The following is a 144,179-nucleotide window of genomic DNA, read 5'->3' as shown; positions in this document are numbered from 1 at the left end:
AATATTAAATACTTTTGTATCACTTAAATGTGATATTTCCATTTTTTCTTTTTAATAAGCTTACTAAATTGTCGAAAATTCTGCTTTCACTTCATTGTTATGGGGTATTAAGTGTAGATTAATGAAAAAAAAATTTAAAAAAAGAATTTAACCCCCCTATCGGTATTCCTGAGTGTGAATCAGTGGGTTTTACTTGCAAAAAACGGTAATCCCGAGTCACACTCGGACTCGCCCAAATCATAAAAAAAACACCTTGTTCAGTTGGCGTCCCCCAGCGTCCTGCTGGTCCCTGCAGCTCCTTGGGACACAGCTTCTTCCTCCGATCTCCAGCCAGCGACTGCAGAGACGTTCTCCAGGGTTTGGATTCAATACAAAATAGTTGTATTTAATCCAATACAAAGAAATCTTTATATATAATCTTTATATAATATATATAATTATATATATATTATACATGCTACTGTACACTTATATGTTTTAGTATTTTTATGCACCCTTGTTTTAACATATTTTTTTTTTAAAGTTTATTATTTAATTTAATAAATATTGGACATATTTCGGTGAATTATGCCTAAGAATTATAGGCTTACAATGTAAAATGAATTTCCATGCAAAAAAATATAATGCTTTTTGCTTGAAAATACAGACAGAATTAGAATGCTAGGAGGGTTAAATGATTATAGCATTCGGCTGCAACATACTTTCTGAAACAACTGTATGTAGTATGCAAAACTTCTATTGAAAATGTTTTAAACTCGTATGCAACACTTGCAACTAAACTGATAATATAACTCCAGAATGGTTTAGTACCCTTTGTGTAAAATTCATTTGAAACCTATGTTTTTCTAGAGTCCTACAGGTGAAGAAAAAACTACAATCCTTGTGTTGCCACTCCTCATCTTCGCTATGTCACAGCATAACGGAGCTGAATTGATTTGGCTCCCATTAACCCATAGGGAAATCGTTTATTTAGTGGGTACATGTCGGCTTAGGTTTTACAGCCCTTATTGCATTGTGTGTTGGCTCCAACATGTTAATATAAGGGAAAGTGGATGCTGGTTTAAAGAGGTGGTGGATTAGGGGTAACGGTTAGGATACATTAGTTTTTGGGTATGAATAATTCTGAGCTGAAACATCAGTGCCAAAACTAGTGGTGCCAAAAATGTACCCTTTTACAATATGTTCACATGCCTAATGTACTCTCAATCTGAGCTTGGCAAAACAGTCATGATGTAATCATGTGGTTAGATGTGAACAAAACGTGCTCTTTTTGTTTATATTCTCCTTCACAAATTTTGCAATTTATTATAAATAAAAATTTTTTTTTCATTTTTTACAGGTGAAACCGCAAACTGACATCTATTTTTAGGGCCAATTCACCACAGCACTCATTAAGAAACCTTTTTGCATGCATTTGCATGTGGCTGAGGTGGTCCCATCTGCATGTGGTTCCAAAAAGAGACAAATCACTTTTGGCCGCAATGTTGACTTTCCTCCTCTGGAGGTAGAACCGCACTGCAGCCACAATTGCATGCAAACATGTTTCCTGAGGTGTAGTTTGCTATGTGCCTGGGATTGGCAACTGTATGGTTTTCTACCACAAGGATAAAAGCCTTACTCTTGAATTCTGTGTCTATAACTTTCAAGTATTACTACTCAACTTGTCCGTTTCTGGTAACAGATATCTGGGTCTGTGTGCTGGTTGTACCAGTACCACAGGCTTTGTTTTTCACCCAAGCATCATTTTATGTTTATAGGTATTCCTAAAAAATGTTCTTAATACTGCTGCAACAAAGGAAATAGTGATTCTAAATATCAGTGCTACTGGACAAATATGAAAATATTACTGCCATTGTTTGACCACTTAAAGCTAAGTACTCACCTGCACTTGACTCTTTCTTCTGAAAGCCAGAATCAGCTTTAAAAGGAAATGGAAAACATTTTAATACAGGAATATATACTCTTCATGACATTTGCAGTAAATATATAATATTTACAACATTATGAATCTCAATTACGGTATTTTATATAATGCATGTGCTTTTTAAAATGTTTTTTTATGTTAGTTTATATTTGTGTACATTTTATAAATATGCCACAGTATTTTTTTTTTTAATTGTATTTTTATTCAGTTTTCAGAGAACAAACAAACAACAAGCATAAAGAAATAAAGGATAGTTAGACAACCAAGACACATGTAAAAAAAACTGTAATAACATATAATAGCCAGAGGTAAATAGCATATAAATAACTCCATCATAAAATACAACAAAGTCCTCCTTTCACGAGGGTTTTTTTTATACATTTCGTCTCGCATAATAAACAATTCCAACAGTATCATAATCTAAACCAGGAATTTCTAGGTAAATCAGATGGACAAGAAAAGAAAGGAAAAAACAGAAGAGAGAGAGAAGGTAGAGAAGAAAAGAGAAAGGTGGAGTGAGTACATGGAAGAATGTAAAAACAAATAGTAGACATATGGTAATTAGGTAGGAGAAGTTCCCAGAGTTACCCCTGAGGGAATAATATGATTTTTTTGGAAGGAGCTAGTTGAATGTTAGCAGACACTCACTGAAACATATTAGTGGCTGATAGAAGGTACAAGTCCCATGGGGCCCAGATTGCTGTAAACTCATTTCTATCATAAATCCTGGCCGTAAGGTGTTCCAAAAGTTGCACCTCTTTTATTCTAGTATATAAATCCATTAAACCAGGTGGATTTCCAATATCTAGCAATAAGACAACTGCTATGTGACATACCAGTTTTCTAATTAATTTAGTGGGGGTGGAAATAGGAAGACAGAGCAGGTGAGTGACTACATCGAGCGATATTGTAATTTCCAGTATCTCTGAAAGAAGTTTGTTGACTTTTGCCCAATAGGGCTCTATAAGTGAGCAGGACCAAAAAATATGATTCGAAGTGCCAATCTCTGTGCCACATCTCCAACACAGATTACTTGAATTAGGAAATATCGCATGCAGCCTATTTAGAGTAAAATACCACCTCATAAGTATGTTATATGCGTTTTCTTTATATATAGTGCAAATTGAGCTTCTATGAGCATTATCCCAAATGAGTCTCCAGATTTCAAGAGGCAGCTCCCTGCCCAGGGTGGCCACCCATTTGAGCATATAACCATGTTTAACAAAGGGGCAAGCTGGTTCGGTATTTAATTTCAGATAGATGCCAGATATTAGTCCTTTCTGGGAGGGTCCACCTGCACATAACTTCTCAAATTCCATCATACAGTTAAATGGCAAATTTTTGGCAATAGAATGGGCATAGTGCGGTATTTTAAGGGACCCATAAAAACAAGTAGATATCTCAAACTTATCTCTCAGCTGCTGAAATGACAGCAAATGTCTGGTAATGTCTGTTCAAAATATGACGGAAATGAAAAAGACAATTGTCTCGCCATGGCTGAGCCATGGGAGGCGATAGACCAGTTCTCCCCAGCCCGTTTTTGGGGGGCGGGCCGCCCACCTGCTGTGATTATTCCGTCTGGCACATTTTCGGGAGCTCTGAACGGACACCAGAGAGGCTGCTCTGCTCGCTCCGTTCTCCGCTGATAAGAGCTGATTGCTGATTGAAGCCGGGCAGAGTGAGGAGAGCATAGCACAGCTATGAGGAGATCAGGACACATGCTGTCCCTCCCCCTCTCATAGCTGTACCGAGTCTTTTGAAAAAAAAAAAAAACCCACATCGTGTAAACAATGTCTCCGCACAGTGGGCGTGTGTAATGATGTCATCAGAGCAGTGTGTGTGTATAATTGCTGCATGTCACATTCCGCAGCCTTACAGCTCTCTGTGTATAAACCTTTATATCCCCTAAACTGTATATCATAATGATTTGTAATTTTCAGGGTGCACAGGGAACATTTAAAGTTAGCACCATTCACAATTTCAGCATTCCAGCTTTTACAAATTTCATATGGGGATCAGAATTGTAAAATCTTGTAAAAATACAACATTGGGGTTGCAGTATTAAAAGCAAGTGTGCCTTGGAGTCCTAAATTAAAAATGCAAATTGGGGCTCCCGGGGCCACTTACATAGAAAGGAGCATTGGGGAAGGGCCCCCAAATTTTTTACTTATCTCTCACTGTTGTAGTTATCTCTCAATGTAGGTGCGGGGGGGAGGGGGGGGTCCTTTAGATAACCTCCCCACACTAAAATTTCATTACTTTGGCAAATGCACTGTTACACATTACTGCCCATTTCTAACACTGGAACCCCAATTTCTCTGGAATAGGGAGGTGTAGGAAACTGAAAATGTGTGGGTAACATCTGTGGATAACACCCCCTAAAGTTTAATCACAGTGGCATCATTAATACATAAAACTTTTCCCATCAAAACGAAATTGGGGTTCAGGTACTGGTAGGGGTACAGTCATGGGTACCAGGGCAGCGCCTCTCGCCAGGAACCACTGCTGCTTGAAAAACTGCTGGGCCTGAAAAGCCCAGCACTTACCGCCTGTTACCAATCCCAGGTACCTAGCACTTACCGCCTGTTAAAAAATCCTAGGTGCCCAGCAGTTATCACAGGTTACCAATCCCAGATGCCCAGCAGTTATCACAGGTTACCAATCCCAGGTGCCTAGCAATTGCCAAGTAGTCACTCAGGAGGGGCATTTTTTTACTGGTAATGTGAACTAATCCTAATTTGTTAAGCCACATTGATCACACACTGAACCACACCGACACAATAGCAGGGGTTACTGGATACCAATGCCATAAATAACTAGGAGCTCCAAATGTTTCCAGTGTCTAGCCCTGCCCACTTTTTTACCACCCAGCTACAGTTTCCCCCCACCCAGCTGAAAAAAATTTCTGGGGAGAACACTGTGGACTATCAGATAAAAGCAGAGTAGAGAGGAAAGAATTAAGTAATGATGCAGGTGGAGTCAGGGCAAATTTATCCTTACATTGGAGCCATATACCCCTTGAAAAAAGTATAGGACCAAAAAGGGAATGTTCCGTGACATCATGATGCGAGTTCCAAAGAAAAGAATTAGGATGTGTCGGTGCTAGCCACAATTTTTCAATTTCCATCCACCTATTGAAAGAATGCAGGGTAGACCAAGAAGCAAGGTGACGTAAATGCGTTGCCAGATAATACCAGGAAAATCAGGGACGCCCAGTCCACCTCTTTCTCGGAGAGAGCAAAGTACCAATTTAGGCAAGGGGTGACGCTTATATCCCCAAATAAAGTTGAGAGCTGCTGCCTGCAATCTTCCAAGAGAGGATCCAGGGACCAAAGTTTGCAATGTCGCAAAGAAATACAGAAATTTCGGCAGAAGGGACATTTTTATTGCAATACGCCCAAAAAAGGATAATGGTAAGGCACGCCACTTCTGCATAAGTAAAAGGAGCTCCCTAAAAAATGGAAGATAATTAGCTGCATACAAAGTATTATATGACGCAGTAAGGGATATCCCTAGATATTTAACATGGTCTAGCCGCCACTGATATGGGTATTGTGCTTGAAGCTGCTGCCGATGAAATGGCTGTAAGTTTATAAAGAGGGCTTCCGTTTTAGATGGATTACCCTTATAGCCGGATAGGGAGCCAAACTCATTCAGTGCTCTATGTAAATTTGGAAGGGTAATGAGAGGGTTAGTATGGGTCAGTAAAACATCATCAGCATATAGTACAATAGTGAACGATTTATTAGGAACCCCTTGAAAATCAGGATCCTGTCAGATCATTCTAGCTAGTGGCTCAATACACAATGCAAATAACAAAGGGGAAAGCGGGCACCCCTGTCTAGTGCCATTTTGAATCGCAATTTTAGGGGAATTTGCATTGGGAAGACATACTTCAGCCAAAGAAGATGTATAAAGTGCTCCAATAGCTCTGAGAAAAGGGCCAGTAATACCTATCATCCATAAGGTTTGCATGAGGAAGGGCAAGCTGAGCTGGTCAAACACTTTTTCAGCATGTACACTTAGGAGTACCGCCCCTTGATCAAGTTTATTAAGGGCATCAATAATATTATTTGGCGAGCAATTGTAAAGCCAACCTGATCTTTGGAAATAATTCCAGGTAACAATGTACCCAATCTGGTGGCTAAAATTCTAGTAAATATTTCCAAATTGGCATTCAAAAGGGCAATACGACGATAGCTGGAGGGACATTGGGGATCTTTACCAGGTTTTGGAAACACAGATATATACGAATGTTGCAAAGTTTGGGGAATCAATGCCCCCTCCAAATCATTAAAAAGTGTGGTTAAGTGTAGTACCGATGAATAAGCAAAGGTTTTATATTAAAGGTATGGGAGACCATCAGGTCCCAGGGTCTTACTCAGTGGTAGGGCCTTAATTGTGGCTGCTATTTATTCAGATGATATTGACTCATTAAGCTTCTCAATAGCCACCTTCTCCAATGTCGGGAAAGCACATTCGGCCAAGTAAGTTGAAACGGGTGCTCTAAGAGTAGCTTGGTCACAACTTTACGAAGTAATGATACAGTAGGATTAGCATGTGTGTGACCGTTCAAATTGTTTTAAGGAGGTCTCAAGGAGTTTTAAGGAGGTCTTTTAAGCCTAGCAGATTTTGCAATACAATGACCTCTGAACACCACCTTATGGGCTTCCCACAAAGTGGAGGTTTGTGTCACCGATTGAGAATTTTCACGAAAATCTAAGACAGTTTGCAGGGTCATTTTATTAGGGGAGTATTTAAGCAGAAAATCATTAAGTTTCCAGTGGCATTTCGGTATTGGAATTGTACCTAGTTTCACTTTTAAGACCACAGGGACATGGTCAGAACATGTGATAGGGCAGATATCAGAGAAAGTAGTGACCCGCAATGTGGAGATATCCACACAAAGAAGTAAACTAACCTGGAGTGTGTATAATGGGGATTAGAGAAAAGGGTAAATTGTTTATCCATGGGATGTTGAACACGCCATGCATCTAGTAAGCCAAACTGATGGAGGAGGTGTCTGAGGGCCTGGATATGGTTTGAGGTCTATTGGTAGCAGCCAATGATAGTCTGTCCCATTGAGGAGTATGAGGTAGAATAAAATCACCCGCTACAAGCAAATGGTTGTGCAACATTGAAGCTGCCATTGCAGGAACTATTTCAGTAAATTTACCTTGAGCTGCATTGGGTGCATATATATTACATAATAAAACCTGCTTTGTATTCAACTAGCCCTGTAAAATGACATCGCCCTTCTGGATCCAGTATGGACTTAGTGATTGTGAAAGCAGTGTGAGCGTGAACAAATGTAGCAACCTCCGCTGACTTTTTGTTGTGCCACAGAGTATTTTAATATATTTTTGACAATAGCAAGAAGAATTCAAATACTTACATGAGTAGGTGTAAGTTCCTCCAGTTAAAACTTCCACTTCAGGAAATCTAAAAAAAAAACATTTTGCAAAAATAAAATAATATATAACTCTAATTGATAGTTTATTGATGTGATATATTTATTATGATGATTACTGCTGCTGCTTAAGTCAATTGTTTTGCAAATAATCTAAACTTGCACACTTTAAGAACTTACATTTGCACAACCTAACCTATACTACATGTTAAACAATGTACAGTAAAAGTAACTTTTTTAGTAATATAAAAGAATTAATTGCAGTAAGTCAGGGATAGACCTACTAATTCCTCATGCCTCCTACCACAGTTTAAAAAGATAATCTTTATCTTTGCACTACAAGCAAGGACTGTTTATAAAATATTATTTAAAAAACAAAACAAAAAAAAAAACTGCAGAAATGTTCCCAGTATTTCATGCAGGGTGTGACATCAAGGTTTATACAATATACTGGAATGCAATGTCATTAAAACCTTTGGATGATGCTCAGATACAGTGCAGAATGTGTTCCTGTAAAGTTTGGGCTACTCGTCTACTCTTACTCTTTGGGCTATTCTTCTAATCTTCAGAAAGTTGAACAAAAAAGCTGGACATCACCTGAACCTATGAGCCACGTGTGGATTTCAGTATATTTAACAATTCTCCCTTTCCCAACCACTAAAATGCTACAAAAATAAAACCATGTAGGAGTAGAATTTAACATTATTTATACAGTGTATTACCTAATTAAAATAGGGAAAGCATTTAACATTAAGCCCCAAATAGCTACTTCTGTATGTAATAACCCTTAAAAAGACATTTAGGAAGTAGTTGTGTTAGGTAAAAGCGTTGTGTTATTTTCATGCAACAATAAAAGTTTGAAAATTCCCATTAGCACTTATTAGCAAAAACTGGTACTGACAGGTAATCCATCCTTATATCATCATTATTTCTTGTTATTAATATTAAACAGGATTTATATAGCACCAACATATTACACAGTGCTGTACAATAAATAGGGGTTGCAAATGGAAGATACAGACAGTGACACAGGAGGAAGAGAGGACCCTTCCCGGAAGAGAACCGTTATTATTATTAGACAGTATACAACACCAACATATTACGCAGCGCTGTTTAAAGTCCATAGTCATATCACTAACTGCCCCTCAAAGGAGCTCGCAATCTAATGTCCCTATCATAGTCATATGTCATTAGCACAGTATAAGGTCAACTTTGGGGGGAAGCCAATCAACCTACCTGCATGTTTTTTTTGGAAAGTGGGAGGAAACCGGAGTACCCAGAGGAAACCCATGTAAACATGGGGAGAATCTGCAAACTCCATGCAGATGGTGCCCTGGCCGAGATTCAAACCTAGGAACTAGCATTGCAAAAGCCATAGTGCTAACCTCTTTCTTACTTCTCTTATCTTTTTTACTTTCAGACAGCAAGGATAGACGGTAATTATACTGACTGCCTGTAACCAAAAATAGATTCAACATATACAAAGTTTATCCATTAGTTATGGATACAGTAGATCAACTCATCAACATTATATGTTTAAATTTGTATCTTTTCTAAGCTCATTCCCTTTGCCCTCCTAAACTTTATGGCTGTTAGCACTGCAGACCGTTAACAGGCTTTGTAAATTAAATTGTACAGATGAATAATACGTGTGTTGTAAATATGTCCCTTTTAGCAGGTTTTGTTATGAAATACCTGGACCTAATAGACAATTTGCTGCTGTTCCAGCTTGGGAGGAGATGTGTTGTGCAAATTTGTATTAGGGACAATGACTAAAAATTGGTACTTGTAACCTAAAGATTGGGTTATAAGTCCATAGGGTGTCCACAGGACCCACCATATCTATTTGTGGTAGCTGCAGAACAGGTGAGTTATATGTACATTGTAATAGAAAATATATAGAATATATGTATATATTATATACTTACTTGATATCTTCACCCTCTAGAAGCTTCTTGTAGGTAGATATTTCAACATCTAAAGCTTGTTTTATGTCCAGCAGTTCCTGATAATTCACAATAATTTTGTGAAGCTCTACCTTAGCTGACTCGATTGCGGCTTCATAGCTTGTTATCTGTGCTTGATATTCAGCCACACCCACACTAGATCTGGCAACAATTTCTGCCAGGTTACTTTCAAGGGTATAATTCTGTCAACAAGTGAACATAATTTATTAAACAATAAAAAGGTCACACTGAAATAATTTGTATATTTTATTCTATTTCTTCTGTTCCAGGTGTGAATATAAAGAAACATTATAATTAATTTTGCATAACCTCAAAAGAACTGTTTCTTTGTTTGCATAATTTTTAGGTTGTTCAGAGGACTACAGGGGCAGGGTGCAGTGATGTTTTTAGATAGTTTAACAGCACTCTGCCAGCCACCCCCCATCCTCACCACCAGAGCTTCCAACAATGTTTATTTTGCTATCAATGCCATTTTGTGCTTGTTAATTGAGCCTGCCTCTTCCCCCCTCACCTCTTCACTTGTATTTGTTTTATGAGTGTCACTGGGCCAGAAAATAAGGAAAATTGATACAATGGAGTAGACAGAATGAAGACAGAAATTGGAACATAGGTTTACAATTTACACAAAAATATTTTCATGAATCTTGTACAAACTTTAACTTTAACTTTAACTTAACTACAAAAGTTAACAAATTCACAAACGTAAACATACATTTATGTGGTAACTTCATTCATACAGATACATACCACAGTTAGAAGAGACTGTAGTTCGGTGTTTAATGTTTGGAGTTCTTTCTTTGCACTTGAAATTTCTGTTTTAACTGTGGCAACAACTTCTGTTGTTTTAGCTGTTTCACTGTTAATTTCCTCAATCTTCAAATTAAAAATAGGATGCATAATTTAGATTGTATCATAATACTTGTTTTCTTTAAACACATATGAAATATATGTTTATCTTTATTGTTTTTACTGACAGTGATTGAATGAGAAAAAAAATAGGAAAAAAGAATGATAAATTAACTACCTTAGCTCTAAAATAGGTTTCTGCATCTTCTTTGTGTTGTTGGACAGATTTTTCGTATTCAGCTCTGAGTTTGTTCAGGGCAGTTGTGAGGTCAAATGATTTAACCGCATCCACTTCAATCAATGAAACAGAAGTATCAGCTGTGGTTCCCAATTTACTTTGTAGTGTTGTTAGTTCCTGTGATGAAAATGCAGGTTATAGAAGGTTAACAATCTTAGCTACCATATATATTTGTTATATTAGTTATTACTATATAGTTCATGTGATGCTGCTTCTTATAATTAACTTATATTTGGGTTCTGTATCAGTTTTTATGAATGCACAGGTGCAGTTATTAAAAACAATCTTTAAAAAAGACAGTTTTGTCAAATCATATAACAACGTTATTGTGTATAGCTAAGGAGAACACAAGAGAACCAAAATTTTACATAGGTTTCCCAGCAGTTCAGAAAAATTTATCTCACAGAATTAAGGTCTTGAAATTCTGAGAATGAGCCCTAGCTAGAGCTAAACTATCTTGAGGACATGAACCAGGAAAGGCATGTGTACAATCTGCCCAGGACACTTATTTTTTGCTGTTGTCTCACATGATTTTGCCTGGCTGTATATGTCAAGAAGTCAGCCACCTCTCTGTCATGGCCTGGAGAGCCACCAACAACTCAGCATAGGCCTTGAGGCAAAACTTGGTAGATATGGTAATAAGGTGTTGAATGTAATTATGGCATAGAACCTATGGCATTAAGAGGAGCCTAGTAGTGATGACATACGCCCATTGGGAGGCACTCACATGCTGAGAACAATAAGAAGGAGGGTTTTGAGTTAAAAAATGACAGAAAATGAGTAGGTGCAAACTCCACTGACAATCTGCTTAACTGCATTCTTCATAGACACCAAAAGTTTCAACCAATATACTGTCTTTACCTATGTTTATTTGATCAAATTTCAGTGGTCATTTGTACCTTTCCTCTGACAGCTTATCCAGCAGTAAGGGTGTCTTTTACTCTACATGACTAACTAAAAAAATGGTGGTAGCTAAAAAATTTTTTAAAGGAAGCCATTTGAGCCCATGGCGTCATTTTAAAATGGACTTGAGATAGCACTGTGCCAGCCTCATTTTAAAACCTTGCCTGGTCTCTTAAATTACAGCAACAGGTTGCACTGGAATCACTGGCTGTTACTGAAAGTCCTGGTCACGCATCCAGCATCTAATCATTTAGTGCAGGTGCAAGTAGAAGATCAATTTTGATCGCAATGCTACTGTATTATATATATATATATATATATATATATATATATATCAGAAAGGATGTAACATCACCGCATGCACAGCTCAGCATTTTCTTAAAAGAAGATAGTGATCAGGCAGGTAAGTGTGTTTTCTTTTTTCTAGGAACTATATTTCAGTGGAAGAATTACAAACATTTATCAGACATAAAAAACATCAAACATCAAAACAAACGCTTTTCTGAGTGTGTCTGTTTATTTGTTCTGTGTCATTTCTTACTTCTTCATGAGTCTTCTTCAGGAATTCAAGGTCATCAAGGGCAGCCGAGAATCTTTGTTCAAGAGTTGTGCGCAATTCAGTTGCAGCCTCAATGTCCTAAGGGTTTAAAAGCAATATGTTAAAATGTTTTCTGTGGAATCAGGTATAGCAAACCCAAGAAAATGCTCTGTTTCTCAAATACACTAATCAGAATCAAACCTGCATTTGAAGCTGCAATCTCAACCTTTGAATGTACAAGGAGTTTGGATAAACCCAGCTGCATTATACATAGAAGGTACATTTGTTGGAATCTCTGTTTAGTACAGTTGCAATGTTTAAAAGAACTGATTATTTTTAATTGTTCTCTAGAATTATTGTGACATAAAAGAGGACCTAGTGAGCATTTTTGTTGCTCCACCCATAACCTAGCAGTGACCAAGCAAAATCTATCAATTTTAGGAAAATATATATTTTGTAGCTTTTTTTTATTTCTTGGACTAAATAAATCACAATCCTTACAATCTTTACAACTTTGTATTCTGCAACCATTATGAGGGAAAATAAACTCAGCCCACTCTGACATTTATAGAAATAATAAGAGCAGAGGCATGAACAATATGTTTAAATTAAGTATATAAATATTAAGTATTAGGATATAAAATTAAAAAAGTTACCCGTTTCATTGCTGCAATGTCAGTTTCCAGCTGATATTTAACACCTAACTCTAGTTCATATCTAAAACAAATAAAAAAAATGGTCAAATCAAAATGAAATTATAAGCAACCAGTTAGTGAGCAGCATTGATATTGCAAGAAGTGCATTTTTGGGGTCTCGCTTTCCTGTTCTGAACATTTCTGTACTGAAGGACCTGGAATACAGGAGAAGATCTGCCAATTTTGTGATTAATTGGCCGGACAATATTCATATATATATATTCAAATACCGTATATATTAATAAATCAATAATTAAATATTCTAAGGTCCCAAAGTATGGCTTGTGTGTGTGTATACAATATTCTGTGCTTCAGTAATTTACTCCAGATTTACTTCAAATTGATTTGTTTTATTGGAACTGAAGTAAAAGTCAGTTTCAGTGTACTAGAGCTTATACAACGCTGCAGATATATTTTGTGTAGCTTACCCAGCAGAGTAAACCTCATTGTTACCTAACACTCTTCGGCATTTTCAGCCTAGAGCCTGTAACCTCCATTAATTGCACAAGACACAACAAAACACTTTTGCAATGTACTCCAAATATATAATGAAAACATAATACAGACTTTAGTACTTTATCATTATTTATAATAAAGAGCACTTACTTTGTCTTAAGCTCTTCTGCTGCTCCTCTTATATTGTCCAGTTCAATTTCATGTCGAACATTTTCTAAAGTAAGTGTTTCAACTGTGTTTCTCAAATCGGTCAGTTGTAGCTCAAAATTTACTGGGGTAGAACTATCTGAGGGTGAGGTGGATGTACCACCAGTCAGCAGATTCAGTTGAGTCTGTAGTGTTTGGTTCTCAAGTTGCAGCTGTTTAACTTTCTCCACATAGGCATAGAAACGTTCATTCAGGCCAGCTAAGGTTTGTTTTTCTGTAGCCCTAGACAATAACTGGGGTGCAACACGAGGTCCTCCAACATTCAAAGTTGAGCTGAGGCCACCAGCAGTCAAAGAGCGCCCCAAAGAAAATGCTGCACTGCTCCCTAGTCCTCCACCCAAACCTCCCCCTATGGCAAGACCTCCGCCTACACCTCCCCCCAAACTTCCAAATCCTGCTCCTAAGCCTGCACCACCCCCTAAACCAACAGCACCTGCTCCACCTAGTCCAGCTCCAAAAGCAGATCCCCCAACTCCTAGACTTCCACTACCCAAACTAAAACTTCCAGCACCCAAGCGGGATAAACCTGCAGAAAGCCCACCCCCAGATGCTAAAGAATACCCAGATCTCTGGGAGGATGAAGCCACCCAGCTAACAGAACCTGAACCTGAGATTGACATAGTGGCAAAAAAAGGGACAGTTACTAAATATAGGCAACTTGACCAGGTTCTTTGTTCTTTCTGTACAGGCTAAAACCAGCACACACATGGTTTTTATATGTTTGCTTGTCACATGATACACCTTCTTTGCCTTAGGATAGCGTCCTAATTTTTTGCTGGTAAGAGAATTTTTAGCGTCTGCCTTGCAGCTGAGCTGAATGAACTATGATAATTACAAAAACGTTCTGTCCATCACAATGGACAGATCAATATCAATAGCCACAGGGAGATTCTTGTGATTCCAAAAAAAAAAAATAAGTGAAATTCATGCAGAATACATGAAGAACTCCACTAGCTGAAGTTCATAATGTGTTTCAAAACCTATAAATAAAATCTAATCAGCATTTTCAATCCATATTTTATAATGTGTGCTTGTCTTTACAAGCTAGGTAGGATAACGTTTTATTCCTATCCAAAGTACAGCTGCTGCTCAGTAAACCTAATTTAAAGTAAATTAAACACATAATTATTAGTATTAAGCATGCATATTATAATAATAAAAATATATGACAATATGAAATTAAAGAAAATATATTGTTAAACAAATGAAAAAGGAAACATTTCATTGATGATTTTTAAAAAAATGTACTTTCATTTGGTATCCCAATAAGCCGCGGGTCTCTAAACATACATTATATCTTCCTAAAATACTAGGTGACCTATCAGTACCAAATCTTTTTTAAATACTACTTAGCAACACAACTAGCCCCCCTAGTAGCGATACATCGCTCTGAAGAACTTCCCATATGGGCTCAAATTCACGTCAGTGAAGTACCCACTGTTTCGTTGCATAATGTAATAGTCGATAGGAAGTACCCATAGACCAATATTAGCTGACCCTACACTATCACACGCTTTGGGTCTTTGGGATAATTAAAAAATTCCTGCAGGATTGATTTCTAAACATACACCTTTAACAAGGATAATAAATTGCCCTACATTTGAACCAGCTTATACAAAAAGCCTTTAGTTGGTAGGCATCTAAGCTATTTCATTATATCTTTGAACTATTCTCTCCTGACGGAATTAAAACTTTTTCTCACATGCAAGAACAATGGAATCTACCTTCTAATGAACTGTTCTGTTATATGCAGATTAGTCATTAATTGAAATCTATAATAAAAAATCATACAGGGTCCCCCATGAATAACACCTTTCGAATCTCCCTGTTTACATAACCCTTGCTCATCTGGTCTAGTGTCTTTTCTTGAACACTGGTCAGAATGAACAACAGGTATTCACATTATATTTCTAAATAAGAGGAGATTGGTATACAAAATGAGGAACAATATATATGAGATACATTGTGAAGTTTTTTTTAACTACCCCTACTATGTTAATTTAAAAAAACTTCACAATGTATCTCATATATATTGTTCCTCAATTTGTATACCAACGTTCTTATGTGATTAGGTTGCTTTGTGTTACAAAATAATTTACATTGATTGTATATACCAGCAACATACTGTTACATTAGACTAATAACTCATTTTATGAATGTACTTAGATTATGCATATAAAGGCGCACAGCTACCCCTGAAGAAGCCTAATGTAGGTGAAATGCATCAGGTAACTAAGCTGCGGGCACCTATTGACTGTTCCATCACTAATTTGCGCCGGCCTGCAGCCGTTTTGCTAAGTTCTTTTCTGATGATGACTAAATATTTGTACAGTAGGTGATAAATGTCTAGTCTAGCTACTATCTAAAATGGATAAGACTGAAATTGATAGGTGCTGTATCAATTTTTCTGCCAGCAGAATCATACTTACTATTGTCTGTATATTGAGCTGTTATTGATCATTCAATATAATTGAAATTGCCTTAAAACCCCTCTTTTATTCTTTTTGTTTTGCCCAAAAAAAAGGGAATATTAGACTGTTCAAAAAAGCAGTGTCTGCATTATTTTTTAAAAACTCAAACACTCACTGTATAAACAGATTTTTTTTAAAGATTTTATTTTCCTTTGGATCATTTCCTCTTTACCATAAGGCAATATGACCTATTTTAGCATTTTGATGTATTCAAATTGATCCATGATTCTTGGTATGCAACAAATAGGCCCAACACCATAGTATGAGAAACATCCCCATATCACAATGCTTGTGCCACCATGCATCACTGTCTTCACTGTGTACTGTAGCTTGACTTCAGTGTAGCTGACAAACTGTCTGTGGCCCCTAGACCCAAAAAAAGAACAATCTTGTTTTCATCAGTACACAAAATGTTGCATCAAAATGTTTTGTCTCTTTAGGCCAGCGAGTGTGTTCTTTGGCAAATTGTAACCTCTTCAGCATGTCTTTTCTTCAACATTGAGACTTTGTGGGGACTTCTTGCCAATAGTTTGGCGTAACGTAGACATCTACTAATTGTAGCAGTACTCACTCAATAGTTTTCTGTTTTCTATTGACCATATTGATATGTTTTATAATAATTTAATGGTATTTATTATTAATAAATAAATGGTACTATGTTTTATCTTATGTCATGTCTGTCTGCTATATGGATCTGAAAACCACTAATATTAACACTGGTCAACAAACATTTCCTTGTCAAACAGATTAAAGTCATTTTAGGGTATGTTCGATGCACAGATTCCAAATATGGTGTTGGTTTTGCTAGGTTGTCTCTAGTTTTTGAAATAATGACCTCAATAATAACCTCATAGAAAACTAATAAAACATGAAAATAAAGCGAAATTAAACTAGATTTGCCTACAAATACAAAATTTCATTTTTAAAAAATGCTTAATGTCAATATATTCTATATTCAGTATATTTACAACTAATACCAAAAGAAGTCATTGAAAAAGTCAGTTTGTATGATTTCCTTTTATGCTGATGATCAGGACAATCACATTGAAGGCTCCAGCAGTAGTCTGCCATCATGTGTCTATTCCATCTGCCCTGATACCTTTCTTCCATCACCTATCATCCATACCTATCTTGATGGAACCTTTCCCCTTGATCCTCACTGAAATTGCTAAGGTTTTCAGGAAAAGTTTGCAAATGGCTATGGAGATAGTGTATCTTTATGCTCATAGTAGCACCCACATTTTTAAAGTTTAAGAGCAAGTTTTGAACCAGTTCTTTAATATTTTGTGCTTTATGGTTACCCAAGAAGTTCTTGACAACCATGACATAGCTGTGCCAGGGAGAAGCTTCAGTATCAGTCATGTAACATGTGAAATTTGAATGATTTATCAGTTTCCGAATCTGGGGTCCATCAAACATTTTATTTTTCAGTACTCAATCCAGGTAAGAATCTACAAATGTATTTGAATCAATCACCTTCCTTGTTCAGAGCTCTTACAAATTGCTTTTACAAATTAGTCCCAACTTTATGTGTAGTGGAGGGAGAATGATTTTTTCATTGTCAACCATTGGCTCGTTAATGATGTTCGCTGCAATTTTTTTCATGTTTTCCTTTGGAGGCCATGTCATTTTTTTCCAGTGATCCTGCTTTGCTCTACTATCCCACAAGCAGATGAAACATGGGTACCTTGTGTATCCACTTTGTTGTCTAAGTAGGAAGTTCACCATTTTTAAATCAACACATATGGACTAATGGTGTTCATGATAGTAAAACTTTTGTAAGACCATTTGGATATTTTCATATTCTTCTTGTTGAGTGACCAAGTTTTGTTGAGTGACCAATTGGAATTGATGCATTGCAGTTGCCATTATGCAGTAAAACAGATATTAAACTTTGAGTGGAACTGTCTATGAAAAGCAGACAGTCTTCTGCTCAGTATTCTGGTACTCCCATATGGGCTAGTAGTCCAGGGATGTTACAACAGTACACAAAGTCTCCATCTTCACTGAAATATGATAGGAGTGTCCCCTCTCTTGTCCTATAAACCATTATTTTAACTTCCGGTCTCAGACAGTTCTTTTCTTTTAGCCTGGATGCTAAAAATTCAGATGCTTGTTTTGACAGACTTAGGTCACGTATTAAATAATTGAGCTCTTCTTGGGAGAACTGCTGGTTTGATGAAACACATATTCACTTCCACTGCTAACTCCTGGATTACACTCCAAACCCTGTATATCCTTCATTTCAGATACAGGAATATCAGGGAGTGTACTAAACACTGTTATGGGAACATCAGCACCATGTGGCACAGGTGGTCTTGCTGATTCCAAATCAGGGTACTTCCACTTGTTTTTCTTGTAACGATTGAAATCTTTTACATTCACAGCACAAAAATAACAATCATTATGATGATTTTTGGGCTCTCGCCATACCATAAGTACACCAAATTTCAAACTTTTCATTTTTCCACTGACGTAGACTCTCTACACAAGATTTGCATACCATATGGGGTGCCGAATACTTCAATCTTAGTCCCCCAGTTTAATACCAAAATATGCAGGATATGCTTATTTCACAAATTCTGTAATGTTTCTTTTCTGTTTTTGCTGGGAATATTCATCACAAATGTAGCAAAATACATTAGGGTCATTAAAACAACTTCTTGAAGAACTCATATTTCTGTAAAAAAATGTATGAATAAAAAGAAGGCAAATGAAAGTTTCATGAAAAAAATGCTACATTTAATATATAAAATGCAAAACATTGGTGAATGATTGATAATAATATGCTGTGTTAACATTTGTTGTTGGTAAAATCATCTTTTCCGATTCCTGTGTCACAAGAACTAGAGTCAATTCAGTGAAACCGATGTAAAAAAATCCTTGGCAAGTGAAAAAAGTTGTTTTTGTTGAGCTGTGTAATGCTTGAGTATGTTCGATATGAGCTGGGGTTGGATTCTGTTAAGGATATACCTACTTACTTTATTAAACGTTGGGTGCTGTTAGTGCTGATAGTGCCTAGGGATAACAAGTGATCAATTTGATCAAAAATACATGAAATTTGCCTTAAAAGGAATATAAAAAAAAGAGAAAAAGAAAGAAAAAAGCTAAAGACAGGGAAGGGAAGAGGGGGAAGGTAAAGTGGGAAGAGGGGGGGGGGGGGGTGCAGTGATTTTAACCTTCAACATTTTAGGCACATTAGTATTGTTGTTGTAGTCAAAGGAGCGGTCACAATAAATGACCTCAATAAAGTAGCAGAACAAAAGGTAAGTGTGGCCCCTTACCCCTGGAAGAGTATAAACATAAACCATCTGTTGAAACAAAGACCTGTTTGTGGATCTTTATCAATATGCATCAAGTTGGTTAAATCAGTTGAGACATCTTTAATACCTGGAGTGTCACACTCAGAGAAACAGGACCTCTTGGGGGCGCTTTGGCTTGCACAGAGGTGGTGTGAACCCTGAGAAAGGCCAAGGCGCAGAGTCTAAGCAGTAACCAGGTTTTCTCCAGAGCCTCTGATGGTGAGGATGTTGCGCCGCTGGTTACTGCCAGATTGCAGTCCTTATGCACACCAAGGTGGGCAAAGCACAGTACCAAATCACTAAGCAAAAAGATAGTCAAGGAAAGCCGAGGTCAAGACAGGCAGCAAGCAAGAGAGGTCAGGTCACACGCCAGGGGTCAATAGCCAGGGATCCAGGAGAGAGACAGCAATAACACAGAGGTCACTGCGGGCACAGGGAACACAGGATACACTGGAAACAGCAGGAGGTACATGTATGGTGATGCAGTGATATCCATAGGCAGACAGGAACACATGAACTGCACAGGGAAGTTGGCTGGGAACCAACAGACTAGACAACGAAGGGTTAACACAGGAGCTGGACACAGGAAACACAGGAGATGGACACAGGAAACACTGGATTAAGCAAAAGGTGTACAGGAACTAGATCAAAGAACTTGGGAGCTCGAGCTACTTAGTATAGACTTGATGTACGAACAAAAAATACAGTTTGTGAACTAGCTAAATAGCCAGGGCTGATCAAAAGTGATAGGCCAGCAGATTAGACAGAGTTAATAAAGCTTGGAAACAGACACAAGCCCAGCATCAGAACTGCAATCCTGCGCAGGAGAGTAATGCCTGTGCTTTAGTGAGGAACAGGTAAGTGTGACAAAAGAAAGACATTGCAACCCACACTCGCATGTTCATTAGCTGTCACACTTACCTCTTTCTCACTAAAGCGCAAGTGTCCCTCTCATGCGGGTGGTTCTGACTTTGAGCGTGCCTCTGCTCCCAAGCTTTATCAGTTTCGGCCAATTCGCTGGCCAATCAGGTAAAAGTCATCAATCATCGCTGGCTATTTAGCTAGCTCAGACACAGCAATCCGCGTTCATGCAACGTGTCTCCACCAGTGCCGAGCCCCTAGTTCTGTTGAGCTAACACCTGTACACCTGTTGATTAATTCAGTGTTTGTCCAGCTCCTGTGTTAACCACTTGTTGTCCGGTCTGTTGTTTCCAGCCCATTCCCTTGTGGTGTTCCAGTGTTCCTCTCAGTCTGTGGATATTCCTATGTCACCTGTGCCTCCTGTTGCTTCCAGTGTCTCCTGTGTTTCCTGTGTCTGCAGTGGTCCCGGTGTCACTGCTCTGTTTCCTGGATCCCTGGTATTTGACCCCTGGCTTGTGACCTGACCTCTTGCTTGCTGCCTGCCTTGACCCTGGCCTTCCATGACTATTGCTTAGCTTAGTCATTTGGTACCGTGTATCATCCTGCCCACCCTGGTGTGCCCTGGTTACTGCCAGGTTGCGGAACATCCTCACCACTAGAGGCTCTGGAGAAGACCTGGTTACTGCTTAGACTCTGCGCCTTGGCCCTTTCTCAGGGCTCACACCACTTTTGTGCAAGCCGTAGTGCCTCCTAGTGGCCCTGTCTCCCCAAGAGTGACACTCGCCTTGCAGCCTGTAGACATATACTTATCCATTGTCGATGTGATGTTGATGTGATGACACAGAACTATTGCCTGTGGAAGCATCACCCCAATGGATGAATAACATCAGTTGGAGATATAATGAAAGAGTGGACGTCGTGATCTGATTTATGTATTGTATTATTTGTTTCCAAAAGGCTTGAATGCTTGTACAATGCCACAGGCAGTGTGCCAAAGAAGCATTGAATTCTCCTTATTTTGAACAGAATTGTTACATAGAAGGATTTTCCATGTCTTGGCGAGGAAATTTAAAGCCTAAATAGGCTCTATGCATAATACTAAATTGGGTTTCCCTCCATCCTCATTCGCAATAGGTTTGCATACTTAGTTTGCATACATTATTGTAACCTTGTGATATATTTTCAACACTTATTCCTTCTGGAAATCTTTTATCCACAATGAAACATTAGATGACTCTAATGGTGAAGTATAAAGATTCAACAATAATGGATATATAGCCAAGATAGATGGTTTTGGCAATGTGATGATGGAATCCAAAGCATTAGCATTTAAATGAAGACCTGGTTGGAGACATAATTCCCTTCCGAAACTCATGATTTGCATTATAAAGAACAAATCTGTACTTGACAGCCTGTATTTTTCAGTGATATGAGAGTTCCTGTGAAGTACATATTATGTATCATGGAACAAATGAGAAAAATGCGTAAGACCTTTGCATTGCCATATGGCATAAGTCTTATAATCTTCTCCTTGGGGAAAAGCGAGAACTACCTTTAAACTTTATGTATTTGGAGAAGTATGGTGAGGTACAGGAAATGTCTTCTTTCAAAGAGTTTTCCAAGCTGCCCTGGATAGGCTGAAAAAAGCAAATATCATCTGCAAATAGGGCTGTACATATCTCTCTGGTACCTATTTTGAGATTCTAAATATCTAACTAGTGGTTCTATTGGCAGATTGAATACCAAAGGGGATAAAGGGCAACCTTGATGTGTACCCTTACACAGAGGAAATGGTTTAGAAAGAAAACCTGGAGTTACGACTATTGCAATAGGGTTAGAATAAATGCAACTTATGTACTTTAGGAAAGGACCTTTAAAACCCATGGTCTGTAACACTGTAAACAACCAGTCTAGCGTAACATTGTCAAACGCTTTTTTGGCATCCAAACTTAATATCACTCATTTCTATTCAGGGTGCCGTTTAGGAAAATTCCAAAACTGCCAATACATTTCAAATATTGGTGGTAATTAAAGATCCTTTAACAAATCCTACTTGTGTAGGATAATTAAATTGGGGCATGATAGCTGCTTGGTGATTAGCTAAAATTTTTTAAAGTATTTTTGTATCTAGGCTAATTAACAATATAGGTCTATAAGATTCTGGTTGGGGAGGATATTTATCTTTTTTTGGGAAAAGGGATAATATGCGCTAACTGATATCTGCATTTAAATGTTGGAAGCATTTCATGGGATACTCCTGCTATAGAGACATTTCATAAAAAATATAATCCCGCTTGTCTATCCATTAAAGTAATCCCAAAAAATGCTGAAAAATATCTTTGAAAAAGTGTATTATTAAGTCTTTGATCATGAGTTAGCATTTTTGGTGATTCTCTCAGAGAAATTGTATGAGATCGTCCCTTGGCTCCTGGCAAATTTAGCTATCTTAATTGTTTGAAATTATAGTGAATTTTTATTCTCTGTGCTTCACAGTCATTTGATTACGGGTCTCCACTGCCAAGTCTCATCTCTAACAAGTTGGTTTGGAGTTTACAGGAGGCCTTCTTTTCTGGGCTCTGCTGGCTGAACAGTGCAATATGAGCATTAAAACGTTCAGAAAATGTTGGTGGGGATAATGGGAGCTATGTAAAATTTTTACTTGACCTTGCATGTTCAAAAGTTCCCTTTACTTTACCTAGTTATTTCAAATTTACCAATAGAGATCATTGTTTAATTGAAAATAGTGGAACATATGCTTGTTTAGACACATATACTTGGGCTAACATTCCTAAAGGAAAAATGTAAGTCTCAACAAGTTCTTTGAGACTGATGTTGATTCTAGCAATATATGTGCTTGTTATTTGAGCTGGTTATTTTCTCTTACATTCGAAAAATATGATAAGTACAGGTTTTCAAATGCAGTAGCTCTTAACTCTGTAGAAGTCAGGTAACATCTGACAAAAGCATTAGTCTTGTAAATTCGCAAGATCAGATAAACCTTTACAATTTGTGTATAACGGTTACTTGCCCTATTTGGTTCTGTACTAGCTTTAGTTACTGAAAATGTAAAATGTTTTTGAATTAACTTCTTCCTGATTTAAACTTAAATTTACAAACAAGCAAAAGTCTTTGTTTTGAATTTATACTAAAAACATTACAGGAATTCCACTACAATTCCTATATAGTACTTCAGCCTCAGCATCATAAATACATGTCTGTAGTTGTAAATGGATGAATCTAGTGCATCTTTATTATGATCACTGCTACAGCCAGATACAATAATTATTTGGTGAAAAAACCTAATTACTCTTATTCAACTGTAAGTAACTTCTTCTCTTAACGTGTTCTCTCTTGTAAGGAATATAAAGGTGCACAAGCTAACACTGTTGTCACCAAAAGATAACGTTTAGCTGTCTACTATAAATGTTTGCCTCAAAGATTTATTGGTTCCTACTCTATCCTTGCTCACATTAATCCTGTCACTTGTACTGTTTAGGGTAACTGCCCTGCTCAGGATTCCTGGTTCTTTTCCTCTAGCCCTCCTAAACAATGGATTATAAATTGGTATTTTGCAGGTCTTTGCTACCAAATGTACTGTCAGTAGACTTGGATTTGGAACAAATTCTTATCTCCCATATGGTGAAGTTCAGTATCACATCTAGAGTAATGGCTACGAACAAATAGAGTCAGTAGGATACAGGGTCTTGGGCTTGAGATCTGACCTTCAAACTTTTCTTGTTACTAAAGCTGGTGTTAAGGGTCCTGAAGCCAGCCAAGGAAGAGTTGGGAGGCCACCCAGTCTATGTCCATGTCTTCATCTGGATTGAAGAGCATTGTTGTTCTATTTATAGAATCAGCAGCAGACTGCTTGATGTGCAGTGGCTTTCCAAAACTTGAAGGGACGGGAGCTCTGGAGACAACCACATAGTAAGCGGTTTATGCAAAATGACTTGTTTTTGTATTTGACGGTTAGTAAGAGGGGGTGTTGCCAAAGAGGATTTTAGTGGCAGTGGTTTTGTTAATTTTTTTATGTTGTGTTAACTAGCAAGCTTGTGCTACAATAAAGAACCCAGGTAGGTGTCTGAACTTAAAAAAATTGGCCGCCTCATTGAACTGCTGCAAGCCTGTTGCCATGAGCTATACCCCACAGCAAGCTCATATTTGGTGCAGAGGCAGAATGAAAGAGGTCATAAAGCACAATGGATGTGAGCTCAACAGGGACAAGAGACAAATTGTTTATTGGCTGCACAGCTGACCGAGCTGGTAAAGGCTGCATAGAGCGACCACTGTACCCTGGCTGGGATGGGATGGTGCAGGAGATAGCAGTTCTGAGCACAGAGGTGCCATGAGCTGCAGAAGCCTAATCTGAGCTAGCATCTTCCTGCAAAAGATGGCACTGCATGTTGATGTGGAGGCCTTCCTTAAAACTCTTTAGAGGACAGCAGAGAGTGAGGCCTGGCCCCCAGCTCAACGGACTAGTCTGGTGACACCATTCCTAACTTGGAATGCCTAGAAAGCATATTTTGACCAGACTGCGGCTGACACTAAAAGATATGACATAATGAAATTCATATACAGGTAAGCCCCGAGTTAAGGACATCCGACATACAGACTACTTCTTGGTACGAACAGGGCTTCCGTGCTCATTCGTGTGCAGGACACAGGCTTGATGGGCGGATGGGGGTGGCTTGCAAGACTTGCAGAGGAAATCTTTTGCTAAACACAGCTGAGGCTATGGGTGATTTTAAGCGATGAGCTTTTCTGCAAATTCTTGTAACTCTTTAATGACCAAGACAAACTCTGCAGTTGTTTCATTTTGCATATAAAAGCAAAGCTTGCTGCAGAAGTTAATGAATGTTTAGGCTGTATTAAGATTTTTTTTTTTTTTTGCTTTGTTTGTGATTAACTCACAGGGAGGATTTTATACAGTAACTGACACCACGCATGTTGAAACAAATATCTGTCCTAATTGCGTTTATTAAAATATTGTACCTGTTCCGACTTACATACAAATTCAACGTAAGAACAAACCTACAGTCCCTATCTCATATGTAAGCCGGGGACTACCTGTATATGTATGTGTGTGTGTGTGTATAAACTTTAGATTAAAGTTTTTTTAAAACCATTTTTCAGTAAAGACGTGTTTTATTGTAAAGACATTTGATATGTTCTGAAACAGCTACAACCAGAAACCCTTACCGCTCCTCAGATTGTGGGGAGGTCAGCATAGATTGTTATCTGAAGGCCCTCCCACCAGTGCTCAGGAACGGGGTGACCCATGCAGATCTACATCCAGACTGCCATGCAGAGATGCAGACTGAGGAAAGATTGGTGGGAATTACCGTAATGCCTCAGAATCCAACACCCACAGCCTGGTCTAGTGCTGGTGGTGCCATTGCATATTGCAGCAAGGTACCCACTGCTGTCCAAGGCCTTAAAGAGTGACACATCCTGATGAAGGTCCCTGTTTGCCCAGCTGGTATGTACTTCTGAGACTTTCCTACTTATGACTGTGGAGATAGTGGGGGGCAAGTCTGTCCAAACTTTGCTGTATGCATGTATTTTGAGAAGAGACTTTCAACTGTTTTGGGACCTCTGAAAAACCTGTGAATCAGGACATTGCGAATAGGAATACAGTAGATAATGCTGCGGGAGATTGATTTTGGCAACATGCTTGCAGCAGTTCAAAAAAGCAGCACACAGTCAAAAAAAAAATATATAAAATGAGGCACCTGCCTGGGTTCTTTTTCGAAGCACAATGTTGCAATTTAACACAGGGTAACAAAACAAAAACACAACAAAACCAAACAATAGCCACTGAGTTCTTCCTTGGCTGGCTTCCAGGCCCTCAACAGAAAACCACCTGTCAGCTGAAAATCAACACAACTTTTCCAAAAGCACTAATATGCAAAATGCTTCAATCTGGATGCTAGATAAACACTGTCCAGGACCTTTTCTGTCAAACCCTGGGACACCCTGTCACACTTGCTGGAACTTTATGCTCACTTCTGATATCTACTGAACCTTCCTCATTACTGCACTTACAGTTCTACATCTGTCCTCACAAGCAGCATTAGCCAGATATAAGACCAAATATACTGTGCCTAATAAAAAGGTTATGAAATCTGCCTAGTTACTATTTAAAAAAATGCATCATAGAGGGGCGTGGCCTGGATGGAGCGGGAGGGGGGAGCTCTTGTCCCGGCCTGCACTAGAGAGCTCCTGTCCCGGCCTGCACTAGAGAGCTCCTGTCCCGGCCTGCTACCGAATCTGCTTGAAGGACGGCTTTCACTGGCGGAACATGGGCAAGCAGAAGAAGCTCAAGTCTTCCTCCACTCCAGCTGCACGGGGAAATCGCGAGTTGGCTCGCACCCCACTCCAGAGGTACCTCTCTCCAGCGGCCCCTAAATCTTCTCAGCAATCAAGGATGGCGCCTCCAGAGCCAGCCGCGTGTGTGGTGACTCACCTGGCCAGCTTGCAGTCTTCGGAACACCCGGCAGCCTCATCCTCTCATGGCACAAACAGAAGGGGATTTTCAACAAACGCCAGCAATACTAAAAGATGTGGCTTCCCCCTCTTCTAAACCAGGGGAATCGTCCCCTTCAACTGGTTACTCCTCACCACAGTCCTCTAGCTCTTCTACACCCGGCATTGTGATGGGGCTACTTTACACTTCTACCCAGACATCTCCCGGATCACCTTGCAACGTAGACGGGTCCTACAGCCTCTCCTTACATTATTAGGGGATGCATCCATACCCTACCGCTGAGGCTTTCCTTTGCTTGACAATGCGCATTGACGGCAGGTCAGTCACATTACGATATCTGAAGGACCTCCCGCATTTTTGCAATACCCTTGAAATTCCACGCCCCAATATTTCAGGCTGGGATCCCCTTCCAGCTTTTTCAAACGGTCCCCTCAGACTTTCAAGTAGTCCAACCTAAGAGGAGAAGACAACGACCAGAATCCAGAATCCACTCACCTGTGACAAAGTGCTTCCCTCTAACCCAAGATGTTTTCATGCACTTTTTTTTGCCTTGATACCTGAAAACGATGACTAGTCCTCAACTCTACAGACTGCCCGTGACCGTAAACACCTGTCACCATTACCCGCAACACTTTTCCAGTATGTTTGTTCTGTGGACAGGAACACTGTTTTTTTTTGAAAATACGGTCCTAAGTCAATTTTGATAACTACTAATTCATGACAGATACACAGAATTAGGATGTTATGCTTTACACATATCTGTGTTTTTTTTTTTTTTTTCTATTGTGTTTTGGATGTGTTATATGAGACCAGTCAATGTTGGTGGCCTTCAAAAGGTTTTTTTTTTTTTTTTTGTAGTAAACTCGTTCTTACTTTAATTTACCTGAAAAATATGTTTGATATATGTGTTGTTCCCAACATTACGGATCGTTGGGTCCAATCACGCGCCAACTGGGACCTCCTGTCATGTCCCGTGAGTGTTTTGTCCATCAGGAATATTTCACTGATGGATTCCTGGGCATGGAGGAGGCTGGGAACAAAGGAGGTAGTCTTATGTAATCTTTATGCGCCTAACTCCTCCCAACTCCCTATTCTAGAGTGAATACTTGCACAGATTGGGGCTTCCTCGCAAACGTACCTGCTGATAGCGGGAGACTTGCCCACAGGGAACCTTGTCCACACTCCTTCCCTTGACAGACATAGGGTTGATTCCAATCCCAATCCTCCTGACACCTCACGCATATCAGCAGGCTTATGCATAGTCACCAACTTTTTGATGCCTGGCGTATTGGCCACCCATCCGACAGGCGATATTCTTTCTTTTCCCCTGTACATAAAACTCACACACACAGGCATTGACTATTTTTTTGTCAATACTCCAATGTTGAGAGCTTTATCCAATACTAAGATTGCTCCCATAACTTGTTCAGACCATGCTCCTAATAATTTAACAGCAGACTGTGAGTCTGTTTGTAGTAGGAAATGTCATTGGCGTTTGAACGACTAACTTTTGAAATATAGTACAACTAAATTAGTCCTGCAGTTCAGTCTCGCAGGCTTCTACATTATAGGAGGCTCCTAAGGCTGTGATCAGGGGACAATGTATAGCAGAATATTCCAAACTTAAGAAGAATAAAACACACCAGCGCACTCTTCTTATAAATGATTTAAACAAAAATGAGCAGGCTTTTTACGCAGCCCCTACAATCCCACTTCTTAAACAAGTGACAACTATTCAACACCAATTTAGAACTCTAGATCTTGACAAAACAGAGTGGTCGCTGCTCTACCTTGGACAGAAATACTATGATAAGGGCAATAAATCTGATAAATTATTAGCCCACTAGGTTAGAGATCAAATCTCTAAAACTATTCCGATGTACCTGCGTGATAGTTCCGGGGCCTTTCAACATGACCTGGAGGTTATAGCCAAAATATTTGGGGCTTACTATTCTGTCCTATACTCCACTGTACATGAAACACAGAAGAAAGCTTCTTCTACGCTATCCGCCTGGATAAGTAACTATCTTCGTGACTGTGCCTTCCCTGTCCTAGAGCACTCCGTGGTACAGGCCCTTAACAAAGAGATAACGGGAGGAAATATTGGCGACAATTTCTGGCCTCCCCCATCATAAGGCGCCGGGCCCCGATGGTTTCTCATATAGTTTTTTTTAAAGCATATGGCGTTATTCTGGCACCGCATATGACTGACCTATATAACAGTATCCTACAGGGGTCCCCGATTCCTAACTCAATGCTGCACTCCTTCATATTGGTGTTTCCCAAGCCCGATAAGGACTCCCAGAACCCTGCCAGTTATCGCCCAATAGCACTGCTTAATACTGACTTAAAAATTTTTACCCGCATACTTGCTACCTGCCTAGGACAAGATTTACCTACTATTGTAGCTAAGGATCAGGTGGGTTTTATCACAGTTCACCAAGCGGGCGACAATACTAGGAGAATGATTGATGTAATTGATGCACTTAATCAATATTACATAACGTATTGGATGAGTATGGCACCCTCTCAGGGTATAAAATACATTCGACCAAAACAGAGACCTTGCCATTCAACTGACCAGAACCCATGTTACAGCAACTTAAAAGTCTTTTACCCTTATAATTGAAAGGTACACTCAAATATCTGGGAATTTTTTTTTTTAACTCCTGCGTACCGCATGCTGTATAGGAGTAACTATATCCCTTTGCTCCAGGAAGTCTCTTCCCTTTTTAGGAAATGGAAAACATTACTGACTTCTTTTTTTGGTCGAATTGCTGTGGTTAAAATGTCAATTTTACCAAAATTTTTATATTTGTTCTCAACTCCTTCAGTACCAGTCCATCTGAATACGCTTAAAAGACTGCAGGCCTCAGTATTAGATTTGAGGATATAAAAAACACAGAGTCTCCCAACGGTGAGGCTTGGGAGTGCCAGACTTTACTAAGTACTATTTCGCTACACACCTTAGACTTCTGGCCTCCTGGACCACCCTACAGTCTTAATCGCTGGACGGAACTGGAGAAACTGTGGATTGCTCCCATTCACCCGAAATCCATGCCCTGGAGTACCTCTTATAAGGCTCCAGAAAATTTACTGTTAGCTCCAATGCAGTACATGAAGCAGATATGGTCTCACTGTAAAGCTTGATTCAAATTGACATCTGAGTCTTCCCTCCTTACATCCTTTCTTTACACCCCAGAAATTCCGGATAGTACAACACGCTCCATGGCTTGTCCTTGGCATGAGGGCCTGCTGTTTCACTATGGTCAAAAAGTGCACCCATGTACGAGGAGGCTCCTATCATATCAGGAGATTCTTCAGAAATGTAAAGTTCCGGCAATCTCTTTTTATAGTTATCTATAAATTTGGCATTATGCCCAGTCTCTAACAAAAGGACCTTGTGTTTCCCCAACTTACTTCTTTTGAGAAGTGGTGTATAGGCAGACCTTCTCAAAAGGGTTTAATTTCACGAATCTACCAGGTCCTTCATTTAGACTCCAACTCCACAGTAGGCACAGATACCTATATGCATAAATAGGAACAGATCCTGGACAGAACCCTGCTGGATGATATTTGGAGAATACTCGGGCAGCAAGCTCAGATAAACTCATTGTGCACTATATATAAGGAAAACGCTTATAAAATATTAATGCACTAGTACTTCACTCCGGAGGTCCTTCACAGAATGTTTCCAGATGCAAGCAATCTCTGCTGGAGGTGTGGCTCTGATATTGGTACCCTACACCATATTTTTTGGTTCTGTCAACGTATTACCTCCTAATAAAGAATGGTTAATGATTTGCTGGCGGAGATGTTTGAAAAAACAATAAATTTGGATATACTGACCCATTTACTGGGGCTCCCTGTTCATGAATTAGCGAAACCCCATAAACATTTAATGGCTCCTATTTTAACGGCAGCCAGATGTCTTATTTCCAGATGTTGAAAGTCTGATTCCACCCTACACGGTCTGCTTTTTTTAATAGTATTAGGGATATTGAACTCATGGAACGCCTTACGGCTAGGCTTTATGATTGGCTGGATAAGTTTGTCATTATCTGGGCTCCATGGGAAAAGTATGTTTCCACCTATCCTGGTCTATTTGATCGGGGACGGTCCCTGAATACACCCAATTCTGTGTAAAAGTAGTAATTACAAAGTCACAATCTCATTGGAATATACTCCTGACATCTCTTTTTCATTTTCTTTTTTTCTATTTCACTCCTTTCTCTTTTCTCTCTCTGTTTCTATATGTATGGTTTGAACTATCGGTTTATGCAAGTCTCTTACCTCAGCCTAAAATAACCTTTATTATTTATACTATCTGTTTGTTCAGGGAGTAGGTTGCTCATCTGTTACCCGATTTCCATGACAAGTTTTTGGTATTTTTGAAAAATTTGTTAAAATACTGCTAGTGGTATTTATTGGTTAGTAAACGCTATTGGATCTAGTTCATATGATAGTTCATATGTTCATATGATAATGTACTTAATGCACTCTACACTGTTTTGTTACATTTTTCCTCTACCTTTTTTGTTTCTTTAAAAACCAATAAAAACTTAATTTGAAAAAAAAATGCAATATAGACATAACCCTCAAAAATGTGTTAATCAACTTCCAATCATCAACATTTGTATCTGGAGAAGATACGAAGGATGTAGTAGTCATTTTTAAGCCAGTAATAGCCAACAGCCAAAATTACCCTATATTATAAATTCAGTTCAGCAATAGTTGCCCTTATATGTTGACTAATAACATGTAAACATGCTTAATTATTTGAAAATTATAGTTCTCTGGTTGTCATAATGATAAAGTGGCTGCAGTACTTTTAATGTCGCTGACCTGGAATAAGTGTTAAAATTTGTATTAGTATTGACTTTTAATGCAATAAGACATCTGTATCTAGTATTTGTAAAAAAAGATGTCTGCACAACAGCCTTTATATTTCAAGTTCCTAAGGTTTCCTGACTTTTTACTTGAACCTGCAAGGTAACACCATTGTAACACTACAGCCATTCAGGCATAAACCAACATTATTAACAAGAACATTTTTAAGTTATTGTGAAAAGCATCTGGAAGTACTCCAACAAGTAAACTTTAGGGTCATGAAAATGTTGCAGGGCAAGGGTAATATATAAAGTCTGTCATCTTTTAATGGTCTGTCCATCTGAGACAGTAGGGGTCATATGTTTCTATGATAGGTGGCATGATACACTGTGGCACAATAAATAGCACTCTTTGCAGGGTGTCCCAGGTTCAAATAATATCCAGGACAAGAAAAAAAAAAAAGAAAAATAAGATTTCACAGGGCATAACAAGAATTAGAGCATCCGTATTTAAAATTAAAATGCAAAGTACAATTAAAATGGAAAAGTGAAATATGAACAGATGCACAAAGTGACTAATTTGTCAGATTTGCAACAGCGGAAAAACATGAAAAAGTCTGGGCAGTAAAGCAAGCTTGTCATGTACGGGGATATTTGCTTGGAAGACAGTTGAGAAACTGTTAGTGAAGCCCCTCCCCTTCTATCACCGCTGCGATTAAGACAGTATGTGAGCGCAGAGCCTCTTGGGTTACTTATGTTATACATCCTTGGAGGGTCCTGACTGCTCCTTCAGTGCATGCCCGAGGGGGCATTTTCCTACATTGGGGGGAAAGAAATGACGATCCCACGCATGCACATTGACTGAGCATACAGCTAGAAAACCATGAACTTGGCTGGTATGATGTTCTGTGTCAGAGGCTGTGAAATGATGTAGCCAAACGAAGCGCTTGGCATCCAGGGACCTAGTGAATTGTTAAATAAAAAGCAGTGATAGCACTAATATTTCAAATTATTTTACTTTAAATATCATTTAGTTTACTCTTTAAACAAGTACAATTTCCATAATCAAGCTGGCAATAGTACTTTTAAATTTATTGTAAATATCTTATTTCTATTCAGTGGTGTTTTCAGTCTTTATTTTCTAGACGTATCTTTAATTATTTTATAATTTACTATTTAAGACAGAGGAGGACATAATGCACCTAAAAAGTTACTGGGTTGGATCATTCCATCTTGCTTTTTCCTAAAAGATAAAGAAGAAAAAATATCTTATTAGAATCACTGCTTTAGCTCCAATAACACCAAAACAAATATGTAATTTGCTATATACTCCAATGTTTTAAGCACCTATTTTGTATACAATTAAATCTAATTCTGTATAATAATTTATCTCCCATGTGTCTCTGTGTATTATAACATACAGATATAAAGAATTTATGGTTGTATCACACAGAGAGTGACCACTAAAATACAATCATACTTTAATTACAAACAGGATTTACAAAAATCATACTGCACTGAAGCATGATGGAGGATGTGATGAGGTTGAGACATTATGGGTGGAGTTGAATGTGGGGATGCATAAAACACAATTAAATATTGGAGTCTGCTATAGGCCCCCCAGTTATAAGGAAGTAATAGAGAATCAACTACTAGCACAGATAGAAAAAGCAGTAAAATCTGAAAATGTTTTAATCATGGTAGATTTCAACTACCCTGACATTGACTGGACTAATGGCACTACAGCAGGGGTCGGCAACCTTTTGAGTCGGAAGAGTCAAAAATTACAATTTACAAAATTTCAAAGTTTTTAAAGAGCCGCAAAAGTTTTTCTTGCCAACAATAAATAGTACTCGCATAAATAAAGTTTTTTGATAAAAAAAACTAATCTATTTATTCATAAGAAAAAATATCTATTTATTCATATATAAGTAGTGTTTTTCACCACAAATTAGATATTATATATATGGCATTATTAGATAATTACTTATTATTTAAGAAAAAAATTAAAACAATTTAACATTTACTTACAACACTAACTTGTCGTCGAAAGCGAATTGAAACCTACATAGAAACATCCGACGACGGCGTCATTCGAGAGCTTCCGATGGACTGACGACAGTGACGACGCGTGTCACGGGGGAGGGGTGCGGTCAAAAGCAAGTACAAGTGGCTAAGAGATAGAATCGGTGCCTAATCCTCGTTAAACGATTCAGAACGATTTTGAAATTTTTTTTTTTTATAAAATAAATAATATTTGCGTATGGAACTAAAGAGCCGCAGCTTCACATCCAAAGAGCCGCATGTGGCTCGCGAGCCGCAGGTTGCCGACCCCTGCACTACAGGAACAGCAAAAGGGAGGAAAATACATAATCATTTTTTTAATATCTTTTAATTGAAGGCAAGACAAGAAATAACAAACAGTAAAAAACATTACAAGCAAGATATACCATACAATCAGTTACAAAAAAGAAAAAACAGGATGTATTAGGCCACAAAAAACCTAGCGTGAATAACATAAAAGCATCCTGCATCCAAAAGATAATGAACAGAAGTGAATTACAGCAGATATACATCCTAATATATTGTCTTTGCCCCTTGATTTTTTAATTTTTATAAATGTGACCAATTATGCATAGAAAGATGAGAAAAATAACAACATAACCGGGGAACAAAACCAAGTCCTAAAACTAAGGTATACCCAAGGAATCGGTGGACTGTTCTCTCCACTTTCCCAGAAATTGAAATAGAAAAATAAAATTTTTACCCCTTTAATTTTTTTTAACCATGCGCCCTTATATTAGACAGATCTCTAATTACCTGCTCCCAAAGCTCTCCTGTCATACCAGATCACGTGGCGAAAGGTTTCTATAATATCATGCAGCTGGGATGGAGATAGTGAGTGCTGTAGATATTGCATCCACATTCCAAAGAACTTTTGTGGGTATGTGTTTAAGTGTTTGGTGGCTTCAGTTTTGTCAATCAACATAAGGGTTTGCAAATAATTAGTACATTGCGTTAATGTGGGGGGTGAGGTTCCATCCATTGCTTTAGTATAGCTTTTTTAGCTGCCATTAAACAAAGATGGTCAAATTTAGATAAACAAGAAGCATCACTTGGGGGGGGGTTCTCTGTGAAAAAGTGCTAAATGAGGTGACAAAGAATGGGTATTTCCAGTAACCCGAGTAATATATCGAAAGACTGATTTCCAAATATCTATTATCGCTGGGCAATCCCATACCACATGTTCTAAGGGAGCAAGTGGAAAAGTACACTTTAGGGCAAGCCACTATCCTTTGAGCCACCACATTAGAACGAAACTGTAGATTAAATGCATAATATGCTCTATGAATAATTTTAAATTGCAGTTCTCGCCACACCTCACTAATAATAGACTTCCTGACAATGGACCAACTAGCCTCCAATAGTTCTAACGTATCAGAATAAGGGCATTGTAAATAATCGGCCCATTTGGCCGCAAAATATAACCTGGATTCTACCCCTGTAGTGGCTTCTAACAATAGTGGATAGATATATGATACTGAATGTCTAGATGTAGGTGGGCCCAGCATTTGGCCTAAAGAAAAAGGTAGATGTGGTATAGAATAAGTGCCCCACGGTGGGAAAAAAACGGACTTGACCTGTAGATAAAATAGAAAGTGTTGGGAGGGGAGGGCAAACTTAGCCCAAATATCTAAAGATATTAGGCAGTTTGTGTCATCTAACAAATCAGTCAGCTTCATAATATTTCTCTGCAGTCATTTCCTCTCAAGCTTCCAGCCCACGAAACCTCTTCTCAACAATTGACTCCCTCCTAAACCCCACACCTGCTCCCCTCATAACATCCTTCTCTGCCCAAGACATTGCCACCTACTTTAGAGATAAAATTTACAAAATCAGACATGATGTCTGCTCACCGAGCCACTCCAACCATACCCACACCGTCTACTTGTAAATCATCATTGGCCTCCCTCAGCCCTGTTACTGTGGACGAAGTCTCTTCTCTTCTCTCATCATCTCCATCTACTACCTCTCCGCTTGACCCAATTCCCTCTGATTTACTCTGTGCCCATTCCTCCACCCTGGCCCCTGCCCTGACTAAACTATTGAACCTCTCCCTTTCTACTGGTAAACACCCCTCAGCTTTTAAACATGCCATAATTCTCCCTATCCTAAAGAAACCCTCACTGGACCCCTCCCTACCCTCTAACCACCGTCCTATCCCCCATATGTCTCCAAACTTCTTGAACGCCTTGTCTAAAAAAGACTCACCTATTACCTGAGCACCAACTCTCTCCTTGGCCCTCTCCAGTCTGGCTTTCGAGCTGCCCATTTCACCAAAACAGCCCTTACTAAAGTGGCCAATTACCTCATCAGAGCTAAGTCCCAAGGCAACTTTTCCCTGCTCCTTCCCCTTGATCTTTCCTCTGTTTTGAAACTGTTGATCACCCCCTTCTAATAAAAATCATGCACTCTATTGGTATCAGTGACACTGCTCTCTCTTGGTTTGCTTCCTATCTGTCTGACCGCTCCTTTCAAGTTTCTTTCAATGGTAGTTCCTCCTTGCCCACTCTCCTCCCTGTTGGTGTTCCCCAGGGGTCAGTCCTTGGACCGATTCTCTTTTCTCTGTACTCCTCCTCTCTTGGTAGTCTCATATCCTCCTTTGGCTTACAGTACTCATCATCCCCCCCCCCCTCAAAAATTCCAGATCTCCCCCTGACATATTTCTAACTGTGAAGAGTACTGTTTTTCAGCCCTCCCCTCAGGCACGTTGTCTTGGTGTCACCTTTGACTCTGCCCTCTCATTTACCCCTCATATTCAGAACATTTCCAGGTCCTGTCACTTTCATCTACGCAACATCTCCAAAATCCACCCCTACCTGTCCCAAGAGCACCAAACTCCTTGTACATGCGCTTATCATGACTACTGTAATCTCCTCCTCTCTGGTATTCCACTAACCCGACTCTCTCCTCTTAAATCTATTATGAATGCTGCAGCCAGACTCATCCATCCTTCCCTCCGCTCCTCTTCCGCTGCATCTCTTTGCAGATCTCTACACTGGCTTCCAATTTACCTTAGAATTAAATTCAAGCTCCTGTGCTTTGCCTTCAAATCTCATCACAGTTATTGTCCCACCTACATTTCTGACCTGGTAAAAAAATACTCCTTCAGCCGTTTTCCGCTCCTCCAATGACCTACTAATGACTTCCACACTCATGACCTCATCACATGCACCGATACAAGACTTCCAGAGCTGCCCCAACTCCTCGGAATGATCTTCCTTGTCCTATTTGGCTTGCTCCTGGCTTGCTCATTTAAAAGAACACTCAAACCTATTTTTTCAAACTTGCCTACCCATCTTCTTTTGTCTTTTGAAACCATCACTACTTCTCATCATTACATATCTCCCATCCTATTGTTTGTAAATCCCCCCACCTACTAGATTGTAAGCTCTTCGGGGCAGGGTCCTCTCCTCCTGTATCACTGTCTGTATTAGTCTGTCATTTGCAACCTCTATTTATTGTACAGTGCTGCGTAATATGTTTGTGCTATATAAATCCTGTTTTATAATAATAATAATACTACCTCACCTTGCCCATAATTTATACGCGTTATCTTGCAACCCCTGACAAAAACTAGGTGACGAATGCAATGGTGTCATAGCTTTGCCAATATCGATACAGCTTTTTAGTCTCTCACCATGCCAACAAAGTATCCCACAGTAGTAAATTTGTACGTACACTGCGTGTTATGCTAGCATATGGGGCATCAAGCAAGCCAAGCAACTACCAAGGTCGCACCAGTAAAGATTCCAGCTTGACCACTGCATAAAAAGATGTATCGTGCCACCAATCCTTTACATATCGAAGCAAACATGCTAAGTTGTACTTGCGTATGTCTGGGAAATTAAAACCAAGACATTGTTTAGATTGAACAAGTTTGGATCTAGCAATCCGAGGGGGTCTTACCCTGCCACAGGAAAGCTGTAAAGGCAGCGTTCAATTTCTGAATATCAGAATGTCTCAACAAAAAGGCAGTGTTTGCATGGGATATAATAAACGCGCAAAGCTAATCATTTTAAGTAAGTGGCACCGCCCCATCAGAGATAAAGGTAGAGATTTCCAGCTCTGTAGTTCTGCCAAAATCTTGGTAATAATAGGAGTATAATTCAATTTATACATATCCGGAACTTGCCTAGTGACCTGAACTCCCAAATAGGTAAAAGCATGTTTGACTAATTTCAAACCCAAATTACGTATACCGGAAAGTAGTTCAACAGGCACCGTAGGATGTAGATATAAAAATTCACTTTTGGTATAGTTTATACGAAAGCCATAAAAAGATCCAAAAAACTGGTATGTCGCAGTTTTTTAGGAAAATCTTTTTCTGGGTTCCCCAGAAACAGCATTACATCGTCCGCAAACATGGCTAATTTGACTTGTTTGTTTTGAATAGTCATCCCTGTAAATACATTTGGATCATGAAAAGATCCCGCCAGCGGCTAAATGGTCAAATTGAACAACAGGGGCGATAGGGGGCAGCCCTGGCGTGTACCTCTCTCCAGCAAAAAGGTGTCAGATAACACTCCCGCCACCTGTGCCTGAGCTGAGGGCGCAGAGTACATAGCTACTATAAATTGTGCAAAGAATCCTGTAAATCCAAACTGGCGGAGCACAGCATGAAGCCAAGGCCACTCAATACTTTAAAACACCTTCTCTTCGACTCGGAGAAGGAACCAAATAATCTATCTTGCTCCAAGACAGCACCTTTCTAATATTATAGGCCGTAGATCTACCCAATACAAAACCCGCCTGGGCTAGGCTAACTAGTTTTGGCAAAAGCACCGCCACATGGTCAGCTAAAATGTTTGACAGCAGCTTAAAGTGAAATGGGTCAATAGGACCCAGGGTCCAATGGATCTTTTTGCTTTTTAGGCAAAACTTTAATATAGGCCGAGCAGCTTGAGGACAGATAAGCAGACCTTGAATACATAATTTATAATGTGGTCAATCGAGGGGTAACTCGGTCCACCAATATCTTGAAATTAGCTGACCGCTTGATCACAGAAGTAACTTCCTCAGATGTAATAGGAAAAATAAGACAAAGTAGCTCTTTCTTCCAACAGATGTGGCAATTTCAACCGATCTAAAAATGCCTGACCCAGTGCAATATCACTTCCTTTGTGATGTATAAAGATTCTGGTAGTAGGAAGAAAACAGCTGCAATATCACAAGGTAAATGTTGGACAGAGCCTGTAGCATCATGAACTCTCGGAGGTGTTTGAAAACCTTTAGCTAGGTTGGCAAGTAGTCGGCCTGACTGCCAAATCTAAAAAATTCCTCTGATTTATTAGGTACAGATGGTAGTATCATACTGATGCAGGCAAAAATCACAAGCATGCTTAGTTTGGAGCCATTTTTCCCTGTCCTTGGCTGATAAAGATTCTTTAAATTTCAAAGAAGCCTGATGGGCCTGGGTACTGGTTTTCAAACATATAGAGTAATGTTTTAGTTTTTTTGCAAGGACACATGGGCCATAACTCTGCCCCCCAGAACTGCCTTGGCTGTATCCCAGTATAACTAAGTTGTATTTTTGTGGGAGGCATTGTGAAACTCAAAATCTAGCCACAAGCGCTTCAGGTGTTGTTGAAATTGCTCATCTTTGGCTAGAAAAGCTGGGAAGCGCCAGGTGAAAGCGGACTGGTGCAAATAGCTTTTCGTTAAAGACAAAAGAACTGGTGCGTAATCCGAAAAAACGATGGGATGAATCGTAACCGTCTAAACTTTTAGTAGCAGGTCAGCTGAAACCAAGATGGTATCTAAGTGAGACATAGTGGAGTGTACTGCAGAAACATTGGTATCAGACTCGTTGCTGAAAGGAACAATTGGAAAGAAGAATCATTTGACACAGTAGACCCCTGCCTTGGCGGAGGTGGACATCTATCTTCCATTGTGCTGGCAATGTCCACCAACATGGGAACTGAGGGAAGATTTTGAACAACTGTAAGAAGGTTGTCATAAAATAGTCCATTATCCTGATTGGGAACATAAACCGCCAACAGCGTAAAGGCATTAGCCGGAAATTGCAAAGTTAACGAAGCCCATCTGCCATCCGAAGGGTCACAAGACTTACTACATATGGTATATTTAAGCTTAAGTATATTTAATGTAGCAATATCATTACACCCGCACATCTGCCATGAGCAGAAGCACCCCAGACCTTGCCAACCCAACTTTTTCTCAACAAACGAAACAAAGATAACTGTAGATATGTCTCTTGGAGGATCACAATATCAGCTTGAAATTTATTTAGGAGCCTGAGATCTATAGTGCGTTTATGAGGGGAGCGTAATCCTTTAACCACCTGAGCGATAACCCCGACCTGGGTTCGGGTTTAAAATAATTACAATTATCGATAACCCCGAACTTTTCTCACTGTATGAAAATACAGTGAGAAAAGTTCGGGTTTATCGATCACTTACCCGGTCCCGCTGCGATCATCTAGCGTCGTGTTCCAGCGTCGTCCTCCAGCGTCGGGTGCCCTCTCCGGGAAGAAGAAGCCGGCCGGCGGAGAAGAAGAAGCCGGCCGGCTTCTTCTCCCTCTGTAGCGTGTACGTCGACACGTACGATAACGTCGGCGCGTGTGCGGGAAATTCAAATTGAAACTCATTCAAACACATTTTGTATTGGATTGAATTCAAACTCCTGTATCCAATCCAATACAAAATAATTCAAAATAAATACAAAGTATGTAATTGTTAAATTCAAACTCTCATTTTGCATTGGATTGGATACAGGAGTTTGTATTCAATCCAATACAAAATGAGAGTTTGAATTTTGTTCTCATTTTGTATTGGATTGAATACAAAGTCCTGTATCCAATCCAATACAAAATAATAGAAAATATATTTATGTGGTTTTGTCTATAGGTATGTGACGGACACTAGGGAGGTGTTTTAGAAAAATATATTATTATACAGTATACCGAATTATCAAATTTTCAGTATTTTTTATTTATTTATGTATTCTTGTTTAAGCTGATTTTTTGTGTCTTTTATTTAATTTTATTAAAAGTAATTTTTTTTACATGATTGTGTGTTTCAAACATTTTTTATATTCATGATATCTACTAGAACCCTGTTCGGACATATTTCTGTAAGTTACAGGTCTACAATTTAAAAAAAAAAATTTCATGAAAAACAGTGTAACGCTTTTGGAACAGAAATATAAACATCAGTGTAATGCCCAGGTGGTTAATATTCCAAGTAAAAACTTTCATTTAAGGAGGCATAAATGAAAAAAAGAGTACAGAACTGCAGGTAGATCAACTCATCTTGTTGCCTGAGGCCATCCCAGCCGAGTGTCCCCAGAAAAATATAACTGCCACCAAATGGGGGCAACTGTATTGGGTGAGGAGTGGACAGTCTTTCCAGTAATTTAGTAGCACATTGCAACATGATCATTTTATGATAGCGTTTATAGAAGTCCCAAGTAGAAATTATAATCTGCAGGACCTAGTTCTTTCTAACAAAGCAGAGCTTATAACAAATATGCATATAAAAGAGAATCTGGGTAGCAGTGACCATAATGGCTGTAAACAGGAAGCAAAAACAGGAATGGTAAAAACGTTTAATTTAAAGAGAGCAAATTTTCCATTATTATAAAGAACACAGAACAGAAATGTTAATTTTTCAAGTCTGTTCTACACAAGCACACTAAAAAATATATTCCAATGGGTAATAGGTTTTAATTTTAACCTCTTAAACTTACATGGCTCACAGCTGATGTTACAAAAGCCATAAAGAACAAGAAAAGGGCATTACAAAATTATAAAATGGAAGGATCACCTTCATCACTTGAAAACTATAAAGAATATAACAAAATGTAAAAATGAGATAAAATGTGCAAAAATTCAAAATAAAATCCCAATTTAAAAAAAATATATATTATTAGCAATAATCAGATCTGAGCATGTAGGCCCCTTAAAGGATGTCTCTAAGTTGGTAACTGGGGATAAAGAAAAGGAAGATTTACTAAACACATTTTTTTAGTTCTGTCTACACAAAGGAAAAGGCAGAGCTTAAGTCCAAATTCATAATAGCAACGTCTCTGCCCTAAATGAATCACAATGGCTCACAATTGATAGTTGGGCAAAATTAAGGTTGACAAAGCACCAGGACCTGGATTACATCCACGTGTCCTCAAAGGAGCTGAGCTCAGTACTTGGAAAGGTCCTAGAGAGATTGATAAGGAACCACATAGAAAAGTTTCTGCTAGAAAATAATAATATAAGTGAAAGTCAGCATGACCAAAGTTGTCAAACAAATTTACTCTCTTTTTATGAGGAAGTAAGTAAGTGAACATGTAGACACTGGAGTAGCAGTTGATATAGTGTACTTGGACTTTGAAAAAGCATTCGGCAAAGTACCAAACAGATGGTTAATATGCAAGTTAGGGTCAATAGGTTTAGAAAAGTCAATCTGTAAATAGACAGAGAACTGGCTTAAAGACCGCATCCACAGAGTAGTGAATAATAAATTAATACTCTGAATGGTCTACGGTTATTAGTGGTGTACCCCAGGGTTCAGTGTTGGGACCTTTACAGTTTACCATTTATAAAGATGATAAAGAGTTTGGGATAAAAAAGTACCATTTTTGTATTTGCAGATGACACAAAACTATGCAATGGAATGAAGTCCAGACAGCAGGTCTATAATCTACAAGCAGACCTGGATGTACTGTTTGATTGGGCAGCCAAGTGGCAAATGACATTTATTATAGATAATTGTAAGTTATGCACTTGGGGGCTAACAACATGCATGCTTCATACTGTCTAGGGGGAATACATTTGGGGGAGTCAGGAATAGAAAAGTATCTGGGGGTTCTGGTAAATCATAGACCTAATAATAGCATGCAATGCCAAGCTGCAATATCAAAAGCTAGCAAAGTACTTTCTTGTAATAAAAGAGGAATAGAGTGCAGAGATGGAGACATAATCCTGTCCCTGTACAAAGCATTGGTCAGACCACATCTAGAATATGCAGACCAGTTTTGGGCATAAGTTCACAAAAAGGACATTGTTAGAGAGATTAGCTGTACTGAATCTAATTTCCCTTGAGAAGAGATGTATAAGAAGGGCTATGATCACCCTGCATAAACATATAAATGGTCCATATATAGGTAACTCTCTTCCCAAATATTCACTTTGAGATCATTACAAACAACAAGAGGGCACTCTTTGCGTCTGGAGGAAAAGAAGTTTAAGCTCCAGATAAGGAAGGGATTCTTCACTGTAAGGTCTATAAAAATGTGGAATCGGCTACCTCAGGAAGTAGTTTCAGCAAGTTCTACAAATTGCTTTTAGACAAAGCTGAATGCTTTTTTAGAAGCACAGAATATACCTGGGTATTAAACCTTTAAAGTAAAGATAGCAGAGACTAGTGATCCAGGGAACATCCGAATGCCTTATGTAATCAGGAAGGATTTTTTTCCCCTGTTGAAGCAAATTGTACCAGGGTTATTTTGCCTTCCTCTGGACCAACTATGTCCATAGGGTTTTATATCTGTGATATGTTTATTTCCCTAGTGGTTGAACTTGATGTCTTTTTTCAACCTGACCTACTATGTAACTATGTAACCATATAATGCATGGTGATCATGCCAGTGGTTTCCCTTTGCTAAAATAGGGTAATGTTACTTCATCTTCTGTGAATTCGCTGCAGTGTTGTTACCAAGTGCGGTGGCATTCTGACATTGGCTGAGGGGAAAGAATATCATCATTACCCCTCCCCCTTGTTATTTACAGCAGGAAAGCCATATGCCACTGAAAGCTGGGTAAGGAATCTAAACTTTCCTAAATAGATCTTTAAGAAATTGTATTGTATGGCTCTTGGGGGTTTAAAAAGAATTTAAATGATAAACTGCCAGGAGCAGGTGTTGTGCCATTAGGCTATGATTTAATGGCTTGGACTAATTTCCGTGCTCCTGATGGCAATTCTTACTTCATTTCTTTCTCTACCCCTCATACAGTCTTTTTTCTTATCCAGTGTACTCCCTTCCTTTTCCTTTTTTTTTGATCCCTTTTTCTGTTATTCAATTTCTACAATCTCCTTTTCTCCTCCCACAGCTGACATACATGGAAATAAAATGTAACAAGTTGCCAACAAGGGGTACCAAGTTGTAACAAGGGGCAAGTGGCTGTATGTAACAATAAAGGTTGGGCACTTTGAGTCAATTTTTCTTTGGTAAATTTGCTCACTGCTCCGAATTGCTAATGCTAGCAGTTTACAGGGATTGGTACCTCGTGATTTGATTACTAGAGTCGAACAGTGATTCGTAGTTTAGGACATAGAAGTGAATTAGGAGTAATGGTTGCCAACATAAAATGCACAAACAGAATTCTGAAAAACTCAGCTAGCAATCGCTAAAAAAATTTTGAAATAGAAATACCAGTAATTTTCTTAGCAGGAGATAACTGCTTATCACCCATGTTACATAGTCTTTAACAGTTACAGTAGAGACTTACATTATTTTGAAAACTTTTCTAAACCTTTGGTGCACATGCTGTTTATGTTGGGAGGCTGTTCAATTATTACAGCCAAAAGGAAGCAGGAGAAATGGGCTGCTATTTCAGTGCCTCTGTTATGAATTTTGCTTATCTGCAGCCACAAAAAGTCAACAATGAGAAATTGTTTTAAATCTCATGTACTGATTGCTAAGAATGTTTGAATACTTAAGTCCCCAAAGCCTTACCACAGGTTTTTTTCAGGCTATATGTAACTGGAAATAAATATATCCATACAATGGAAGATTTTTACCAGTGTTTTAGAAACTACCAATCATATTGTGATTACTACCAAGTTCCATTATGGTCACCCCCTATGCTAAAATAAATACATTTTTAACAAAAGGAGAGATAAAAGGCCATGCAGGCATGTTTAATTTGGTGGGTGTTGTGTCTTTAGTAGTTTGCCATCATGCTAATAGTATGCATTATTATCAGTATTACTGTATTATCATAATTATTGTAACTGCTGAGGCTTTTTAGTGTGTATTTTCAATACAGTGGACATTTACGCCAAAACCATGCATTACTACTGAGCCCCGATGAGGATGGAGTGCTTTTGGCTCCTACTGACTGTACTTGTTGTTGGACTTTAAATTGTGTACTTGCTCACAAAGGGGTTTTGCACTCTAATCTATATCTTTTTTTGTTGGAGGGAGAACATCTTTACTAAATAGGGAGAACACACTCTGTCCTCTACCTGGAGCTTGATGTCACTGTTGTGTCCTCATTCTTCTCACTACAGCATATTTGCATTCTTTAAAAATTTGAATGACTAAATTACTTATTAAATTATTATAGTGCTGGATTGCCCTGCAAACCCTGTGGTCCTGGACTAACTTCCTGCCCCTCTAAACTTACCACCCTTTACTACACTAGGTGCATTTTTTTAAATAGAAAAAAGCCTCCTGTCTGCAATGAAACCTATTATTACAAGGACACCCTCCAGCCATTCTGCTATAGAGACCTGAACTAATGAATTAGGAAGACCTTTTTAACAAATTGTGCCATTGCTACGAGATCTACATACATTTTTCAGGAAGATCCATCAATGGCCATCTGCCTCTACTATAAAGTTTGTCTTTTTTTTTTATTTGTTGACCACTCCAAAAGGCTTTCGCCTGACCTTTAAGGCTTCTAGATGCTGGTGTCCAAATATGGTACCACAAGGTTATTTTAAAAAACTTTATTTTAAAGCTTTCCAAGGCTGGAGACTGCCACTACAAATATTTTACAAGCCTGGCAATTATGTCACAGAGTACAAAATACTGTTTCTCACTATAGGAAATAATTTAAAAATGTTTTTCTCACGCTTCAGTCTGCAACAGAAGAATAGCCTCCTCTATCTGCGTCTCAGATATATCTTGATCAACCTGGGCAAGATACTTATAAAGAAATGTGAATGTCTCAAAGGGAATCTGTGCAGCACCACCTTCTGGGTCTTCTGTAAGTATTTCACAGGCATTTTTCAGCGCAGTGGTAATTGTCTGCAAAAAACAAAAAAAAACAAAAAACATGTCAAAAACTATAGTGACAGATGAATTGACAATAACATTTTTTATTTCTCGCTTGTACAGTTGTTCCTTTTAATAGGATAGGATTCCCCCTTTGTATGATGTCTTTGCTCCCTTAGCAAAGGAGGTACAATCATGTTGTGCCATGGCAAAGTAAACTGTTATGTGCCTCCACTGCATGAAAGTTAACAGAAGACTGTAAAATAAACAATGTGACAGAAAAACAGTAAACTTCAAAAAGGACAGAGGATTTCTCAGCTCACAGCATGGCCTCTCATACAATGTATTAGTAAATAGGCATTCCTGGATAGCATTTACATGCAGATTACCTTAGGAAATGCCCACATATTAAAACTAGAATCAAATCACTGACAGGACAGAAAACAAATAGCTAAACGGCGACATTACATTACATTGAGTGGGCCAAAGAAACAAAGTCTCTGCTTCTCTACATTCTGTCACTATCTTGAATTTACAATGCAGGGTTGATTAACTTTTGGCCTATTCTGAAGACAGAAAATCAGCTGCACAGAAATATTGTAAGAGTTAAGGGCGCAGAAGGATCTCATCCTGTAGTCTTTGTGGTAGCATTCTTTAAAGATGTGCTTCATCTGAAAGAGGTTTACTCGGAGTCCACTGTGAAGCTCACACATTCTGTACCCTTTAGTCCCAGACCTTCTGGAGCACCCCTTGTCCTTTTCATGTTTGTAATTCTAACTACAGAGATTTGGATCTTATTCTGTCAGACGCTCAAGATAAGAAGTGTAAAAATACAGCAACTCAACTTTTTCCAAATTTGCGCTTCAGATCCACAAAAGAAGTGATGCTTGTTTGTTGAGAAACATAGGTGCTTACAAGCAAAGGAGCTTAAATACAGCATAATATATCCCTGTAAATTGAGAGTTCAACGCAAAGGGAGTAAAAAGTGTTTTGTGTCTCTGTTGGATGCCTTAGGCTATGTTCAGACCTGAGTTAGCCGAACACAGCGTTTACTGCTTCCAACTGCCTACTCTGCAGAGCCAGGCATTTGGGAAAAATATATGGTTAAAACGCTAGCTTTTACAGATGCCTATACAAGGTTTTGCAAAAGCTTAAACAGATGTTTTTGGGTGTTTTCAGGGGCCTTTTTTGTGTAGCTTTATTTAAACAAGAAGTTAAGCTGGTGACTGTAAAATGGAATGATATCACTGCTCTTTACTTCCTGTACTCATTCTCACCCATGGTGTTGGTGGGCAGACATCTGGTGACCCACCTATTACAAGGGGCTTCCAGATATCAAATAAGCCTTTCCCAAACCCAGACCCCCATTACACTAACCCCTGGCCTGCAAATACACTTGTCCTTCCAACCACATCTGAGCTTCTAATGCACGTAGCTGCCCTTTCTTCCTCATCAGGACCACCAATGCACCTGGTTACCTTTTTAACCACAGCAGAACTACTAATGCACCTGGTTACCCTATGTTCCTAAACTGGGCTACAATTGTACCTGGCTGCCTTTCTAACCCAATCTGGGCTAGCAATTTACCTGGTAGCCCTTTGCTCCTCATAAACGAATGCACCTGACCGCTCTTTGCTCCTCAACTGGGCTACCAAAGCACATAGCTGCTCTTTGTTCCTCATCTGACTCACCAACGCACCTAGCTGTTCTTTGTGTCTCGTCTGGGCTTCCAATGCACATGGCTGTTCTTTGCTTCTTATCTGGGCTAGCAATTCATCTGGCTGCTTTTTGTTTCTAATCTGGCTTGCCAATTCACCTGGCTGCTTGTTGTTCCTCATCTGGCTTACCAATGCACCTTCCTGCGATTTTGTTCTTTATTTGGCTTACCAATGCACCTGGCTGCTCCTTGTCCCTCATCTGGCTTACCAATGAACCTGGCTGCTCTTTGTTATTTGTCTGGGCTACCACTGTGTCTGGCTCCCCTTAGAGCGAAAATAGTTTATCTGACTCCAAATATTCCTTGCTACCTCTCCAAAGGACTGAACCTCCATAACTATGATGATCCATGAAATGTTCCATATTATCCATCCATGTTTACACCTTTGCTTATCTGGTGTCAGATTTGTTGCACATCTCCAGATGGAAAGAATTAGGTTACTCAGCACTGCTGTGTCCAGGGGTGCAGCCATTGTTGTCACCTAAGACAACCTCCTGTCCTGAGCATTGGGAGGCACTCTGCTGGCGTAAAAAAAATCTGGAAACTGCTCTAACAAACATGCAAAAACAGTTGTAATCTTTTTCAATTGAAGTCAGCAGAGGCGGCAGCTGCTCAAAGAAACTACAGGGGTTAGCGCAAAAGGCCGCCTGCAAAATGAACAGACTCATTTGTTCCAATCTTATCTATTTTTTTACACGTTTTGTAGTGTTAAAATTCCACAGTGTCTGATTTTACTGCAGGTGCAAATGCCCTTAGATTGGTTGGACACTGTATTCTAAATTAGTTTGCATGGAACGACTCCTGAAATTTTCCTTTGGTCTGTGACCAACACTTTTTTTGATGGTTGATGTTGATGCTCTGCTGCCATCTATTGGACTATTTGGTAACTGCATTACACTACTTACATCTGAGTAGAACTTTTCTGTGCTCTAGGAGGTGGTTTTATAGTTTGTGGATTTTGTTAAAGTTTACTGTGGGATGAGGAGCAAACGGCAATGTTAATATTTTTTCAGTTTTCCCTTAGGAAAATAATATGATGTGTTTGTTACATAGTAAGTTCAACCACTATGGAAAAAACATCCCATATATAAAACCCTATGGACATAGTGGAAGGCAGAAAAAACCCTGGAAGGCAGAAAAAAACCTGGAAGGCAGAAAAAACCCTGGTACAATTTGCTCCAACAGGGGAGAAAAAAATTCCTTCCTGCTTCCATGAGATGTTCCCTGCATCAACAGTCTTAGTTATCTTTACTTTAAAGCTTTAATACCCAGCTATGTTCTGTGCTTCTAGAAAAGCATCCAGATTTCTCTTAAAAAATGCTGAAAAAACAGAGACTGAATAAATTTAGAGCTGAGGTCCAACAAAATTCCTCACCCTGCCATCTTAAAAGTCTGGAGGCACAACAAACCAGAAAAAAATGCCTATCAAACCAAAGCGGCTTTTAGCCCAAATGTCAAAACGTCATTGCTTAAAAAAACATTTAAAAATACAGAGAGTGAGCTGGGATCCCCCTGATAATTTTCCACACAGCTGCAGTTGTCTCTCTTATAGTTGTTTCTCTTTCTCCTGTACATTCTTTGGAACAGCCAGTTCATTATATTTTTAAAAAAACTGGGATGCCTGTAATTAATTGAAAGGAACTATCCCCAGGATAGGTTTGAAGGTGGTATAGCTTCCATGGCTTAAGGGTGAAATAACTACTCCCAACATCTATTTGGTGGCTGGAAAGTTGTTCTGTTTTTTTTTTTTTATTGGTGGTTAACCTCTACGTCTGACAACTCTCCTGTTGCTCCTGAGGCAACAGTAATGGAGTCTTATGAGACCTTGGGGCATCATATCCCATGACTGCATGTTTACCATTGCAGATCAGTCACTGCCACCCCTATACCCCATTATGGGGTAATCCATCACTAACTCAATTTACTGGTATTTCTGATCTGGTTGTTTTGGCTGGGGAAGGTGATAAACTACTTGTGAAGGAGGGTAGACTTGTCACTTTAAATGCATTGAAAGAAGACAACAAAATACATGATCACCTGGAAAAGGTATATAGATGATAACTTAATTTTCTGGTCAGGATCATCATCCCCTATTTTAAAATGTTTTGATCATTTACAAAAATATAAATTTACTATTAAGTTCAACTCTCATTCCTCGATTTATATATTAAAAATTGATATGGATTCTAAAGTTACAACCTCACTCTTTCATAGGAAAATGGCAGGCAATACTATTTTGCAAGCCAGCAGTGCCCACCCTAAGGCCCTTATCAGAAGCATTGACTTAAATAAATACTTAAGAGTAAGAAGGAGATTGCACAACAGACAATGACTTTAAAAAAGAGGCAAAACTCCTACAAGACAGACTAATATTAAAATGATATTCAAAAACCCCCCTCAGAAAGTCTTATCAAAAAGCCTTTAAAAACCAAAGACAGGACCTATTGAGCAAAAAGTCTAAAACTTCAACTACAAACCTCCCCACAACCCGACTAATCACGACATACAATGAAAATCATGACTTTATGTATAAAATGCTATCCCAACATTGGCATATATTAACATCAGAAAAAACAAATATATTGGGAAAAAGCCCGCAATCACATACAGAAAACCACCATCGGTTAAAGACCATCTCTAGCCATCTTGATCTTTAGCCATTATCAACCCAAGTCTACGTGACCCTATACCACATAAAGAACAGGGCACATTTAGATGTGGACAGTGTACACAGAGTAAATGGATAAAAGAAGCCCTGACCATAACACTACCCAATAGAGTTATTCACAGACCCCGTCAGCATATTGACTGCAACACATTTGGAGTCATCTATATCATTTCATGTACATGCGGGGCATTCTTTATCAAGAAAACCAAACGCCTTTAAAAAAGACGCATTTATGAGCACATCTATTCCATCTATATTGGCAAAGTCATGACACCGGTCTGTCACCATGTAGGAACAAAACATAATTTTGACAGCAAAGTTTTAACCTTTTTCGACTTGGAACACATCCCCACAAGTACTAGAGGGAGAGATATAAATAAAAAATTCTTTAAACTGAAACAAAATGGATCATTAACTTACAAGCCATGCAAAAACCAGGTCTAAATAACTATGTAAGCATTCTTATAATATCCCAGACCAATAACCAGGAGTGAATATATATATATATATATATACTGTTATGTGTGCTCATCCAAATAAGTTGTATATGAGGTAGTTCTGAGAAGTTCCTGGCTTTGCCCCCTTCCAGATGAAATAGAAAAATTAGTGTGGGGGCATATGACAGCTTAATATCTTAGTTTGTAACTGTGCAAATATCAGGTCTTTGCGATTCTTAAAACTGGTTTTTCTTTTAGTGAGAAGCTGTGATGGCAGAGGCACAAGCAAGTTTCACGTCGTTGGAGTTACCGGCCGTCATGAAGTTTTTGTTTCTACAGGGAATATCAGCAAAGGACATTCACACTGAGACCTTTCAAACTCTGGGGGAGAGGTTTCCCTCCTACAGCACTGTCAAAATCTGGATATCTCGTTTCAAGACTGGGCATTTGACCATTGAAGATGAGCCCTGCAGTGGGCACCCCCCAACCTGCTGTCTATGAGCTGATTATTGGGAACCGGCGAATATCCGCAAAAAAGATAGCTTAGATACTTGACATCTCAACGTGTTGGGTTTGATATCACCACTATCCTAGACATGCACAAGCTTTCAACGAAGTGGGTGCCAAAATGTTTGAACAGTGATAAGAAAAAGGAACGAGTTGAAGCCGTTTTAGCCCATTTTGAAGATGCACAGGACTTTTTGGCTAGGTTAGTGACTGAGGATGAAACCTGGCTCCACATCTATGATCCCGAAACCAAGAAACAGTCAAAGGAATGGTGCCACATTGTGTCCCCACAGCCAAAGACGTTCCTGACCCAGAAATCGGCCAAAAAAGTGATGGCGTCCGTTATTTTTGGACAAAGGCGGTATTCTGTTGGTGGACTACCTACCTCAGGGCTCTAGTATCACCAGACAGTATTATGCTAACCTTCTAGAACAGCTAAAGGAGGCAATTAAGATGAAATGCCATGGAAAGTTTAACAAAGGGATCCTTTTTTTGAAGGACAATGCACCTGCGCACACGTCCAACGTTGTGGCTGCCAAATTGAACACCCTGGGTCCACCATCCCCCCTACTCACCTGACCTGGCCCCTTTGGACTATTATCTGTTCCTGAATTTGAGGAAACACCTGAAGGGACAACATTTTGAGGACATTTCTGACGTCAAAGATGCCGCCGAGAACTAGTTTGCGGCCCAACCAAAGGACTTTTTTGAACAGTCTAGAAAAGCTGCAACTACGCTGTACCAAATGCATCAGTCTCAGGAGGGACAATGTTGAATAAATGTGTTATTTCATAACTCTGGCTCTCTTCTTTCTGGGCAAAGACAGGATTTTCTCAGCACTCCCTTGTACATATATATATATATATATATATGTGTATGTATATAGGTACCTCCGTATAAGTCCCAACTTAGTATAAGTCCCGTTTGGACAAGAAAAATCTTGCTTGGTATACAACCTTTTTGCTAGAACTTGTATGGGTAAAAAGGAGTCATAACACCGCACGCTACCCTTATTTAGTCAGTACGCCAGTTGCTACCATTGAGTGAACAATCTGCACTATAACTACCTGTGAATTACAGAACATCTCCTCCTCCTTCCTTCTCAGCACCATTCTAGTAGGCACTCGACTCTTCTCAGCAAGGTAAAGAGAGGTTAAATTTTCATTTATTTCATCTAATTGCTTTTGTATTTATATATTATAGTATTATTTTAGTATCAATGTATATTATGCCAATAACAACAGGATTTTTTTTCATGGGAATGGATTATTCATTTTCCTTTTATTTTTAATGGGAAAAGATCTGGAACGAATTAGGGACTTATACCAAGGTACCACTGTATGTGTATATATATATATATATATATATATATATATATATATATATATATATATATATACACACATACACACACACACATATATATACATAAATATACACATTATATATATATATATATATATATATATATACACACACACACACTCTTCAACATACTGTAAATTTCTATCTATGCATTTTTGCATTCTAAAGATATTCACTCATATGAAACCTGAACTAATCAAGAACATATGACATTTCTATGCATGGATATAAAGTGGATATTCCACTAAAATATATATGTGAGGATATTTATTTCCTTGGGATATCTGCAATGATTTCATATCTGATTTTAATTTTAAATATTCATTTCATTCTTTCTATTCATTAGGCCCAATCATCAAACTTTATTTCCTCAATATTGAGGTCCCATGTGTCAACACAGGCACTTGCACAGGACCCAGTGCCACCTCTAGCGGCGCCACGGCTTATGCATGGGCTATCATCCTCAGCCCGTGCTTGGCTGGTGTTCTAACAAAAAAATCTACCTGTGAAATAAATCTACCAGGGGGCGTGTACAATTACGTAATCGTCAGGAACGTTTCACAGCTGTGTTTGCGTATGAATGTTGCATGTCATGTACTGCAGCCTTACATCTCTCCGAGTACAAACCTCCATATCTCCTAAACAGTATGTTGTACCGACTTGAAATTTTCAGGGTATACAGGGGACCCTCATAGCTAGCAGTATCCCAATTTCATCTCCCCACTTTTAACAACTTTGAAAATAATTATAAAAACTAGTGAAAATTGAACATCAGTGTTACATCACTTACATCAGTTTTAAAAGTAAGTGTGTCTAGAAGCCCGAAAATAAACATACAAATTATGGAGCCCCCGGGGCGACTTACATAGCAAGGAGATGCGAACCCTAAATTTTTACCTAACTGTCACAAAACTAGTAATGTCATAGTACACTACCCTGCCCCCTTCCCGACTTTGAACCCCAATTTCTCAGGAACGGGGAGATATACAAACCAAAAATGTAGGTGCAAGTGGGGGACACCTGTGACTAACATCCCCCAAAATTTCATCGTTAGGCAATCGTCAGAACATAAAGTACTCTGCCCATCCAAAAAAATTACCCTGTTACACATTGCTGGGGGATTCCAGCACCTGAACCCCAATTTCTCAGGGACGGGGGGGGGGGGGAACAGGTGAACAAATCTAGAGGTGCTAGTGGTGGACACCTGTGGCTAACACCCCCTAAAATTTAATTCTTAAGGTCATTGTCACAACATAAAAAAATTTGCCCATCAAAAAATCTACCCTGTTGCACAATACTGGAGGCTTCTAATGCTTGAACCCCAATTTCTAAGGAACAGGAGATAACAGGTGAACAAAATTAGAGGTGCTAGTGTGGTTAATACCCCCTAAAATTTTTTTGCCAAGCCATCGTCAGAACATAAAAATCCCTGCCCATCAAAAAAATCTACCATGCTACACATTGCTGGAGGCTTGTAACGCCTATTTCTCAGGAAGGGGAGGTACAGGACAACAAAATTAGAGGTGCAAGTGGGGACACCTGTGGCTAACACCCCCTAAAATGTCATCGCTACAGCATCGGAAGAACATAAAGAACTGTGCCCATCAAAAAAATCCACCCTTGTTACACCATGCTAGAGGCTTCTAGCACCTGAACCCCAATTTCTCAGGAACGGGGGGGTACAGGTAAACAAAATTAGAGTTGCAATTAGGGGACACCTGTAGCTCGCATCCCCTAAAATTTCATTGTTAGGCCATTGTCAGAACATAAAAATCCCTGCCCATCAAAAAAATCTACCATGGTACACATTGCTGGAGGCTTGTAACGCCTGAACCCAAATTTCCCAGGAATGGAAAGGGGGGGGGGGGTACAGGTGAAAAAAATTAGAGGTGCACATGGGGGACACCTGTGGCTCACATCCTCTAAAATTTCATTAGGCCATTGTGAGACCATAAAATCCCGGCCCATTAAAAAAATCTACTATGTGACACATTGCTGGAGGCTTCTAACGCTTGAACCCCAGTTTCTCAGGAATAGGGGGTAACAGGTGAACAAAATTAGAGGTGCTAGTGGCAGACACCCATGGCTAAAACCCCATCAAAAAAATCTACCCTGTTAGACACTGTTGGAGGCTTCTAGCACCTGAAACCCAATTCCAGCAATGTGTAACGGTAGATTTTTTTGATGGGCAGAGTTCTTTATATTCTGACGATGCCATAATGATGAAATTTTAGGGGGTGTTAGCCACAGGTGTCCCCCACTTGCACCTATAATGTTGTTCACCTGTTACCCCAGTTCCTGAGAAATTGGGGTTCAGGTGCTTGATGCCTTCGGCAATGTGTAACAGGGTAGATTTTTTTGATAGCCCGAGATTTTATGTTCTGACAATGGCCTAACGATTAAATTTTAGGGGTTGTTACTCACAAATGTCCCCCAATTTAGGTTCAAAGATGGGAAGGGGACAGGGTAGTGTTGTATGACATTGTGTAGTGTAGTATGATCATATAAATTTGGGGTTCGCACCTCCTTGCTTACTTCAATTACTTTTAAAACAGCAACCCTGATGTTCAATTTTAACAATTTTTTTTATAATTATGACCACTATATTTTGAAGTATAGGCAAAGGGGTGAACAACGAGTAGGGTTCCTATCTTTTGTCCTTAGTGGTATTCTAGATTGCCTAGCCTGAGTTATATAGTAATTTTGTAGGGTGAAATGATAGACAGGATTTAGAGGCAAATTAGTAGGAGAATGGTATTATTTTAATAATGTATAATATACCGTACTTATATAGAGTTCACAGGTTTCAAGTATAGCATCTGAGCATAATATTTATTTAACTCTATGTATTACAACATGTTGGATTTAGCGTTGAAACTGAGCTTATTGCTTTTCCTCTTTCTATTATTTGATTTATTTATACCCATCATGCTGTTATTAGACATAACTTCAGTAAATGCATTTAATTCATCTTTTGTGTCACAACCTATTTGATTTGTGTAAAGTATAGGAGTATACTATACATTATTAAAATACTATTCACTTTCTAATTTGCCTCCAAAAGCCTGTCTATCCTTTCACCCTCCAAAATTACCGTATGTTTTAAAAGATGTTAAAGGGGGAGATGGAATTTGGGGTACTGCTAGCTTTGAGGGTCCCCTGTGTACCCTAAACATTTCAGGTTGGTATGACATACTGTTAAGGAGATTTGGAGGTTTGTACTGGGAGAGATGTAGGGCTGCAGTACATGACATGCTGCATTCATACACAATGACAGCTGTGAAGCTTTCCTGACGATGACCTCATTGTACACGCCCCCTGGTAGATTTATTTCAGGAGTAGATTTTTTAGTTAGAACATTTCAGGTCGGTAGGACATACTGTTCTGGGGATATGGAGGTTTGTACTGGGAGAAATGTAAGGCTGCAGTGGTAGAGATGTAAGGCTACAGTACGTGACATGCAGAAGTCAGTGAAAGTGAAACTTTCCTAACGATGAAGTCATTGTACACACCTATTGGTAAAAACCCCCTGGTAGTTATTTTTAACGGGTAGTTTTTTTTTTTGTTAGGACACTGGTCTTATCTCCCCCGTGTGATCCTCCCCAAAGGTAGGATCACCTTTCAGTCAGGGAGTGACGCGAGTCCAACATGGGCAGGGTGTTTCCCCTCTGACTGATATGGAGTCTGTGAAACGTTACAGTGAACTCCCTACCTGATTGGCCCGGTGTGCGACAACCGGAAATAAACAGATGCCATGCCTTATTAGATGGGCTCCTAATAAACACAGCCCTCTGGCTGCAAATACACATAGACTCCACACTTACTACCTGCCTCATACTTATAGAAACTCCTGCATCTTGCATCTTCTCTGGTAAGTCTACCTATCCCTATGTAACTTTTAAACATACTTATCCAATTTGAATTGGTACACTCTGATTCTAAATTTGCCTGACTGCAAACCCCCCCCCCCCCCTTTTTCTTTTCACATAGATGGGGATTACTGCTGTATTTTACAGTCTTACTCCTCCGGTATGAAGTCAAAGCAACTAATTAGACCTGGATATGTAACCATTTCCAGCTTTACTTGTACAGTGTTCTCCCCAGAAATTTTTTTCAGCCGGGTGGTAGGAAGCTGTAGCCGGGTGGTAAAAAAGGGGGTGTGGCAAAACACGGCAAATTGATGACACAGAGCACGGAGCAGCTTCACCGAGATTCGTGCATCCCAGGATGAGAGCTTTCGAGAGCTGGGCGGGGTATTTAAATCAGCCGGGCGGAGCAACCGGCTAAAACCCTCTGGGGAGAACTATGCTTGTATATATCCTATCAAAAACCTACCACCCTTTTTTGTATTTATTGGGAATTAGTTACCTAACATCATTCATCAATTTCTTTATTATTAGTGTAAACTGCAGCTTGAACCATCTTACTGATCTTTTATTAGACCCCTCTTCTACCAACGTGAATGTAAGTAACTCACTTTCTAATTTCATTTATTGACACTATCTTACAAATTGGTAAAATACCATTATGTTAACAAGAATACTCTAATATCAGATAAGAAATTATGAACCAGCTTTGTTGAACTACATCTCAGATTTAGATATCTGTTATATAGAGAGAAAGTTACTTATTGTTAAATATGAATATGTTCGATAACAGTAATAGCAAAAGCTTCTAAATGGTATTCATTTATCAGATAATGAAGGAATAGAAATAATATGGCTAAACATCATCATCACCAGGTGTATTAATACTCCAGGGATACTCTTTACTAGGGATGAGTGAGCGAGATTTTTAAACTCAATCTCACTGTGAATTTAGCCTTTCTCGCTTACGGAAATTGTAAACGAGAACAGCCAGTGTAAATTTGCCGATTGAGATCGAATTTTCCTTAAAAAAAAAAAAGTCCCACGGGCTGTACTGATCAATGAATGCAGCCACTCAAGCGTCATCAGGATTTTCCGTTCCTCAGCCAATCAGAGAGCACCAGAGATTTTGAGAGTCTCCAGTGTTCCCTGTGCCCGCACTGGCCCCTGTGTCATTGCTGTCTGTCCCCTGGATCCCTGGCTTTGGACCCCTGGCGTGTGACCTAATCTCCCTTGCTTGCTGCCTGTCTCGACCCCAGCTTTCCTTGACTATCCTCCTGCCTGGTGATTTGATACCGTGCTTGCCCACCTTGGTGTGCCCAAGGACCACAACCTGGCCGTAACCAGCAGCGCAACATCCTCACCATCAGAGGCTCTGGAGAAAACCTGGTTACGGCTTAGACTCTGCGGCTTGGCCCTTCTCAGGGCTCGCAACACCTCTCAGGGCACCTCCACCTCCAACACCTCCCTAGTGGTCCTGTCTCTCTGTGCGTGACAGTTATTATGCATGGAAAGTAGTCCTAGATAGAAATCTTCTCCACCCACACTGGCAGCTGGAAGGCCCTGGTAAACACCTCCTTACTACGTATGCTAGCAGGGGCTTAGAAGTTTAATATTTTTACAAAAGTTTGGGGTGGTTGGATGGAAGATGCAGATACCTCGTCCACCTCCTAGGCAGCTGTGACACTTTTCACTGATATTCTGATATAACTTTGGGAATGTCCCATTGTGACAACAATTTTTAAATAGGGTTAATCTTTTTTCTCTTGTTATGTTTTTTTTGTAAATGCTTTGTTAGTTATTTTGTTTGTTGGGCTGGTTTTGTTGTAATTGTGCTATAGTTTAATTTTTCTTTGTGGTTTTTGTATTATAATATTGTATAAACTGAAAATAAAAAGAATTTGAGAAAAAAAAATTCTAATGTATAACTGCACATTAAGTCAGTGTCCAGAGTGGCATAATTAACAATATACACTCAGATTTAAACTGACCTCCAATAAAAGATGAACCCCCTAAACCTGGACATCTAAATGAGGAATGCACTTTGTCATGTACAAGTTATAAAGTAAAACTAATATTTTTAGGTTTTGGTTTGCCCCCCAAAAATACTTTTCTTGACTTGATGGTCATTGGAGAGCCCCAGTAATATCCTTTCTTACACCGGTGGCACATTGAAGCACACTAATTTTGAAAAAAATCTGCACTGTCAAGTCCCAATAACAGCAATTTGTGAGGATCAAAAATTTCTGATTTAAAAAATTGGATTTTTAGAGACTAGCTATCAATGTTCATTTTATAATTACACAAATATAGTTTAACTCTTGAAGACAACTCACCTCACCAAGCGTACTACATGCAAGAGCCAAAAATTTTAGCCATTCAACTTCTCTTCCAAAATTAACCAGTTCCAAAATACTTTGCAGCTGTGCTTGTGGTAGGCAAAGATCTTTCCACTTTTGCTCCAGTTCATCTTTATTTACAATTATCTTCAAAGACAGCTATAAAAAAAAGGAAGAAATAAATGAATATAAATAAATGTATGTTCCCCACTTCATAGTTGTAATCTAAAATTTGCTTAACTATTTTGCTGCTGGAACCATATGGTTTTGTTTTTTGCACATATTCCTAAATTCTTTTATAATAAAAAATAATTTTTTTTTTTTTTTTTTTAAAGACGACCCCTCAATCCTGTAAGTTTATATCCTTTAAAGTGTGATAATTTTTTTTTCATACAAAATTAGTATAAGTGTTAATTAAACACAAATTTTTATTAAAATACACCCAAGTTCATTTTATTCCACACAAACACTATAAAATCTTATTCTTTTTTGAGGGTGGAATGCACAATATAAAAAGATGAGGTTGTGTTATGTAAATGGACCAAATATAGGTCATGCTTTACAAGGATTTATAGCTCATAAATTTAATTTTCTCTCACTCACTGGTGTGTGGGTTACATAGTTACATAGTAAGTCAGGTTCAAAGGCAGCTCAGTGTACAAATGTAAACACACTACTGATTGGAATAAGGACCAAGAGTTTGTTTATATCAGTCAGTATGTATTCTGCAAGCCAGGATTCCAACTTTACCCATCTTTCATTCTGCAGAAATCAAAAACACTCTAATTGTGTAAGCCCCAAAGTAAATCCCTAACTGTAACTATGTATACTTTGATTACGCTGAAAGTAACTATTCCTACTCTGTAAAAGTACTTTATGTAGGAAGGCACAGTTTTGAAAAGGGGAGGTCTAACTGTACAAAAGGATAGGCCGGATGCTGCAGTATTTATTTTCAATGACCTTCAAGGAAAATGAATATATAAATACACACACAGAATAGAAAAGCAGATTTACCACTAAAAGTTAATGTAAACTGTCACTGTTGAACTTATATAAAAGAATGCTAATTAATTGGATGTAAAGCTAATGTTTTAATCGCACATCTGAAACAAGCGTGCAGCTTAAAAAAGTTTTTGTCTTTAAATACACTTTATCTATTTGCACCGACCTATTGACTGCCAGGTCAAGGCAAAGTTTGTTGTAAATGATCTTTGTCTTTGGAGACAGGTGATAGTTCAGACAGAAACCACAATATTATAAATAAGATTTGTCCCTTTAAAGGCATACTTCATGAAACACTTAACTGTAAAATAAATAAAACCTCGTTCATTTAGCTGTATAGTGTAACTGTTTGTCTAATATACAAGCACTGTATTGGGATCATAACCAAACGCTAGAACGTTTGACATCACAAAGTATGGGTAGAGAACTTTGCAATAATAATATAATTTCACCCTGTAAACCAGGTTGCAGGGATTTCTAGATTTGTACAATGAAAGTGGCTAAATTTGTCTAGTCTTGAGTTTCTAATTAGTCATACATTATTCTCTATGTACAAGTGTTGAGAATCTTTAATTTTGTTTTGTAATTTTGTAACATTTCCAGGTCCTGTCACTTTTACCTACATAACATCTCCAAAATCCGCCCCTACCTGTCCCAGAGACCACCAAACTCCTTGTACACTCTGTTATCATCTGTCATCTGGACTACTGTAACATCCTCCTCTCTGGTATTCCACTAACCAGACTTTCTCCTCTACAATCTCTGCTCCTCCGATGACCTACAACTGACTTTCCAAACTCAGCACAAGCACGGCTCCAAGACTTTTCAAGAGCTGCCCAAACTCTCTGGAATGGTCTTCCTCATCCTATAGGACTAGGATGGGTGGAACACCTTAATGCCACCGCTAACCCAGTAGGATACTACACCATATTGCTATTTTTTGCAAAACTAGTGGTTATATGTTAGCCTAGGATTCATTGATAGAGACACAGCTCTCAATCTTTTAAATTAGGTTGTTGGAACAAAAAATTTTCTGTTTTTAAATTTAACACTGGTTGCCCTTCAAAAGCCTGGCTTTCCCTCCCTCTTTTTCTTTCTCCCACAGATACACTATATGTAACCACAGGCTGGGCAAATAGGAGTCCACTCCTCTTTGATTATCCATTGGGGCTTATCTTTCGGGTGGAACATATAACAAACTTCCTCATCCTATTCGGCTTGCTCCTACTTTCTGCTCATTTAAAAAAAGAGTACTCAAAACCCATTTTTTCAAACTTGCCCACCCATTTGCAACCCCTATTTAATGTACAGCGCTGCCTAATATGTTGGCTCTAAATAAATCCTGTTTAATAAAAAAAATAATATTAATAAAAAGTATTTGTGGGACTACAGGTGTCAGGAAGGGTTAAAGAATCACACAAAACACTCAGGCATTGCCTAATTAAAAATTAGTACTTATTTTTATCAGATGCATACAATGGTCTAAAACAGCAACAGTTACAGCAGCAAGATCACATGACTTGGTTTACCCCAAGGAGTGCCCATTTCCATACCATCTAACTGGGAAGAGTCAGGCAGAGAGAAACTTGCATTTCTTTAAGTATATCCAGAAAATGTCAGCGTCATCACTCAATTCTTTGATTCCTGGAGTCAACAATTATACAGTTATCTTAACCAATCAAATCGTTATGTGACCACTGCTAGTTCATTTTGACCAAACCTCCTTGTTACATTATAATGTGAAAAAAACTTGCAATTGTTAGTATGAGATTACAAATTTCATAACTTTCTTATCAGGTCACTTCCACCCCAAAAAGTGAGAGAAGAAGGGCACAAGATGTTTACAAGGGCACAGACCAGACAGTTTACACAAATCTACCTGTACATCCACAATACACATTCAGTATTCAATGTTTTAGTGTTTAACTTGCTAAAAAAAAAAAAGATTAACTCTTAGGTGGCTCTCTAGTGGTAGAATCAGAAAGCTTCACCGAAAGAAAGTTGCTGGTAATATGCAAATAATATAATCTCATACTAACAATTACAATTTGTTTTCATAATATAATGTAACAAGGAGGTTTGGTCAAAAAGAGCTTGCAATTGTTATGGAAGATTTGATGATTATAATATATATATATATATATATATATATATAGTATAATTGTGACCCGATAAAAAGAAAGTTATAACCAATTTTTAATAGTACCAAAGTATTAATTAATTTTTGGGAGATATATTTTGCAATGCCAGAATATTCAGCTGTTAAATACAATTGTTTTTTGTCATATATGTGATTTTGCAACAAAGAAAGTCTCTGCAGACAGCCCAGGACATGACAGTGGATGACTCCAGGATTTGATACTTCATTATACATAGAGAAACAGATTTACAAAGAGATTTTTTGAGAAGTTCTAAAGCTGTACACAATTTATTTAAATAATATAAATATCTTCCTGGGCTGCTTGTGGATATCAAATTTGGTGCCTGGGTTCCCTTGGAGGACACATGACAAATACACTAAAGCTCTTCAGGGCAGGGTTCTCTCCTCCTGTGTCACTGTCTGTATTCATCTGTCATTTGCGACCCCTATTTAATGTACAGCACTGCGTAATATGTTGGTGCTAAATAAATCCTGATTTATAAAAATAAGAACAATAATAATATTATTATTATTATTAGTGAAAAATGTCTTTGTTTTTAAACATGTGGATTTTTAATATGATACAAGTTTTATTTTTCCTGATGAAGCTGATTTTGTGAAATCCGTTGCATGCGACCTGAAACTGGATGTACGATATTTGTATCATGAGGAGTGTATTTCCCATTTTTTAATAATTATACTTTAATTCTAGAAATTGTGAGATGCAATTTGTTTGATGGAGCCTTTAAAGACCAATAATTGTGTTATGCTGGGAGAGATGGAACCTCTAGGGGGCGCTACAGCCTGCACAGTACTGGTGTGAGCCCTGAAAAGGGCCAAGGTGCAGAATCTAAGCAGCAGCCAGGTCTTCTCCAGAGTCCGTAGTGGTGAGGATGCTGTGTTGCTGGCTGCTGCCAGGTTTCGGTCCTTGGGTACACCTGGGTTGGCCGGATAATGCACGGTACCAAATCACTTAGCAAGAGAATGGTCAAAAAAGGTCAGGGCTGGGACAGGCAGCAAGCAAGAGAGGTCAGGAACAAAGCCAGGGCATAGAGCCTGAAATCCAGAAATAGCCAGGGGCGATTAAGAGGCTATTTTCTGATTGGCTGGTGGGATGGGTGTGCTCAGGGTCAGAACTGCCCACATGTACAGGAGAGAGGCACCTGTGTTTTAGCGAGGAAGAGGTAAGTGTGCAAATTGTGTTGATGTATGTTGAAAGTTGGATGTGGCACCTGATTCAACACCTGTCCCTTGTTAATACCATAAAAGGACAGTTACAATCCCAATACTCCCAAAGTTATTGTCTAAAAGGAGGGAGATTTTGAATTATTGTACTATTGATATTTTATCCCAGTTAGGATCAGTGAAAGCTTTCCTTTAAGTTCTTTACTCTGATATCATCATACACTTACACATACATGGTGGGATTGCTCAGTGGCCTACCAATTTTGGATGGCAGTTGTGAATTTATGGGACCGCTTTGAGATGACTGCTTTGATGGCGTTGTTAAATGTTTCATGAAGGTTGCCTTTACAACAAAAACTATTTCTAATCCTTCTGCTGGCTGCTAAATATTGGCATAAGCCACATATACCTATGTCTACAACTCTTGATAGATCATCATTAACATATAGGTTAATGAACAAATAATGAACACTTCTTCTCATGCACTTTTCAGGTGATCTGGCACTCATGGTGAAAGTACCAACACAACAGCCCTATTTGGGCTGTCCCTTTGCCCTTCTATATAAATAAAATACATTTTTTGGATATGAGGACCTCTTCTTTTCATCATAACTGCTGCAACGGTAAAGACTAAATGGGAAAGCCAGAGCCTCATGGGATACATATGTCACATATCTCAGAAGGCTTAAGGCTGTTCTTTTTGTGCTTGCCCATTTAGGGCACAAGCAGAAGGGGCTTTCCCTGCAATGTACATTTTTAGGGGGAAACAACTGTTGATCTTGTGTTTATGCAGTGCGTGATCAGGTGACGTGAGGAGATCCTGGAAGGGAACTCCAGATGATGATGATGCTCGATGGTTCCTCCATGTCGAGAGGAATAAATCTAGGACAGCGTAGGACCAAATAGAATCTGATTGCAGAGGGATTGAGTTGTGCTTTAGGCCTATGCTGAAAAATCAAACCAATCTGTTTTGTCCATGTCATGGAACTCTCTGGCTTCACCAGTGCACCCTGCAAGGGGTGATGAACTTCAAAAAGTGTTGCCCATGTTGCAGTCCTCACACATGTCAGAACTGGTGGCAGCTAACTGTTATTGAGCTGAAGAATAGTAAAAAAAATTAAAAGACAAAAATGTAGTCAAACAGGCCAAGGTCAGGAGTGGCAGCAATCAGGGTTAAACAGAATGGAGCTGGGATTGGATAGCAGTCGGACAGACAAGGCGTAGTACAATACATGGGACCAAGTCATGGTTGAGTAGATTCAAGATAGCTAGGATTAGAAATACAGATTCCTGAAGTATATACTATTTTTTCACTTTCTTACTCGTTCCTTACAGTTTGGGAAGCTGTCTTGCCCTGAGGCCATGTATTTGTTCTTGTTTTAGTTATTTCTCTAATAAAAGCGTTTTTTTTTTTTAACTTCTTATCATGCCAGGTCATTTGTGCCTACAATCGTAATTATATAACTCCTGTACATATACATTATTTTGGGTTTGTAATCTAATATGTGCAAAATAGAACACATTAAGATTTAAGTTAAAATAAAACCCAACAGACAAAAAAACTCTTTAAATTATTATCTTTTTCAGAAAGTTTGCCGTCATGAAGAAAGTCCAGAAGAGACTAGGTAATTTGTTATTCCCTGGTTTTAGAAAAAATATATATATTTTTTTAACTTTCTTTATTTACAACAAAGAGGACTAACATTGACAAAAGTTCTGAGACATACAGCAGTAATTAAGTTAACACAACAACCAAGTCAGTAAAGCCATACACTGCCATCAGTAATGACTATGTGTCCTAAATGAGGCATATTAATGTTTTCTTATTTTTTTATAAACCATTTTCCATTTTGAAAACTTGTAAGAGACAGAAAGCAAAGAAACAAAGAAAAGATAAAATAAAAAATCTAAGAAGGGAGAAAAAGATTTAAAGGAATGGGGAAGGTTGTGAAATTAGAAAGAAGAAGGGAATGGGAGGTGAAGGGATAGAGCATAAAAGGAAGGGGTAAAAAGTGAAGAGGGAAGGTCAGCGTGTCCAGCTCCTACCATTTACTGTAAGTAGAATTGGTACTTTACTTCATACTGGGTCCAGACAGCATCCTTTACTCGGAGGAATCAAATACAAAAACTCCATCTAAGGAAACCATGTCCCACTGAATTCAGCTCAGGTGCTCTTGAAGTGGAAGTAAATACAAAAAATAAAAACTTGTGACCAGGCAGGTCCTTTATTGCAGAAGGGACAGGCGTTGTTCATTCCACAAAAAAATAACCAGACCAGCTAGATCACAATTTGTTATTTACACTCACCTGTTCTTGCTCCAGCATGGGCACTGCTATCTTCTTTCACCTTCTGGGGGTCAGATTTTTGGCCATACTGAATGACCAGGCTGAGATGGCGCAACTCCTGCCCATGTACATCTCAGCATCCTGCGCTGAGTAATGCATTGTCCAGTACATAAGGGATCTCCAGAAGTAAGGGCTGCCTATGTCCTCCAAAAAGAGCTTGCGTTTTTAATTTAGCTAAAAGACCTTCTCTGTACTGTCAGGTAAAAAGGTAGAATAAATGCTGTCCAGTCACTTCCGCATGGTAAAAAACCAGCAGAGATTCCACCTTGTCCAGCATGGGGGTAACAAATGGGGTGTGCCCCATAGGTCTAGTTCATTGTATAGGGCATTCGGTCTCCCCTGAGGTCAGCTTCTCAGTCTTTCAAGGGGCTACAGGCCATACACAGTTTCCTATTTCCCATATTGTGGATCAGCCCATCGTGAGGACAGAGCAAGATGGTGTTGGGGGTGAAAAAAAAAAAAGGCTTTCACAAATCTGCACTGCTGCGGCATCTGTATCACCAGTAACCTCTGAGAGGGCCTGTCAATCCTCTGATGGGGCCTCCAGGTGCATGTCTTCCAGATGAGTGATCCAGACCTCCAGATCAAATTTCATTGGTAAAGCAGGTAAGATTTATAAAATCATGTATAAAAGATTTTTAAACATACACAGGGAATTCATTCAGCATTTGCTTTCTTTTCAGGTGTTCTGAATATTTGAGGCTACTACTGTTTTAACCCATTTTACTGATTTGGATGTTACAGTGCTGGAGTTCTCAATAAGTACAATTTTTTTTATATTTTTGTACATTGCAGCAACTTCTGTTTGACCTTTTTTTAATTTTTAAGCTTACTACAGCTCTATAATTTTAAGAAATTAAAGAAAAAACACGATCACGTTATATCCTAATAAATTGTAAAAACAGAAAGTGCCTTGGTATATAGTTGGTGACAGAATCAGTTTTAGAAGTGTGCCAGTGCGCCACATTGCTATAAACAACCATCAAAAAACAGACATTTACTTACTTGTTTATGTAACACTTTTAGAAGTCCTAGAGTTAATCCAGTAGTGGTCTTTGTATTTGCTACCATCATTTCAACTCGTTCCTTTACTGGCAAAGACTCTCCCTTTGACAAACTACCAAAATACCTTCAAAATGTCAGAAAAAGATCTATTTAAAGATTTCATCTTATTCAGAATTCTGTATCATAAAAAAGAAACATGTTTTGTGGATTTAAAGTGCCCCCCCCCCTTTATCAGAGTTAAACAGTATTTTATAAAGCTGCACTGGGTTAGTAAATGTGTAGGGAACCTGATAGTATTAGTATGATTATTTCCAGATGCTGCCTGGACAGCCAACCAACATTTGGAGTCATCATATTTTTGTATTTTGAACTTATTTAAAGCTTAAATCAAGTCTTACCTTCAGCCTCATACAATTGTAACACAGGCTTCTCTCCCATTTTACTGCACACTGCAAACTTTTCAAAATGCACAAAAAAATGCAGCAAGTCAGATACAGCCTGTCTTGGTTGATGGACATCCAATATAAGCTTGCCATTTCCTCCCCAACCCTGAAGTACCTGCCCTGTCAGGCAATCTAGCAGGATAGAGTCAATGCAAAAGTCTCAATGACAATAATTATGCAGCAATAGTTGAGAGAAGTCAGTGCACTAGATCATGGAATGAACCAGAATATTCAGGCAAAAGTAAAAGGAAGCTACAGAGTTCAAATTGAAAACAATTGTCACAGCAGCAGGTGCACATTAATCCAGTGATCAGGATCCAGGAATCATGAAGCAAAGATCAGGTAAGTTATCAAAGGTCTTAATGGCAGCCATGCAAATTAACAGTTCAACAACCCAGAAGACCAAGGTTCAATCCCAAGAGGACTGACATCAGGGCTGAGGGCATTAGAGATGCATACTAAGGTTGGGTCCTGTATTGCTAGGCACAGTAACTTTCTAGGTCTTCCAATCAGCCATGATCATAGAGCACTATTACATGGAGAAGATATGACATCACTGTAACTTAAATATAAGGAAATGGAAATCCTTATTTAAAAATATAATTTGCAGGCGGGCGGGACAGGAACTATATATTTATAGTTCACAATACACAATACAGTTCTGGTACTCCATTAATTTTTCACTGTGTCCATATTTGAGTTAAAAGGCAACCTTTGGCCACCATTTCCAAAACCTAGGAGTACCTTTTCTCGCTATGCCAATTAAGACCTGACTGAGAGACACATTGCAACATTTGGGGGAGTCAGAAATGGAAAAGGATCTAGGGGTTCTGATAGATCATATACCTAATAACAGTATGCAATGCCAAGCTGCAATATCTGAAGCTAGTAAGGTACTTTCTTGTTATAAAAGAAGAATAGACTGCAGAGATGGAGACATAATCCTGCCCATGTACAAAGCACTGGTCAGACCACATCTAGAATATGCAGTCCAGTTTTGGGCACCAGTTCACAAAAAGGACATTGTGGAATTGGAGATAATGCAGAGAAGGGCAACTAAACTAATAAAAAGAATGGAGGAGCTCAGCTATGAGAAGAGTTTAGCTGAATTGAACCTATTCTCCCTTGAGAAGAGATGTTTAAGGGGGGATATGGTCACCCTGTATAAATATATAAATGGTCCATATAGAGAACTCTCTTCCCAATTATTCAAGTTGAGATCATTACAAAAAACAAGAGGGCACTCTGTGTATGGAGGAAAAAAGTTTAAGCTCCGAATAAGGAAGTGATTCTTCACTGTAAGGTCTGTGAAAATGTGGAATCGGCTCCCTTAGGAAGTAGTTTCAGCAACTATTATAGATTGCTTTAAGAAAAAGCTGGATGCTTTTCTAGAAGCACAGAATACAACTGGGCATTAAGGATTTAAAGTAAAGATAACAGAGACTGTTGATCCAGGGAACATCCGATTGCATCATGGAATCAGGTAGGTCGGTTTTTCCCGTTGAAGCAAATTGTACCAGGGTTTTTTTTTCCATCCTCTGGACCATCTTTGTCTAATAGGGTTTTATATCTGGGATATGTTTATTTCCCTAGTGGCTGAACTTGATGGATTTTTTGCAACCTAACCTACTATGTAACTATGTAATAAAGTGAAATCTATTCTTCCTAAAATGTATTTTACCAGATTTTGAACAGTTCATTACTTACGCAGCAGACCACTGGAGGACATCATGAGGCTGGGTCCTAATGGCAGCCTTTGTGAATTGCTTTAGGACTTCTGGAAGTTCTGGTGGAATGTCAATGTGCTGAGAACAAAACATAACTTCAGATAGGGGCATGTCTACTTGAAAAACCTAAAAAAAACAAAAAAAATATTAGTGAATTCACAATCTAGCAAAAACCTTCAATAGGATTGTTTTTAAACAATTGTAATACAGTAGTAATACAGCTGACCTAAACTAATTGACATGATGACCATATTTATATTTAAAAGTAAAGATTTTCCCTCACTTTCTGTTCTGAGGTCAAGGTTTAATCAGAGAGGAAGTGAAAATGATTTTGTAACAGGGAAACAGACAAAAAGAAAAAAAATAGACAATGGTTCTAGCATTTATCTACATAATAAAAAACACATTTTTATTTCTGTGTGCATTGCCATTAGAGAGATGTCCTCTTGCTTGCTGTCCTCCGGACAACCTTTTATCAGAAAGGAATTAAAGGAAACCCCTGATAGCAGTAAAACCTAAAGTTAGGTGCAGTCCTAAAGTGCAACCCAGAAATTTGCCTGCTTGCAGGGCTCAGCTGTTTCCTAAACAACCAATGTTTAGAAATTTGACAGTGGTTGGCAGTAAGTGGTACTAAATTGATCACCCTTGTTCCCATATATTTTCTCTTAGATGCAGTTCAACAGCATAGTTCTTTGCCCTCCCCCTACTCTTAGCAGCTCTAATCCTAACGGAGAGGCTGCTCCATTCTCAGCTGATGAGAGCCGGGCGGAGGGAGAAGAGCACAGCACAGGTAGGATGAGTTCCAGTGTCCTAACGAAAAAATCCTTCCGTGAAAAAAATCTACCAGGGGGGCGTATACCAATGGGCCTATACCCCAAATTTTATCTCCCCCACCTTATATAACTTTCAAAATTTGGGGGTCAATATTATAAAAATTAGGTAAAATTGAACATCAGGGTTGCCGTTTTAAAAGTAAGTGTGTCTAGAAGCCCGAGGTTAAACATACAAATTATGGACCCCCGGGCGACATAGCAAGTGCTCCCTGCAGATGAAATGTTCTCATCTAGATCATACTGCACAGACACTGGAATAAACCAGACAACTACTGCTCAAAGCACTGATTTAGTGCTTTCGAAACTTAATGAAACTGGCTTTATGTGTGTGCAATGCCTTGCTATAAAAATTCAAATTGGGTGCCATCCTCAACAAAGTCTACAATTTCTGAAGCTACAGTTCTATGTACCTGTTGCCCAAACAAAACCTAGAAGATTCTGACCTTGGTACATGACAAGCAATGTGTGAAAGTTTATCATAGAGTACCTGGTTGTTAGGAGGAAGATACAAAAATTAGTATGCTCTTGGATGCAAGTGGCTTTATGGCCCTTGCTGAACGCTAATAAACCACCCACCAATAATATCTTGATTTTCTTTAGTCAGGTCTAGTTTTGGATTGGGTCTGAACACCCTAAAATCAAAGTTTTAGTCTAGTCTGGCATCTAGAGCTGGGTACTGGACAGTGGGCAGGTGGCAGCGGTGACAGTATGAGGAGGGGGCGGCAGGCCCTGAGAGAGAGTGTGGACAGCATTGTTAACTGCCATCTAGAGCTGGGTACTGGCCAGGTGGTGGCAGCAGCAGCAACAGCTTGAGGCCATCATCCTTAATTGAGAGTAGAAGGTGTAGCTATTGGAATGAATGAGATTCCCACTGTCCCTACAGTGGTGGTGGGCCCTGAGATGTAGTATGGATGGCTGTGTTACTCCTCCTGCTCTTACTGCTGCCGCCTGTCCACTGCCCAGTACCCAGCTCTAGATGCCAGACTAGACTCAAGCTCAACAGGGTCTTTTTTCCCCCATGGATTCCGCCAAGCCCGTTCTATTTCATGTGGTTTTGCTACATAGTAAGTAGGGACAGATTGGAATCTCGTTCATCCATTCATGTGTCCAATAGCTAAAGCTTGGACACTGTCCATATAGGTGATGGCCTCAACCTTTAATGCCGTCCTTGCTCCGTCTCAGGGCCCTTCGCCTCCTCCTCATGCTGTTACTGCTGCCGCCTGCCCAGTACCGAGTTCTAGATGCCAGTTACCAATGCTGTCCACGCTCCGTCTCAGAGCCCACCACCTCCTCTTCCTGCTGTTCCTGCTGCACGCCCCAGGCTTGATCAATATGAGCCATCAGGATGCAGGTATACTTCCGATCAGCCAGCTGATTCGAGTTGGTGGCATCTTTAACCCTGGAGCAAAGCTCGAAGCGTAAGTAGAAGTGCACGTCAATCACATCCAATTGGTGCAAATCTGCCAGTGTGGTGCTGTAGAAATTCCCTTCTATGATGTCCCAGCGCACATTAGGAATTGGGTACTCTAGCACTTCACCAGCTTTGAATCCAACAGACATGGACATGTTGCATATCACCAGACATTTAGGGCTCAGCACTTCGGTGAGCCGTATAAACAGGTGTTTTTTTTAAACTGGCTCCAAAAGGCCGCTGCTTCTTTGTACTGTATTGGTGCAGTCCTGAAATCTACTGTACTCAAGTAGAGTGTTTTACTGTTAGCTAGATATGTAAATAGATAGATAAATAGATAGATAGTGTGTTACATACACGCAGCCAGAGGCAGGGTACCCTCCCTGACTTCATGCACAGTATCACACTTGTACGGAGAGACAGACACTCAGACGCAGTGTATACTGCAGTATATATTTTGTATACTGTGCTGCATATTACAAGCGTCCCCACTGAAGGAGAGTGCTGCATAAAAAACACACACAGCACACTTGCAATTTGGTGTTCACCCCCCCCCCCCCAATAAAAAAAAATCCACTTACTTTACAAATTTACACTTTGTGAAGCATATTAGCTACAAAGTATTTTGCAGGGTGTCAAGCCAAACAAAACATTTCTACAATGTCTGGCCAAAGAGGAAAGGTTAGCTTTGGCATTTGTGGCATGCAAAGCAGTATAAGTTTGTTTTTAGCTGCAGACCCAAGAACAAGAAGCGCTGCTGTTGGTGGTGGGCGTCCATTATTACCACACCATGAACAAGAGGTAGTGGAGTACATGACCCAGCCTGGGTCAAGTGATTGTACCCGCTCTTCATCCCAGACACAGGCCTTACAGGTGTCCCAAACAGTCCATAATACACCTGTTCCTCCTAGTTTTTCATCAGCGGCTGGAAAGCCCTGTGAACAGCAGTATGTAGAGGAGTCCCACCGAGGGGTTGGAGAGGCCGAGCTACAAGCATTCCTTCAAGATGCTCAGTTGTTTCACTTATCTGACGAAGAGAGTCAGTTCACAGGCTTTCCCCCCACATATTTTTCACCAGAACACTCTGAGCCAGATGAGCCAATTCAAACTGGCTCCAAAGGGCTGCTGGTTCCTTTTGACACATACAGGGAAACTGTCTCTTCTGATGCTGATGATGTCCCTGATCCAACATGGGGCTAACAAGGAGATCATCATAGGCAGGAAGAAGAAGAGGAGGAGGAGGAAGAAAAGGAGGAGGAGGTTGCAGAGGGCCCTCAAAAGGGGGAGAGGGAGGAAGATGGTAAAAGCTGCCACACTCTGCATTCTTCACGTACTTGTCACGAATGACAGGGAGGGGAGGGTAACAGGAAGGTGTATAAACTACTAGGCCTCAAATACCTAGGGAAAAGTCACCCCTTGCAAAACCCTAATCCAGCCCTGACTCCTAACCATATGAGCATCCCCTGAAGGTAGGGATACTCATACCCAGGAACCTAGGCCCTGCTAGCCCTGCACAGCCCTAGCAGTAGGGTCTGGATTGAGACTGCTGGTCCCTTACCCTATGAAGGACCCAGTGTCTCCCCTGAGGCCTAATAAACAACAAATACCTAAACAAAACACCAATACACCAAAAGAACCGCAACTTATCTTATAAGCAGAAATCAACAGGAACTCAGAATGGCAGGACACTCCAGCTATTCACATCCCAGTAGTGAATATTAACCGCACAGCATGAAGTGTGAGGCCAGACTAAATGGAAGAGCAGTAATGAGCCCCAGCTGCACCTGATACAAGGGGAGTGGTCATTACAAACAACACAGCAACAAGTAAAACCAAAGAGGCTGTCAGATAATCACACATGCAGCTAGTCTGACAGATCCTCAAACTTCTGTCACGGAAGGGACCGTGACAGTACTAGTGAGACAAGTCATAGTCGTCCATCGTCAGAACCTGTCACCACAGCTATGCCTCAACAACCGCAGACCGCCACCACGAGCACCAGCTCCAGAGCACCTTTCGGCCAAAATAGATGTTCGCCCGTCTGGGCATTTTTTAATGTCCATAGTGATGATTACACTATGGTCATCTGCAAACTGTGTGCTCAACACTTGAAACGAGGCAAAAACCCAAACTTGGAACAAGTTTCATGAGCACACATTTAAAAAGCCACCACCTGGTAACCTGGCGGGAACACCTGGTCAAAGCACAGAGCTCTGTGCAACCACCTCCGCCCAAGAAGCAAGCTCAAACTGCTCGATCTTCCTCCGCTACCCTCCCTCCTTCTGCCACCAAAGTTACCCGTGCTGCTGACAGCAATTTGAGTGGGCCATGTAGCCGAGCAATACCTTTTTCAGGCTCCACCAGCGGTGAGCAGGAGCTGCAACGCAGATCGGCTGCCGTTTGTCGCATTGCTAGCAGTCAAGACCAGGCATCATTGCCATCCCCCACAACTTCTACCCCATCATCCAATGTTTCTGTGGTTAGCATTAGCAGCATCCAACCTTCCATTCCCCAGATGCTGGAGGGCAAGAGGAAATATGGCCCAAATGACCCCAAAACAAAGCTAATCAATGCGGCAATTGCACAACTGATTGCGCTAGAGCTCCTCCCTTACTGGCTTGTGGACTCCAATGCATTCCGTTACACATTCCTCTGCGCGAATGCACAGTACGCTATGCCTAAGCAACAGTATTTTGCAGAAAAATGCGTTCCTGCCTTCCATAAACACGTGCAGAGCAATGTGTCCATAGCCCTGCAGCACTCATTTTATGGCAAGGTGCACCTGACAACCGACAGTTGGTCGAGCAAGCATGGAGTCGGAAGATATATTTCCTCTACAGCTCACTGGGTAACTTTGGTGGCAGCAGGGGAAGATGCATCTGCAGCAAGGCCTGCATACCTACCTCCGCCCAAAGCACATCGCCATGCAACCTCCACTTCCTCCTCCTCCTCCTTTGACTCTTGTGCCTCAACCTCTTCCTCCAGGGACACTTTGCCGTGGAGACCCAGCACCTCCCATTCGGCAGCATCTGTTCACCGCCAGCAACAACCTGCAGTTTGCTATTTTGGTGCACAATTCAGACGTTGCAACGCAGTCCTGAGGTTGCGAAGCCTGGGTTCCCTCAGCCACACGGGCGCAGCCATACTATGTGCCTTGCGGAAGCAGGAGGACATATGGCTAACTCCTAACAGACTTCAGCCCGGCAAGGTCGTGTGTGACAATGAGGCCAATCTGCTAGCAGCCCTGCGTTGTGGGAAACTCACACACGTACCTTGCCTGGCTCACGTCATGAACCTGATAGTACAGCGCTTCCTTAGGACTTACCCAGGCCTCCAGCCACTGTTGCTGAAGGCCAGAAAGTTGTCAGCGCATTTCCGCCAGTCGTACACAGCCAGTGCCAGATTGGTGGATTTACAGCAAAATCTCAACCTGCCAGTGCACCGGTTATTTGTGATGTGGCCACACATTGGAATCCCACCTTTACATGCTGCAGCAGCTGGCTGAACATTAGAAAGCGGTGGTGGATTATGTGGCAGAGTCTGTTCGTTTCAGACGTATACCTACACTACCTTTCTTCAACCCTGCGGAGTGGCTGCAAATTGAGGACTTGTGCACTGTATTGTCACCTTTTGAAGAGGCGACCAGGATGATCAGCAGAGATCAGGCCTGTGTAAGTGACACCATCTCCATCATATGCCTGCTGGAACAGATGATGGTGGATCTCGGACACAACACAGAGTGGACGCTGCATCAAGAGATGACGTTTCAAACATCATCTCGGACATGTGTCCCTACTAGGCATAGTGCACCACAAATCCAGAAAAAAGAAGGCGATGGAAGAGGATGAGGAGGACATTGCAGGCATGGGAGAAGGGGAGGAAGGGGCAGAGGAGGATATTGAGGGTACATGGCATCCATCCACCCAAACACAAGGCAGCATGTTCTGTGGATGGCAAGACCAGGCGGAGGAGGAGGAGGACGACCCTGTCCTGCTGTTCGACCCACAGGAGTGTGGGTCCAGAATTACCGCAGCTGTGGGGAGTTTGAGCCACATGACAGCCTTCATGCAGGAGTGCATAGCCAAAGATCCGCGCATACAACACATAAAAACAAAGACTGACGACTATTGGATTGCTACATTACTAGATCCACGTTACAAGCCTGAGATACAACAACTCCTCTTGCCCCAATACAGGGGACCTAAAATGCAGCACTACCAAGAAGTGCATCGGCATCTCCTTCTGCTCCTCCCCTTCGTGGCCTTCAACCTCTACTCTGTCTCTGAGGTCTATAACTTGCAATGGAGATGTTTAACTGGCTAATTTTTTTTACTGAGCACCTCCCTCAGTGCCCTCTACCTCCATCTACTTCGGAGGCCTATATCACTTGTAATGGAGCTGTGTGATTCATAAATAAATATTTGCATTTTTAGTAGAGAAATACATAACATTTTCTGTCCTTTCGGATAGATAGCAAGTGGTATCAAAAATACATATCTGTATTTTTTTTACAGAAATTTTTCTGGATTTTTTGATAGATAGCAAGTAGGATCAGAATGAAATATCTGTATTTTTTCTACAAAAATACAGAAATTTTTAGTTTATTTTCATAGATAGCAAGTTGTATCAGAATTAAATATCTGTATTTTGTTTACAGAAATACAGAAATTTTTATGTCTTTTTTGATAGATAACAAGTGGTATCAGAATTAAATATCTGTATTTTTTTACCCTGCCTCTGGCTGCGTGTATGTAACACACTGACTGACTATTTATCTATCAATGTATCTATCTATGTATCTATGTATCTATCTAGCTAACAGTGAAACACTCTACCTGAGTACAGTAGATTTCAGGACTGCACCAATACAGTTCAATCCAACAATCTGACTAATAGTGTGAGAGTGACACAGTCAAGTAAAGCACTTTTTTTCACTTTGACAAAGCAAGCCAAGCAGCACAGAAAGGTTGTCAGGAGTGGTAAATGCGACACGCCCTGGCCTTATATAGGCCCATGGCTGCCTGTGTGGCATGCAGTGACAGACAGCCAATCTGCTGCCTGCCACAACAAACATGGAGGGGAGCATCCCTGCTGTTATTGGAGGGCCCTAGGCATCATGGGGGAGGTCCCTAGGCATTGTGGGAGGGTCGAATTCGGGGCTTCGAATCCAACAAATTTCAGGTTGGGTCAACCCAAATTCATACGGCCTTATTCAAGTCGAACATTAGGGCGACCCGAATTTGAACAAAAACACTAATTAGGACGCCATGCATTAAAAGAAAAAGGCTTGCTGCTAGGGAGGCACATCAACAAGAGCCAGAGTTAGAGGAACAGCCAGAGGTACAGGGTAGGATATGGTTACCTTTACAATATCTGTGTACTTGCTGTGTATATGCTTCTTTTTTTTCCAATGTTGTTTCCAAGAAAAAAAATGATGGCTAAAGCTGCGTACACACCTGCAATTTTTGTCGTTGGAAAGGATCTTTCATACAGCACCGTTCATGCTCTATGGAGAGGGGGAGAGCGACGGAGCGGCACCCTGCTGCGCGCTCTCCCCTTCCCTTTCATTAGGATCGGTTGTCGTCCATCGTCCGTGGATCCGGCAGGACGGTCTTTCGGACGATGGAAAAAAAAAAAAAAAAAAAAAAAAAAAACAGTGTCATTTATTAATACTTGACTGCCAGGTAAGGTTAGATAAGTTTTAAAATTAAACTGCGCTGGAACTAGATGGAGAACTGCGCTGGGACTGGATGGACATCAGCGTGTGTAATGACGTCATCACAGCAGTGTGTGTAAATGCAGCATGTCACATTCCTCAGCCTTACAGCTCTCTGTGTATAAACCTTCATATCCCCTAAACTGTATGTCATAATGATTTAAAATTTTAAGGGTCCACAGGGAACACCTATAGTTCACAATTTCAGCACCCCAGCTTTTACAAATTTCATGATATGGGGATCAGAGTTGTAAAATCTTGTGAAAATCCAAAATTGGGGTTGCAGCATTAAAAGCAAATGTTAAATTAAAAATGCAAATTGGGGATCCCCGGGGCCACTTACATAGAACAGAGCATTGGGGAAGGGCCCCTAAATTTATACTTATCTCTCACAAATCTGTAACTGTCATACTATGTTACCCCGCTTCTCTTCTTTGAACCCCAATTTCCCTAGAATGGTGGGGTGTACAAAACAAAAAATGTAGGTGCAGTGGAGGGGGGACACCTTTCAATAACCCCCCTACACTAAAATTTAATTACTATGGCAAACACACTGCCCTGTTACACATTACTGCCCATTTCTAACACTGGAAACTCAATTTCTCTGGAATGGGGAGGTGCAGAAAACTGAAAATGTGCAGGGAATATTTGTGGATAACACCCATTTATCACAATGGCATCATTAGAACATAAAAAACTCTGCCCATCAAAACGAAATTGGGTTCAGGTAGTGGAAGGGTACAGTCACGTGTAACAGGGCAGCGTGTTTTAATGGGCAGAGTTTATGCAATGATGCCATGGAGATGAAAGCTTGGGGGTGTTAGCCACAAGTGTCCCCCACTGGCACCTATGATTCTGTTTATTAGCACCTCTCTATTCTAGAGAAATTCGGGTTCAAGGTAGGGAAGCAGAAAATTTGATGGGCAGAGGTTTTTTTGTTCTAATAGTGTCATGCTAATAAAATTTTAGGGGTTTATAAATCTGTTTACTCACACAGCTATCACACTGCGTTGGATACATTTCACAGGCAGTTTTTGTTTTTGGCAGTGATGAGGAGGGCACTGGCTGTCCTGCCCCTATCTGCGATCACATGCATGATGCTCTATGTGTTACATAGTGTTAGGAGGTGACATCTGAAAGTAGGCTGAATTCACACTGGCAGTAAGGTTGCATTTGCTGCGTTTACCCCTCACTTACCTCTCGCCAGGAACCAATGCTGCTTGAAAAACTGCTAGGCCAGAAAAGCCCAGCACTTACCGCCTTTTACCAATCCTAGGTGCCCAGCAGTTATCACCGGTTACCAATCCCCGGTGCCCAGCAATTGCCAAGTAGTCACTCAGGAGGGGCATTTTTTACTGTCAATGTGAACTAAGCCGATTTTGTTAAGCCACAAGGATCACAATATTACACTACTACAAGGGATTACACTATTAAAACATGGAACTCCAAAGAGTTGGATTAAAATACACAACACTGGACTGTCGGGGCATAATACAAATAAAATGAAAAAATTGTACATTCTAACAAACCAGGCATTAAAAAGTTGGAACAAAGTATAGGGGTATGTAGAACACTGACACAATAGCAGGGGTTACTGGATACCTATGGCATAAATACTTAGTAGCTCTAAATATGCCTATATATTATACACACACACACACACACACACACACACACACACAGTGAAGCACCCTGCAATGAACATTCGTTCATAGTGCATGCTCAGAACGTTCACGATCACTGAACGACCGTACACACAATAGATAGCAAACGATCGTCGCGCAATCATATCCGCCGGGAGGGTCATTCGTTTCCAGCAACTTTCCTCGCTCGTCGGCGTCATTGTGCACCTTTTTGTTAACAATTATCGGACGAACAGTCATTAGGTGTTTCGTTTTCAACGATAATTATTGCAAGTGTGTACGAAGCTTTAGCTACAACCTACTACCATTACCTAATTTACACAAATTTACTTCTAGTGATCAAATAACTAAAAAAGGAGATATCTAGGATACATAAAGTTGCTTCCTGGTTGTCATTTCACCATCTTGAACAGGAAAAATGTAATTTATTGCCAATAGGTGTAAAACCCATGAAAATAGAAAAAGGTCTGTTTACTGTATTAAAAGCCCAACAAAAATAAAAGTGATTTCTAAAAAAGAATAAAAATACTTAGCTGGGCCCTAGGTTACAAAGTTTGTGGACATGGCAAATATCACTGTGCCTCACTGCTACAACCTATGGCAGCTTTGATCACACTAGAATGGACTCCAGACCCATGCAGGGCATATTGTCATGGGATTTCAAGCACTCAGATTTCTCACCTCCCTGGAGAAAGCTTTTTTTTTTTTTTGTTTCATTTTTCATTCAAGGTAAATCAATAACGGCCTTTAAAAGGTAACTTTTCAGTAATTGTACAGTTACTGCATGAAATCTCCATTATTATATCCTATCAACACAATATACAATATAGAACCGTTTTTCCAAAATGCTGATGAAGCAATTGTTCTGCTGTAGACAGGAATTTCTGTCTTCTCTCCTCAAGTGTATACATTGCAATTGTATCTTTTATCTAGTAATCCTGCCATGAAAGTTCAAGTACAAACACTTCCTGTTCTAAAATAACATCGCCAGGCTACTGACTCAAAATTAAATTTCTGCATTTCATTCCAAGTAGACTATGGGTGGCTGGTTCAAACCCTTTACACAGTGCATAGATATATACAAAGACCAATCTAGTCAGAGAAGGTAGGTGGCACACCATATCAGCCTTTTTTTTTTTTTTTTTTTTTTAATTAAGATTTATTTTCCAACTCGGCAAGCTAACATGTTTTCTAATCCCCATGGAATTGTAGTGTTATCCCCAGAAATTTGATTAAGCTGGGTGGGGGAAAGCTGTATCTGGGTGGAAAAAAGTGGGCGATGCAAGACACAATACATTCAGTACTCCCAGTTGTTTATAACTTGGGTATCCAGTAGCCCTTATTATTTTGTCCGTTTTCTACTTTTCCCCTATACTTTGTTCCAACTTTCTAATGCCTGCTCCCTTAGTATGTCCAATTTTTCCATCTTTTTGTATTATGTGTTACATGTTTTGTTAAAAGTGTATTAGAGTAATAGTATAATCAATGTGGAGTAACAAGTTAGACTTAGTTTATAGTATCAAAAAAAAAAAAAAAAAAAAAAATGCCATCTACTGCTTCCAAGTCACTATAGGCAACTGTGATTAATAATATGCCTAGCAGTTTTTCAAGCAGCAGTGGTTCCTGCTGTGAGGAAGTAGTGAATGCAACCTTACTGCCAGTGTGAATTCAGCCTAACTTCAGATTTACCTCCTGGGGCTATATTCCACGCATGCGTGTGTGTTTTTTTTTGTTTTGTTTTTAGAATATAGGAAAGTTCTTGATGATGTGAGTTCAGTTATAGTATGACAGTTATAGTTTTGTGACAGTTATAACCCCTATTTTTGTGTCAATGTTCTACCTACCCCTATGTTCCCCCCCTTTCTTCCAACTTTCTAATCCCTGTCCCGTAATTTTTCCATCTTTGTATTATGCTACAGCTTTCCAGTGTCGTGTATTTTGATCTAAATTTCCATTGTTCTTTGTTATAATAGGGTAATCCCCCATTACTCCTAATTGACTAATGGCACATTAACATTAGCAGTAAAAAAAAAAAAAAAAAACACTGTGCCATTTACAGCTTCCAAGTGACCAATGGCAACTGCTAGGCACCTGGGATTGGTAACAGGCAGTAACTGCTAGGCTTTTTTGGACCTAGCAGTTTTTCAAGCAGCAGTGGTTCCTGGCATGAGGTAGCAGTAAATGCAAACTTTCCGCCAGTGTGAATTCAGCCTATTTTCAGATGTGCCTCTGAGGCTATCATAAGTTAAAGCAAAACTTTTGTAAAATTTCTTTTTTATTTGATCCCTCCGCAAATCAAGCACAGGGAGTCCCACGCTGGCTCAGCTTCCATCTTTCTAGTGTTCTATTTTTTAATAGGGTAAATCCATGTAGTATTTTAATAGTGTAATGAATGTAGTTTAACAAGTTAGGCTTAGTTCACATTAGCGGTAAAAAAGCTGTACCATTTACTACTCCTGAGCACCTGAAATTGGTACCTGCTAGGCTTCAACCACCTAGAAAACTGGGGGTTGAGATTGGTCATAGACATGAAACTACTGAATCAAATAGCAAAACCCTTGGAGATGAAGCCTCCATAAGTCAGTCCCCGAGCAGTTCTGCCAGTGGATTGGTTTCTCACACCAATTAGACACCATTTTCCATGTTACTCCACATTGAGACTTTCAGAAAATATTTTGCTTTGCATTTGGGCCCTTTTTGTTTTTCAGGCACACCATGTCACACAGAGTTTTTAAAAGATCATTTTGAGGGATGTTGCCTCCCCAAGGTAAAAAAGGGATTTTTAGCCATCATTACTAAGATGATATTCTTCCACTTGGCCATGGAAGATCCCTTTATCTGCATTTGAAAACTTGGGTGGATGATGAATCTAGAGAAAAGTCTCCACCATCCCACACATACATAGTATATCTTGGGAGGCGAGGGTACGATTTTAAACATTGTGTTTATTCCAGAACAGTTGCTGCTAATTATTTTAGGAAGAATGGGGCAAGCCTGCAAGACAATGTCACTCATGGTGAGATGATACCTCTTTCACGATCCTTTCCAATGACTAAGGACTGCACGATGCATCTCAAAGATCTCACAAGCTGCACTTGATGAGCAGGATTGTGAAAGGCAAAGGCAGATGCACCTAGGTTGCTATAAATTGGTGGGGAAAAAATTTCAAGCCCTTACTTCCCCCTTGATAGTAGGGGTTTTATCATCCAATACCTATCGTCCTGAATCCAGCAATCTGAGTTCAGAACTCGGTAGGATATTCTTCTTAGACGTACAATTTCTTCATGATTTCTGGGTGTTACTGCCAGGAAGGACATTCAAATACAGCAGTTACTCAAAACATGGCTCGATATTCATAGGGTCATCACGGCTACCTGATATCAGGATTTGCCTAGCATTATTGGAGCAGTGTTCCCACGTATACTTCATATTCTGGAACTCCAGATATTAGACTTGGGTTCAATATATGTATGGCTAGGTCAGGTTTCAGATGTCTCATTGTTACTGCTCGTCACTCAACACCTTAACTTGTTCCATTATTAAAAGCAAATGCAAAGATTTAATGCCCCAGGAAGCAAGATTATTAAAAGAGGATTCACCCTTGTGCTTGCATCAGATGAATTCAATCTAGGGTCAAGAACTCACTGGGCCTGTTGTCGCTGAAGGAAGCATTTTTTTTATAAATTATATTGCAGCCAGAAGGGTTGGAGATTGTATATTTGGGTCCCTAAGAGCCTTTTAATAATTTTCTTTCCAAACAGTCTTGCTGCCCATGATTGACCTTAGCCTAAAGGTTATGCTGACTGTTCATCCAATGAGAAGATTGTGCTCCCCACATTCTTCTAGAATATAGGTAGGCAAACTTCTGCCTAGCCAGTAATCCAGTACGGCCTAAAGCCCCCCTAGTTATTTATTGTTAGATCCAGCCTAATTGAATTGTCTCGTTATCGCACGTTCCCGCTATATCATCGAGTTCCCCCACAGTAACCCCAATTTCTAAGCCTAAAGAGCAGAAGCAACGCACAGCTACTAGTCTCCGGAAGGTTGACCTCGAATGTCGTGTCTTCAACCCCGAATGGACAAAGTCCTGTGTTTAGTGTGCAACCTCACCAAGAACACTTTCAAGTGGTCGAATCTCAAGTGGCATTTCGATGCCAAGCACGCACACACGTACAGAGACTACACCGTGGATGAGCGGAAGACTTACATTTCTGACTTGGTAAAAAAATACTCCCCCTGCCGCTCTCTGCTCCTCCAATGATCTACTAATGACTTCCTCACTCATAACCTCATAACATGCAAGGCTCCAAGACTTCTCTAGAGCTGCCCCAACTCTCTGGAATGGTCTACCTCGTCCTATTCGGCTTGCTCCTACTTCCTGCTCATTTAAAAGAGCACCCAAAACCCATTTTTTCAAACTTCCCTACCCATCTTCTTCTGTCTTTTGAAACCATCACTACTTCCCACCACTACATATCTCCCATCCTTTTGTGTGTGAAATTCCCCCACCTACTAGATTGTAAGCTCTTCGGGGCAGGGTCCTCTCCTCCTTTATCACTGTCTGTATTGGTCTGTCATTTGCAATCCCTATTTATTGTACAGCGCTGCGTTAAATGTGGGCACTATATAAATCCTGTTTAATAATAATAATAAAAAGACTGAGGCTGCTCGCTTGCAGTCACGGTTGGAAAAAAAACTTTCCTTGGACACCTTGTTTCTTCTCGCCTAGTGTGCCTTCTTCACCTCCTGAAATGACCTAGTAGTCCAAAAAGTTTGCCGACCCTCAGTTTTACTGATGAGATTCACCGGCTACCAAAGAATAAGAAGGCCTTCAATGCCTCCTGGATTGTCTGAACCATCTGCATAGCTTCATATAGAGCAAGAGTAAAGAAATCCTTTTAGGAGTAACAACTCATTCATCCTGCACAGCAGCTATTCATGGTCACTGGATACCTACTCTAGACGACAACCTAGTATACTGCATTGAACTGGCAGCATTAACTACTGTTAGGTGTCATTTTTTTTTTTTTTTTTGAGCTTTAAGTATTTTTCAGCTTCTCGGGTGTGCTATTTATTACCCATTTGTATGCTGACATAAAGCAGTTAGGAAAATGGAAGATGTAATAGGTACCTACCTTAATTTCCTTTCCTGATAGCTTCATGGCTGCATACATACTCACATTTTTTTGGTTGAGGGCTAGTTATGGAATTTGAAGTGTATGGTCTGCCTTGAATGTAATTGGGTAAACTTTTCATTTTTATAGAAAGTCTTCTTGAAATAGAAAAGACTAAAAAGTGTGCAGTTATTTTTCCAAAAGAAGACTCTAGAACAGGCAACTCTAGAAATACATCCTATTAGTATGAACATGGTGTATGGCTAATGCAGTCCCAACTTGTACTAAACCCGGCAGCCACTACATTCCCAACTTCTGGGGAAGTGTTTCAGAAATCATTATAATATTAGTACATTATATCTCCACAACACCTCTGCAATACCATTTTCTAATAAAAGCAATAATTTAAAAGTAGAGCTGGCCACTGAAATCAATCCCACATCATGGCGATAGGGCAAAGATTGCAATTCATACATAGGGTTACTGCACCTTTACTGATTTTCTCCTCACACAGGTGTAACAACACTGCAACGGCTGGAGCACGCAAACATTTATCGATATATGTTGCTTTTTCCCTAGGTAGTTTAAATTGTAACGAAATGTAAAACCTTCGTTTTTGTAAACCATTGTAAAATCTTTTCAGCAATGGAAAAAAATAAACTTTTTTTTCCTACCCGTATGCGAGCTCCTGAACAGCAGTAAAGAACGTGAAGACACTGCTAAATTATGGCTTTAGTAGGCGATCTAGTCTCCATGCAACTATCTCCATAGCGACGTGGTCAAGCCAGCCGTATGTAAAACCAGTTAAACGTGAAAAAAAAAAAATAATGCAGACATCCGCTGCCTGCGTGCCCGCTCCCTACGCGACTCCACCCTTGATAATTATTGCGCATGTGCATTTCTCGCTGCCTTAAAAAAAAAGAATGCCAACGTGTCTATCCCGTCAATGCTATCAATAAAGTTAAGAAAACAAGCGAATCATTGCTTTATGTGTAAAGCCACGTTGAAGGTATGAATATGGGCGGGTACAGTCGAGTCGAGGCGGGTACAGCCGAGGAGTGTGCAGTAGGAAGAAGCACGGGGACAGGTCAAGTGAGAATTGGGCGGAGATTCTGCTGTTGACTTGCAAACGATTTCGGGTTAGATTAGTTGTTCCGTCAGGGTGTAATACCTTTTCAATAGAAAATATGTCTTCCCCACCTAAAGAGAAACCGGACACCAAAGCTGGACACCCACCTGCCGGTATTTACTTTACTTTTGTGTTCGAACGGGTGAAAATTATTGCAGGCCAGGTATCAAAAACAGCCATATGTCACCCTAAAGTCATAGGATTAGCAAGCAAATGGATGTAACGTCCAACTTGACTACAATTCAAATAACATTTCCTTTGCATGTGCTTGGCAATATTTGCAGCTATTCATCAAGCGTTTCAGTAGTATGGTGTGTGCTTGGTTATATATGCACAAGGTTTGCTGTGTTTTTGAGGTCTAATTTTCTTGGTCTTGGTATTGCTTGGGATGTTTCTGTACTCATTCTACAGTGTAGAAATCATAAAGCCTGAAGACCAACTCAAGTAATCTGTTTTCACAGATTGTTACTTGTTCCTGGTCAGTGGAGTCCATCCTGTAAGGTTCGTAAAATATTCATAATTTTCTGATATCTGTGGTACAATTTCAATATTATACCAGCAAAAAGGGGTAGGGTATTATTATATAACTATAATAGTATAATATATAATAGTATACTTAATGGCAATTTTTTTTTTTTAGTAAACGATGAAACAAAAGTATGAGAAGTTCTTTTCAGCAACAGCAGTCACAAGATCTGAAAACTATGAAGCTTGTGCTGTAAACCCTTTTCCTGTAAATGTTGAGTTTGGTTTTTACTATGCTCTAAAACGTAGAGATAACCAATAGGAATACAAAACGTATTAAGAGGCGCGGTACAGCCCAATGATTGCAGAAAATGGAAAATGGATCTAAATGCAGCTGCCCATATCAGACCGAGAGGATTTTTTTTTGACATGCAGTTTTTGCATTTATTGATTTTAAATTCTGATAGTATTAATTTTAAAGGAAGTTTAAATTGTTAGGCTTTGTTTTAAAGAATATCTAAAGCCAAAACATTTTTTTGTAGTTGCTGTGAGTAGAGTAGGAACTGATTAACACCTTCTGTTTATGTTCCATGTACAAAAAGGTTGCTGGAATACTGCTCGTCTTTACCCTGGTATCATTTAAGTGCTAGCCAGTGACAAAATGATTGGCTGTCTCCTGGCTTTCCAGTAGATGCGATTCAGCGGTTGTACATAACATCTATAGTTGCAAAAGATGGTGCCCTTCTAACCTCTCGCAATACACTTTCTTTGCAAAAGTAGCTTCCTAGAGCCGTTGATATTCATGCAGTATGGTCAGCTTGGCACAATCGATGATGACTTTATCACTGATTGTGACCGTTTTAATAATCAGGAAGCATTCAACACTATGAAGGCCTTGCTGCAGAGAGAAGTGGATTGAGCAGAAATTTCTGCTCAATATTTTAGGCTACTAGGCAGGAGAGACATGGGAGGTCTAATATACCAGATGTTTCAGTAAGAATAAAAACATCTGTCAGCCCTCTCATCATATCAGTAAAGTTTTAATAAAAAGTTTGAAAACTCATATAAAAAAAAAAATTTAAAAAAACCTGCAAACACAAATGCAATCCCTGCACAGTCAGGTGGAATAATTCAAGGCCTTTTATTTAGGAGTAACATTAAACTAATAAGCTGTAGGTTTTTTATTGTTATGTCACCTATACACAGTTACATATTAGATTTCCTTGTTTTGCAGGCACACACAATTAAAAAAAAAAATATATATATATATAGTATATATAAGCACTGTAAAAAATACAGATTTGAAAAGCAGTTCCAAAAAAAAAAAAAACATACTGGGTCTCAGCTTTTAGTCATTTGGGATCAGCTGTCCAAAACAAAAAAAACAGCTTGTGTGGATGTCTGATGACAGTTGGCCCTTCCCAACTGTCATCAGACATCCACTCAAGCTGTTTTTTTTTTTTTTTTAGACAGCTGATCACAACTGATCAGGTACTTAAAAGTGCTTGATGCTGTGCCCAGCTGTGGTGTTGTGCTCAGCTTAAAGTGGCATGGGAGCACGCTGTTATGGTAAATTTTCACTTGATACAATCACAACTGATTGTCTTGGTTCACAAACATTTAGCATCTATATGCTAGCATCTCCAGACAGTTGGAACAGTTGTGTTCAGAATAATAGCAGTGTTTTTAAAAAGTGAGTAAAGCTCAAAATCCTTATAATAGAATTTTTTCCTATACACACAAATGCATTGGGAACACTGCTCATTCCCTTTCAAATGAAAACTTGAAGAAAAATGTATCACATTTGTGTTATTCCTTTACAAAATATTTTTCCCTACTATAGTCATATGTCATTATTGTACTCTAAGGTTAATTTTAGGGGGAAGTCAATTAACCTAACTGCATGTTTTTGGGATGTGGGAGGAAACCGGAGTACCCGGAGGAAACCCACGCAGACACGGGGAGAACCTGCAAACTCCATGCAGATAGTGTCCTGGCTGGCGTTCGAACCTAGGACCTAGCGCTGCAAAGGCCTGAATGCTAACCCCTGAGCCACCGTGCTGCCCACACTGCATAACATCAATCTTGTTGGTCTGGAACCAAGATGTTTCTCATTTACTGGTGTGTTTGGGCTTGTTGTCGTGTTAAAACACCCATTCCAAGGGCATTACCTCATTGGCATGCCATACTCATTGGTTTACTGTGGCATGAATTCAGAGTGACAGAGGTATCCTGGGAGGATTTGCACTCATAAAGACAGAAAGGGAGGTGCGGCATTTTTTTTTTAAAGTGTGTTGCACTTAAAAAATACATTTTTACTTTAAAAAAAAGGGTTGTCTACCCTTTTATGTAAAGTAAAAAACATTGAGTTTGGGTCTGCTTTGAGTTATGCAAAAAACACAAGCGTTCAGTCATTTTACATAGTAAATGGAGCTAATTTGTACTTGTTACTTACTGTTATGACATGAAACCTGAAATAAAAAAATACATCTGATCAGCAGCCCAAGGGTCAGATGATTAATAAGCTGCAAAAAAAGTAAAGTTTTTTTTATGTGATTATTTTTTTTATTAATAGGATTACTAATATAAATACAATTATATTCTTTATTGAACAAACAAGTAGGTGGCAATGGGAACAAGAATAGGACCAAGGTTTTAAAAAGTGTATGAAACAGGAATTGAGGATTACTGCTGAAGTTTATTAAAATTGGTATAATACATAGAAATGCACCTTAACCAATGTACAGTGTTACATTAATTTCAAGTCCAGCATTTAAGTTATAAATGGCATTACTGAATTTGTGGAATGGGGTAATTAACAAAGTGTTTGTGTGTCCTATGGTGGTGGGGTAATGAACGGGTATTTTATTTGTGGGAAAGAGGTAAAGGTTTTGATGTGTTATTTACATGTAGCAGGTGCCATGTTGCCTGGCTGTATCAGGCTTGAATGCAGAATTACTGATCCAAAGCGCCTACGTAGGTTAGAAAGTAACCTTGAGGCTTTTACAATATTTTCACGTGTATTTTTTATTGTTTTGCTTTACAGTAAAAGCTGGGGGCATGAGAATAGTTCAGAAGCATCCACATGCTACTCAAGCAGAAGCTAAAGAAGATAAAGATGAAGAATCAGAACAGTGGGAAAGTGGCACTGTGTATGTAATATTAGGTTTATTCACCCAAAATGAAACTTTTAAATATAGATTTCGTAACATTTTGATTCAAATTTAAAGCTTGCTCCAAACTCCATTCTGGTCAAAAATGTAAGATTTAGGGTTTTTACAAACCTTTTTTATTTTATTTTATCCGTCTTCGGCCTGGCGACCCAGGCGCTGCCATCTACTCCTCTCCGAGGTCTTCTTACGCAGTTGGGGGGAAAAACTTGCCGATCTCACTGCGCATGCATGAGATTTGCTTTTTTTTCCCCCTTTTGACGAAAGGGCTGCTTCTGCGCATGTCTGAGGTACGTGATGTAAGTACCCCGGGAGGCTTTGCACTCCCATTCATTCTCGATTGCCTAGGTCAGGGGTATCAAAATACACAGTGGGCCAAAATTAAAAACTTCAAACTCTAGGTGATTGAGAAGTAGGGGGCGGTATTGTTGAATAGTATTGTTGAAAAAAAAAAAAAAAAAAAAAAAAAAAAAGGATATTTACCTTACGTAAAAGGGTTGTCTACCCTTTTATGTATAGTGAAAATTCTAAATTTAGGTAGCTTTAAGGGCTCTTACAGATAGTGCCTTTTGGTTAGGGCTCTCTAGGCCGGGGCATGCCTTAGCTCCTGCTGTGTGTGAGAACTCAGTAGTTAGGTATTTGGTTTGGTTAAGTGCTAAAAGCTTTTAATCTTACATAAATGGTTTTGGAGAGGAAGGGGAGCGCCTACTGTTTTTCCTCACCTAAGGTTAGTTGCTTCAGTTATGTATTTTCAAAAGGGTACCTCTCTATTTTGGAGCCTGAAAAAAAGACAAGTGGAACAGTTTCCATCCAACCATCTACAGGGGTTACCTCTGGCTTTCTGACAGTCACGTTGATTTTTTTGACCCAATGTTCTCCCCAGAATTTTTTTTTTTTTAGCTGGGTGGTCAAAAGTGGGCGTGGTAAGCCACAGCATATTTAGTGCTCACAGTTGTTTATGCCATAGGTATCCAGTAACCCCTAATATTCCCTGGTAATACGTCTAATTTTTTCCATTTTTGTGTTATGCTCCAACTGTCCAGTGCTGTGTATTGTGACCCAACTTCTTTTAGGAGTGTTTTAGGAGCCTAATCTCTTGTAGTAGTGTAATAGTGTGATCAATGCAATGTAACAAGTTAGGCTTAATTCACATTAGCAGTAAAAAAAACTCTGCCATTTACAGTTCCCAAGTGACTAATGGCAACTGGTAGGCACCTGGAATTGGTAACAGGTGCTAACTACTAGGCTTATTTGGACCTAGAAGTTTTTCAAGCAATATTGGTTGCTGGCATGAGGAAGCAGTAAATGCAACCTTACTGCCAGTGTGAATTCAGCCTTACTTCAGATGTGCCCCTGAGGTTTTATTTTTTTTTCTACTTGCTCCATTCACAAAATGAGCCCAGTGAGTCCCACACTGGCTCGGCTTCCCTCTTCTTTCTGATGCTCACTCGTCCAGCACTGCCTTGCACTCGCATGTGTGAAATTGAGCACTTTTTTTTCCACTGAAGTGGAGGGCTGTGTAAAAAAAGGAAAAAAAACGTATTTTGCAGTTATATGAATGTTAAAAATGTGGTGATGCTTTTAGATTTTCTATGGGCAAAAAAAAACTGCATGTGAAATTTATCCACCTGAGTGTGCATGTGAATGGCAGTGCAGTGAGATAGCTGTGTGTGTAAAAATTGCTGTTTCATAGAAAAGTGCATCTAGGAGTCCAAATTTGCAAATGCAAATTGGGGAACCCCAGGGGCCCCTACATAACAATAAGCATTGAGGTGGGGCCCCTAAATTATTACCTATCTTTTACAAAACTATACCTGTCATACTATGCTTCTCTGCTTTTCTTCTTTGAACAACAACTTCTCTGGAATGGGGAGGTGAAGGTAACTGAAAATGTAGGTGCAAGTGGGGGACACTTAAAGCCTCCTGTAAAATGTTCTTAGTATGGCATTATAAGAACATAAAAAATCTCTACCTCTTAAAATGCGTTGCCTGCTCTGTTACACTTATCTGTCTGCTTCTCTACCTTGAACCCCACTTTATCCAGAATGGAGAGGTACAGGTAAACAAAAAGGAGCAAGTGGAGTTCACTTGTGGCTAACACCCCCCAAGCTTTCATCACCATTGCATCATTACAACATAAAAAACTCTGCCCCTATTAAAACCGCACTTCCCCATTTCACGTGTTTAAATCTTTTAAATACCCGAATCCCAATTTTGTTTTAGTGGTCAGAGTTTTTTTTTTTTTTGTCCTAATGACGCCATAGTGATGAAGTTTTAGGGGATGTTAGCCACATATGTTATCTACTTGTACCTACATTTTCGGTTTTTTACACATCCTTATTCTAGAGAAATTGGGGTTCAAGTGTTAGAAATGGGTAGTACTATGCATAACAGTAATGCATAATAGTTTATGTTCTAATGATGCTATAATAATGAAATTTTAGGGGGAGTTAGCCAAAGGTTTCTCCTACTTTCATCTACATTTTTAGTTTTGTGCACCCTGCCTCTCATGAAATTGGGGTTCAAGGGGAAAAAGTAGATAGGGTAGCATAGTATGATAGTAATAGATTTGTGACAGGTAAGTATAAATTTAGGGGCCCCATCCTAATGCTCCTTGCTTTGTAGGTGTGCCCAAGGGTCCCCAATTTGCATTTTCAATTTAGGACTTCTAGCTGCATTTTCTTTTGAAACTGCAACCCCAATGTTTACATTTTATAAGGTATTAAAATTGTGGCCACCATATCTTGAAATTCTTTAAAGCTGGGTTACTGGGAGATAGTAAGGTTTGTACACAGTGTATTGTAAGACTACAGAATGACATGCAGCTTTTACACACACAGCTTACATTATGTTTTTGGGCTCTATAAATTATTTCCCTGTCAATGCGTCTGAAATTCAGACAAATTGACGGGAATAATTTATAAATAGAGCCCATTGTGTTTATATTGTAAGTTTTTAGATTTGCCGGCCACAAAAATGGTTCATTATGTAGGTTGCAGATTTGGTTTAATGATACATTTTTCTTTTTTGGTTAAAAAGTGTCTTTTTAAAAAATATTTTTTTTAAATTCCAGACTTCCCAAATTATATTGTATTATTATTTTGCCTATTTTCACACACATTGTGCTATGAGAGCAGATTCTCTTTCAATCCTAGTTAAAAAAAAAAAAATTAAAAAGAACTGGGCATAAAAAAAAAGGCCTGTGCAGGCAATTGCAGATGCCTGTACAAGCCTTTTTAGGTATTTTTAAACCCTTCCCTTTCAAGTCTGCAGAGGTGGCAATCCATCCATGGAGTGTTCAGAAAAAAACGCATGGAATGCTGCCTCCTCCTGCCGCCTGTCAAATGAAGGATTGTGAATGGACCTATTCGGTCCAACATTTTTGAGCAATAAAACTGCTTAAAAATCTTTTAAAAACCTCTGGTTTGAAAAAGTTGTACGGTTTCAGTAGCAGACCTAAATCAAATTTCAAAATCCTTGTTTTGATCTTTAATATAATAAGTAATAGTAGGGTAAATGATTTCACAACACAAGCGTGAGATTGGTGTAAATGCTTGTTTTAAAGTTCCTTCCCACTCCCTTTCAACTATTTGCAGGCATATAAAATTTCCATTTAACTCACCTAAAACTCTGGTCACATGATGCTTCAGTCCCAAGTTAGTTCTAATGTTGGCTTTAGATAAATCCAAACTGTTTAATGAAAATAGACAGAGATGCGTTTTAAAGTGAAGTTCCCTATTTTTTTTTTTTTTTTTGTGTGACTTTGCCTTTGGTTCACGTAGCCCCCCCAAACACACTCATTGTCTTTCCTGCATACCCCTTGGCCTGCATATATTCCACTTTTTAGTACTTATCGCAACAATGAAATGACCTCTTCAATCCACAGTGGCCTTCCTAAATCTTGTATTGTATAAACTCAAGAGACATCTTTTTAACTTTACATGCAGTAAGAATCTTCATGTTAGATTTTTCTGCCCTTCCCAAGCTCTCCTATCCTATTTACTGTCAACATTTTGCTAAAAACAAACACTATCATGGCACATACAGCCCCCCTCACTGTTTTTCTTTTTCTCCCCAATGTTCTACTTGCCCACACTCTTTTCTCAGATGTTTCATTTTTCTTCTGTGTGTCCCAGTATATGGGCAGTTGTTTCATATGTACCTTAGTTTACAGCACAAACTTTATCGAGTTAGCAGTGTATCTCTAAAGTAACATTTGAAAATTTTATTTTAGCACTCTACTTAATGTGAGAGGCAGTTTCTTCTATCAAAATATTTCGGCAAGTGCAGTTGTATAAACTGTTAGATTTTACAGTGTAAACACTTTTTTTCTTTTCTCACATTTTTAGTCAAGCCAGGCCACCTCTGATAATCTCTGGTGCTATTACAAGGGTAAGCTGTTTTTTTTTCAATTATTTTTTTATTTCTATGACCATATAATTGGTCATAATCTGTGAAATGTGTTAATTTTTTGGCTGATAACCTTGCCATTTGTCTGTAAACTATAGATCTTACATGTAAAGAGCAATTGTAGCTTTCATTAAAATCTTAAAAATACAGGTATTGTTTTGGAAGAGGGAATTGCCTTCACAACATATGAACATACACTCTTCATAAAAAAAAAATGTTTGTGTACCTTCATGTTAGCTCCAAAGTCCTTTGACATTACTACTAAATTAAAAAATGAGGTGGCGATTCTTCACATGTAAGTATTTTTCAGGCCTGTTTAGTTCTTCAAATGGTAATGGCATATACAGGTAGTCATGGGTTATATATGAAATAAGGACTGTAGGTTTGTTCTTAAATTGAATTTGTATGCAAGTTGGAACAGGTACATTATTTTATTAAATGCAAGGACAGATGTTTGTCTCAACATATTATTAAGCAGTGTGGTGTCAGTTACTGTATAAAATCCTTACTGTTAGTTAATCACAAACAAAGCAAAAAAAACTTAATCGAGCCTAGACATTAATTATCTTCTGGAGCAAGCTGTGCTTTGATATGCAAAAAAAAACTGCTGCAGAGTTTGTCTTGGTCATTAAAGCGTACCTAAACTCAGAAATTTCACTTTACATAGAAGGGTAGACAACCCTTTTATGTAGAGTAAAAATGTTTGTTTTTTTTGTTTTTTTATTTATAAGTGCCACACCCTAGGCGATCGAGAATGAATGGGAGCCCAAAGCCTCCCGGGATACCTATGTTACGCATCCCGGGAGGCTCTTGGGTGCTCCTTTTGCCTTTTCACGCAAAGAAAAAAACTTGATGAACCCCCGCATACGCAGTGAGATCGGCAATTTTTTTTACCCTGAAGAAGAAACGAAGATGGTGTCGTCCGGAGTGCTGGCAGGAGCGCTAGCTCCAGGACAGATGATGGGACGACGTGGGACCCGATGCAGGACACCCCCGGATAGATTGGACTGCCCTGCAGGATTGAAGGTAAGTGTATTTTTTTTTTTTTTTGGCTGTTTTTAGTTAAGAGTTACAAGATGTTGCAGATCAACTCAAATTTTAAAGAGCAACTAAACCCAAAAGTGCCTAAAACAAAAAGAATCCACTTGCCTTCAATCTCACAGGGCAGTCTGATCCATCCGGAGGTCCCTTCCATTGGGTCCTGCGTCGCCCCGGCACCCATCCGCGAGTCAGCTCGCTGGGCGCTGCCATCTTTGCTTCCGGTTTTTTCTCCCTACGTCATCCAACCCAGGCACGAGATCGGGTAACATAGGATGCGAAAAAAAACTTGAGATCTGCAAATTTTTCCTCTTTGAGCGAAAAGACTCTTTCTGCACATGCCCGGGCATCCAAGAGCCTCCCGGAATACCTGATGTAGGTATCCAGGGAGGCTTTGCGCTCCCATTCATTCTCGATCGACTAGGTGGCGGTGCTGCACTCTTTAAAAAAAACAAACAAAAAAAATGGAATTTTTACTTGACAAAAGGGTTGTCTACCCTTTTATGTAGAGTGAGATTTCTGAGTTTAGGTACGCTTTAAAATCACCCACAACCTTAGTAAAAGATTTCTTCTGCAAGTCATGCAAACCGCCCCTTTCCTCCATCAATCCTCCTTACTGCACAGGAGAAAAGCAGGGTCGCCTGTCCTTAACTCGGGGGCTACCTGTATCCCATTTTGTGGGCTGTAGGAAAAATGACATTTTTAATTCTTATGTTTTGTTCACATACTAAATGTATGATGAAAAGGAAATTTACTACTATTTACAGGGAGACAAGGACTTTCCTCCTGCCGCTGCTCAAGTTGCTCATCAAAAACCACATCCTTCTGTGGAGAAGATACCTCCAGCCCAACATTTTAACCAACACATTCATCAGCCTCGCAAGTAAATGAGACAGCCTGGAAATCATATGCATCTATAATTCAAGAGGATACCTGGGAATTCAATGCATTTTTAAATTTAAAAAATCAATTTGTAGAAAACTAGCATTTAACCTACTAATTAAAGTCTGAAAATAAATAAAACGAGAACATGGAAACAATATTGTCATTTGAAGATCATGCTGTATTTGATGGTTTTTGATTATTGTGGATATTTCATTTTTAAGCTTAAAGCTGTTATGGCACTGAATTGCTAAATTACCATGTTTCTAAAGTCAAAACTTTTAGTTCTTCATAGTGTGGTTAGAACCCATGTTACATGTGTATTGTTGTACATATATATCCCCATTTAAGAGATATACTCTGTCTTGGTGACACCAATTGCCAAAACCTAATATGAGAGAGAAACTATTTTCTCCATGAGAGAGAAAATGTTTTCGTTGCCACCAAAATCTTTGTGGGGATTTCCTCTCATTTGTCTGCTGGCTAAAAAACAGAAAGTACTATCCCTGGCAAAATTATGAATTTCTTTTCTTGTAGGATGTTCATTCAGCTGATGTTTTTTGCCATAAAACAAATCATAGCTATCAGATCTTTTTTTATAGCTATAGCTATCTTTTTTTTTTTTAGCAGCAGAACATTTTGGCAATGTAAAACATACCTCCAAAAATAAATTACAATGTTTTATCCAATGGCACATGTTTTATTCATACCACGAAGTTGATAAAATATGAAATAGCTGAGGCAAGAAAAAATATAAAATCAACCCAAAAGATTCCACATAGGACTTTGTTGCACCTTGTCTGGCTTTTATGACAGCTTGAATTCTTTAAGGCATAATTTGACTAATGAAAAACAATATTCTTCATCAATCACATTCCAGCTTTATAGCAGTGGACTATTGATAGGCCTGTCCTGATAAAACATTGTAATGCAGTTTGCTTTGTATCAAGATACATTATCATCTTGAAAAATTACTATCACCAAGACTACATGCTGGAATGAAAAAAGTGTCTAAAATATCAATGCAATGTACACCTGTGTATTTACTGTAGATTTTTTTGGTCTATTACATTCAACCCCATATCATCAATGATTGTTTCACCATTATAAGTAGCATCCTCGCCTTGGCCAGTGGAGATTTATGATTCATCATTGCATATTACTTTCATTCACCATCATGCACAATCTGATTGCTTCTCTTTAGCAACTGTAACCTTGTTTTCTTCTGTTTAGATGTTATTGATTGTTTACATTTAGCTTTTCTGTATGAAAATACAATTTCCTAAAATTTCATCACAAATTTTCACTCCTGTCCAATTGTTTTTAATTACTTTTGTTGTGATTTTGTACTATCTTCTTTATTGTTGAGTGATTCTGTAATTTTTTCCCCTACTTGGTCTTAACAAAAGATGTGCCATTAATTACAACAGTCAGTTAATTTAATTTCAGGTTCTACCATTCCAGTCTCTATCCCAAATAATAAAAAATTGGCTTTTATTATACTTAAAACTTGTTCTAGCTGGCTGTGCTACCTGGTGATAAACACTAAAAGAATTTTGGAAAGTATTAGGGATTATGTGGCCTCTATGGGGTGTAATTAATTTTTATTTAATCCTATTGTTATGTTTTTTTGTAGAAGGCCAGCATTTGGAAATAAAAAAAAAAAAATAGTTGTTAAAACATTGTGATTTGCGTTAAACAATGTGCAAAAATGCATATTGATCTCAGCTAGTGAATTTTTGTATGTTCAGGTTTGGAGTATCTGGTATCTGTAGTGCTCCTTTCAAACCTATCCCATCCTATCAAACCTACCTTTCTAAAACTGCAAAACACTTGGGAGTTAGAAGGGAAATATGCAGACATGCATGAAAGTATTATGTGGTTACTGCAAGACAAAGCAAATTGGACTTCTCATATGGGAATAAGGTTGTGCTTGCCTCATGCAAGGCAAAGCACAAAGGTTTGCTTTATTGTCAGTTTGTGCTTTACTTTTTCTGCTACTATGTTGAGCCACCAGGAAAGAAGTAACTACCCAATAAATGCAGGTTTATAGGAAAAAGATATGTGGAATATGTCAGTAAACAAAACCTGTTTATTTTGTCCGGGGCGGGGAAAGTAGATGTTTAATGATCTGTAGCATTGTAATATATTTTGTGTCATTACTAACACAATTACTTATGAGTTGATATCCACTTCAGCTATTTTGATTTTTTTTTTCTTAACATAAGAAAAAAGTTTGGCTATAGAACAAAAACAGTTTCCGACCTGACTAACGTTATCAAATTCTAACTTCTTATCTGACCTAAATATTGGTGTCCACAAATAAAGTATTGTATAGACCATATTTCATATAATCATTCATATAATTCATATAATCACAATGTTTTTTTTATATAAAACTATTTTCAGTTACTCCATGACTTAATATTCCTAGGGGTGAATTTATAAATTCCCTGTCAATTTGAGCTATATTCAGGATTTTATTTGTCAAAATTTTGCGGTTAGGTTAAATGGCTTCCCTCCAAAAAAAATTAGACTGTGGTAATGACATATGGCTATGGTAGGGACATTAGATTGTAATCACTTTGATGGACAGCTATTAACATGACCATTTAAAGCTTTGTGTAATATGTCAGAGCTATAAAAATACTGGACAATATTAGAAGATAGTGTTTACTATAAAAATAGCGTTTACTATTGTAACTGCTGTGTTCTTTTGATAATTTGCCTCTAGGTAGCAGCATGAGACTGATGTAGTGGAAAACGTTTGTTCAGTGATCAGGCTGCGTGCTAGTCATGGTGAGAGATGTCTCAAAAAGAGGGTGCACGAATAGTGACACCACATTATGTCTGAGAAAACTGGAGCTGCTGAGTTGTGGATTACAGCGTGCAGGTGAGTATCAGAAAAACTAGCATGTAGCCTGATGCAAGGGTACAAGAGACATCCAGCTGTTATAACTTCAGTAGGAATTCATTGTCTAGTTCATGGTCCCATCCCGCCAAATACTGTACAGTGGGGGAGACCAGTATCACTTTAATATGCTACAAAAACAGATTCAACTTTTTCTTCTAATTCTTCTTAATGAATCTTTTAGTTATAATTTTCTCTTCATATCCTGTATCACCTTTTTTATTTGAATAGTATCGTATGCCTTGGCCTTAGTCACTCCTCACTTGTCCACCTGTATCCTAAAATCTGCCTCTTTCATACAGTTCTTTCTAATTTGCCATATCTGACTTTTTGATGCATTTGCTATCTATGGAGAATATTTCCAACTATTATGGGGAGTGTTAGAATTCCTATGAGTAGGCTTCAAAAAAGTTCTAAATATCAATCTACTGTCCTCTTCCTAGATGTCCAAAGTGTATATTGGACATTAAATGCCAAAATATAATCAAATTTGATTATAATGCTAATGCTAGTAAAGCAAGGTGCTGAATTCTTCCAATGTTTTAGCCTTCCACTCTTCAATATATAAACTGACAAAGGTTGGAGCTGACTTTCCCCCTTGCAAATAATTAGATGAAACCCTCAATATTGAAATGCCTTGTGAGGCGTTCATGGGCAGAAGTGTACATCACATTCTTTTTTCATTTCTGTGGTGACAACACACCTAAACTGCAAGACAGAAACTACCCAATGGTCTACCATGGGACCTTGACTGACTGTAAATCAAAAGTGGTGAGAGTACTCTTTCAAAATATAAAGATCCAATCTCCTTGTGCATGCGTGAGATTGGCATCTTTTTCCCCTTGGAAGGCCAGAGCCTCCTAGGATGCTTGGTGCAGGTATCCCTGGAGGCTCTGCGCTCCTATGAAGTTTTGATCACCACGACAATCAAAACTTCAGAGGGCTGTGCTGCACCCTTTTATTTAAAAAGGGTATTGCAACATTTTTGTTTAACCCTCTATGTAAAGTAAAAATGTTGAATTTAGGTACGCTTTAATGTTGGATGTGCATACACCCTGATCAGGGACTTAGCCATTCTCCTTTTAAAGAACTTAAACTCCTTCATACTCACCAGAGATGTTTGTATGGATTTAAAGAGAGAGGGAGGCGTAATGTAACACTCTTTCGGGAACTATATACATTGAAAAGTGTACATGGACAAAATAATAATTCTGAGCTTGTAATTAAATTGAAAAAACTAAGGCAACAATGGCAAAATTTAGATTAACATTCTTTATATATAGAACCACATGCAGTACAATTTGGGCTAATACTCTTCATCTGAAACATAGTAAAGCTTCTATAACCATGTACAGGATCGCAGAGACATAGTTAATTTTCTTATTTAATTTTCAGGAAAACTCTTCAAACTGTTCAGCAAACTTACAGGTGGACTCTGTCATCACATAGAGTTGTGTTTAGAATAATAGTCTGAAACCACCAACCTAATCAGTCACTCTTTTTGGTAGAAATTATATTTCTACATGGCAAATAACTTACTAGTAGATGTAGTAGAGAGATAGAAAACCAACAGACCCAACAGTCATGCCATGCATCCTCCTGATTCTGTGTAATTAAATCCTTAAATGAAAGGGCTTGTTTAAAATAGTAGTAGTGTGGAATTCAATTAGGGAGGTAATTTATTTTGTGAATAAACAGGTGTCCGTTATGGCCCTAATTTAAGGAAGGAAGACAGCAAATGTTGTACATGCTGGTTATAGTGCATTTCTCTCTGAAAAATAAAATGGGTTTTAGAAATTCAGAAATACAACATACTTTGATTAAAAAGGTCACTGGAAGGTGGAAAACAACAAAGTAAAGAAAATATTAGGCTGCTCAGCTAAAATGATCTCAAATGCTTTAACATGGCAACCAAAACCTAAAAGACATGAAAAAAAACAGAAAGTTACCATTTGAAAAGATGGAAAGATAGCCAATATGACAAAAACAAACACAGAAAATGATCAGTTCCAGGAAGATTGAAGAAGGTCTAAAAATACCTTTAGCAAAGCTATCAGAAAAGTCCCCACAAAGTCCCAATGTTGGAAAAAAGATGTGTTTAAGAGGTTACAGTTTGCCAAAGAACACATTGACTGCCTTGAAGAGAAATGACGCAACATTTCGTGGACCGACAATCACAAGGTTGATTTTTTTAGGTCTAGACAGTTTGTCAAGACAACAAACCCAGACACCAGTAAAAAAAAAGAGTTTTGGTTCCAGACCAACAAAATTGATGTTGTGTAGTGACCAGCCCAAGCCCCGCCCCTTTATTCATTAGAAAACTTGTGGGTGCTGTTTCTGAGGCAATACCAAGAAATGCAGAACACAACTGTAAGCCAAACTGCTCTCTGTTACCTCCTCATTTGGACTCACACAGCACATCAATGGCCCCACACACATAGCCGGACACACTTTAGACCTGGTATTTTCTAAACTCTGCAACCTCACCCTCCTTGACAACTCACCATTCCCCCTCTTTGATCATAACCTGCAATCCCTATTTAATGTACAGCGCTGCGTAATATGTTGGCGCTATATAAATCCTGTTTAATAATAATAATAATAATAATAATAAGCCTCGGTTATTCATAGAGGAGAACAGACTAATTTGGAGGCTCTATTGACGGCCATGGAATTTACTAGGGAGATTACCTAAAAAACAAACGGTGTCTTAATTGGGTTTAAACACTCAGTTCCCTTTTGTCACCGATCCCTGCAGGCCCAGGGGATCTGTGCCTTCTTCTTGCTCACCCTCTTTGCAGTCCCCTGCTGCCAGCAACATCTCTGCCTCTGTATCCAAAACACTGAATACTTCCTATTCCAAGTCAGGTGATTCTCTGTCAGCTGCTCCCTTGTCTCAGAAAACCAGGGTATTCCGCAAACACACCCACCCTGCTTGCAAACATCTGAATAACACCTGAGAATATTTCAGCAACAGCACTCTGCTGGTGGGATGGCTGTCTGCGGCTCCACGCCCATCACATGACATTCCCTTCTTAAGAAAGTGATCTGGCAACAGGAAATTGCCTGAACAAGGAGTTCCTTTGGCTCTGCTTCCAGGTTCCTGTTGTTTGTTTCTCCAGCTCCAGATTCTTTGTGCACTGACCCTGGCTTGTTTCCTGACCAACCTTGTTCACTTGCTGACCTGACCTTTTGGCTCGTCTGACTACTCTTTTGGATTTCCCTTTGGCACCTCGTTTTGTTCCTGTCTGTCAGAAATCATCTGCCTCAGCGTGCACAGGGGCCGCAACCTGGCAGTTGCCCGCAGTGAAACATCCTCACTTCTGGAGGCTGTGGTGAAGACTGGGCAGCTGCTTAGACTCTGTGCCCTGTGCACGTCTGTGCCAACCGAGCTGGTAACACAGAGGGTCCACCATCCTGCCTCTCAGTACCGTGACACCTTTATTCATAAACTTACAGTACCAGACCCTAAAGTCAGGTACCTACTTATATCGGGCCATATAAATAAGGCTTTAATACTTAGTTTCTTTTTACGCCCCTAATACTCACCTAAGTTGATGACTTAACTAACCTGCTGCAAGTGGTCAGTTCACATGGGGAAGGTGTGTTCTGTGTTGCGACACCGATAGGACATTGATACTCACTATGAATAAATGAGGCTTGTTGTTGGGCTTTTCTCCGCCTGCTTTGCAAGCAGGTGCTCTAGCCTTATGCAACTTGCTTACTTAACACTGCATGATTGCTGGAGAGAATTGAATTCCCATTTCTCTCACCCACTTCAAGTATTCTCTGGTCTGACCATGATGTGCCAGGGTTCAGCATGAGTTGGACCGAGTGGACAAACTACTGGGAGGGGCTAGGCATGACCCAGCTGTCTTTGTCCATGTTGGAACCAATGACAGGATAGATGAAAAATGGAGGATCCTTAAAAATCAGTTTAACAAACTAGGTTTCAAACTGAAGGAAAGGACCTCCAAGGTTATATTCTCTGGAGTATTGCCTGTGCCATGTGCAGCACAGGAAAGGCAGAGGGAGCTTAGACAGCTAAACGCATGGCTTAAGTCCTGGTGTAATAGGAAAGGGTTTGGGTTCTTAGAGCAGTGGGCTGACTTTCCATTGGGGTACAAACTTGTATGCTAGAGGTGGTTTGCACCTAAATGAAAGGGGGTCTGCTGTGCTTGGGGAAAGATTTAGAGGAATGGTGGAGGGATGTGCAACACAGGAAAGGCAGACGAAGCTTAGACAGCTAAACGCATGGCTTAAGTCCTGGTGTAATAGGAAAGGGTTTGGGTTCTTAGAGCAGTGGGCTGACTTTTCATTGGGGTACAACCTTGTATGCCAGAGGTGGTTTGCACTTTATTGGAAGGGGGTCTGCTGTGCTTGGGGAAAGATTTAGAGGAATGGTGGAGGGATATTTAAACTAGGACAGAGGGGGTGGGACAGTTAAATAAGGTGGCAAAAAGGTAATACAGGGGTCAGCCACTAGTGGAGGGTGGATTGAGGATAGTTGGGGGGAGGGTTATGGATAATTGTAAGGAGGTTCCCATGTTACAAACAAACATTGGATTGTGCAGTACTAGTTGTACTGAAAAACAAAAGGATTTGGCAAACAAGGATGGTAAATGCAGCAATGATTTAAAGAGCCTGTTCACCAATGCTTGAAGTCTGGCAAACAAAATAGGGGATATGAAGCCATAAAGACTGAAGAGCATTATGACCTAGTTGGCATTGTTAATTCATGGCTTTGTTCTTCACATGACAGGGCTGTCAATATTCCTGGTTATACTCTCATAAAGACAGAGTCAAACAAAAAGGTGGTGGTGTCTGTCTGTATGTGAGAAGTGATCTGAAAGTGAATGTGAAAGAAGAAATTGTTGATGGAGCAAGCGATGAGGTTGAGACATTATGGGTGGAGTTGAATGTGGGGATGAACAATACACAATTAATTAATGGAGTCTGCTATAGGCCCCCCAGTGCTAAGGAAGTGGAAGTGTTTTAATCATGGGAGATTTCAACTACCCTGACACTGACAGGGGTATTGGCACTAAAGGATAGTGTTGGTCGAACAGCTGAGTGCTCAATTCGGAAACTATTCGATCAAATAGCCTGATATTTTTCGGGTGAACGAACGCCGAATTCGAACACTATTAAAGAGTATGGGGGGGAATTCGTGTTTTTTTTTTCGGAACTGTGCAGCCCTAGTGTAACTGTAGTATGTGTTCCTGGATAGAGATTCTCTATCCAAGAACACAGTGTTCTTGGATAGAGAATCTCTATCCAAGAATACATACGGAACAGCAGTTCATCTGCAGTCACAGTTAATTGGAAGTACTTGCGTGCCTCCTCCAATCAGCTGCGACCGAAAAGTTCCCACGGCCACCGGGCTGTACTTATCAGCCCAGTGACTGTGGGAACTGAACTCAGATGAACTCTCAATGGAGAAACTCCAATTAATTATATAACCTCTAGTGCACCGGGATCGCAGTGGATTCCCAGGGCTGCATGGAATCCTCCTGTTTGCGATTCCCATGCAGCCCTGAGAATCCTGAGAATCGCAGTGGATTCTCATGGCTGCCATCATTCTTGCATCCCTGGGAGTCCTGTTTGCGATCCCCAGGCACTAGAGGTTAATTAACCGAAGGAAGGAAACTTGTGAGATTAATACAAGGTAATTTAAAGGTACAGTTTATAAAAGCCCGAACTATAAATAATACGCTGCTTGACCTAGTTCTTTCTAACAATGCAGAGCTTATAACTAGAGATGAGCGAATCGAAGCTGTCAAAGTGGAATTCGATCTTAATTTCAGAAAAAATTCGATTCGCAACGAATCCGAATTTCCTTGCGATTGGTGTTAAAAGCGTTTATTGGCCTATTTCCGTACAAAAATAAAAATATATTCGTCGCTTTTAATTATGTCAGACAGAGAAGAGGCAGGCCATGTACAGAGGAGTGGCAGAGGCCTAAATGTTTCTGGTGCAGGCAGAGGTCGCAGCAGAGTAAGGGGGCGTGTCAGCAGGAGTCGGAGCGAGAGGCCTGAGCTATCGGTGTTATCTAGCGGTCGTGTCTTGACCAGCAACCCAGCGATTCTAGATTGGTTAACTCGGTCATCCATTTCATCCCAAGTGACATCAGACACCCCCACCCAACAGTCGTTGGGTTCGTCAGACGCAACCCTTAGTTGGCATGGCCTGGGAGCAGACCCTGTGCCCTCACCTGTCCTCAACTTGCCTCTTTCCTTTGCTGTTCCCTCAGCCACAGAAGTATTGTATGCTGTGGGCTCAGCTCCACTATACAGCGAGGACGAGCTAGTAGAGGACAGTCAACAGCTACTGCCCAGCCAAGATCATCCGCCGCTTTCTCCACTAGACGGGCAAGTAGTGATGAGGAGAGTGGAGTGGGAGGTGGTGTTGCGAGGGATCAGGTTCCTGACCCAGAGACCGTTGAGGACATCAGTGACATGAATACACTACTCGATGATGATGAAGCCGATCGCACTTGGGAGCTGGATGAAGAAGGGGCTTCATCATCATCATCAGGTGAAGAGGGGTGCAGCTTGCCCATGAGGCAGTGGCTGAGCCAGCAAGGTGGTAGCATGGCTGGTAGTCAGCAGGGTGGCAGCAATAGGAGTTTGGTAACCAAACGTGCCCGGGGTAGACCACCTGCTTCGCAGCAGCCTACCTGCCTGGGAAGTAGTGGTGCAGGAGTTCACGGAGGCAGCAGCGGTAGCAGTCAGTCAGTGCGGAGTGTTGGGGGTAAAATCACCTACTCGGTGGTGTGGCAGTTTTTTTGTTAAGCCACCGGAGGAGGTTAACATTGCCATATGCAAAATTTGTGGGCAGAAGGTGAAGTGTAGCCAGGGTGCCAATGTTGGCACCGGGGCCCTGCGTCAACATATGCAGTGTCACCATAAAGTGGCCTGGGAGAACGGTGGCTCCGATGTGGTGGTCCAGCCTGCCGCAGCAACCTATGTCACCCAGTGGCACGCACCAGCTTTCAGGCAGTCAAGGCTCCACCACCTCAGCCGAAGGGAGCTATATGTCATTTCCATCTTCTGCTGGTCTAGATGCTCCTGCTTCTCCTACTCCTTGTCAGTCATTCAGTCAGCAATTGATCACCGAAGTGTTTGCCAAGGAACAACAGTGTGCGTGCACTCATCCAACGGCGCAAAAGCTGAATGTGCTCCTGTCCAAGTTGCTGGTGCTGCAGTCCCTCCCTTTCCAAGAGGTGGACTCTGCACCTTTCAGAGAACTGATGGCTTGTGCCAAGCCGAGGTGGAGAGTCCCAAGCCGTCATTTCTTTGCAAAAAAGGCAGTACCAGCCCTGCACAAATATGTCGAAATGAAGGTGGTCCAGTCCTTGAGCCTGTCGGTGTCTGCCAAAGTGCACGGCAGCGCCGACGTGTGGAGCTGTAACTCGGCCAGGGACAATACATGTCCTTTACGGCCCACTGGGTGAATGTGATTCATGCACAGCCACACCAGCAACTTGGCCAGGTGACACCGCTTCCGCCTCCACGTTCACACGCCGCTTGTCCTGCGACAACGTCCGCCTCTGCCTCCTCATCCTCCACCGTGTCCTCAGCCTCCACTGCAGGGACAATTCACAGTGCCCCTCCAGCTTACCACATGTGCAAGGCATGGCGAATCATGGCTTTCTCCGCGACAACTGAAAATTGAAAACATGGTGACCGACAATGGGAAAAACATTGTGTCTGCGCTGCATCAAGGAAGTCTGAGCCATGCACCCTGCATGAGACACGTGTTCAATTTGGTCGTCAAGCGGTTCCTGAAGTCCTCCACCCATCTGCAAGACATCATAAAAATGGCCACGAAACTTTTCATGCACTTCAGCCCCTCCTGCACCGCAAAGAACACCCTCCTTGAGCTGCAGCAGCAGAACGGCATCCCTCAACATAGGCAGATATGTGTTGTCTCCACCCGTTGGAATTCCACCCTCCATATGTTGGACCGACTATACGAACTGAGAAAGGCCATCAACGAATTCTTAATGATCCAAGCGGATAGGAGTACTCTTATGTGTAACTTTGATGTCAGCCAGTGGCAGCTCATGCGTGACACCTGCCGTTTGCTCAGGCCCTTTGAGGAGGCCACGTTATTTGTCACTCGCCAGGACTACGGGATGAACAACGTCATTCCACTACTTCATGTCCTGGAACAGATGCTGGTAAATCTGGCTGGTCAGGGGACTGGAGACGTGGCGCCTAGATCTCACTGCCACATGAGCCCTGGGTGGGCTGAACTGGAGGAGGAGGAGGAGGAGGACATTGGATCAAAGGCAATTGATAGCGAATTGGGTGGTTTTTCCACTCAGCAGCCAGAGGAGCAAGAAGGAGATGAGGAGGACGAGGCAGAGGACCCAGACACACCGTGGCAGTATGCAGTGGAGATTGAAGTAGGGAGTCCCTCTGAGTAGCTTGCAGAAATGGCTCGCTGCATGCTCACTTGCTTGCGCAGTGACAGCCGAATCGTCACCATTCGACAGAGGGATGACTTCTGGCTTTCCACCTTGTTGGACCCTCGCTACCAGTCCAAAATGGGGGCCTTTTTTACACCCGCTGAGAAGGAGGACAAACTGAACTACTTCAGAGACATCCTTTGTAGTCAGTTGGCCGCTGCCTATCTGCGCCATCGTCCATCCTCTCACAAGTCTGACTAGGGGGGCCCTCTGCACTCAGGTTCCACTGCCATGGCTGCTGTAGAGGGGTGGGGTGGCAGGAGAAGTACCAGCTCCATCAGCAGCAGCCTCAGTCTAGAGTCGCTGATGAGCAGCTTTCTACACCTGCATAATGAAGAAACTACTAACCAGCAGCTAGACATAGAGCAGAACCTGAACCAGCAGGTGGTGGCATACTTGGAGTGCACCCTGCCAGCCGTCATTGAAGATCCGCTGGACTAGTGGCCACCCCAACTGGATTTGTGGCTGCAACTGGCCGAGTTTGCCCTGGAAAAGCTGTCCTCTCCAGCCAAAAGTGTGGCATCAGAGCGGGTGTTTAGTGCAGCGGGGGCCATAGATACCCCAGGAAGAACTCGCCTGTCCACCCAAAATGTGGAGAGACTGACCTTTGTCAAGATGAATCAGGCGTGGATCAGCCAGGATTTCCACGCACCAATGCCTGATGCATCTGATTAGATGCCATCTCGAGACTATGTCACCTTGCCGCTCTGTGGTCTCCTGATGCTGCTGCTGTCATCTCCACACTATGACATGTTGCCGCTCTATGGTCTCCTGATGCTGCTGCTGCCGCCATCTCCACACTATGTCACCTTGCCGCTCTGTGGTCTACTGATGCTGTTGCTGCCATCTCCACACTATGTCGCCTTGCCAATCTGTGCTCTACTGATGCTGCTGCTGCCGCCATCTCCACACTATGTCATCTTGCCGCTCTGTGGTCTCCTGATGCTGCTGCTGTCATCTCCACACTATGTCACCTTGCTGCTCTGTGGCCTACTGATGCTGCCGCCACCTGCAGATTCTGTCATTGTGCCACTCTGTGGCCTCCTGATGCTGTAGCCAACTCCAGACTATGTCCTTGTGCCACTCTGTGGCCTACTGATGCTGCCGCCACCTCCGCCACACTATGTCCTTGTGCCACCCTGTGGCCTACTGATGCTGCCGCCACCTCCCTACTATGTCCTTGTGCCACTCTGTGTCCTACTGATGCTGCCGCCAGCTCCAGACTCTGTAATTGAGCCACTCTGTGGTCTCCTGATGCTGCCGCCACCTCCAGACTCTGTCATTGTGCCACTCTGTGGCCTACTGATGCTGTCGCCACCGCCAGACTCTGTCATTGTGCCACTCTGTGGCCTCCTGTGATGCTGCCGCCACCTCCACACTATGTCCCTGTGCCACTCTGTTGCCTCCTGTGATGCTGCTGCCACCTCCACACTATGTCCTTGTGCCACTCTGTGGCCTACTAATGCCGCCGCCAACTCCAGACTCTCTCATTGTGCCACTCTGTGCTCTCCGCCTGATGCTGCTGCTGATGCCACCTCCACACAATGTCCTTGTGCCACTCTGTGGCCTCCTGATGCTCCTGCCACCTCCACACTATGTCCTTGTGCCACTCTGTGGCCTCCTGACAATACTTTTGGAGCCAGTTTGATAAACCAACCTGGACCACCTGTTTATTCAGCTCACCTAGATGCTGAGCCACAAATGTCTGGTGACATGAAACACGTCCATGTCTGTTGGATTCAAAGCTGGTGACAGTACCACATTCCTAATGTGCGCTGGGAGATCATAGCAAGGAAATTGGACAGGGCCACACTGGCAGAGTTCCACCCACTGTATGTGATTGACATACACTTCCACTTACGGTTCAAGCTGCTCTCCAGGGTTAAAAATGCCACCCACTCAAATCAGCTGGCTCATCGGTAGTATAGGAAGAGCAGGAAGAGGCTCTGAGACGGAGCGGGGACCACATTGGTAACTGGCATCCAGAGTTTGGAACTGGGCAGGCGGCTTGCTCCTTCTCAGGGCCCAACGCCTCCTCCTCATGCTGTAACTGATGCCGCCTGCACAGTTCCCAACTCTGGATGGCAGTTACCAAAGCGGTGCCCGCTCTGTCTCAGTGCCCACTGCCTACTCCTACTGCTGCTCTGCCTGTACTCTGAAGCCTCTGTATGGCTTGTAATGGAGCGGTGAAACCTGGTGGCTAATTTTTGGACCAGAGGAACCCCCTCATGTCCCTCTCTGGCTGTACTTGGATACCGTGTAAAATCCGGTATGTTCCCTTGGCCGCCCCATAAAATGGCCGTGCCAGCAACAGAAAAAAGACTTCCTTTTTTATTTTAACTTGTACAGTGTTGTGCAGAGATGGGAGAGTCTTGACATGTCTTTTTAAATGTATTTTTAAGCTGTAGAAGCTCTCCACCGACCCGAATAACAACCCAAATTTTTCCCCCATTGACTTTATTGGACTTCGAATTCGGCATTCGACCTCCCGAATAATTATGCATTATTCGGCCGAATAGCGGTCGAATCGAATAGCGACCTATTCGACCAACACTAGTGGCCCGTTATCCCTGTGGTAATTTTTCTGACACCTCCTGCTCCTAACCCAAAAATGAGAAGGATTAAGAGGCCCCACTTTCACGGTCTGTATTCAGACTGAAAATCAAGATCAAGCAAGCTTTTGCCCTTCTGCTCCACGGGAGGTTTCTGTCCTCCCTGGGCTTGCCTTAGGACACCTGCGTTACCAATTAACAGGTGTACCGCCCCAGTCAAACTCTCCACCTGTCACTCTGCTCAGAGTGGGTTGCACCCGGCGTGTGCTGGGCACTTGGAGCCAGAAGCGAGAGCCCCTCGGAGTCAAGTCCCCGCCTGATGCCACACATCAGATGCCAAGTGCTTCTTCTTTCACCCACCTTCGTCAGCGGGTACTGGTGTTGCCACCCACTGCCCCACTCTGTCACCGGGTCACTTTGTGGTCTCCTGATGCTGCTGCTGCCATCTCCACACTATGTCACTTTGCCACTCTGTGGTATCCTCCTGATGCTGCCGCCTGTCCAGTACAAAACTCTAGATGCCAGATACCAATGCCATCCACACTTTGTTCCAGAGCCCACCACCCCTTCCTCCTGCTGTTACTGCTGCCGCCTGCCCAGTACCCAGTACCCAGTACCCAGCTGTAGATGCCAGTTAACAAGACTGTCCATGCTGCATTTTAGAAAGTTACAGCTAGCAGATAGGAAAAGGCAGTGCCCTACAAAGCAATGTCTCCAGTAGCTACAGCTTCTACACTGTCCATATAGGTGTTGGCCTCAACCACTAATGTCGTCCTTGGTCCGTCTCAGGGCCCACTGCCTCCTCCTCCCAGTACCCAGCTCTAGATGCCAGTTAACAATGGCATCCACACTTCTCAGGGCCCACCGCCTCCTCCTGCTTTCACTGATGCTGCCGCCTGCCCAGTACCCAGTACCCAGCTGTAGATGCCAGTTAACAAGGCTGTCCATGCCGCATTTTAAAAAGTTACAGCTAGCAGATAGGAAAAGGCAGTCCCCTACACAGCAATGTCTCCAGTAGCTAAAGCTTCTACACTGTCCATATAGGTGATGGCTTCAACCACTAATGCGATCCTTGCTCCGTCCCAGGGCCCACCGCCTCCTCCTCCCATTACCCAGCTCTAGATGCCAGTTAACAATGCCATCCACACTTCTTAGGGCCCACTGCCTCCTCCTCCTGCTTTCACTGATGCTGCCGCCTGCCTAGTACCCAACTCTAGATGCCAGTTACTAATGCCGTCCAAACTTTGTCTCAGGGCCCACCGCCTCCTTCTTCTGCTGTTACTGATGCTGCCGCCTGCCCAGTACCCTACTCTAGATGCCAGTTACCAATGCTGTCCCTGCTCCATCTCAGTGCCCACCGCCTCCTCTTCCTGCTGCTGCCACCTGTCACTTGTAACTTATAACAGAGCTGTGTAGTTGGCTAATTTTTTGACTGAAAGACCCCCTTCAGAGACCTCTGCCTGTACTCTGAAGCCTGTGTATGGCTTGTAACGTGCCCCTCTCTGCCTCTACTCAGAGACCGTATAAAATCTGGCATGTTCCCTTGACCGCCCCATAAAATGGCCTTGCCAGCAACAGAAAAAAGATTTCCTTATTTTTTTTTTTTTTACTTGTACAGTGTTGTGTAGAGCTGGGGAGTCTTGACATGCCTTTTTAAATGTATTTATAGGCTGTAGAATCTCTACACAGTCCAGAAAAACAACCCAAATTTTTCCCCTATTGACTTTAATGGAGTTCGAATTCGACGTTCGATCACCCGAATAATTATGCATTATTCAACAGAATAGTGCTGACACCCTCTCCACTCTGTTGGGGGGGCTCTACTTGTATAAGCGGTTCATAGAATAGGTTCTGTAGGCATTTTTGTGGAATCAGCTGACAAGGGTGTAAAAGGAGTGCGCTTCTTCTTGACACTAACATGGACCTGTAAGGCTGAGTTCATACTTGAGTTATTTGGTCAGTTTTGGCCCCTGTGACTGCCCAAATAAATGAAGTGTGCAGTGATTCTAATAGCGATGCCTGTCATCTGGATGTCATACTGACAGTGTTATTTCACTACCACAGCAGACTCCCTATGCGTGTTACTGCAAGGCACAGTGTTTTACACCACTATCAAGGCTCTCTGCAGGCCAGAAAAAGACGTTTTTAACATGATTCGCCGCGAATAAATTCGGATCAAAGCAAATCTTTTCGGAAAATTCGGCGAACCGTCCGAATCGAATTTTTGAGAAATTCGCTCATCTCTACTTATAACCAATGTACATATAAAAGAGAATCTAGGGAGCATTGATCATAATATGATTTCATTTATTGTAAGCATTTACATGATTTCATTTAATGTAACATAAGGAACAAGAAAAGGGCCTTCTAAAAATGTAAAAATGAAGGATCACCTTCATCATTTGAAAATTATAAAGAATATAACAAAAGATGTAAAAAGGAGATAAAATGTGCAAAACTTCAAAATAAAAGACAGATTGCAAGGGAAAACAAGGCAAACCCCCAAATTTAAAAATATATATTATTAGCAAAAAGATCAGATCTGAGCCCCCTAAAGGATGTCTCTGGGTTGGTATCTGGGGTTAAAGAAAAGGCAGATTTACTAAACACGTTTTTTTAGCTCTGTGTACACATAGGAAAATGGCAGAGCTCAAGTCCAAATTCATAATAGCAATGTCACTGCCCTAAATGAGTCACAATGGCTCAAAATTGATATGATTGAGAAACAGTTGTGCAAAATTAAGGTTGACAAAGCACCAGGACCCAATGGACTACATCCATGTGTCCTCAAAGAGCTGAGCTCAGTTATTTCAATGCCAAATAATTATAATTTTTTTGAGACTCTTTAGTCACTGGCATGGTGCCAATGGTTTGGAGTAAGGCCAATGTGGTTCATATCTTCAAAAAAGAAGCAAAGTCATTACCGAAGTTGTCAAACAAATTTACTCTCCTTTTATGAGGAAGTAAGTAAACAGGTAGACAGTGGAATAGCAGTCAATATAGTGTACTTGGACTTCGCTAAAGCATTTGATACAGTACCCCACAGTTAATATGCAAGTTAGGGTCAAAAGGTTTAGAAAAGTCAATCTGTAAATGGATAGAAAACTGGCTTAAAGATCGCTTCCAGAGAGTAGTGATTAATGATTCATACTCTGAATGGTCTAAGGTTATTAGTAGTGAACCCCAGGGTTCAGTGTTGGGACCTTTACTGTTTAACATCTTCATAAATTATATAGAGTTTGGGATTGAAAGTACCATTTCCATGTTTGCAGATTACACCAAACTATGTTATGGAATGAAGTCCATACAGGATGTCTATAATCTATAAGCAGACCTGGATGTATTGTTTAATTGGGCAGCCTAGTGGCAAATGACTTTTAATATAGATAAATCCATAGTTATGCACTTGGGGGCTAACATGCATGCTTTATACTGTCTAGGGAGAAGCCATTTTGGGGAGTCAAAAATAGAAAAGGATCTGGGGGTTCTGGTAGATGATAGACTTTATAACAGCATGCAATGTCAAGCTGCAATATCCAAAGCTAGTAAAGTATTTTCTTGTATCAAAAGAGGAATAGACTGCAGAGACATAAACCTGCCCCTGTACAAAGCATTGGTCAGACTACACCTGGAATATGCAGTCCAGTTTTGGGCACCAATTCACAAAAAGGACACTGGAATTGGAGAGAGTGCAGAGAAGGGCAACTAAACTAATAAAAGGAATGGAGGAACTCAGCTATGAGGAGAGATTAGCTGAACTGGATCCATTCTCCCTTGAGAAGAGACGTATAAATGGTCCTTATAGTGAACTCTCTTCCCAAATATTAACTTTGAGATTATTACAAAGAACAAGGGGGCACTCTTTGCGTCTGGAGCAAAAGAAGTTTAAGCTCCGGACAATATTTACATTCACTTTTTGCCTAATGCATACATTTTAGAACACCAGACACATCTTTGAAAAGCAACAGCCTGCCTTACTTTTCATCCAACCTGAGGACTCCTCTACCTCTGGGATTCCCTCTTTTTCTCCAGGCAGCCAGGAAAAGCTCCCACAACAGGGAACATGTAAGTCCTTTCCAATTAACCCTCTAGTCAAATACAATCTAGTACTATTTACAATATTTATATGAAGAAGGAATCAAGTAACTCTATGTAATTTTTTTTGTAAATTGATCTAAAGGATTTCATCATTCATCAAGTCACTATATTTTTGTACATCATTTGAATACATTGCTTCTGTGTCACGGTCCCTTCCGTGACAGAAGTTTGAGGATCTGTCAGACAAGCTGCATGTGTGATTATCTGACAGCCTCTTTGGTTTTACTTGTTGCTGTGTTGTTGTTTGTAATGACCACTCCCCTTGTATCAGGTGCAGCTGGGGCTCATTACTGCTCTTCCATTTAGTCTGGCCCCACACTTCATGCTGTGCGGTTAATATTCACTACTGGGATGTGAATAGCTGGAGTGTCCTGCCATTCTGAGTTCCTGTTGATTTCTGCTTATAAGATAAGTTGCGGTTCTTTTGGTGTATTGGTGTTTTGTTTAGGTATTTGTTGTTTATTAGGCCTCAGGGAGACACTGGGTCCTTCATAGGGGAAGGGACCAGCAGTCTCAATCCAGACCCTACTGCTAGGGCTGTGCAGGGCTAGCAGGGCCTAGGTTCCTGGGTATGAGTATCCCTACCTTCAGGGGATGCTCATATGGTTAGGAGTCAGGGCTGGATTAGGGTTTTGCAAGGGTGACCATTCCCTTTTCCGTAGGTATTCGAGGCCTAGTAGTGTATACACCTTCCTGTTACCCTCCCCTCCCTGTCATTCGTGACATTCTGTTTATTTAAAAAAAATATGGATATTATTATAACCTTTATATATGTATGTGTGTGCAAACTTAGATTATATAAACTGCTTGTTTAACATTTCGCCGATGCACTGCTACCCCTGAAGAAACCTATAGGGTGAAACTCGTCGAGTACAATGGTCTGCACAAAAAATACCTACCTACAAGTCTTATACGTGGCTGTATGCATTTATACAATGCTAGATGACCACTGTATAGTGCCCCCTTGGGTCTCTTAAGACCACAAGGTAACTGTAGCCCATCTGATGGGAATGTTTTGTATTGTTAGATGAGACTTATCATTTAATTCAATACAAAAAAACCCTCCTTTCCTCTGGCTCTTAATTTATAAAACTCAGGGTTGACAAACTAGTCCTTTAGGACAAAAAACTTTAACCACCACAAATACATATCCATTTATTTGCAGATGACGCTTTACTGTTTATTATTAACCCAATCATTTCACTGCCTAATCTCCTAACAACCTTGACCTCTTTTGGAGAGGTGTCTGGCCTTCACATCAATCATAATAAATGCTCTGCTTTGAATGTCAATTTGCCAGACTCAAAAAAAAGTTACTCATCTTCAATAAACCTTTCCTTTCAGATGGTAACTCCTTAAGTTTTTTATATTTGAGAGTATGATGCATTATTTTAAGCAAACCACCCAGCCCAAATAAAGCAGGCCAGAATACTTCCTGAATCCTGGAAAGATATCAGATTTCACAATTTGGCCACATGGCAGCGGTAAAGATGACCCTTTTTTCTAAATTTCTTTATCCCTTCTGTCTGCTCCCCATCTCTGTCCCTTCTCACTATTTAGGAACTATGCAGAGGATGATCCTCCAATTTATCTTGAGCAACAGACAACCATGGGTACCCAAAAAATCTCTATTTCTGCTAAAGCAAGCAGGTGGACTGTCAGTTCCTCATATCTCTATTTACTATATAGCCGCTCAGCTTGCGCATTTATCAGTATACCACTCTACTGTAGATATGCCACTGTGGGTATCGATTGAGGCAACCAAGGTGCCCCCTTTTCCAATAAATGGTCTGCTTTGGGTTGCTCCTTCATCTCCTGGATGTATCACAAACCCAGTGTTGAAACATACATTGCAGTTATGGGACTGACATAAAATAGTGGGAAGGCTAATACTGCTCCATGCACCTCTTGCACCCATTTTTCACAATTCAGCTTTCCCTCCGTGTCACTTAAATTTAGGGGCATTTAAATGGAGGTGGTCCCAAAATGTTACTAAGATCTATGACATGCTGTTACTGCAAGTATCGAAAACCATCACTTCCAAGTTGAGAACTTTTGTTATTTACAGATTAAACACATTGCTAGCAAAATTTGTAATCAGGATACCAATCCGCTCTGCCACACAACATTTGAAAGTGTCTGCAGACTTCACCCTAACCCCAAAGGCAACATCACAATTATTTTTAACTCCTTATTAGCGACACAAGCCTTAAAACCACACACTTATGTTGTTAATTGGGAGAAAGACCTACAGAACACTTTAGATCCGGATACATGGTGCTCAATTTGGGATTTCACTGCCAGGTGCTCAACTAGCAGTTTGGCGGTAGAAGCAAACCATAAACTTTTCATCAATAGTACATGGTACTGGTCAGACTTTGAAAATTCATGAGTACCTCCACTGGTTTGTACCCCCACCAACCCTGCCCCCACTCTCCTTTGTCTTGTCTGATGAATGTTGTTTTTGGTCTAAATTTGTTTGTCCTGATCATCTTTATTTACTTGCCAGGGTACTATATTGTATCTTTCAACTTTGCTAACGGAAATGGTGTTTATGCTTTAATATAGCTGTTAAAATTGCTACTAGGATAATGGATCCCTCTTTAATGTTCCATTTGTCGATCCACCCAATTTATTTATTGAGGCTGAATGCGACGACCCCCTGGCATACCTGAAGTTGTTTTTGACCGATGAAGTTATCGAAAAAATTGTTGCAGAGACAAACAGGTAAGCTGCTCTTGTGTTTGCTAACTTTTTAAAATTTTTTGCTAAATTTATTTTTATGCAAACATGTATGCTGCTCTGTGTTTGCTAACTTTTTAATTTTTTTTATGCCAACATGTATGCTGCTCTGTGTTTGCTAACTTTCTGAAACTTTTTGCTAATTTTTTTTCATGCAAACATTTATGCTGCTCTGTGTTTGCTAACATATTACTTGCAACTTGTTAAGGCGATTTACTATTGGTCCTGGATCAATATTTCCCTCTTTTCTGATAGCTTCTGTTTACAGCGTTGGAAGGGTGTAACACACGCAATTTAATGTGTGATTAGATCAAAACTTTATTGTTTGCACACAGTTTATATAACAGTTCAAAGGCATGATCAGTGCATGATCACATGAATATAGACAATTAGCAGACATAACAGATGTGCTTGTGGTTCTCCTAGAACAAGATATTTTTGTCAAAGTAACAGTCATATGGCCGTAGGGAGGAAAGGAGGAGTTTCAAGGCAAAAAGGGGGGAAGCTAGTTTACTGATAAGAAGAGTACAACTAGTTTCAACATAATTCAATCCTCTACAAAACATAACAAAAGTACAAAAATAATTAACCACAAGAATCAGCAAAAATCCTCAGCTCCTTACATTTCCTCCTTTTATAGTTCAAAAAAGGATAACTACTTGACCTCATACCTCTGTTCCTTTACATACAAATAGACAGCTTCAGGTTTTTGGGCATACATAACTTGAGGAAGCTGAGTGATTTTTGATTTGAATATTGATAATAATTTAGGAGTACATTGTACACAACAGCATGCAAAGATACATATACCAATGACAATAAAGATAAAAGCTATAAATTACCTAATTCATAATACAATGTTGGGAAATAGATTCCATAACCAGTCAAACAACCCTAAACCGCTATTTTGTTCAATATCCTGAGCAAGATCCTTAAGAGTGCTAATCGCACTGTGGACAGATTCTGAATGATCCGTCATGTTAAAACAACACATTCCTGCAAAATGTTCACAACCAATATTATGTTTAAGTAACAAATAGTCAATAGCTGCTCTATTTTGTAAGATGCCTTTCTTAGCGTTAGTATAATCAGTCAATAATCCGGATAGAGCAAGGGAAGTCCCTTTGCTACTATACAAGCCAGGTGTGTGAGGTCAGTGTATGTAGCTACTGAAAGTCCTGGGACACCTACGATTGAAGCAGCTAAGGCCACAACTTCTGTTTTGGATAGTAAATGTAGGTCAGCTGAACATGTCACTTAGGGCTAGGGAGGAACATTTTATATGCATGGGTGATAGTTGTTTCTTCTGACCCATGGCTAGGGCCATTCTTGAGAAAGTACAGGGCCCTCCGGAGATGTTAGCAGGGATATAATTATAAGTCGTGTTTCCACAGGACCACAACCAGCCTGTGGGTATTTTAACATGTTGATAATGGCTAGGGAACAGTTGAGTGGAATTACAGAGCATAGGGTTATGAACACCTGTGCAATCCTTTTCAATTTGGTCACATAAGCGAAAAGAATCAGATGTAGAATCTTGAAAGTTTGTGACTTTCTGTAATGCTAATATCCTACAGTGGGATATCTCAGAGGGGTTACAAGTCATATGGTAACATACATCTCCCTGGGTAATATTTATAGTATGTGTAAAAATCATAAATTTTTCCGGGGATTCATAGGTTCTACAGTTGTTGCAAAAGTTATACGGGTTATGGAGTAAACGTATATCACTTTCAGGACCATCAGTGGCATTGTAGATATTGCTAAAGACTCTAAAGAGTACTATGCATATCAGATAGGCAAAAATTAGAATTATTATATATTTCTTTGGCAAGACGTTCCCATATGTTACCACAAGTGTCAGTCCAATCACTATACTCAAATCCTCGTCGGTGCATAGACAGGGTAGAGTCATTCTTTAGGCTATAGCTTGATTGGAGGCAAATAAAGGGAAAATCTTGAGGGTGATAGTGGCATGATGTTGTGACCCAAACAAGGCAGAATATGATCATCAGGGCTCCAAAACTGCAGACAAGCATCAGGTCTTGTACTTGTGGATCAAGAAGCATCATCCTGGCGCTGGATGGGCGGTGCCTTTTTCACTCTTAAAGCGTGTATCCAGGTGGGTCCTCCACTGGTCAGCACGGCTGTTCTAGTGATGGCTTGCACGGTGACCAGAGGTCCAAAGGGCGGATCCAAGGATTTGTGCTTGTGCAGAACTTTGACCAACACTACCTCTCCGGGCTTGAATGGGTGGGTTGGTTGATCTGTAGCGAGAGGAAAGGAGAGAGAGATATCTCTGTAGTTGCTATTCAATTTTTCAATTAACTTAGCTACATATTGATCCTGAATTTGTTGTAAGTCCCCCGGTAGTAAGATAAGGGCTTCTTTGGCCCAAGGGGTGGGAATGGATATCCCATTAAAATTTCAAAAGGTGACAGCTTATTAACTGGATTGGGTGTCATTCCTATTTCTGCTAGCATGGCTAGTAGGTATTGGTCCCACTTATAGAATGTCCCTCCAGTTGCTTTCCTAAGTTTGTCTTTCAATGTCCTATTCATCCTTTCCACTTCTCCAGCACTCTGGGGGTGATATGGGATGTGGAACTTCCATTCTATGTTCATCATTTTTGAAATCTCCTGCATGACTTTAGAAGTGAATGGAGTGCCATTGTATGAGCTTTTTCTCACTGGGCATCCAAATCTGGGGATGATCTCCTTGCATTGTTATCTTAGCTACTGTCCTTGCATTTTCTTTTCTGACTACAAAAGCTTCTACCCATCTGCTGAATCTATCTGTAATCACTAACATTATCTGACATCCATTGGAAGCCTTTGGCATGTGTGTGAAATCAATTTGTAACTCTTGAAATGGACACTGTGGAGGTAACAAATGTTCATGTTGTCCTGTTTTTTTTCCTTGCACATTATTTCCAGCACATGTTAGACAACGGGAAAGTATGGCTTGTGTGTTCCTTTCAATTCTGGGCACAAAATTGCTTGTTTATTTCTTGTGTTGTGGTCTTAATGCTTTTGTGGCTGCTATTTGGGGCAGCACTACTATCCCTCCTTTTGACCAGATTCCAAAGGAATCTAAGGTCAATCCTTCCTTTTCCCAGAATTCAATGTCCTGTGAAGTGGCAAAGGACTGTAATTGTGTTAGAAGTGTGTTGGTTTTAGTGGAAGCTAGGATGGTGAGCAGAAGTGTATCGGGGGGGCTGGTGGTGGGTGTGGTAGACTGAGCAGCGGCTTTGGCATGAAAATCTGCGAGTCTGTTGCCCCTTGCATGGAAGGAATTGGAAGAAGTGTGTGCTTGACGTTTGACAATGGCTATTTGGTTGGGGAGGTGAATGGCTTGTAAAAGTTTTGAAATTAATGCGGAGTGCTGAATGGGTTTTCCATCAGCTGTGGTAAAACCTCTGCGCTGTCAAATGGCTCCAAATGTACGATTTTTAAAGCATAGTGGGAGTCAGTGAATATGTTTACAGCTTTTCCTTCCATAATTTCACAGGCTCTGTTGAGTGCTATCAATTCTGCGGCTTGGGAAAGACAGAGAGTGGGGCGGCTTCAAGTATTGTGTCTGGGAGCTGTACCACGGCATATCCAGCTAAATAAGTTTTGTCAGAGGGTCGGGAACAGGACCCATCTACAAAAACATTTTCTGCTAGAGGAATGGGTGTTGTGGATAAGTCTGAACGTGGTGTTGATGTATTATGTATTTCAGTGATGCAAGAGCGTGACTCTGGCACTTCATCCTCTGGCCCTTTAAGACCTAAGAGGGTATTGAGCACAGCGACAGGACCGCTGGTAGCAGAAGCATATTTTACACTTAATCCTGCAGTGGATGTTAAGATAACTTCATAACCGGACAACCTTTGTGCTGTTTTGTGTTGAGTGGTTAAATTCTTAAGCAAATGTAGTACAGCATGGGATGTGTAAAGTATCGTCTTGTGACCCAAAGTTAGACGTGAGACACTTTCTACAGCCATTGCACACGCTGCCAGCACACGCAGACAGGCTGGCATGCCTTGCACAGTAACAGGCAGTGTCTTAGAGATATATGCCACAGGCCTCATTTTACCTCAATGCATCTGAGCAAGCACAGCAGCCATGGTTTTACAATTCTCTCTTGCATACAATACAAATGGTACATTGAAATTCGGCATTCCCAATGCAGGGGCAGAGGTCAGGGACTCTTTTAACACCACAAATGCTTTAGTCATTTCATCAGACTATTGAATGTTATTAGGGGCACTGGGGGTGGTACTGGGGTGGAGCTGTGAGTCCCAATATGAGCAGTCAGGAATCCAGTGTCTGCAGAAATTGATCATGCCAAGAAAGCTGAGCAGCTGTTTCTTTGTCTGTGGGCAAGGCAGACTGGTAATGGCATGTACACGGCTGGGGGCTAGCAGCCTTGATCCTGGGGTTAAAAGCATTCCCAGGAATGTGACCTGTTGCAGACAGAACTGAATTTTTTTCCTCGACACCCTCTGTCCTTCCTTTCCCTCAAAAAAACTCAACAATGAAACAGTATCCTTCTGACATGCGGCCTGCCACGGGCTACACAGTAATAGATCATCAACATACTGTAAAAAAGTTGAACCATGCTGCGGCTGCCAGTTGGCAAGGACCTGCTGGAGGGCAATTGAGAAAACTGCAGGTGAGTCAACAAAACCCTGGGGCAAGCAGCACCAGGTGTACTGCTGTCCCATGAAAATGAAAGCCATAAGGGGCTGAGTCTCAGGGGATAATGGTATGGAGAAAAATGCATTGGCCAAATCAATAACACTGTAAAATTGGGTCTCGGGCGGTACTGCTATAAGGATGGTACCAAGATCTGACATGACTGGTGTCAGGGGTGTAACCAGCTCATTGATGGCTCTGAGATCCTGTGTAAAGCAGTTTCAGCCATCTGGCTTTTTGACAGGATTTACTGGAGTGTTGTAAGGAGAGCAGGTTTTCTTACGTATGCCTTGCTGGCAGAAAGATTGAATCATGGGTGCTAAGGAATCCTCCTTGTCTTTAGTTAAAGGATACTGCTTTTGGTATATTGGTGTATGTGGTTTTGTGAGTGCTGTATATGGGGTGCAGTCCAGGAATCCCACGTCATATGGTCCTCTGGACCATGTGTTGTCAGGGACTGGAAAATCCAAAAAGGGCAGTTGCAAGGTTGTATTGACATTAATCCCTCCCTTTGGGTCAACAACCAGTGACATTCCCAGAGATCCCATCAGGTCTCTTCCTAACAGGTTAATTAGACCACTAGGTAATACCTTGAATGAGTGATGTGTAATTTATTCTCCATGTACTGTACATTTGGGAATGTGAGGTGTGCGTCTTGTAGGGGTGATGACTCTGTTTATTCCCACAGAGGGCCCACCAGGTGTAGATGGACCTGACCAGGATCGGAGGACAGAACAAGTTGCTCCTGTGTCTACTAAGAAGTCTGTCAGGAACTGTCCTACTTTTAATGTGATTGTTGGGTTTTCATCAGCCTGGTCAGAGATTTGTAAAAAATTGGTGGTGGAGTCTTCCTGTGGGCATTCCTATGCTTGATGTGGTTTGCCTCCCCATTGTATGGGGTACTTTGGGGCAGTGTGATTGTAATTGTGAGCTGAATGTGGCTGCAGTGGCGTGCTATGTGTTTGCTGTTGTACTGACTGATTTCGGTGTGTAGGGCAGTCCCTGGCCCAATGAACTTTCTGTCCACAGGCAAAACATGCTTGATTCCTTCTAACATTTCCATACCGTCTATTGTCATTCCTGTCCTGTCTACTTCCTTTGCCTTTACCTTTACCTCTGTACCCTCCGGGTTTCCCTGAATAATGGAGTCCCTGCACAAGGGGTTTTGACGGTTAAGGTAGCTCAAAGCAAACTGCCGCGTCTTTAGTTAACAATTGTCCCATTATATCCTGCGGGGTAATATGCTCCAATTATCAATAATCTTTGTGGCAGTTTTAGCATGTTCAGGGATTAATCCATTAACCAGTGACTGTGTAAAAACAACATTCAAATTTCCTCCTAATCCTAGACCTGCCTCTTCCTTCCACACAGTCGTTAGCCTTCGAGCATAATCACTTACTGTTTCCCCTGCTTTCTGTTTGCACGCTAATGCTGTAGCCATTGATTTTCTATCTCCATGTATCATAACAAATTCATTAGCCCACATAATTTGATATTGTTGCTCAGTAATGAGGGGATAATACTTCACAGCGGTCTCATCTGGAGATGGTATTTTTAGGGCTGGAATTTTTCCAAAATTTACACCTCTGTCATCTGAATTTGCGTATCCTGTTACTCCTTCAATGATAAGTCTAATGTCTTGTACTGTAAGTTGCTGGCCCTACCATTCTTTTTAAATAATTAATAGTGGCTGCAGGAGTTTTACGGGGATCTTGGGCGTTTTTATAATGTCATTGAGGTCTTGTGTACTCATTGGTTCAATAATCATTTAATCTCCCAAGGTAATAAAAGGCATTGTTACTGAGCCTTCATTTTCCTCCTTAGAGTTAAAGTTTTCTGAGTTCACCTTGGATCGGGTATTGTGGGCTGGGCATGTCTGTGTCTGTGTTTTTGGGGTTAAGTGCACAACAGCTGCTGCTGGGTGATGTAGGACTAGTGGGTGGTGGTAATAATATCTGTGACTGCTTGGTCTTTGTTTTGGTAAGAAGAGGAGGGGCTAAGGGGGAATCTTGTGTAACGGTTTGTTGTTGCATGGACTGTGTTAGACAGATATCATGCTCGTAATCCTCATCCTCCGGTGTTCTCCTTTGTGTTTCTGCTGTTAGTTTTCGATATAAGGGTGTATACGGGGGTGGAATAGAGGATGTGATCTGGGCTGCAGTTTTCTTTTTATGGGGATTGTAATCTTTCCAATACATTTTCAAAGTACTTCTCCGCAAGCCTTCATGTATTGCTGGTCCCACTTGGGAACTCGTGGATATAATTTATATCCCCATCCATCTCGATTACTGAGACACATTCCTAAGATACAACTAATATGGAATTTAGAGAATGATCCTTCCAGTGAGAAGGGGTCAGGGCATTGTAAATTTTCAGTGCCATTTTTTAAGTCTAATGTAAAAGGGTCAGTGTAATAGTCTCCTGCTCTGCGATTTACAAAATCAACAGGAGTTTCCCCCGAGATATTATAAGGAATATCCTCATCACTGGGTGGCATGGCTGTGGGTTTTTGTTTGTCTGATTTTAATGCGTTTCTTTACATGTTTTTTGTGTGGATCCGAGAGCTGTTCCTCCTTTGTGGAATTCCCCTTACCTTGGGAATTCCCCATAGATGCAGGAAAAATTACAGTATAAATATCAGACGGTTGTACGCAGGTATTGTTAGTTCAGTTGGTAGCTGCAGTGCTCGCTGACGTCCTGTTCCCAGGACAGCTTACCAAAACGCAGCTTAGGTCACGTTACTGCTTGCCCGAGGCAACCACAGCAGTGAGGATTGACCCAACCTCACTTTGGCAACCAGATTTGAACACAAAATTATCTTATATACAACATTTCTTATACTTCTATATCATTCAACAAAATTCTCTAACTCTATACATTAAACAGAAGCCAGGTTGGAAAAAACCTTGCTGATCCCACTCAATTAGGGGGCAGGTCTGCACCTTTCTTTTTTTAAAAAAAATGATGTTGCACTTAAAAAAACAAACAAACAGAATTTTTACCTTACATAAAAGGGTTGTCTACCCTTTTATGTAAAGTGAAATTAAAGTGAAAGTGAGAGTTTAGGTACGCTTTAGGATAGGGTAGCCCATCTGGTCCTGGGGCCTTGTTAGCATATAGTTACATAGTAAGTCAGGTTAAAAAAAGACATTATGTTCAGAATTAATCCATCAAGTTCAACCACAAGGGAAAAATCATATCCCAGATATAAAACCCTATTGGCATAGTTGATCCAGAGGAAGGCAATATAAAAAAACCCTGGTACAATTTGTTCCAACAGAGAAAAAAATTCCTTTGTGATTCAATGAGGGAATCGTATGTTCCCTAGATCAACAGTCTCTTTGCTTTAAAGCTTTCATATCCAGTTATATTCTGTGCTTCAAGAAAAGCATGCAGCTTTTTCTTAAAGCAATCTATAGTAGTTGCTGAAACTACTTCCCGAGGTAGCCAATATTACATTTTTACAGACCTTACAGTGAAGAATCCTTTCCTTATTCTTTTCCTCCAGACGCAAAGAGTTCCCTCTTGTTCTTTGTAACGATCTTAAAAATAATATTTGGGAAGAGAGTTCTCTATATGAACCATTTATTTATTTATACAGGTCGACCATATCTCCCCTTAAATATCTTTTCTCAAGGGAGAATAGATTCAGTTCAGCTAATCTCTCCTTATAGGTGAGCTTGTTCATTTCTTTTATTAGTTTAGTTGCCCTTCTCTGAACACTCAAGTTCCACAATGTCCTTTTTGTGAACTGATGCCCAAAAATGCACTGCATACTCCAGATGTAGTCTGACCAATGCCTTTGTTCAGGGGCAGGACAATGTCTCGATCTATGCAGTCCCCTTTTAATACAAGAAAGTACTTTGCTAGCTTTAGATATTGCAGCTTGGTATTGCATGCTATTTTTAAGTCTATGATCTATCAGAACCCCCAGATCCTTTTCTATTTCTGACTCCCTCAAATGTATCCCCCCTAGACAGTATGAAGCATGCATGTTGTTAGCCCCCAAGTGCATAACTTTACATTTCTCAATAATAAATGTAATTTACCACTTGCTAGCCTAATCAAACAGTACATCCAGGTCTGCTTGTAAATTATAGTATCTGTATGGACATACCTCCATTACATTGTTTGGTGTCATCTGCAAACACAGAAATGGTACTTTTATTTCCAAACTCTTTATCATTTATAAAGATGTTAAACAGTAAAAGTCTCAACACTGAATCCTGGGGTACACCACTAATACCCTTGGAGCATTCAGAGTATGAATCATATAGTTACCTAGTAGGTCAGGTTGAAAAAAGACATAACTCCATAAAGTTCAACCACTAGAGAAATAAACATATCCCAGATATAAAACCCTATGGACATAGTTGGTCCAGAGGAAGGCAAAAAAACCCTTGTACAATTTGCTTCAACGGGAAAAAAATCCTTCCTGATTCCATGAGGAAATCGAATGTTCCCTGGATCAAGGGTCACTGTTACTTTTACTTTAAAGCCTTTATACCCAGTTAAATTCTATGCTTCTAAAAAAGCATCCAGGTCTTTCTTAAAGCAATCTTTAGTAGCTGGTGAAACTACTTCCTGAGGGAGCCTATTCCACATTTTCACAAACCTTACAGTGAAGAATCCCTTTCTTATCTGGAGCCTAAACTTCTTTTCCTCCAGACGCAAAGAGTGCCCCCTTGTTCTTTGTAATGACCTCAAAGTAAATGACTGGGAAGAAAGTTCTCTATATGCACCATTTATATTTTTATACAGGGTGATCAAATCTCCCATTAAACATCTCTTCTCAAGGGAGATTAGTTTTAGTTCAGCTAATCTCTCCTAATAGCTGAGCTCATTTTTTCCATTTCTTTTATGAGTTTAGTTGCCCTTCTCTGCATTCTCTCCAATTCCAAAATGTCCTTTTTGTAAACTGGTCCCCCAAAACTGGACTGAATATTCCAGATGTGGCCTGACACAATGCTTTGTACATGGGCAGGAATATGTTTTGATCTCTGCAGTCTATTCCTCTTTTGATACAAGAAATTAATTTGCTAGCTTTTGATATTGCAGCTTGGCATTGCATGCTTTTATTAAGTCCATGATCTACCAAAACCCCGAGATCCTTTTCCATTTACAGTCATTAATCATTAATCACTACTCTCTGGATACTGTCTTTAAGCAAGTTACCTATCCAATTACAGATTGGCTTTTCTAAGCCTAAATAAACTAACTTAAATATTAACCATCAGTAGAGTACTGTCTCAAATGCTTTGGCAAAGTCCAAGTACACTATATCTAGTGCTACTCCACTGTGTATCTGTTTACTTACTTCTTTAAAAAAGAGAGTTTTGTTTGTATGACAACTTCGGTCTTTTCTAAATCCATGCTGGCTATCACCTATAATATTATTTTCTAGCAGAAACTCCTCCATGTGGTTCCTTATCAAACTCTATAGGACCTTCCAACTATGGACATTAAATTTACCGGTCTGTAATTACTTTGTAATGACTTTGCTCTGTTTTTGAAGGAACCACATTGGCCTTATGCCAATCCATTGGTACCATGCCAGTGATTAAAGAGTCTCTAAAAATTAGAAACAATGGCTTTGAAAAAACTGAGCTCAGCTCTTTGAGGACACATGGATGTAATCCATCAGGTCCTGGTGCTTTGTCTACCTTTTTTTTGCCCAACGTTTCTCTATCATTTACATTTTGAGCCATTGTAGCTCATTTAAGGCAGTGACATTGCTATTAGCAATTTGGACTTCAGCTCAGCCATTTTCTTTTGTTTACACAGAGCTAAGAAAAAGTGTTTAGTAAATCTGCCTTTTCTTTATCCCCAGTTACCAACCCAAAAACATCCTTTAAGAGCCTACATGCTCTGATATGATCCTTTTGCTATTAACCCCCCTAGTGTTTTTTAATTCTGTCCGTACTTTTGTGCAAAAAGTGATACAATTTTTTTTGCATAGAAATTTGTTGTTTATTATTGTGGGTCTATAATTCTTAGAAATAACTCCCAGGTATGATCATTATATTTATTTATTATATTATAATCAAACATTATATTATAATAAATAATTATAAATAATAATTATAAAAAATAATGAAATAGACCACAACAATCATTGTAATTTGAAAATTTTATCAAACATTTTTCACTGAAATTTGTCCAAACAAGGGTGCAATATTATTAATAAATAATAGTTTAAATTAAATGTAGATTTTGGGGGGAAAAAAAAAATACATGTCTAGTAGACATCCGGGGTATAATAAATTTTGAAGCAGGGTGCTGCACAAAGTCCAACATCACATCAGGATAGTAGAACCTGGTTTCCTTGCGGATCTTCCTTTCACTGTTATCAGTCTTTGAGCAGCAAACAATGCACACAGCTTGTAGGTGCTTCCTTTCTCCGGGTTGGTGGGATGTATTCTGTGAAGTGACGACCAGTCAAGGGTTTCGGGTTGACAACAGCAACAGCACGACATCCAGGTCTATTCACAGCCATTGATGGTGTTTGGTGGTTCTTGACTATGGATTGGGAAACTTTCCAAATGAAGTCAGAAGGATTCACAGGCCTGACACTCTTATTTTTGTACAGAATGTAGGCATTCCATAAGCACTGCTCAACAAGATGCCTGAAAATCTTCTTGTAGTACTTCCTTTGTTGTTTCCTCATCGCTGGGTAGAATGTCATTGCTTGCTCAGCTCTGTCAACACCTCCCATGGTGTTGTTGTAGTCATTCACCACTTGTGGCTTCATCACTTCTTTCCCACTGTGTGTACCATAACTGTGGAGGGACTATGGACTGTACTCATCAGCCACACATCTTTTTTGTCATGCCATCTCAGGGCCATCATTTTTGCCTTTTTGCCAGGCAACCATTTCTCCTGTCTTCAGCTTCCCTTTTGCAAACGGTGATGGCAGGTTGTGCTGGTTAGCCCCAACGGTTCCATACACATCTGTTTTGTGTTGCACAAAAACTCATAAAGTTCAGGATAGGTGTAGAAGTTGTCAGTTGTGACGCAATAGCCTTGATTTAGCAATGGCTCTATGAATGAGAGAACAGAAGATGTTGCCATTCCATAGTTGCTGTATCTGGGGTTGAATTTTGTCCCTATTCCAGTGTATATGACTGAATTCCAGATGTAGCCAGTTGAGGATTTGCACAGCATGTAGGTTTTCACGCCAAATCATGCTCTTTGACGCAATGTACTGCACCCAGCTGAGTCTCCCCTTGTAAGCCATTAGACTTTCATCTATGCTGATGTCTCTTTCTGGCACATAGGTCTGCTAGAAATTTTTTAAAATCATCTGAGAAACTTCCCAAATTTTTTTTAGTTTTGGTGCGGGATGGGTAGTCTCATCAAACTCTTCGTTGTTGGTAAAGTGTAAATACTTCACGATCAGGGTAAATCTGTACTCTGGCATGACTGTGCCAATGAATGGAGTGGCAAGTATTTTATTCTTAGACCAGTACCACTTCTGCAGGGGTTTGCCCACCACTCCCTGAAGTATTACTAAGCCCAAAAACAGCAAAATGTCATCTTTGGTCACTGGTTCCCACTTTCTGCCTCTTGCAAACCTCGGGTGTAGAGCTCCTAATTGTTGAGCAACGTACCTGTTTGTCTTCGCAACTATTTTTTTGATAACCTCATTGGTCAAACAATTTCAGGTATGCCAGGGGGTCGTGGTGTTCAGCCTCAATTTTCACACCAGGTGCGCCAGTAAATAGGAATCCTGGGGGCTCTGCCTGGTCCGCATCAATGTCAATTGAGCACCATGTGTACACAGAACTGACCTCAGGTTCAGATTCTTCACTCATGTCACTTTCCCTGTCTGATGACAAATTTTGCTGGATTCCACAAGTGACTCCAAATCGCTGTCACTGCTTTCATGTTGTTCAAAAATAGCGCTTGCGCTGGCGAGATGCCATGGATGTGGTCAAGTCTCCAGTAAGCAGTCAGGAACATTCAAGGTCAAAGACAAAGTGATCAAATGATACATTCAGGAAGTGATGAAATAAGCCATCAAAAGTTCAACAAGAGTCAGATCAAGGTCCGGGATAATAATGGGCAAAATGGAACTGTGCAATGATGTTTTATATGCTAAAATGTTCTTGTACATTTATTTTTTGTTATGTTTTGTGTTTCACTGTAAAAACCATTCAAAAGCAGATTACATTGTCGTACCGACGATTCAGGCATCACCCGAAGAAGTGATGCAAAAGCTGGCCAGCGATCGCTCAGGGGGGCGCTGAATTGCAGGGTGCAAGTAAGAGGGTATTTTTGGTTACCCCGAGTGTGACTCGGGATTACCGCTTTTTGCAAGTAAATTCCACCCCGAGTCACACTCGGGATTACTGCTAGGGTGGTTAATATATTTAAAAAAAATTGTGAGGTTTGCCTTACTTTCCCTTGCAATCTGTCTTTCTTTTTGAAATTTTGCACATTTTATCTTACCTTTTTACATCTTTTGTTATATTCTTTATAGTTTTCAAATGATGAAGTTATCCTTCATTTTTATATTTTTGGATGCCCTTTTCTTATTCTTTATGGCTTTTTTAACATTTGCTGTTAAACATCCCCATTTCTGTTCTGTGTTCTTTGAGGACAATAATCTGTCCCAGTCTCCCATGAAAAATTTGCTGTCATAAAATTAAATGTTTTTATTTTTCCTGTTTTTGCTTCCTGTTTACAGCTTACATTAAATGAAATCATAATATGGTCACTGTGTTGGGTTAGCACAATTTATTTAATATCAATTATGTCTCACCAACAAAAATGCTTTACCAGTATATACTGGTATATGTAAACCGTATATGAGGTCATCCTAAAGGAATGCAGCATATCCTTCAACTGGTTTCCTTATAAGGTAAAATACTGGTTTAAGGGATGATCATTGGTCAGTACTGGTCAAACAGTGGCCATTGTCTTAATTCCTGAGTAGTTAAAAACATACCTAATTAACTAGTCTTGACCAGAACTAACTGGATGCAACATGTTTTTTGATCATCTGCCAAGCCATTATTTGGAAGACTCCTTGGATGAATGCAACTCACTTTCGCAGCTAAGTATTTTTGTTATATCTAAGTCTTTGTAACTGCATTGTTTTATCTCTCTGTCTTTATTATTAAATAGTATAATCTTTCAAGTCTTTGTGTTATCTCTCCTTGTACACTTCAAATTGAACCCATCAATATTTGCATAAACTGTCACAAATTATATCCGTGACATAACACTTGGTACCAGGAGACTAGAGATAGTGATGATAAGATTGATAGTAGGAGAATTTTGATTGTGTTTGTGCTGATTTATTATTTTGGTTTTTGTATTGTAAGTCATAGTGCAATCAGAATAAAATGCAGAAGTTGTTTAGGGGTAAAAAAAAGTTGCAAGATGATCAGAGTACGAGTCCACTCCCAAGTTTGGTGTCCACATCTGGACAGTGGAACCCAATTGCTCACGAGTGTAATAAATTTGTTGCACCGATCCGATTGGCAGATCCCTGCCAGTCGGTGAGAGAATTAGATCTGTCTCGGTATGACAAAAAAGAGCAGAAGGCCGCTGCACAGGTGGGATGGCTGTGTTTTCAGGCGCTCCAAGCTGAGACAGAGAAAAGAGAGATATTGGAATCTGAACTGCAGGTGCTTACAGAGCATTTATCTCTATTGAGAATGTGTTTGCGTGATACTGATACGCCGAGAGAAGACGTTGTTTCACAGTTTTCAAAGTATGTAGTTAATGCTGTGAAGAGAAAACAGTGTCGTAAGAAACAACCTCTTACAAGAGAAGGGGCTAAGTTGCATGTTAGAGCATTGATTTCAAGAGGAAAATGGGAGGAGGTTGAACATTGGTCAGGGTCTTCTGAGTCCGATGAAGAAATTGGGATTGAAGAGACAGAGGAATTTGTGAGACCAATAGTGACAACTAGACAGAGACGTGAAGTGAGGGAGAGATTTGGTGGAATGACTGGAACTAATGGCGATACAGACATGAGACCACCACAAGGACCGTCTGCAAAACAGAATATGATAGAGGAGACTCGTTCATATACTGCAGGGGAGCTCACTGAGCAAGGACAGAAATATAGACAGAAACCTGGAGAAGGAATTTTGACATGGTTATTGCGAATTTGGGATCAGGGTGGAGACGGTGTGATGCTGACTAATACTGAAGCAATTGGACTGGGAAGTGTATCATTTGACCCCAGAGTCCGTCTTCAAATGCACAGGGCACACAATACTGATCGCCCCTTTAGTTTGTTGCATTTGATTAGAGACTCTGTGGCTCAAGTATATGAGACCCCAACAGAACTGATGGATGTATCTTTTTGGCATACATTGGGGGAGGGGATTCAGAGAGTACGAGAGGCTGGGTGTATTACAGGATTGGTTAGGAATCCCCTTCCTATAGGTATCTACCACCTGGGTGGGGCCAGACATGTCCTGATTTACTCCTTTGATGAGACAGAAAATCCTTAAGTCAGCGCCACAACATTTTCCCCCTGCACTATTCACAGTATTAAGTGCTTTGGATGGAGGGCAAGGGAATGTGCATGAAGCAGCAGCATTATTGTGTCAGTTAGAGGAGATTGAAAAAGGACTGGACCAGGACATAAGCAAAGACCAATACAAAAAACAGAAAAGAGAGATTTCATAAAGAGGTTTAAAATGACCAGAAAACAGTTTCTTGATCTGCTTAACAGTAGTGTTCCCAAAGCAGACATTGATGGGATCCCTACTACTGATCTGTTCAAGCGCTGGAGACAACTGAAGGATAGAAGGAAGTTACAGCCATCCAGACTCAAGAAGGTGTTGTCTAGTAATGTAGAAAAAATAACCCCTCCTACACCTACACCTCCCCTGAAAAGAAACAACCCATATGGGGAGGCACAAACAGCTTTATATGATTATGTTACAACACATACACCCTCCAAGAGAGAAAAAAGGTGGGGGGTACCACAGTCTATATATCATTGACTAAAGGATAACTCCTCTGATTCTCCACTGATTAGAATCTGAAGTTTGGGAACAGACGCTACATGAGTGACAGTTGAAGGTTTGGAAAACAGAATTCATGGGCTTCTAAGGTTCACTGCAGACTACAAATAGGCAATGGTCCTGTCTTTAATGCCAACATATTTGCATCTGAATTGCCAAACAACATAACAGAAATGGATATCTTACAGGACCAGACTATCCATACAATGACAGGGATGTATGTGTTTGGTACTTCAGTCGGTTGTTTCTCTGTGTTTGCAGTCAAACTCATTGTGAGGGGTCATGCTAAATGGACATCAGTGTAAATTCTACCCCTGAAGCACCCAGTTTATTTAAAGCAATATTGGGGTACATAATAAAATTACAGAGACTATCCAGGTCCTGTTGGAAGCTGGGGCGTTCAGACCATCAGTCAGTCCTTTTATTGCTCCTGTTTTTCCAGTAAATAAACTTGATGGATACTACAAGATGACCACTGACTATCAAGAGTTTAAAAAAAATGGTCTATCTATTGGCTGCTGCTGATTTGGATATGGTGACACATATAGATACTGTTGCTCAGACAGTGGGGGAGTGGCATATGGTACTTGATTTATTAAAGGTTTTCTTTCCAAAGACCATTGATGGAGAGTCTCAGGATCAATTTGTGTTTACCTGGGATGGAAGACAACATGCCACAATTGGATTATTACACGGTTACCTACACAGCCCAATGATTTGTCATTGATTGGTTGCTAAAGATCTAGAAAAGCTTCCACCGATTTCTTATCTGGAACAGCTCTAGATGAAGTACCAAACAACAACCAGTGGTAATACGGACAGAGTTAAGTTAAAGTGGTGGTATTTCTGCTCGGGAATCAACCATTTTGAATCAACAGATAGCGGGATTGGTAACTGCACCTGTTGAACTGGAAGTACCTGTGATTATGATTGATGGGAAACTTTGCAAAAAGGCTTTGGATTGGGAGCATTTGACAGCTGATGAATAAATAATTGTGTGATACACCAATGGTTGAGCTATGGACAAATTTGGACTACTACTGCTTTTCAACCCTCCACAGAGACAATGTTTTATCATGTTGGGAGGGTGGGTTTAGCTAATATGCTGAATTACATGCAGTGGACATGAAGATCGAAGATGCCGCAAGTTCATCTGGACGTAATAAAAGTTATAATGGCCTGCTCAAACAAAAAAAGAGCTGTCCCCCACAAATACATAGCTAGATTGGGTTTGGGTTGTGTCACAAGCCTCATTTTTGTTAAATCAGAGGGTGGGGAGTAGTACACCATTCCTTCACATGTTCAGGTCAGGGACAACAAAGTATTTTCTGAATTAGTTTTTATTGTTAAAAAGTGAACTCAGTTACAGGACAAGATAGACATTTTTGGGGTCCATTGTGGGAGAAAAACTGAGTTTGTATAAACTGGACTACTGTATTCAATCAGGCATACATAAAAAAAGATAATGTGACTATGACGCATTGCCTGACTGATATGACAGTGACTTGACCCACAACATTTTTCAATAATGTTATGTGATTATTTGCATGGATATGGATAATATCCAGTATAGCAGCTAAAGGAAGGGAAAGTAAGAAGAAAGATGAAGCATTTGCCAGTAAAAGCTAATACTAATGTAAAACTCAGAGATGTTGATGTTAACCTTGTTTATTTTCCTTCCCACAGACTAGTTCCAATCTCGGTGGCTCTAATTGGTTTCACTATGACCTGGAGTGGATTCTGATTATCAACATCTTTTACAGGACACTCTTGAAAATAAATATTTGTATATGCATCACCGTTATACCCAGCTGATGAATAAGACAGACTGTTGGATATGTACTCATAGTCCATTGTCAGCTAGAACTATGCCATCTATTGCCATTCTAATACCACCGGAGGTACTTTTACACAGGACATTTTGTTTATGGGAACCTGACTTTGGGAACGTTATATTATACAAAAACAGAAATCAAATATACTCCGATGAAAGAAAAGAGTGAGTGAAATCTAAAATGGCCAAATTGCTAATCCTGGTTAAATCCTGTCATTTGATTCTTAAGGGTTGGGATTAAGAGTGAAGCTATATTACATGTTTTATGGTATATAGTAATTGGTATGCTAATTATTTATGTGTTGGTTTGTTTTTCTGTTTTATAACTAAGTGTACTGATTCAACACTGAAAGTTTTGCCTTTGCGTACTGTTGGTATTTCATTATGATGTTGGTGAGCCAGGGAGTGGAGTATTGGGTTAGCACAATTTATTTTATATCAATTATGTCTCACCAACAATAATGCTTTACCAGTATATACTGGTATATGTAAACCCTATATGAGGTCATCCTAAAGGAATGCAGCATATCCTTTAACTGGTATCCCTATAAGGTAAAATACTGGTTTAAGGGATGATCATTGGTCAGTAGTGGTCAAACAGTGGCCATTGTCTTAGTTCCTGAGTAGTTAAAAACACAGTGCCATACCTAATTAACTAGTCTTGACCAGAACTAACTGTATGCAACATGTTTTTTGATCATCTGCCAGGCCATTAATTTGGAAGACTCCTTGGATAAATGCAACTCACTTCCGCAGCTAAGTTTTTTGTTATATCTAAGTCTTTGTAACTGCATTGTTTTATCTATCTGTCTTTATTATTAAATAGTATAATCTTTCAAGTCTTTGTGTTATCTCTCTTTGTACACTTCAAATTGAACCCATCAATATTTGCATAAACTGTCACAAATTATATCTGTGACATAACACACTGCTACCCAGATTCTCCTTTATATGAACATTGGTTATAAACTCTGGATTGTTGGAAAAAACTAGGTCTAGCAGAATTCATTTTTTAGTTGAGGCTTCTATAAACTGTACCATAAAATTATCCTAAATTCCTAAATTTCATCACCTTTGCTGTACCTGTAGTGCCATTACTCCAGCCAATGTCATGGTAAATAAAATCTCCCATTATTAAAACATTGTCATCTTTTGTCATTTTTTATATGTGCTCGTGGTTGATTCTTCTTTTCTTCCTTAGCACTCTGGGGCTAAGACTACAATAATTAACTGTGTATTATGCATCACAATATTTACCTCCACCCATAATGTCTCAACCTCCTCACTTGCTCCATCAACACTTTCTTCTTTCACATTCACTTTCAGATCACCTTTCACATATAGACAGACCCCACCACCTTTTAGTTTGACTCTGTCTTTAGAGAGAGTATAATCAGGAATTTTGACAGCCCAGTCATGCGAAGAACAAAGCTAGGATTCAGCAATATTACATAAGTCATGATGCTCTTCATTCATTAAGGCTTCCAACTCCCCTATTTTGTTTGCCAGAGTTCTAGCATTGGTGAACAGGTTCTTTAAACCATTGCTGCATTTACCAGCACTGTTTGCCAAATCATTTTGTTTTTTAGTATAACTAGTACTGCGCAATCCAATGTTGGTTTGTAACATGGGAAACTTCTTATATTTATCCATAACCCTTCCCTCAACTATCCACAATCCACCTTCCACTAATGACTGACCCCTTTCTGAGCTTTTTGCCACCTTATTTACCTGTCCCACCCCCATCTGTCCTAGTTTAAATATCCCTCCACCATTTCCCTAAATCTTTCCCCCAGCAACGCAGACCCTTTTCCATTTAGGTTCAAATCATCTCTACACGAGAACTTAGCCGTCTAAACTTCCTTTTCGATGCCTTTTCTTTGTTGGGCATGGCATAGGCAATATTCCAGAAAATATAACTTTCGAGGTCCTGTCCTTCAACTTGAAACCTAGTTTTTTAAACTGACTTTTAAGTATCCTCCATCTTCCATATATCCTGTCATTGATTGAAACATGGACCAAGACAGCTGGGCTATGCCCAGCCCCTCCCAGTAATTTGTCCACTAGGCCCACCACACGCCGAACCCTGGCACCAGGGAGACAGTAAACCATTCAGTTAAACGAATCCAAGCAACAAACTATTCTTTTAGTCTTCATGATCATAGAATCCCCTATGACAAACAATTGTCTACACCTTCTTGCATTGCCTTCCCCACCTACTGAATGGGCTTCTCTGTCAGCTGTTGGGGGTAGCAGTAACATAGGGTTGCCACCACTGGGTCTGCCACCTACACATCTTCACAATGCTTTACAAATTTTTTAGGGTGCTCAAACACAGGGCTGGCCTTCCTTTTCTGGAAGCCCCTACCACTCCCTCTAACTACAGTAATCCAGCTCTCTACATGTTCATCCTGATTAACCTAGCCACCCTCCATATCTATGCTATTACCTACTTGCTCAGTGAGCAGGAGACCCCTGTCAATGTGATCCAGTGATTTCAGTGTTGCAATGTGCTTCTCCAGATCTCCAATGTGAGATTCTAGAAGGGCAACTTGTTCACATCTGTCAAACAGTATTCACCTAGGAGCTATTGCTCCATGTGTGCATACATATGGCAGACTGCACTGAACAAATCTTCCACCTTGCTGCCACTCACTTTCCCTAGCAGGTTAGCAGGTAATGATTTAATAGTGGCTTCTATCTCAGCCGCAGTTATCGTACTTTTAAGCTGTTCAATAATATCCTCTTGTAATAGTGGGAGGGAGCACTTTGCAAGGTAATAATCTTTGCAATTTTGAAGCCTCAACCCCCCCCCCCCTCCCGTGCTTTATGAACCTTTGGGTATAAGTCTGAGTAATAATGCCCAAATATCTGGACCATCACTTCAAGGTCACATTGAAGGGACCCAGTGTGATCCCTTATAGCCTGTGAAACCGCCGAGGCCACACCCTCCCAAAGTTTATGGGCAAGTTATGTGTCTGGTTTGTTCCCCTTATTATACAACCTATGTCGCAAATATACCATGGCCCTTTCAATTTGGTCTTGGTCTTATTCTTTAAGTTTGCTTTGAAGTTCTACGATCTTGCGTAGGGAGGAGACCGAGGGGGAAACCTGCATAATATTTTCCAAATCCCTCAAGGAGGAGGTAAGCCGGTCCCTCAGGGCCTCCTTGTCCCTCTTATGTCTAGTGGATTCTTTGATATAATTACCTTGTAAAACCGCTTAATGTGCTTCCTATAGTGTGGATACCTGAAATACTGTGCCAACGTTATCCGCAAAATACCTCTGCAGGTCAAGTTGAATAGCCTGCTTCGTAGGTTCATATTTCATAAGGTAATTATTCAAGCTCCAGTGGCATTTGCGGACGGGACAGTTGCCCAGGCTCATTATACTGGGAATTGGGGCATGATCTGACTATGAAATCACGCCAACCTCAGATGCTGTGTTAGCTTTAAAGGCTGGTAGATAGGAGTGGAAGGTGTATGATCTCTCCCCAGGGAGATTGGCCCGCCCGACATCATATAGGCCTTTACTATGTATTAGCTTTCTAAAGCGTGCTGGAAGGCGGGCGGTAGGCAGAGGACATGAGGATGGATCCGCCGAGTTCTTTTGCAGAGTATGGGGGGGATTAAAACCTACCAGGATGGCATAGGTCAGGAAAAGGCCAGTTGGGTGAGGACCGAATCCAAGAACGATAATGGAAAGTTATTAAATACATGGACATTGCACAGTGTAATCTCCACTGCTGCCAACTTGCCTTGGAGTATAATAAATTTACCATCCCTGTCAATGACCAAACCTATGTAGAACAAGTTTAACTCTTTCACATTTAAGGAAAGTGGTGAGGGTGAGGACCTGGGTGGAGTCATGGCCCACATCCCTCCAACAGGTAAACAAAAATATAACCAGTTACTCACCTAAACCTGCACACCAGGAGGCACACTTTATCAAAAACATAATAAAGTTTCAAGCATTTGAAGATCCCTGAGCGCAATTTAGTAAAGCAAATCAAGCACAATAAACTACATTTGCATAGCAATTACTGCAGCATAAGCAGTAAATAGAATGGTAAAATATACTCGAATTTGAATCCCAACCATCACCATTGCTAAACCTTTAAGCATTGCTCAACATGGTTACCTACTATACTGTATGTAACAGGATACAATATAGTATGTGTACAATCCCATTCCTTGGAGAGTGCCACAGGGGACCGCTGTAAAATTAATTCGATGAGGGGCTAAAGTGAATTTGGTGCCTCCTCCCTTCCACTAGTTGCCAATCCAGGGAGGATCGACTGAATATGGGAAGAGGGTCCCATCCAGGGAGGATCGACTGAATATGGGAAGAGGGTCCCATCCAGGAATTTTAAGGCATAAAATACCGGGGTCTGTACAGAACTTAGGTAAGTCCTCCGGTTGTGAAAGTGTAGCCGAAACACCATCTTTATATGCTGTAAGGCTAAACGGGTATACCCCAGTGGTATGGTATCGTGTTATCTTGAAGTATGGTAAGTATGGGTTTGAGGGTGCATCACTATTGTAGAGTGATCCATGACAAAGCTGGCAAAAGTTGGATTTAAGCACCTTCAAATTCCACTGATCTCACGTTGTGGGCAGTACGATTGATATTCTCTTTTAATACAGGATCGTGAATCGAACAAATCACATCCCTGGGTCTGGACTGCTTAAAAGACCCAGTGAATGACTGGCCCAATATGTTGTTAAATAATATTTGGAGTACTAGTGGTATATCCGCAGCTTAAGTAGCTTCTAACTATTATTACGGAGACCCCTATTGTCAAGATCCTCCAGATGTTGCTTATAGTCTCGCAATACCACAGCCTGTGCGGTCATATGCTCCTAAAGTTACTAATCATTAGAGATGAGCGAATTTCTCAAAAATTTGATTCGGCCGGTTCGCCGAATTCTCTGAAAAGATGTGCTTCGATCTGAATTTATTTGCTGCGAATCGTGTTAAAAAATGTCTATTTCCGGCCTGCGGAGAGCCTTGATAGTGGTGTAGAACACTGTGCCTTGCAGTAACATTCATAGGGAGTCTGCTGTGGTAGTGAAAATACACTGTGAGTCAGTATGACATGCAGATGACAGGCGTCGCTATTAGAATCACTGCACACTTCACTTATTTGGGAAGTCACGGGGCCAAAACTGACCAAATAACTTAAGTATGAACTCAGCCTTACAGGTCCATGTTAGCGTCAAGAAGAAGCGCACTCCTTTTACAACCTTGTCAGCTGATTCCACAAAGATGCCTACAGAACCTGTTCTATTAACCGCTTATACAAGTAGAGCCCCCCGACAGAGTGGAGAGGGTGTCAGCAATCAGTTTGTGTTGTCGTCACTGAATTTTTTGCCCTTCCTCTGATCCATCAGAACAATAACCCACAAAAAATGGATCCTGTCTGTGGAGCATTTGCATCTGCCTTCACCCGGTCAGCATTTGCTCAATAATCCATCAGTATTGCTAATGCAATACTGATGGAGTGGATCAGGACAGGAGTGGATCAAAAACAGAGATGACACGTGAATTGAATATTTGCATGTCTTCTGTGTTTTGTACCCACTCCTGCTTTTGGCTACCAAATCACAAGCCAATTCTGATGGTACCATAGAGGCCTTACAGCTGCTACACAGACAGGATTCCTTATGTATCTCTTTTTTTCTTCCTTCTGACAGATCAGAAGAAGGGTCAAAAAAAGTGATGTCATCCAGGCCAAAAAGGCAAAATAGTGGCCCAGTCATGGAGTAGGGAGGGTGGGAGAACAGCCTAAGAAGTCCACAGAGTGGCCCAATGACAGTGGTGAGGTAAAAGCAGCATGAGGAAACCACAGAGTGGCCCAATGACAGAGTCTGGAGGTGGCGGCACCATCAGGAGGCTTTAGAATGGCACAATGACAGTGTGGAGGTGGCAGTAGCATCAGGAGGCCACAGAGTGGCACAATGACAGATTCTGGAGTTGGCGACAGCATCAGGAGGCCACAGAGTGACACAATTACAGAGTCTGGAGGTGGCGGCAGCATTAGTAGGCCACAGAGTGGCACAATGACAGAGTCTGGAGGTGGCGGCAGCAATCAGTAGGCCACAGAGTGGCACAAGGACATAGTATGGAGGTGGTGGCAGCATCAGTAGGCCACAGATTGGCACAATGACAGAGTCTGGAGGTGGCGGCAGCATCAATAGGCCACAGAGTGGCACAAGGACATAGTGTGGAGGTGGTGGCAGCATCAGTAGGCCACAGATTGGCACAATGACAGAGTCTGGAGGTGGCGGCAGCATCAGTAGGCCACAGAGTGGCACAATGACAGTCTGGAGGTGGCGGCAGCATCAGTAGGCCACAGAGTGGCACAAGGACATAGTGTGGAGGTGGCGTCAGCAGCAGCATCAGGCGGAGAGCACAGAGTGGCACAATGACAGAGTCTGGAGTTGGCGACAGCATCAGTAGGCCACAGAGGGGCACAATGACAGAGTCTGGAGTTCACGACAGCATCAGGAGGCCACAGACTGGCACAATGACAGAGTTTGGAGGTGGCGGCAGCATCAGGAGGCCACAGAGTGGCACAATGACAGAGACTGGAGGTGGCGGCAGCATCAGGAAGCACAGAGTGGCACATCAGGAGCATCAGCATCAGGAGGTCACAGAGTTGCACAGTGACAGAGTCTGGAGGTGGTGGCAGCATTAGTAGGCCACAGAGTGGCACAATGACGGAGTCTGGAGGTGGCGGCAGCATCAGTAGGCCACAGAGTGGCACAATGANCCTTGTCAGCTGATTCCACAAAGATGCCTACAGAACCTGTTCTATTAACCGCTTATACAAGTAGAGCCCCCCGACAGAGTGGAGAGGGTGTCAGCAATCAGTTTGTGTTGTCGTCACTGAATTTTTTGCCCTTCCTCTGATCCATCAGAACAATAACCCACAAAAAATGGATCCTGTCTGTGGAGCATTTGCATCTGCCTTCACCCGGTCAGCATTTGCTCAATAATCCATCAGTATTGCTAATGCAATACTGATGGAGTGGATCAGGACAGGAGTGGATCAAAAACAGAGATGACACGTGAATTGAATATTTGCATGTCTTCTGTGTTTTGTACCCACTCCTGCTTTTGGCTACCAAATCACAAGCCAATTCTGATGGTACCATAGAGGCCTTACAGCTGCTACACAGACAGGATTCCTTATGTATCTCTTTTTTTCTTCCTTCTGACAGATCAGAAGAAGGGTCAAAAAAAGTGATGTCATCCAGGCCAAAAAGGCAAAATAGTGGCCCAGTCATGGAGTAGGGAGGGTGGGAGAACAGCCTAAGAAGTCCACAGAGTGGCCCAATGACAGTGGTGAGGTAAAAGCAGCATGAGGAAACCACAGAGTGGCCCAATGACAGAGTCTGGAGGTGGCGGCACCATCAGGAGGCTTTAGAATGGCACAATGACAGTGTGGAGGTGGCAGTAGCATCAGGAGGCCACAGAGTGGCACAATGACAGATTCTGGAGTTGGCGACAGCATCAGGAGGCCACAGAGTGACACAATTACAGAGTCTGGAGGTGGCGGCAGCATTAGTAGGCCACAGAGTGGCACAATGACAGAGTCTGGAGGTGGCGGCAGCAATCAGTAGGCCACAGAGTGGCACAAGGACATAGTATGGAGGTGGTGGCAGCATCAGTAGGCCACAGATTGGCACAATGACAGAGTCTGGAGGTGGCGGCAGCATCAATAGGCCACAGAGTGGCACAAGGACATAGTGTGGAGGTGGTGGCAGCATCAGTAGGCCACAGATTGGCACAATGACAGAGTCTGGAGGTGGCGGCAGCATCAGTAGGCCACAGAGTGGCACAAGGACATAGTGTGGAGGTGGCAGCAGCATCAGTACGCCACAGAGTGGCACAAGGACATAGTGTGGAGGTGGCGTCAGCAGCAGCATCAGGCGGAGAGCACAGAGTAGCACAATGACAGAGTCTGGAGTTGGCGACAGCATCAGGAGGCCACAGAGTGGCACAATGACAGAGTTTGGAGGTGGTGGCAGCATCAGTAGGCCACAGAGTGGCACAAGGACATAGTGTGGAGGTGGCGTCAGCAGCAGCATCATGCGGAGAGCACAGAGTGGCACAATGACAGAGTCGGGAGTTGGCGACAGTATCAGGAGGCCACAGTGTGGCACAATGACAGAGTCTGGAGGTGGGGGCAGCATCAGTAGGCCACAGGTGGCACAATGACAGAGTCTGGAGTTGGTGACAGCATCAGGAGGCCACAGAATGGCACAATGACAGAGTTTGTTGGTGGAGCCAGCATCGGGAGGCCACAGAGTGGCACAAGGACATAGTTTGGAGGTGGTGGCAGCATCAGTAGACCACAGAGCTGCAAGATGACATAGTGTGGAGATAGCAGCAGCAGCATCAGGAGACCACAGAGCGGCACAAGGACATAGTGTGGAGGTGGCGGCAGCATCAGTAGGCCACAAAGTGGCACAATGATAGAGTCTGGAGGTGGCGGCATCATCAGTAGGCAACAGAGTGGCAAGTTGCTATAATGTGGAGATGGTAGCAGCAGCATCAGAAGACCACAGAGCGGCAAGGTGACATAGTGTGGAGATGGCAGCAAGCAGCATCAAGAGACCACAGAGTGGCACGGTGATATAGTGTGGAGATGGCTGCAGCAGCATCAGGAGACCACAAAGTGACCCAGTGACAGACTGGGGTGGTGGGTAGCAATACTAGTACCCGCTGACAGAAGTGAAAGAAGGAGCACTTTTCATCTGATGTGTGGCATTAGGCGGGTGGCAGCATCAGAGTAGTAGCTCAGGCAGATAGACAGAAAAAAACGGTCTCTTTTGTCAAGGTTTGGTTCATGGATCATCCAATCAGATGCATCAGGCATTGGTGGGTGGAAATCCTGGCTGATCCACGTCTGATTCATCTTGACAAAGGTCAGTCTCTCCACATTTTGGGTGGACTGGCGAGTTCTTCATGGGGTAACTATGGCCCCCGCCGCACTAAACACCCGCTCTGATGCCACACTACTAGCCGGGCAGGACAGCTTTTCAAGGGCAAACTCGGCCAGTTGCGGCCACAAATCCAGTTTGGCTGCCCAGTAGTCCAGCGGATCTTTAATGACGGCTGGCAGGGTGCACTCCAAGTATGCCACGATGTGCTGGTTCAGGTTCTGCTCTATGTCTAGCTGCTGGTTAGTAGTTTCTTCACTATGCTGGTATAGAAAGCTGCTCATCAGCGACTCTAGACTCAGGTTGCTGCTGATGGAGCTGGTACTGCTCCTGCCACCCCACCCCTCCACAGCAGCCATGGCAGTGGAATGTGAGTGCAGAGGGCCCCCCCGGTCAGACCTGCAGAAGGATGGACAATGGCGCAGATAGGCAGCGACCAACTGACTACATGGGATGTCTCTGTAGTAGTTTAGTTTGTTCTCCCTCTCAGTGGGTGTAAAAAAGGCCCCCATTTTGGACCGGTAGCGAGGCTCCAACAAGGTGGAAAGCCAGAAGTCATCCCTCTGCGGAATGGTGACAATTCGGCTGTCACTGCGCAAGCAAGTGAGCATGCAGCGGGCCATTTCTGCAAGCGAGTCGAAGGGACTCCCTACTTCCATCTCCACTGCATACTGCCATGGTGTGTCTGGGTCCTCTGCCTCGTCCTCCTCATCTCCCTCTGTCTCCTCTGGCTGCTCCTACTCCTCCTCTCCTGTCACCTAAGTAGAAAAACCACCCATTTCGCTATACATTGCCTTTGATCCAATGTCCTCCTCCTCCTCCAGTTCAGCCCCCACAGGGCTCATGTGGCCGTGAGCTCTAGGAGCCACGTCTCCAGTCCCCTGACCAGCCAGATTTACCAGCATCTGTTCCAGGACATGAAGTAGTGGAATGACGTTGTTCATCCCGTAGTCCTGGTGACTGACAAATAACGTGGCCTCCTCAAAGGGCTTGAGCAAACGGCAGGTGTCACGCATGAGCTGCCACTGGCTGACAACAAAGTTACACATGGGAGTACTCCTATCTGATTGGATCATCAAGAATTCTTTGTGCACATCAAGTGCTTTGCGGTGTACGAGTGGCTGAAGTGCATGCAAAGTTTCCTGGACATTTTTATGATGTCTTGCAGATGGGTGGAAGACTTCAGGAACCGCTTGACAACCAGATTGAACAGGTGTGCCATGCAGGGTGCATGGCTCAGACTTCCTTGACGCAGCACAGACACAATGTTCTTCCCGTTGTTGGTCACCATGGTTCCGATTTTGAGTTGTCGCGGAGAAAGCCATGATTCGATCTCTTGATGAATCACACGGAGCAATTCCTCCCCTGTGTGACTTCATTCCCCCAGGCAAACCAGGTGCAGAACAGCTTGACACCGCCGTGCCCTGCACATGTGGTATGCTGTAGGGGCACTGTGAATTGTCCCTGCAGTTGGAGGCTGAGGACAAGGTGGAGAATGAGGAGCCAGAGGCGGACGTTGTCGCAGGACCAGCGGCGTGAGAACATGGAGGTGGAAGCGGTGTCACCTGGCCAAGTTGCTGGTGTGGCCGTGCAAGAATCACATTCACCCAGTGGGCCGTAAAGGACATGTATTGTCCCTGACCGTAGTTACAGCTCCACATGTACACTTTGGCAGACACCGACAGGCTCAAGGACTGGCCCACCTTCTGTTCTACATATTTGTGCAGGGCTGGTACTGCCTTTTTTGCAAAGAAATGACGGCTTGGGACTTTCCACCTCGGCTCGGCACAAGCCATCGGTTCTCTGAAAGGTGCAGAGTCCACCACTTGGAAAGGGAGGGACTGCAGCACCAGCAACTTGGACAGGAGCACATTCAGCTTCTGCACCGTTGGATGAGTGCAGGCATACTGTTGTCTCCTGGCAATCGCTTCAGTGATCGATTGCTGACGGAATGACTGACAAGGAGTCGGAGGAGCAGGAGCATCTGGACCAGCAGAAGATGGAAATGACATACAGCTCCCTTCGGCTGAGGTGGTGGAGCCTTGACTGCCTGAAAGCCCGGTGCGTGGCACTGGGTGATGTAGAGGTTGCTGCGGCAGGCTGGACCACCACATCAGAGCTACGGTTCTCCCAGGCCACTTTATGGTGACGCTGCAAACGTTGATGCAGGGCCATGGTGCCAACATTGGCACCCTGGCCACGCTTCACCTTCTGCCCACAAATTTTACATATGACCATGTTAACCTCCTCCGGTGGCTTAACAAAAAACTGCCACACCGCCGAGTAGGTGATTTTCCCCCCAACACTCTGCACTGACTGACTGCTACCACCGCTGCCTCCGTGAACCCCTGCACCACTACTTCCCGGGCAGGTAGGCTGCTGCGAAGCAGGTGCTCTACCCTGGGCATGTTTGGCTCCTGACCTCCCACTGCTGCCACCCTGCTGACTATCAGCCATGCTACCACCTTGCTGGCTCAGCCCCTGCCTCACGGGCAAGCTGCCACCCTCTTCTCCTGATGATGATGAAGCCCCTAGTTCACCCGTCTCCCAAGTGCGATCGGCTTCATCATCATCGAGTAGTGTATGCACGTCATTGATGTCCTCCTCAACGGTCTCTGGGTCAGGAGCCTGACCACTCGCAACACCACCTCCCACGCCACTCTCCTCATCACTACTTGCCAGTCTACTGGAGAAAGCGGCGGATGTCTCCTCCAGATCTTGGCTGGGCAGTAGCTGCTGACTGTCCTCTACTAGCTCGTCCTCGCTGTATAGTGGAGCTGAGCCCACAGTATACAATACTTCTGTGGCTGAGAGAACAGCAAAGGAAAGAGGCAAGTTGTGGACAGGTGAGGGCACAGGGTCTGCTCCCAGGCCATGCCAACTAAGGGTTGTGTCTGACGAACCCAACAACTTTTGGCTGGGGGTGTCTGATGTCACTTGGGATGAAATGGATGACCGAGTTAACCAATCTAGAATCGCTGGGTTGCTGGTCAAGACACGACCCCTGGATGACACCGGGAGCTCAGGCCTCTCGCTGCGACTCCTGCTGACATGCCCCCTTACTCTGCTGCGACCTCTGCCTGCGCCAGAAACATTTAGGCCTCTGCCACTCCTCTGTGCATGGCCTGCCACTTCTCTGTCTGACATACTTTTACTTGAACTAAATAAATTTAAAGCAAATTCAAACACACCTAAAAGCGACAAATATATTTTTATTTTTGTACAGAAATA

The 144,179-nt window shown here is 40.9% G+C and overlaps 3 protein-coding genes across 3 annotated transcripts in view; 1 reads left to right on the top strand and 2 right to left on the bottom strand.

Moving 5' to 3' along the window:
* The window catches only part of LOC140331191 (thread biopolymer filament subunit gamma-like), a 16,450-nt gene extending 1,330 nt beyond the window's left edge, over window positions 1–15,120 (bottom strand). Inside the window, exons 1-8 of the mRNA XM_072411982.1 lie at window positions 13,128–15,120; window positions 12,483–12,543; window positions 11,830–11,925; window positions 10,326–10,502; window positions 10,049–10,174; window positions 9,263–9,483; window positions 7,320–7,366; window positions 1,883–1,918 (exon numbers count right to left, since the gene is read on the bottom strand). Of these exons, the coding sequence (XP_072268083.1) occupies window positions 1,883–1,918; window positions 7,320–7,366; window positions 9,263–9,483; window positions 10,049–10,174; window positions 10,326–10,502; window positions 11,830–11,925; window positions 12,483–12,543; window positions 13,128–13,804 (1,441 nt within the window). The 5' untranslated portion in view covers window positions 13,805–15,120. The remainder of the gene's footprint in view (window positions 1–1,882; window positions 1,919–7,319; window positions 7,367–9,262; window positions 9,484–10,048; window positions 10,175–10,325; window positions 10,503–11,829; window positions 11,926–12,482; window positions 12,544–13,127) is intronic.
* Window positions 15,121–32,131: 17,011 nt separating this feature from the next.
* ROPN1L (rhophilin associated tail protein 1 like) lies at window positions 32,132–83,494 on the bottom strand. The gene is made up of 6 exons (XM_072411975.1): window positions 83,292–83,494; window positions 67,881–68,026; window positions 65,731–65,854; window positions 58,050–58,211; window positions 45,011–45,186; window positions 32,132–32,377 (listed from the first exon to the last, which is right to left on the bottom strand). The coding sequence occupies exons 2-6, from the start codon at window positions 68,009–68,011 to the stop codon at window positions 32,311–32,313; spliced, it is 660 nt and encodes a 219-aa protein (XP_072268076.1). The 5' UTR covers window positions 68,012–68,026; window positions 83,292–83,494; the 3' UTR covers window positions 32,132–32,310.
* Window positions 83,495–83,678: 184 nt separating this feature from the next.
* On the top strand, window positions 83,679–96,055 carry DAP (death associated protein). The gene is made up of 4 exons (XM_072411976.1): window positions 83,679–83,859; window positions 87,258–87,363; window positions 91,731–91,773; window positions 93,597–96,055. The coding sequence occupies exons 1-4, from the start codon at window positions 83,805–83,807 to the stop codon at window positions 93,714–93,716; spliced, it is 324 nt and encodes a 107-aa protein (XP_072268077.1). The 5' UTR covers window positions 83,679–83,804; the 3' UTR covers window positions 93,717–96,055.
* The last annotated feature ends 48,124 nt before the right edge of the window (window positions 96,056–144,179 follow it).

The sequence above is a fragment of the Pyxicephalus adspersus genome, chromosome 5, assembly GCF_032062135.1.
Source record: "Pyxicephalus adspersus chromosome 5, UCB_Pads_2.0, whole genome shotgun sequence".
In the NCBI taxonomy this organism is placed as follows: domain Eukaryota; kingdom Metazoa; phylum Chordata; class Amphibia; order Anura; family Pyxicephalidae; genus Pyxicephalus; species Pyxicephalus adspersus.
Note: the sequence above shows the minus strand (reverse complement) of the source record. Positions and strands in the feature narration are given on the sequence as shown.

Bases quoted from the DNA above. Each gene is read 5' to 3' on its own strand.
- ROPN1L (XM_072411975.1), bottom strand. From the start codon at position 68,011: ATGCCCCTATCTGAAGTTATGTTTTGTTCTCAGCACATTGACATTCCA. The intron at 58,212-65,730 runs GTAAGTAAATGT...TTTTTTTTATAG, and splicing joins TAAAAGTGTTACATAAACAA to CTGTCTTTGAAGATAATTGT. The intron at 45,187-58,049 runs GTGAGTTGTCTT...TGTTTTTTGCAG, and splicing joins CATGTAGTACGCTTGGTGAG to ACAATTACCACTGCGCTGAA.
- DAP (XM_072411976.1), top strand. From the start codon at position 83,805: ATGTCTTCCCCACCTAAAGAGAAACCGGACACCAAAGCTGGACACCCA. The intron at 87,364-91,730 runs GTATGTAATATT...TCACATTTTTAG, and splicing joins CAGTGGGAAAGTGGCACTGT to TCAAGCCAGGCCACCTCTGA. The intron at 91,774-93,596 runs GTAAGCTGTTTT...TACTATTTACAG, and splicing joins TCTCTGGTGCTATTACAAGG to GGAGACAAGGACTTTCCTCC.